The sequence below is a fragment of the Sebastes umbrosus genome, chromosome 2 (genome assembly GCF_015220745.1).
Source record: "Sebastes umbrosus isolate fSebUmb1 chromosome 2, fSebUmb1.pri, whole genome shotgun sequence".
In the NCBI taxonomy this organism is placed as follows: domain Eukaryota; kingdom Metazoa; phylum Chordata; class Actinopteri; order Perciformes; family Sebastidae; genus Sebastes; species Sebastes umbrosus.
Genome location: NC_051270.1, coordinates 17674393 through 17800414, shown reverse-complemented (window position 1 = coordinate 17800414; position 126022 = coordinate 17674393). Strand labels below are relative to the sequence as shown.

Below are 126022 nucleotides of genomic sequence, written 5' to 3'. Positions count from 1 at the left end.
GGAAGGGAGACAAATAGAAAGAGAAAGAAAGAAAAAAGGGGGGAGAAAAAAATGGAAAAGAGGGATGAAAGGAAAGTGGGAAGGCTAAAGGAGAGAGGAAGGGATGAGAAGAGCAAGGGAGGGAAAGGGGGAAGGAGATGGAGAGGAGAGGAAAGGAGAGGAAGGGAGGGTGAAAAGAGGGATGGAGTGAGAGATGAGGAGCGATGACAGATTCAGGGAGGAGAGGGGGATGAAAAAGGGTGAAACGAGCAAGAGAGGAAGAAAAGATCAATTTCAGGAAAGAGGGAGAGAAGGGGTCGGGAAAGAAAGGGAAGACGTGAGTGAATAGGAACAAGAGAGGGGCTGTGTGGAAGAGAAAGGGAGGTGAATATGAAAGGAGGAAAGGAGAGGAGGTACAAAAAAACGGGGGATCACGAAGAGGGAGGGATGAAAGAAAGGATGAAGTCAAAAAGGGAAAGGGTGATGAAAAAAAGAGAAGAAGCAGAGGAAAAAATGACAGGTTGAAGGGGAACGGGAGGAAAGAAGAGAAGGACAAACACAAATGAGAAAATGAGGTAAAAGGCAAACAAAAAAGACTGAAAGGAAAGAAAGAGTGAAGGAAAGAGCTGCATGGGGGAGTAACACACACACACACACACGCATGCACACGCACACGCACACAATATACTTTCCAGCACATTTCCAGACTATATTTTGAGGTCACATGATGTTAAACACAAAAAAAGCATCACCCTCTCTCTCTCTTGCCAATCAATCTCAGTGCCACATAAACACCACTCTGATTCTATAATCTCTATAAGTGTGTGTGTATGGGTGTGTGTGCCACCCAAACGGAGCCACGAGCCAGTTATTGATCCCCGGTCCCTGGTGGCATGTGCAGAGGATCACGCTAACAAGATTACAACGCTACAAACACGACGTGGAGACTTAGCCCGCTGAGCCACCGAGACGACCAACAGCAGCAGCGGCGTTCAGAGGCAAATGCAAATTACACGTCACTCCAAATTTGGCCCATTACAGTATTTCACAGAAGGCGTCACCTCATACTGTCACACAATGCAGAGAAAAGCTAGTGAGTGGGTGCCCGAAGTATAGGCTCTGAAAAAAGTGACATATAGCTTTTAGTGTTTTGAGAGATTTACCACTTGTTGCCATCTTTATGGCAGTTACTGAGCCAATCAAGAAAACACCCTGTTAAATGTACCATCCCTTTAGTCTTAATATCTTTTTAATGTTAATTTTTTTTTTTTTTTTAAATCATCATCACAGAACAACATAAAGAATTGTATTTTAGCATTGTTTTAATGGATTTTTAAAAGCTATAGCATTTAGCGGTCATTAGTGGTACTGCAGCTTAAGGTAATGAACCAAGTGGATACAAGTCAGCCTCTTAACCCATAAATGAATCTACTAAAATGTTTCCAGATACTAGGGCTGGCACGATACACCTATCTCCCGATTCACAATACTTGGGTGCCGATTCGATATGTATTGCGATTTTTAAGTACTGCGATTCTACAAGTATTGCGATTCGATATATTGCTAACTTTTTTAACACTAGACCATGGGAAAAAGTTGAATCATACACTTCTAGGGACTTTTTACTTTGGAAAATATCTAACTTGATACAGTAAAAATGTTTGATTTTCAGCAAGTATGTAGTCAGTGATGTCCTGAAGTCGAATATATCAGTCATTGTCAGGGATATTACACGGCTTTGTTGCCTACTCAATTCTGATTTGTCAATCACGACGGCCTGTTATGTTTTTTTTATAGCAGACCGTTGCTATATACCGTTGCAGTTCTGTCGGACAGCAATACGATATTGTTCCCTGTCTATGACAGAGTTAGCATGCAGCTTTAGGTATGATGTCTAGCTCTGCTTTTCCTGGTAATGTGTGAAACCGAAAATGTTTCCATACTTTACTGAATGTGTAGTGTTTACCACTTTGGATTTAAAATGTGAGGGTGCAGGTCGTATCCACGCAGACCCTCCGCCCTTTTCTGTTTTGTCGTTCGGCTCACTGCAGCCGGCTGCGGTTTGTTTTGGTGACGGATACGGAACAGATATGATGTCACGTTACTCAGACTACAACTATAAAAGCGGTAACTTCCTTTTACCTCCGCATAGACTCAAATGAAGCAAATATATTGATTCTGGCATTAAAAAATCTTCAAAATCGTGAGAAAAAAAAATTGCGATACATAGGTGAAGCTATTTTTTTTCCCGCCCCTACCAGATACATTTGCATTTGTTGCATTTACAATATTTGAATAATCAGAATACACTCATGTCGCAAGCCAGTAAAGCATGAACAAACACTGAATTTGAGCTAATCCTCACCCCTAAACAGCACCCTTGGGTCCTCTGACCACATGTTACAGGATTTATAGGCTACAGCCGCTTGTTTTGGCTTTAAATAGTTTTCATAATAGATTTGTTGCTAATCTCCCACAATGTCAATCCACACTGATTTAGTTCCACTTGGCAACCTCCTTCCTCCTTGTACAGATAGTTAACCATCTCAACTCTCAGCCTGTGTGTGTGTGTGTGTCAGTGCATGTGTGTGCCACATGGGTTTATACAGTATGTGTGTGCTCGGGTGTTGTGCTGCATGTGTTGGTATGAGTGTGTGTCGTGTGTGTTTCAGTGAGTGGCTGTGTGTGTGTGTGTGTGTGTGTGTGTGGGTTGAGCCATTTCACAGCATTACTGTGAGTCATCCATCAAGCTGGTAGCTCTCTGTGCATAGGGCTAGTTTAGTCATTTTATATATATTTATGAAAACATTTTTTACATCTACTGGTGGGAGTCTTCATAACAGCATACGCTCCTAAAGAGACTGTCGTTTTCAACCTAGACAAGAGGGTTGTTTGACATAACACACATCTGCTGCTGCTCTTCAACAGACAGGGAGACAGCAAGGAGGCAAGGAGACAGGATGGGAGACAGACAGATAAACACATATATGGACAGATACTGTAGGTAGACAGAGCATTAGAGAGAGAGAGAGCGATAAAGATAGATAGAGAGAGCATCCATTCAGCACCATGGACAGCTCTCTTCTACAGCTGAGTGTAGTCAGGCTGCCATCTACTGGTCAAAGATAGACTGCAGGAGAAACTTTAAAAAGAGGAGGGAAAAAGAAAAGAGTGTGATAGTATAAGCTGAAGTTTATGTACATTGCTGATCATGAATCAGTACAGAATGAATCAGAATAAAATATAATTACCCATCATTTCCCTGTAGAGTTGGTGTATCCCGTGCATCCCTTTTTTGTCCAAAGACGTCACTGTGTGAGTACAATTGAATGGGGTAAATTAAAGAGAGGTGAAGTCCTGCCCCTTCCGGTGGACCACCTTGGGATCTTATTTTCGGAAAAAATATGAACAGCGAGAGAAAAACACGCTTTTTATCCTGTTTGAATTATGCCATGAATCACACATATGATGTTTGACAATTTAAAAAACTATTTTCCAAGTCAAGAAAGACGCAGTTTGTTGTAAAACTGTTGTAATAAAGTATGAATATAAGAAAGACGACACACCCAAAAGTTGCGAAAGTGACGCCTCTCTTTCTGAAGCTACGATGCCTGTGTGTTTCCTACTGGGATGTACTCACACCAGCAACGGGTCTCGCTTGTTCTTTCGCTTCCTGGCTGATAAAAAGACCAGGAGTCGCTGGATAAAACACATCAGGTAAGATAACGTCACATCTGTGCGTGGAACATAGCTAAGTTAGCTAGCTAGCTAGTGTTGGTGACGTATATTTTGAGGAGAGATGTAGTTCACTGAGCGGTTTCACACAAAACTGAATGATACAATGACAAACCTACGACAAACTGTGACTTTCTTGACTTGCAAAATTATCTTTTCAATTGACAAACATCATATGTGTTGATTCATGCCATAATTCAAACAGGATCAAAACAATATTTGTGTCTCTCCATTGACTACCGTACATATTTTTTTCCAAAATAGGGTCCCATGGGGTCCACCGGAAGTCTCTCTATTGGTAAGAAATTCTTCCATATGTTCCCATATACAATAGCTCTGCAGTAGCAACTTGTCCCCATTCACATCCATAACAGCACACGGCTATCGTGCAGTAGTTCAGAAGCAGCCTAAGCTTCTGCTGTAGCTTGGTGCTGGGCTCTGTTATATGTACTACTCTGAAGAACACCTCTGAAGAAGTGTAAAGGAGCAGTTTCATTAAATAAAAGCTACAATAATCCTGATCATGGTCTTTGCTGTAATGATATGGTTCCTGTGGTTAGGCATGAGGTGCAGCCAAGAATATTTCTGCTATCATATCAGCTAGAACAAACACAAGTTGGAGATCTAACTTTAGATCTGTGCTGCTGTACTCAATGTATAAAGTCAGTAACCAAGGAAACCTTTAACAGTTTCTTTAGATACATATGCACCCAAGGAAATCATTAGCAGTCCCTTTATACATTGTACATATATGCACTGAGAGCTAATGATACCATCCAGGGTCTTGTACTTTATTGTGAATAGACAGAAACAGAAGAAAAGCAGGTGCTCTCATTCACCCTCTGCTGTGAGGAACTGCTAACCTCACAGCAGAAACTGTGGGGGAGAAATAAATTGCAAACCAGTGTCTGCACTGACATTAATTGAAAATAGAATACATTTTTAAAGAAAATATTGCCTACCACCACTGCAGATATATTTGTTTGTTTTGTTTTTGACCTCATTATGCAAAAACTGAAAGTACACCCAGGCTTAAACTATATTCCTCCTTAATGATTCTTATGAGGAAAAAAAAGATTGGTTGCTTTGATAATGGTGTTTGCAACTTTTTCAGATGAGGTGTTCCAGTTTTTTTGACTGCGAATTCATCTTTTTAAATAGAAAAACATTCTTGCACCTAAAGATTACATGAAACAAGACTTACATTAGATGTTAAATGTAGCACCTTTATAAAGCCCCTGACAGAAGTAAAGGTTTATTAATAAAGATTCCAGGTCCACATCCCTAATTATTTTAAAGACCGATAATTACACAGCACAGACTGGAAGCATAATTAAGTTACAACAAAGGAAAATACAGTAAATTAAATGTTATAGCATTCAAACCACAGGTGACTAAATGAATATGACTGTGTTTGGTAATTACTGATTACAATACACACACAGAGGATATATAATTGTCTTGTGATCAATAGTTATTAGGTATAAAACACTTTGAAGCTGCAGCAGGGAGGCTGATCATTCTGGTAATGGTAACACACTGTAAGTGGTTAATTACAGCCTGTAATTTAAGCAATAATCGGTCAAAGGCGCAAGCAATCTTTTCTCCGACAATCATTTCCTTCAAAGTTCCCAGAAGAAGCGAGGCTGCATTTCCACTGGAGTCTCTGAAGACCTACATTTTATTCTGTTCTCCTCAGTGGAGAAGAAGTACTGTTGTGTGTCTCCAACAGCTTTAAAGTTTAGCATGTTTTTCGAGTTCAGACCACAGAGGGTTAGAAGTTAATATATTTCAACTTTTAGTAAAACAGCCCTCTGGTTCAAATGAGTTCTCAATAGTCTCCGAGCAACAGCAGGAGCCACAATCGGCACTTTGCCCAACATCTGTTAAGAGCTACGGGAAGATTCACAGGGTAACTGAGGATGAGTCAATGGTTACTGTTTATCCCAAAATTCGTTGTGTTTTTGTGGAAAGTGTCTCCGCCTAAATCATTTGAAAAAATACTGGCAGCGCTCAGTTTCATCAAATAAAGTAATGATAGCAAGGGTGATAGGAGGGAAAACAGATAGCAAATTGTAATCACCCTCTGACAACAGCTCAACAACAGTTCAGAAAAAAATAAATACTTTATCAGTTATTTATAGGGATGTATTAATTATGGATATAAACAAGTTAACACAACGATTAATGGCAAATACATAAACCTTTTATTTGAAAATGATATAAAGTGCAACTTCAGGACCGACTGCTTCAGTTCTCAAGATACAAGGTAGTGCAGTATTTAACAAAAAATAAAATAAACCAAGTTCTATTCAAGTTACATGAACAGTGGTTTAAGCTGCTGCTTTTGTTCTCATTTTCAAAGCAAAAGGTAAAGCAATAATATTTAACAAAACAGAAAATGCAACCAACTCCTCTTCAGGTCAGATGAACAGTGGTTTAACCACCTGCTTCTGTTCTCATTTTCAATATAAACAGTAGAGCAATAATATTGGCGTCTCAGTAAGTGCGTGGAAGGATTGGTCGTGTTGCCATTGTATTTTATCTGGCCTTTGCATATTCTGCAAACAGCGAGCGATTTATCAAGGACATCTCTCTTTTTTGCAAAAGCCGAAATGTTTCCACACGCTGGACCCAAAACGCAGCTTGAAAATCTCTCACTCAACTGGCTCTTCCTCGTCATCAGCCTGCTACGTTTTGTTGTCGTCTGTCTGACATTGCCAAGGAAGGCGGAGAGTGAATCGGAGTAACGTTTAACAGTTCTTTACTATTAAAAGTGCTAAAAAATACATCCATATAGCGTTTGTTGTGCTTAAATACAAGGTGCAAATTCTTAGTATCGATACAATAGATTATTCACCTTGCAAATCGATTTTAGATCGATATACGTCCCCCGTGAAGGACAACTTGCCGAGTACCTATAGATGTAGTTGGATCGTAGGAATATAAATCAATATCGATGTAATAGATGAATCGTTACACCCCTATAAGGTAACATCTTCATATGTCTTGTTTTGTCCAACCAACAGTCCAAAACCCAAAGATATTCAATGTAAGAGAATATAAAACAGAAAAAGCTGGAACTAGGAAATGTTTGACAATTTGGCTTGAAGAAAAAAATACTATCCTTTTAGAAAAAAACACAGTTGATCTTAAACATGTGATGTTGCCCTTCATAGCACACAATGGTGGTTGTCATGGCATCTTCATTTAACCTGCCTCCCACAAACCTCTGAGTCTGACTGAGGAGTCATTGTGTTTTTAAATGAAGTGTAAAAGGTAAGCTCTATCAAAGGCTTTACAGTTAAACCAGACTACCATCTACACCCAATTATATTGTACTCTGGGTTCAACTAAAGGCCATGTTTTGGCACCTGTTCACAATGGGTACCCAAATGACAAAAGCACTATTACGGTATGTTGCCTGGGTACCAGGTTCAAAAACATTGTCTTATTGTGTTTGAAGCCCAAATAGAAGTAGTAAACTACAGTGTATCTTACTGAGCAAGGGTCAACAGAGGAGAGCTTTAATTGACTCAACTTGAGTCCCCACAGGTCAAGAAAACCAGTACATTTTAATGAGCACAGGTCTCAAGGTGAGCCACTATATTTATTCAACTTGACAGAAAAAGTTTTAAGACGTCTCATTCATATGAGAACAGAATGCTTAACTACTTTGCTGTGCTGGACCATACCCAAGTTGTCTTCGAGAGTCACACAGCCATAAACACAAGGCACTCTGTCTGGAGGTGAATTGTGAGTTCTGTGGTGTGTGTGTGTATGCAGATCTATGTGTGTGTGTGTGTGTGTCTCGCTGTGAGCTAATACAGAACACACCTGTTCTCCTAAGAGAGCTCAAAGTCAAACATTACGCCTTTTAGAGAAAATGACAGAAGAGGGGAGAGAATATAAAAGACCGGGAGGCAACGAGACAAAAAGACGAACAGAATTTGAGATAAAGATGAACAGGGATGTTACACTACGCCTCCGTTACCACTTCCTTTATTCTATGTTTTACATCATTTAAAGAGATAAGGGTCTCAAGTTTAAGCTTGGCCTGCAGATTGTTCCAGGACCAAGGACCGTAGTGGAACAGCTTCTGTACGAAAAGCAGGCACTTTAAACTGACGTCATTAATGTGACGTAAGGTTATAACAGTTTTGGAGAAATACAAACTTCCGGCTTAAGTAAGTAGGAAATTTGCCAGAGATGATCTTATAGACTAAAATATACCAATGTTGTAACCTACGCAAAGTGAGGGATGACCATCCTGCCATGCTGTATAAGGTACAATGATGAAGCTAGAATTACTGACGTACCTCAGGGCTGAGTGATACAGGGGGTCAAGTTTGGACGAGGTGGACAATGTGGCAAACCTGTCAATAGAATCACCAAAATCAATCTGAGCCAGGAAAAGGCCAACAACTACAGTAAGTGTTTTCTCGATGCCATGGAAAAACAGGACTTTAGCCTGTACAGAAAACCCAGTGTGAATTTTTATTTCTTTGCAAGATGGTCAATATGGCATTTAAAATTTAGACTTTTGTCCATCCAAATTCCAAAGTATTTATAATTGTCAACAGACTGAATAGAGACACCATCAAGAGTTTTAATAGAAAAGGTTAAAACGTTTGTTTGTTAGGGAGAGAAAATCATAGTTTTAGTTTTGGTTGAGTTTAAAAGCAATTTCAGATCCGAAAGGGCATGTTGCAGGGTGTTAAAGTCAGTCTGCAGATTAGAAAATACCAACTCTTCGGTTGGGGCACAGGGGTACATGACTGTGTCATCCGCATACAGATGGTACTTGCAGAATCTGAACTTCTCACAAATGTTATTAATATAAACTAGAAAAAGCAAAGGTCCCAAGAGCGATTCTTGTGGAACACCCTTCTCAAGAGTGACCGGGTCAGACGTGAGGTTGCCATTTTTAACAATCTGAGTACAATTAGACAGATAACTGTAGAACCACCTTGCATCCAATGCTGGTACTCAACATGATGTTAATGAGTAGTTGGTGGTCCAAAGTATCGAAAGCCTTAGTAAGATCTATCGACAGCGACACACATGTAAGTTTGTTATCCATAGCTTCTGATGTCCGCAGAAAGTTCCTCAACAACCACTGCGGCAGCAGCACATAGATCGGGGAAAATCAGTTCAAGCAGTCGCCAAAAATTCAGGTAAACAAACAAACTGTAGATAGAGCACAGCTGCAGCCACGGCCAAACACCCGACCTCGGACTTGACTTCAACAACTTCTTGTAGAGTCTTATTAAAATAAGGATTTGAAATAGATTTGAAACATTGAAGCTTCAAAAGCGTTTAAAATGCTTTAAAAAATTTGACATGCTGTTTTAAAATGCTGCTGAGGACAAGTGACAAGACACCAAGCACACAGACAAGCACACAGAGCTGCTATCGTGCCACCATCTTGGACCGAATAAGAATTCGCTCATGATGATGTGTTTATCTATTATGCCAAATGAACCTCCACTGCTGGCCTTGAACCATTTAATTAACTAATTAATACATTTGCTACTTTTGTTTGTCATCAAATGAAATTAGATACAATCAAACGGTGTAAAGCTTCTTTTAAATCAGCTGAATTGTTCGTGTAAATATTAATATTGGATTTTATTTCGATGGACCTGCCAGGGATGGAGGCTTTGCAACCGTTTTGCCATAAGGGTTGTCGGCACTTCTGTAGTTCTTTTCACCAAGTGGATGATATCATAGCTCTCAGAAAGTCCCGAAATCACAGACTTGGGATTACAACTACGGGTTATGTTTTTTCCGACGTGACTGCTCATAATTAAAGTCTGATTGATATAACATGAACTTGGCATGATGGTTTACAAAAAAGGAAGAAGTGAAGGAGAAGAATAACCATCAAGAGTGTCAAAAAGAAAAATAATGATGAAGGAAGCATCAAGAGATTGCAGTACGGCGGAAAGGACATAGAAGAGAAAAGGAGGATGGAAAAGGTGGAGTATAATGGCTCAGATGAGGCAGTGATTATGAAATAGGTCAGAGAGGGAGGAGTGGGAAATAAGGAGGTGCAGAACAAAGCATATTTAAAAGGAAGAGGAGGAGAGGAATAAATGTTAAATTTGTGAACATGTACTCCTCCCAATGCTAGAAACAAAAGAGTCCATGCTTGCTTGATGATGTAAGAGACAATTCTGAACTGGTTCCATTGATAACTAGAAGGGCACCCGGGGAGCGCAGACCTCCGCCAAGGTCAAATGCTCGCAATGTTAATGAAAGTGAAAAATAATTTGTGTATCCTCCCCGTGATTCAAATCCGCCACAAAATGTAATGGCCCATGCCAAACCCTTCCATCAAGTTTCATTAAAATCAGGCCAGTAGTTTTTGCGTAATCCTGCTGACAAAGAAACAAACCGAACCGAAAACATAACCTCCTTGGCGAAGATAATGAATGAGAGACGGACTTAGATGCCGTGGAAGCATCCAGAGAATTTGAAGGGACACTGGCACATTGTCTGGTGCTGAGCCATTTGCACCAACCAGGGGAGAAACTGGAAAATAGGTGTAGAAAAGCAGGAGAGAAGAACTTGTGAATTAGGATGCCACTGAGTTACTGAAGGAGGGAGTTAGGTGGGAAGGGAGTGGGGGTGGAGAGAGTAAACAGACTGGGAGGAGGTGGTGATGGTAATGATGAAAGCTGTGTGAGCATGAGGGCTGGTGGGAGGGAGTGAGGTACTGTAAAGAGGAAAGGGATGCAGAGGAGTGGTGGGGGGAGTAATGATGATGGTAAGGGATGATGAGATGTGGTTAAATGAGAAATGATTTGCAAGACGAGGAGGGAAGGAGAGGGAGCAATGAGCTCTTTCCATGAAGATCTCGGTTTAAACGTGGAGGAGGAGAGTAGAGAAGGTACTCAACAAAAGAGAAGAGGACGCTGGAGGAATGGAAGGAACGAGTTGGAGGAAGGGGAGCGAGGGAAGTGTAGAGGGTACGAGGTGTATGAGTACACACAACGTGCTATTGACTGAAGGCTTTCCCCGTTAATTGCATATTCCCTATGATTGCACTGTGAATTGCTGTGCTGAATGAGAATTACTTTCTCTCACTCTTTTCTTTCAGGTAGAAAGAGATAGACAGAAACAGGCGTAAGTGAGACACAAAGAGGTAAGGAGACAGAGCATATAGAGACAGAGGTTTAGGTTACAAAAACAGTTAGTGAAGTTTAGGGAAAGATTGTGGTCTTGGTTAAATAATGAAAAAGTCAACAAAGAGTTGTACATGGTGGAATGCAATGACCTTTTCAATATTTAACCAAAGCGACTATCTTTGCTTGACCTTAGCCAAGTGCGTTGAGTTGCCCAAACATATTCATATAGATTTTAATCATGCTTTAGTTGCCACGAGTAAATATTGTTCAAAAACCACATGAAAAGGTTGACAGTAAATGTTTCACCAATACGCTCAGTAGTAATATTTAAGGTCAGCAGTGAACAGGTTGCAGATATAGTATAAACTAGGGCTGTCAAAGTTAATAATAACGCAAACTCGTTTTTAACGCCACTAATTTATTTAACCCATTAACACAATCGATCAGTTTTAAAGCTTGTGTGAAGATGCTGGTATTATATGAAACTAGAAAACTAAGGAATCCATTGGTACCAACCATGGCATACTAGCCTGTTGTGAAGGAGGCTAAATAATGCTCCAAACTTGTGCTAAATTTTGGAGAGGAAAACTGGAATGGCCATTTTCAAAGGGGTACCTTGACCTCTGACCTCAAGATATGTGAATGAAAATGGGTTCTATGGGTACCCACGAGTCTCCCCTTTACAGACATGCCCACTTTATGATAATCACATGCAGTTTGGGGCAAGTCATAGTCAAGTCAGCACACTGACAGCTGTTGTCTGTTGGGCTTGAGTTTGTTATGATTTGAGTATATTTTTTATGCTAAATGCAGTACCTGTGAGGGTTTCTGGACAATATTTGTCATTGTTTTGTGTTGTTAATTGATTTCCAATAATAAATATATACATACATTTGCTTAAAGCAAGCATATTTGCCCACTCCCATGTTGATAAGAGTATTAATTACTTGACAGATCTTCCTTTAAGGTACATTTTGAACAGATAAAAAATGGGTGATTAATTATGGACAATCATGCCACTAATCATGATTAAATATTTTAATCGAATAATAGCCCTTGTATAATTATTTTCTTTTGTTGAAAAACATAATCTGGGGCCCTTACTTGTCCTACAAAATGTATTTGATACTGCTTACAGGCTCACAATGACAATGCTAACATACTGATGTAAAGCAGGTGTACTCTTTATCATGGTCACCATCTTAGTTCAGCATCGTACCGTGCTAACATTTGCTAATAAGCACTTAAAGAGGAACTACACTCGTACATTACATTAGTAAACATGAACAAATTTCTTCCAAATCCAAAAGCTAGAGTGCTAAAACTCAAGTTTGTGATGTCATGAGGTACAAAGTGTGGAACTGCTCCATAGACAATGAATTGGGATGTTATAGTTGACACTGAGAGCACCCAGAGGAATGTGCTGACTTTATGGTAGGCTTGGGCGGTAGCACGGTATTACGGTATACCAGGGTATTTAGAAATACTGTCGGTATGATTTTCAATACCACCATAAATACAGATGCTCCGCTTTCTATGAATCTGTATTGATGTAATGTATTGTAGCGCACGGCACGTGCCACAAGAGGTCGGTATGGTGCAACAGGCAGCTGAGCTCAGAAAGATGGCAACTAAGTGTTTTGGGTTTAGTCAAACTACAAAAGCAGTTTGTAGCCACATGATTTTATTCAACTGTCAGTAACACACACACACATTATCTCTGTTCAGCCCACTGATGTGTTGGCACCGTCGATAATAACGGAGCCACTAACGTCTAATGTCTGGCAGGCCGTGCCTAATTTACTGCTGAGCAGAGGCCGGCAACATGAATCATGATCAAATTTCAGTAGAGGCAGGAGGTGGGAAGAAGCGCACGGCGCACGCTTTGTTTGTTTACTAGAAAGTTCATTCATTCAATTTGTCAGTGAATAAATGCTACAACTCCCATGGCTTGCTTCATTAAAGTGAAGGGGGTTAGCACCGAAGTTAGCGGCAACTTCTGCTCAGGCACTTACGGTGGACAAAATCATTTTAGTGACAAGTCACTCAGAATTTTGCTCAGATCACAAGTTTGAGACTTACTTCTCTGGATTCTGGCTTTGAGAGAGAGTAGTTCATGTTCACAAATACTGATTGAACTTTCCTAGACCATGGAAGTAACATACTGGAATTCGTAATATAGGTGGTGTTCCCCTTTAAGACAAAGTTCAGCTGAGGCTGACGGAAAAGGCATTGTCACGTTTAGAAGTTATTTGGTCATAAACCAAAAGTCGGACAAGTTGAAATTTTAGAATATGGCGCTAGATGAAAGTTAAAGGATCACCCAAATTATTACAAAGCATCCTGAAAGGAGCAGGAATGTGAGTACAACATTTCTATCCAATAGTTGTTGAGACATTTCACTTAAAACACCAATGTCAATGATCATCCAAGTCATTAAGATACGTGGTCTGGGCACCATGAACGTCTGTACTAAATGTTGTGCCAATCCATCCAGTAGATGGTTTGGTGAGATATTTCACTGGAAAAAGGGAAAACTTTGACCGTCTGGTAGCGCTAGAGGAATGATCAAGCGATCACCTAATTCATTAGGATGTGAGCATGACTGACTGTACAACATTTTATTGTGATCCTTCCAACAGTTGTTAAGACATTTCAGTCTGGACCAAAGTGGTGGATCGTCAGATCTACGCTGCTAAAAATGGCTAAAATAATAGATGATCCTTTGAAGCCAACCCTGAATCCGTATTCTCTACTTAGTTTCACTACTCACTGCATTTACTTATTTAATAAATACATTTAATAATAACTAAAGTAAAGTAGAATTTATCTCAGCAAATCAACTCTCTCAAATATGCAACAACGAATTGTTTACATGCCCTACAAAGATGCCTGGTTGACTTAAATTCTTAAAACTCTGAAGATATTAAAAATACATTTAAGAAACAGTTAGATAGAAAACTTTCCAGGTTTTTTTTTTATTCCCGCCCTTCAAGGTTTGTTGGATTTTAATAAAATAAGCTATACCATGGTGTTGAAATGATAAGTTGTTGGGTATAAACTGTGTTACATGGTGTTTTCCATAGAATATATGAATATGGTAGATTCTGTAAGACATATTCATTTGTGAAGCTATATTCATGTTTGCATGTTGAGTTCTCTGTCTGAGGACAGGGAGCAGACGAGGAAGCAGTGAGCAGATTAACAGTGTCCCTGTGTTCCCAATGATATGGGAAACAAATCATACTGTGATTAAACTGTCTGCACAGAATACTGGTGATACCACTTGTGATCAACACCTCTTTTGTACAGGTCTGAAAGGATCCTGGCATCCCTGGGGGGAAATGATAGCTCAGAAGTCATCAGTAGAGACACACCGACGGGGGAGATTAATATCCTGCTCCTCATGTCTGTCAGGTAGACTTGAATGTTTATACATTAGATTGGTGGGCACATACCTTTGAGTAGTTCTATAGATTACAGTCTGCTCCCAATTTGTATTTTAATTACAAGAAATACACACAGCTTAGCAGTACGGGCAGGGTCATTTTGTGTTTTGTCATCATATGCTGGTTTATGTCCTGTGTAATTAAGTGTCTTGTCCTGTGTAATGTGTGTCGTCTTCGGCAAAGAGGTACTGCCGAGCATAAGCAATTTTCTGAACTTTTACAACAGTTAAAAACTGTATTATAACTGTATAATATGACGTTTTCAGGGAGCGATGCGGTGGTGCAGGGGTGCTGCGCTAAATTTGCCAAGTCAGATCAATAAAATACTATGGGCCACTATACAAAATATTATAGAAAGCCATCAGTAAAACTTGTGCGTATGACAGAGACTGGTAAAGATTGGGTAAAACAACACAGAAAAAATCTTCTAACAATACATACTTATGTAGTGTACCTCAGCCACCTGGGGTTGCTCTAAAAAGTAAACTGTGTTTTTACATGAACATAATTTTGTTTTCCTATATAACAGAAGGGGAAGTCTAGCTGCATCTGGTTCATGGATTATTGACAGATGACAAGAAATGCATGTATGTTTTATCAAAATATACAACAGAATGCAGGTCAGGACGTGAACACCGGTGTTTCAGACTAGATTTATAATAGAATTACTCAATTAATCATCTGCTTTGCGAAATAAACATCTGCCTCCAAATTTATTCTGGCTTAATAAACACCAGGTGCTCTGTGTTGTGGAAAGCAATTTATGCCCATGAATGAATACCTTCAGTAATTTCAATGCCTTACCCAATGATTTCTTTTATACTGGAGGCATTTGTACCATAATAACTTTAACCCTGCAGATGATTGAGGATTTTGATTTATGATTATGATTCATGATTGTGGTATGATCTTTAGTGCAGACACTCAAACACACACACACAAAATCAAGATACACAGCTTTAACAAAATTATGTCTTCTCAACAGTGTTGGGCAGTAATGCGTTACTCAGTAACACATCACTGTGATATTACTTTCCCCAGTAACGAGTAGTGTAAAATACAATTTCCAAAACAGTACGTTACAGTTATTAATTTAAGCAATGCTGCGTTACTGTGTTATTTCCAGGCGAAAATCACCTCGGGCGCATGTGTGACCGTGCCTTGATGTAGACAAAGAGACATGCATTGCACCCTCATTTCAAATTTGAATAATAAATACCAAGCGCAAGGTGATAGGTCTATTACGCGCACGGACTGTATGGGACATCTCCATGCACACTTTATATTTTGGTTCATGTATTTGTAGCAGCGCAGCGTGCAAAACGGCTGGGTGAAGGTGGAAATAGATCAGTGGGTGTCCTCTCAGCCAGTTACATCGCTGGTCTGGAAAAGAGGCTATGATGCGACCTGATAACTGGACGTCTCGTTCATAAAAAAGAAGAATATCGAATTATAACCGACCAGTCTGACGTGTGTAGAGGTCACTGTGTATGGTTATACTGTTGCACCCTGGTGTAGTTTTCAGACAATTTAATGAAGGTAAACACAGTGAACGGTCGTGCGTGGCCTCGAAGCTTCAAATACCTACGAATATTTCTCACCGAAGCTTCAAAGCCTAAAAAATGGTATTTGTCGCAGCCCTAATAACACTTCACCAGTAACTTGCCCAACACTGCTCCTCAACAGCTCAGAGAAAGGGTTAGATTACTACATGTAGATAGCGACACAGATCAACTTCTTTCTCTTCACCTTGAAGAGTCTTCAGAGGAAATGAAGTTCAGCCAGAGTTTAAAATGTTTGACCTTGCACTTTAAGTATATGAAACTCAATCAAATAGTGTGTGACCCTGCAGTAATAGCCATTTGAAAATATCTGACCCTTATTAAATAGTATCTGACCAAAGTCAAGATGTGTGTGCTGCTCCGTCTCTGCCTGTTTAAGTCGATCAGCCTGATGACCTGTCTCTCTCTCTCTAATAACGCCTGCATGAACACGGGCACACACCACACAAAGTTCATACAGGTATACGCAACCGTGCATCTGCATGCTTGTATACACACTTCCTGACATGACAGCCACTGACACACACACACTTGTCTCAGAGATCAATTTCAATTCTCCAGTTAGGGAACAAATCAGCACACAGCCTTTCATCTCTTCAGCCTCTCACACTCTTCCTCTACGCTGCCCACTTCTCTCTATTGATCTCTGTCACTCGCTTGTTGTCTTGGCTTCCTTCTTCCACCCCTCTCTTTATATATTCCTCTTTTTACATGTATTCGGTCCGTCTCTCATTCTTCCTCTTCATCGCCTCAACCTGTATCTGTTGAGGTCTCTCTCTTCCTCCCTCTATCTCCGTTTTCTCCCTATAGGTGCCTCCCATCACGCCCCGCTGCTCTCGCTGTCTCTAATACTTGCTAACCCCCAACACACACACACACACATCTCATTAAATGAAGTTAATTTCCAATCCATGAAAAGCTATTGACCCTCCACTGAGGTTGCACACATTGTCAAGTCGTATTGAACGGGGCATATCTGTATGCCTGTCTGACTGTCTCTTTGATCATCTGTCTACCTATCCGGCTGCAGCATGTCTGACTGACTTGTGCACGCATGTTAGTTTATTCCTGATGTTAGAAGTGGAATTTATTTACCCAAGTGTGGTAATCCCCGAGTGTTTTTCTCTTTTGGCATAATTTATGGTGATAAGCTGTCACTGCTGTAATGTTTATGCTCTGCAAATCCTTTAGATCAGATATTAGTCAGCACAGAGTGATGTCTTTCTCCATGTATTCTCTGTTGATCATGTTTAACTTTCTGGGGTTGCTCATGCTAGCTACTCTACTTCTTCTGTGGTTGTCACAAACAAAACTTTCAAACGAGAACCTAATGTTCGAGAGGAAGAGACTGTCAAAGCCTCTTAGCGATAGGGATAGGCCTCCTTTAATGAACACAGACTTCATAAATAAACTTAAGACACAACATCTGAATGTGTAATGAGATATTAACAGTAAAGACACATCAGTTGTTTGAAGTCATTCTGAAAAGTTAATAACAACTCTGCATGCCCAGGCTTTGTTTTTGAAAGATAAGGAAAATGCCGCAAAGGGTATGTGTGTGTGTTTGTTTGAGTGTGCATACATGCATGTATGACTGACAGAGTGAGAGAGAGAGAGAGAGAGAGAGAGAGAGAGAGAGAGAGAGAGAGAGAGAGAAAAGAGAGTTAGAGATGAGAATAAATAAAAATACACTAATTGAAAGAGAGTTATGTTAATGTGCTGCTGACCCTTTGAAAGACTTTTTGATAACTCACTAAAACGCTAAACAAAATCCTGGTATGTTCATGATGACACTTTTAACTTCGATAATATCACTACCAAAAGTGGCGGGAGTCATTAAGAGTCTGTGGCTGTATTTGAAAACCGCTTACTACATACTAATGAGGAACGCAGTATGCAGTATACACATACATACTGCATATTTCAGTAGTATGCCGTATGAAACAGTTAAAGCAATTTACTTTGCAGTATGCTTAGCCAGACTTTAGCTTTCAAACAAGTTCTTAAAGCACTGGACAAAAAAAAAAAACTATTGCAATATCATTGAAAAATACAACTTATTGAGCTTTGACATTTTACTTTACTTTTTTACTTTATAAGATACTGCATGGTTTAGCTCCACCACCCTTTAAACAACTTATTCAAACAGCTCATAGTGAAGTAAGACAAACAGTATCATCAACGAGGGGAGACGGTAATGTAAATATAAAAGACTGCAAGACAAAATAGACTCAAATTGCTTTTTCAGCTACAGCGATAAATCAGTGGAGTGAGTTCCCTAGAGATATTAGAGTAGTGTTAAAAAGGGTCATGTTGTCTCAGCAGGTATCTCTCTGCCCCGTCAGAGACTGCTCTTTCCCTTGTCTCTCACCTCGCCACTCTGCTGCTCTGTAGCCAGTCTTTGAGCGTCACTGGCCGGGACTCAAGTGAGCTACGCCCGCGGACGACTGTGGAGCTTTTCAACTCCAAAAAGACAGATAAACACAGGTTCCCATTAACTTTATAATGGACAACTGTTTTGTGATATTTAAACAAACCGTCTGTCAACAAGGAAATAAAAGCCCCTTGTCTAAGAGTGTGACTGCCCGGCTGGCGAGGTAGCGATCCCAGCAGACGCTGGCTTGCTGTCACGGCAGTTTGTGGAGCTTCTAAACTCCAAAAACGTTGGCGCAAATGTTCGATTCGCCATCTAATATTGTAAAACTGCCAATATTCAAAATCGAAACAGTTGATTTCTCGCCTCAAAAAGTTTCAGAAGTGAATTTAGTGTTGAAATAGCTACGAAAAATTTGAAAAAGTGCAGTTTTTGGCTGTTGTTGTTGTTGTTGTAACCATAGCCTGTACTGTTCCAGCGCTTTGCATTGTGGGATACAGTAGGCCAGGTAAACTGGTCCGATGCACACTGGAGATTTTTTTCAAATCAGTATGACATCCAGGTTTTTTGGCATACTGTAGATTTTACTTTTGTTTGCATACTGCATACTACATTCTACATTTTGGCCAGTACGTCAGTACAGTATCAGTACGTTCTGATAGTATAGTATGTGGTTTTGAATACAGCCTGTGTACATCCACACTAATGGTAATGCTGCAATATGAACCGCCCTAACATCAGCCAAGTACTGTGTCACAACGCTGCAAGAAGAGTTTACAATGTGTAACTTTGTATCATTAATTGTACTTTAGCATTTAGTGGCATATAGGACGTCAGAACATTACATTATATGTTGAGTGTGTTTAGAGGGTGAATGGCCAGAGCTGCAATTCTGGAAGATAAACAAATGAATATCTTATAAAAGTAAAGGCTATTGGAGTTGTCAATGATCCGTACAATAAACGGGATCCTGAAAGGTGTCCAGAAATCAAGTTTCCTGACACATGTCACTCCACAGGAAAGTAACGTCACACTAAACAAAGCTTCAAGGCATAGAGTCGCCTGGTCCTGTTTTAAACCATCACAAGATCCTCAAAGGACAGCTGTCTGTGGACAGGTTTGTATAAAAGATGATTTTGTCACATTTTATTCTGAAAACTGTGTGTTTGGTTAGTTAACTTCACATAGCCCCTTAGAAAGGATTGCTTCTTCTAAGTGATTACACGATTGCCAGATGGGACGATGGAAGTGATTATGGCGACCTCCATGTCTGGTAACGTCACGTACTCTCTATGGTGTGTTTCTAGCATTAGTTTGCTCATTTATTACTTGTTTATCGCAAATAGGGTTGCAACTATTAACTACTAACTACAAACCAATTATCTTTCAATATCAATTAACCTATCAATTATTTTTGGGAGTAATCTTTTAGTCCATAAATTCCCTCCCACATAAAACAAATTACAAAACATACAATTTCATTTAAAATTATATAAAACAGAGAAAATTAAAGTGGCAGTAGGCAACAATATTTTGGCATAATTTGGCAAAAATTCCATAATAACCTTTCAGCATATTGTAATTCAAGTGATCTGAGAGAAAACTACACCTCTGCACCTCCTCATGGCTCTGTTTACAGGCTTTAGAAAATCTTGCCCGTGACGGCAGACTTTGACCAATCACAGGGCATTTCAGAGAGGGCGTTCCTATTGGCTGTTCCACAAAAGGAGATGCGCGTTCACGTCTGGTCTCTGCAGATAGTGAAAGCCTCGGTCAATGGCGGAACAACCTACTGGAAAGCTTGCTATTCCAGCATTGGCAGCAACTGCCTACACCTCAAAACAACCCAAAAAAAGAAAGACAGACTTTCAAAAAGACAGTCCAAACTGTTGATGTCGTTAGAAGGTAATGTGTAGCTCGCTGCGGTAGCCTCCTCAGATGTAGCGAGCACGTATGAAGCGCGTGCATATGCCCGTTCTCGTGTGGGGGGAGGGGCTTCGGACAGAGAGGGGAGAGCGGAGAGAGGAGAGAGAAGAGAGAGCAGCTCGAGGGGATGCAGGATTTTGCGTTTTCCGGATTTCTACGCACTGCAGCTTTAAAGAATTGACATTTTAGCTTGACAAATTAAAAGTTTGAAATACTCAACACGCTGATACAAAAAACTTTTCAAATGACAAAACCTGCATTAAGAACACCGTCAGATGCAACAACCTTATGTTGCCTATTAGAGACTGAGTCTCAATGCGTTAGGATAATCCAATTTGGAAAAAATAACAGTGTCACCAAATCACAGTATGATTTAATAAAGAGAATTAAATTGCTTTGCAGGTTTTTCATTGTTCTAGCAGAGTCATGCTGACACTTAAACACAAAATATTCAGCTTGACTGCTTTCACAGAGCGATGATTATCTCATTGTCTCATTATCTCAGCCTGCCATCCCTCGCTAAAGGAGGATTTGCGAGGCTAGATGTGGAGACCTGGGTTACAGTGGATCTGAAAACAGTCTTTTAGTAGATTAAAAAGTATAATCTCACATGGGTCGATACACCATCATAGTGATCAATATAAGACACGGCTAACTAACCTCCTTAACCTCCTTTGGAGCCCACCACAATCATGTTCCTCTCTGATCCTTTTCTCTTTATTAGAGAGCAATTTACACTTTCATATGAAACGGATAGTCAATGGGTAAGAAGTCACTAGTGTAACGATGCACAAGGTCATACAAAGAGGCAATCAGTGGAAAGATAAGAGGCATGTTTTCATAATATAGAAAAGAGCTGTGCTCCAAAGTATTTGATAGAGGGGTTGTGATGGTATATTGACCTTTTTACAGGTTAGCGTTGAGCTGAATGAAAAGAAATTATCAGGAAGGGTGTGTATGTGAGTGTGTGTTTGTGTTAGCAGTGGTGGGGTTACAATTAGAGTTGAAAAGTGTCTGTAAATTTACAATTTTTAGTTGTTGCTGTTATTTATTCCCCTTTTGTGCTGGGAAACAAAAACCTCTTTGTTATCAAAAAAAATAACTGAGCTGTTTTAAAGTCATTCATTATTTCATTACACTGTCTTTGATGAGCACAAATTCAATCGTACAAATTTATGAAACAACTTTTGATAAAATCTTCTTTCACATGAAAAATATTATTATTATCTTTTTAATAATTGCTTCAGAACTCCTTTTTAGCTGCTTTACAACTACCTACTCTATGAGAAGAATATTTCAGTAATTCAGTACAGCCCAACAAAAATGTTTGTTTTGTGAAACATAAATTAAATGTAGTTAAATGCAAAGGCGGCACGTAGGGTGACCAGGTGTCCCACTTTATGAGGGACTGCATAACATTTTCATCACTTGTCCCACGTCCCACATATTGAGACACTGTCCCACATTTTCATTGGTGCTAGTTTTTAAAAGTCAAACCACTGCAGGACAGATGCTTCTTTAAAATCTGGCTTTTATCCAATGGCTGTGAAGAATGCAAGGAAGGTTGTCATCACGGGGTTGTGTTTCCTGTCAATCAAACTGTGCACACGTGGGTCAAGTTCAGGTTAACATTACACCGTCTTTGCCATGCCCAACGGAGAAAATTGCAAAGGAATACGACATGAAGCGACACAGTTCATGCGAGTCTCACAAGAAACATGCGGATCAAAAGGATATGTGCCGATGCATTCGGGCAAAGCACTGTACTACATGTACCTTCAATGTGACTGACAAGCCCTCGGGGCAGCTCTACTTTGTCGTCCTCTCATGTTGGACTGAGGGCAGAATTGACGACACTGACTCACTGTCACCTCTCGAGATAAAAGTGGTATTATAAGACAGGATGGGCCGGGGCTAGCTGGTTAGCACGCTCATTTCAGTAGATATCTCTGCAACACAATACATCAGACGACTTTGATATAATGTCAACACTTTAACCTCGTCACATTCTGTTGAAAATGTTAGTTTATTTTTTGAATGTTTTAAAACTAAAATTCTGGCCAGATCGTACACATCGCACCTTTAAAGTTCAACTCAACTAAATTGTTGATTTTTTTTCTTTTCTATTATAAGGGTTTAAAATTATGTCTGCTTATGATAAAGTCAAAAGTTTTTTTTCTATCTGCATATGACACTGTAAATACAGTCTGAGCAAATAACCATGTTATTTCCCATGGAAAGTTTCCACCTTGAAAATTCCTGGAAATTTGCAACCCTCGTTACGATACAAGTTTACTGCAGGTTAGAAGCATGTGAAGCAAGCAGGATGACATGCACTGAGTTGTCATTCACTTGAAGGCATGGTGCCTCCATTGGAACAAAAAACAAAAAGTCAAATTCTTGCTTATTTTGATGGACGTTTTTATAGTGTAATCAACAGCAATCCCCATTTCCTGGAAAGTATTTCAAAACATTTGCTCTGTAGTTTTCTCCATGCATCTTTCATATGCCCTCGTCTAGTTATCAAACATTTAGAAGGGGCCTGTAAAAGGTCCCTGCTGGTTTGGACTAATGGCCCGTGTGCATAAAGTATGACAGCCTTCTAAATTAAACCATTTGTTCAAAGCAGGTCAGCCTCAGAGGTAACCATGTGCCTAAAACATGACTGGTGCCTTCATGGCCTAAAAAACTCCAAGTTTGATATCCGTAAACGACTATTAAAACAGCATTACCACGGTGACTGGCATGTCTGTACTGAGTGAGATGCTGGTTAAAAAAAGGCTGCCAAAGAATTATGACTACAATATGAATTAGCTTAGGGCATTTTCATATTAGGTAAGATTGATTCGTACCGTGCCCGAGTACGAATGCGCCCCCTCTCCACTCCCCCACTGCTCAGCTTTCACATTAGTAATGTTGTTCCGTACCCGAGTACACTTGCGTCATCATCCATGTGTATTTGTTTATGTTGAGATCGTAAAACACTTCATTCAAACTTGACAGAAACAAAATAAAACTCACCAAAACCGTCGTCGTTAGTCTTTCCAATAATCACCAACTCTGGTTTGGTCGAAATAAACACTTAATTCACCGAGTTTGGTGTGAAATGCCGGCTCTACACGTTGTTCCCCCTGCTGTCTCTCTCTCTCTGCCCGCTGAACAGCTGAGCAGCTCTCGTTCTTCAGAGACAGACCATTAAATTAGCTAAACAAAATAACAAACGTCGCCCAACCCCATCGCCTACTATGGTTTATATTTTAAGAACCCTCTCGCCTGCCTTTCTGCATTATCACGCTTGGCTTTGCAGTTCAGATGATCGGCGCATGCTACAAGCATATACAGATTTCGGAGGAGACCAGCGCTGTGAAACAAGCCTGCCCTTTCAAAACTACTCGCTGACTGCTAACGTTACTCTTATTAAATAGTAGTTCACTGCTGTGTTTCGGTACGGTTGGCTTTCACACCTGATGTAAACCGTACCTGATTATACATGAACTGTACTGGAAACCACCTTTTCAAGTGGACTCGAGTACGGTACGGAGCGCTCACACTAGTCAAACGAACTGGACTTTGGGATCAAGTATACTCGGATCCGGGTCCCTGATGTGAAAGCACCCTCAGTCACATTACTGTGTTCTGCTTTCCCTCACACCATGGTCTAAATACAGTAAACACATGATGCCTTGTTCAGATGTTGGAGGAAAAAGGGAGGGCTTAGAGTTCATATGTGACTGGGCTTATTCAGAAGGCATCTCCTAACAGATCTTAACACTTTTTCCATGAAAGGTGAGATGATGAGAGGATGAGAATACCCTTATTTAATGCCCTACTTGTCACGATTTCTACTGCAAGTGAACCTTCACTTTGTAGCTAGACTTTTTTTTTATCTAACTCTATCTCTAATCTATAGCCTTTAAATGTTACAAACAGGAAAAGAGGTGTGTTTGCCTATGCATTATGGAGCATTCACCTTCCTGAGGTTCGCTGGTGGCTCAGAGACTTTTATTTGCACCTCTCCAAAAATCCAAAATAGATTTCGCAGTGCAGTGGGTAACAAAGTTAATGAAAAGTAATGTAGCACAGCACAGATATTTACAGGATCTCCAATATCTTTTAATGCTCTGTGGAATCCACAATGAACCTTTCTCATATTGGCACTTGTCTGACTGGAATTCATTTAAGCGCACGAGCCACACCGCCTTGTCTTTCCTTTCTTCCTCACGCTTGTCTTTCATCCTCCCTTCTTCCTCTATATCCCCCAATCTCACGTGTACATAATATTTCAAAATGAAGTAAAAGAATATATATAATCTAAGATAATAAAAAGCCACCCTTTGAATGTTGACTGAGTCTTGATTGGATGCTGCAGCTTCATGACTCTGATGAAGCTCAAACAACGAAATCAAATATTGTAAATTAATCTTTGCAGACACTCTACCTCCCTCACTTTCTTTCCTTCCCCCTCTCCCTCGCTGCCTCGCTCTCTCCCCCTCCTGGTGGTTAAGGCATACGTGTTGAGAGGTGGTAAAATATGCCGTGTTGTTTTATGGTGTGTACGTGTTATGATGGGGAGGTTTGCACAATTCTTTTTTTTTTATGACCAACTGTTTTTCATTTTCAATACAAGAAGTACGCAAGAAATGAAAATGTCATGAATTGTATATGTAAGGGATAATGTACAGCGAGCCAGTCATTGTTGTGAAAGAGTGCAGCATCGCCCTGAAGGGGATTCTTTAACAACAATGACTGGCTCGCTGTATTATCCCAATTATTACACGGCTACTTACTGAAGAAATCAATATTTTGACACAAAAACGGTCCGCCAGAGTCCGACATCTGAACTGCGCCCATAGCAACGGTCTGCTATACATAGCAACGGTCTGTTATACAGAAATTACAGACCGCAGAACGACCAATCAAAATCGAGTATTAAACACAGCCGTGTAATAATCTAAAATATAATCGAAAAATATAAATTTAAATAGAAAAAATAGATACATGAATAATAATCAAAATAATAATTAGGACTGTCAATCAATTAAAGTATTTAATCCCAATTAATCACACATTTATTATCTGTTCAAAATGTACCTTAAAAGAAGATTTGTCAAGTATTTAACACTCTTATCAACATGGGAGTGAGCAAATATTCTGCTTTACATAAATGTATGTATATAGTTATTATGGAAATCAATTATTAACACAAAACAATGACAAATATTGTCCAGAAACCTTCACAGGTACTGCATTTAGGATTAAAGATATGCTCAAAACATAACTTGGCAAACTCAAGCCCAACAGGCAACAACAGCTGTCAGAGTGTCAGTGTGCTGACTTGACTATGACTTGCCCCAAACAGCATGTGATTATCATAAAGTGGGCATGTCTGTAAAGGGGAGACTCGTGGGTACCCATAACTCGCTAGAGTACTCCAACATGGCGGTGCTCTTGCCATGAAAAAATAAACATAATCTTCTTTTTTCTTTTAAAAGCTGACATTTGTCACGTTTGTTATACTGTATAATTATTAATTAGAGTGGAAATCAATTTAGTAAACCAGCTAAACTTGGTTGATTCAGTATTTCATACCAGCTCTACTGTCTATGAACAAAAGATAAATATTTCAAGGGTGCAGAAGCAACTGTTACTACTACTTAACAACTACTACCTCTAAATTTGTTTGGCGTTCTCTCAGTACTCGGTCATTAATAAAATTCCACAGGAGCAGGACAACAGGGGGAAAGAGATTTAGCATCGCATCAACTCCACTTGGACCCCGGGGGGAGAGCAGCTCCCCCACAGAGTGAGACAGAGGGCAGGGGAAGTTGTAGGGGAGACAAGAGACAGGAGAGAGAAAAAAAAAGTGAGACAGAGAAAAATGAGGGTGTGCTGAGGACAGGAGTAGAGAGAGAGACAACAGAGAGGCAAAGAGGAGAGAGAGAGAGAAATAGGAAGGTAAATTGACTTTGAGGAGGTTAAACTCTGAGTCTATGCCCAGAAGAGACTGATTATGATAAGGAGAAGAAAGGAGAGAGAGGAGACACATATTTCATTAGAGAATGGGAGGAGGGAGGAATAGAGAGGGGTGGATGTTGCCTTCTTTTCTCTTCTTTTTTTTTTTTACCAGCGTTGTTAGACAAGCTAATTAGGTTAGCAGCTAATTAGCTTGTTTTGATTCACTAAGTCACCTTGACCCACGCTTTGACCTATTGGCTACTAACTGAATAGACACACACACACACACACACACCGCCAGGCAGACCAACAAAAACACACACACCCAAACAAAGACAAACTTACACGTGCACAAAGACACAAAGAAAAATGCACGTGCACACACACACACACACATATAGACACAAACACACACACCGTTGGGATTGCTGTAGAAGTAGCTAGCAGACAGCTATATTGGATTTGTTCGGGGGGGTCAGGTCCAATGAAATTAATCAAGTTCTCTTCCACAAGTACAAAAACTCTCTCGCTCTCTCACTGTCTGCATGCATCCCTGTATACACCTCTTTCTCTCTCTTAATGTGTTTGTAAGCCTGCTTCTCTCTCTCCCTCTCTTTCTCACCCACACAGACACACACACAGAGAGAGGCTTTCCAGGTGTTGCATTACTGTAATAATAAATTTATAATGCCCACAGTAGCTGAAATCAGATTACGCATTATTGTAATTGGACGGCACATAGATTGAATTACACTGTGAAAGACAGTTAGCAGACCACAACTCAATTATTTTCTGTCTATTCCAGAGAAACAGAGCGAGAGCCAGAGAGAGGGACACAACAAGTGAAGAAGTGGTGCGTCAAACCTGTGTAACAGTGCATTTTTACCAAAGGAGAGTGGTTAAAAAAGAGGTCTTTTCTAAACTCAGACAATATAACGACATATACAGCAAAAAACATATGATATGTTAATTAATCGATTATCAAAACAGTTGCCAGTTAATTTTTGAAGACTTTTATCAAATCACCCGATTCAACTGTTATCAGGCCATTAAATACCCGTTATCAGTTGCTATAAGCACCATAGATGTCATAATTACTACAGAGGTTGCTGTCATGTACTTTTATACCACATTTCGGGGATGTAATATGTGAATAGATGATAAAACCTACCAGTGGGTGTAGTAGGCTCTTATTAACCCATATCTATGGGGCTTATAGCGACTGATAACGCCTATTTAATAGCCTGACAACAGTATAATAGGCTGGCAAAAATGCCAAGCATGACCGGTCCCAGCTTCTCCAATGTAAGGATTTGCTAATATTCTCTATTTTATATGACTGTAAACTGAATATCTTTGGGTTTTGAATCAAGAATGTAACAGGCAACATAATCAATAAAGTTATTCTTAGTTGCCGCTCTACAAGTGTCAGTATGACTGGATTAACCTATTCAGGGGGCGGCAGTAGCTCAGTCCATAGGGACTTGGCTTGGGAACCGGTAATGATGCAGGACCCACCTTAATTCATACTGTACTTTATTGATGCATATTTGTAACAAATTTGAAAACAACTATTGACAGGGGCTCCTAGAGGTCTGGGGCCCTGGGGCTGTTCCTGGCTTAGCCCACTTGGTAATTCACCCTGTAAGAAATGTTTCCATATTGTTTATACTGTAATATCTGTCTGTTTTATATCAGTTGATATGTCAGGTATTTACTTTGCTGGTTTTGCCAAAACAGTAATTCCCATGTGGTTATTCTGCTGTATATCACAATGCATGTTGTTTCATCGCATTATAAAATGACATACTGTATACCATTATTTATAGGGGTAGGGAAAATTTATTCTTAGATGCATTGCGGTTCTCTGTTGAAAGATTGTCTTCATACAGAAAAGTCAATAATCAGAAATGTAAAACCTACTGTAACTCTCAACATTATGATTTCCTGTAACAATCTCCTAAGACTGTATGTTCCTTACGCCTGAACCAACTGGATGGTGAAAAGTAACAGATGTGGACGGCTGAGCGTGAGCAACCGCAGATGGATACCATCCGACCGGCAGAACCAGGGCTTTCGCACTATGTTGCACACTTTGGAGCCGAGGTACATCAAACCATCTTGTCGTCTTTTGCCGACACTGGGATACCCGAACTCTACAACAAAACCAAAACTAAAGTCATGGAATCAGTGAGGAAAGCGGGTAGAATAGCAGTAACATGCTGCTACAGACACACGTTTGTTTCTTTTCTTGTTGGTTCTTTGCAATGCTGGGAAATATGTTGGCAAATATAACTTTCCAGTTGACACATCTCTTCCATTTGTTGCTACTATTGTATTAATAAAATATAATGGAAGTGAATTCATCTGTTCTGTTTATTTTAATTATATATCATTACAAATACGCTATGTTTTAAAAGTACCAATAAATAAATCATGTATAGAAACGTACTCTCAATTATACACCTTTCCAGTACACGCACAGTCTTTTGCTGCTGGTTACTGGGCAGTACAGGTTTTGGTAAGATTCAAACTCCTTGTTCAGAGGCACATCCACAAGTTGAGAGATCGTAGCCAGCAAGCATCATTCTTTTTTTCAGGCTTGTTTGGGTTAAAAACCTCAAGCTTGAGAGTAGAAGATTTAGTCTACTATCAGTTGGAAAACTAAAAAGGTCATTCTGTTTACCATTTCACTCACCGGGTCTTGTTGACATTAGCAGATGCCAATCCTGAACATTTTGTTGCCTCCAATCATTAAAAGGCACAGAGCTGCATCAGCTGCCACGCTTACAGCACAAAATACTAACATGAGGGGGAATGACTCTGACATTTCTAAAGCTGAAACTGACACATCCATAAATAACACACACACTCATCACACCCTCAACCCTTTTCCCCTTTTTCTGTCCTCTCACACATAAACACACAAATGTACTTTTCAATACATTTCAAAATCATCTGCTCTATTTTCCATGTGTCTGGTTTTATTTTCAGTGTCCAACATATGTATTTGTAAGTAATGGTGCATGCTGTAAAAATTAAGAGTAGTGGACAGATTTTGTCACCGTGATAGCGGCCGTACCATGCAAGATGCAGTCACGACACTTTACAGGGGTGTATTTAAATGAATATTAAATTCAATTCATTTGTTATATAGATCATCATTCATTCATAGAATATCTAGTGAGTGGACGTTTGTGCAGAAATAAAAGCTGCAGCTCCTCCAGACCAGCAGAGGTTTCCCCGTGTCTTGTGAATTGACGGAGCTCCGCAGCGAGTTACATTATCGCCTCCGACCGGGTGCCGGTGTTTTCACTGTTCCCTCCGGCTGCGGTTGGAGACAACAACGTTTCTCGCTGCGGAGCCCGGCTGCCTTTGCCCCGCAGACTTCAGCCCCAGAGGCTGAAGCGGTGGGGATAAGGCAGGAAAAGCCAACACTAGGATCAGCATTGATTCATGGAGAGACCTTTGTCTGGTCAGCTAACATTACTGCCAAACAGGTGAAATATAGAGTGATATTGTGGTTTTAGCTGACGTCTGTCGCCTCACTGTTTTGAGCGATGCTCGTTCATGTCTATTTAGAGCGAGCACAAGCGCGAGCCCGACGCTGACTTTCGTTGACTTAACGGCCACAGGTATCGCTGTTAACAAGCATTTCTGAAAGTTACAAATAGTCCCTTTAATAGTGGAAAGCCAAAATCGTGATCACGATTAATATTCGATTAATTGTGCAGCCCTACTCTACGAGGTTTACATCCTCTACTTTACCGATAGGGCTAACAAGTTGGTAACAACCATGACGCATAAAGGTAATGATTTCATTTGTAATGATAAGTTTCTCTACTGTTCCAGAATTGTCCCAGACACCGTATCTTTGTGTCCCAGGTGCTATTTTTATTGTCCCCGGGACAATGGGACATCCTTAATTTCGAGCGTTGAGAGGGTCACATAAAATCACATAAACCCCTTTTATACATGATCTATGTATATTACGCTCATAAATTCTTCAGGAAAATTGGATTCTACTTAAAAAATGACACTCTTCCTCTTTACCAGTCATTACCTCATGGCGTCTATAAAAGCAGTGAACTGCTTTTAAAGACGTGATGGATTCATGCCAGACCCCACAGTAAGACACCCACTGACAAAGTTATTCCTCAAAATCCCACTTAGTTTCTACCTGCATCACAGGTGAACCACATGCCTCTGGCCTCAGAAATACCAGACATAGACGCCGTGCCCTGTGTGATCTCTGCGGTTGACTGCGTTTTGCACCTGTGCCATTGCTTCCCAAAAATATCACGAAAGACCTTGACCTAACTTTCCCTCAAGCCATGTTTCATCCTTCTGTCATCTTTATAATCATCCAGTCATTTCCATCGTTCATCGTGTCTTCATCACATCGTTCATCTTCATGCTGAGAGTAGAGTCACATCTCTGTTAGAGGTGGATGGGTGGAGTACACCACGCAACGGTCAAATTTCCAAACTTAAATAAAATCCTTTCTTAGTTTATCAAGTCTTTGCCCACACATTTTTACACACATCACTCACTACAAGATTCTTCACTTTGATTTCAGTTATGTAAGACCTTGACGCAAACAGGGACAGATTGTTACCTAAGTAGTATTTTTAATATACAGTGTTTTCCATATTTTTCAGTATGTTGACGTGGTATTGCAGCTCACAGATTTTGCAGACCAGCTGGCAACTGTGGAGGAGAGAGAGGCTGGTGAGAGGCCATGATTATGAATTTACTGTACTGCAGATAAAGTTGCAGGTAAACTGTACAGCTCAAATTGTTATATGTGTAATTTGTGTTGCTTATACTATATATCAACCGAACGAAGAAACTTGGATAATATTCTACTGCAAAACATCTAAATCTGGTTCCAATCTTTTCCATCTGGTTTCTTTATAAGCTCTCATTGCCTAAATAAATGTGATCATAACTCTGAAACCTGTCGTCATAAATCTAACCTTACAGATGTTTTGCTGTGCTCAAGAAACAGTACTTAGGAGTGGACATCTGGGCCTGTGCACAGTGCCTGGTCTCCTGCCTCAGCATCAGCTACAAACCCCTATTGTGCGGCGGCTGTGTCTGGCAGGAGTGCCAGCCTTTGTATAGTGGACCTGTGCCCTATCCTATATATCATTCTCTGACACCTCATTGTGCTTTTCTGTGAGAATCATTATGACAGATGAGATCGTTTGCAAATGCAAGCGCCACATCAGCTGACTGCAAGTGGTCAGAAATGAATTATGTTAATACAAAAAGGCCCTTGAATAATTAAAACTGCAACAGAGCACAAACCTCCCCCTACATTCAGTCCTTCCACATACATTTCATCACCTGGCTACTGTAGAAGCACAGATTGTGTTTTCAGTAGGGCTGGGACGATTCACCTATCTCCCGATTCGATACTATCACGATACTTGGGTGCCGAGTCGATATGTATTGCGATTCTACAAGTATTGCGATTCTATATTATGATTTATTGCCATTTTTGTTAACTTTTTTAACACTAGACCAAGAGATAGAGTTGAATCATACACTTCTAGGGACTTTTACTTTGGAAAATATTTAAATGAATACAGTAAAAATGTTTGATTTTCAGCAAGTATGTAGTCAGAGATGTCCTGAAGTCAAATATATCAGTCATTGTCAGGCATTATTTATAAAAACAAATTCCAGAAACCCAAAAATCAAAGAATAAAGACATTTCCCTCACAAATTTGTGGTATTTTCTAATTTATAAGGTACATGTAATGTTTTATACAACTGGTGAATACAATCCAATCAATCCTGTTTATATATACAGTATGTATTTTGTAGATACACTTCCCTTTTTTAACACCTTATTTTGAAAACCGGACGTAGTCACACATGTATACTTCCACTACCTTCTCCAAGTCCGTCGCTAGCTCTCCCGTCAGCTTAGTTCTCTTTATGCATCCATGGTCAGCATCATTGGAGTCGTTTGAATGCATTTAACATAAATGTCAGTATATGGGTGCTCTACAGTTGTAGCGTCGGCCAATGTGACCACTGAGAGGAGAGTGACGGCTGGCTTGACCGCACGTTACCGCAATACGATAACGTTTCCTGTCCATGACAGAGTCAGCATGCAGCTTTAGCCATGATGTCTAGCTCTGCTTTCCCTGTCAATGTGTGAAACCCAAAGTGTTTCCATACTTTACTGTATGTGTAGAGTTTACCACTTTGGATTTAAAATGTGAGGGTGCAGGTCGTATCCACACCGACCCTCCGTAATTTTCTGCTCTGTCGTATCTGCCGGTTTCTGCTCGCTACAGCCGGCCGGCTACTGTTTGTTTTGTGTTACGGATACAGAACGGATATGACGTCACGTTACTCTGACTACAACAATAAAAGCAGTAACTGTAGTTACTCTTACAATAAGAGGACATTTTTTGTTGACTTGATTTCTTTGCAAATATTCTATCTACACTTGTTTATTGGGTACAATTATCAGTCACGATTTACCTTCACACACGAGCCAAGTTCTTCAAGAATATATACAGGCCAATAAATATGTGATTTGGGCTCACTCCAGTGAAGTACAAGCTAGAACGATATGAACATATGGTACAATGCCTCTGTTCCTGTATCATTGCCTAATGAAAAACATGCACGCATATACAAAACACGGTTGTCTGAAGCCAGAAGCTTGTAACTGTGATTCAACTTTCAGCCTGGATGAACAAGAGAGGCTTTTCCATCTGATTTCACTCTTTTCGTTCTGCCACTCTTTCAGCCTCCCATTCCTTTTTCCCCTCCTCTCTTAATTTGTTTTGCTACCCTATCTCCCTCTCACACAGTCTCGCTTTGTCTCTCAAACACCTTTTCCACTAACCCAAGTCTATACTTTTCTCCCTCACTTGCTTTCAATTAGTCCTCTTGTCCATTCCTTATCACCTACTCTTAATTCCTCCTTCTCTCCCTTCATCCTTTCAATTCTCGCTGCCTCTTTAATTTTCCCCATTTGATTTTCCCTGTTTGCTGGCACAGCTCCTCTCTCTCCCTCTGCCTCATTATCTCTCTCTCCTTCTCATCTGTCTCATCGTCTACCTCCCTCCCTTCCTCACTCCCTTTTCATTTCCCTCTGCTTCTGTCAACCCTCCACCCGTCATCCAACCATCCATTTCTTCATTCCTTCTTTTGTTAATTCTCTGCTGAGCAAGTTTGATTTTCTAAAACAAAGTAAACCCCAAGTGGAATTTTAAAAAATTGAGAAAACTGTTTTTTCCTTTTGTTTTTTTTATCCAATATTGCTGCCGGGCAGCACAGTGGCTCAATGGTTATCACTGTCACCTCACAGAAGGAGGGTCCTGGGACCTTTCTTTTTGGAGTTTCAATATTCTCAAGTTTTCCTGTGGGTGCTCTACTTTCTTTCCAAAGTCTAAAAACAAGCAGGCTATTGTGAGTGCAGTGGCTATCTTTAGTCTTCATACTTCTATCTTCGTCTTAACTTACTTTCTGTCAATAACCACACTTCAAGGACGACATCACAATGTTTTACGCGTTGAGTCGGCCCGGTAGTAACGGCAACGGCAACGGTAAAACAACCGTGTTGCTCCGCCAGTAACTCGTTTATTTACAACTGAACCTTTTCACAATAAAAGTCATTTCACAATAAAGTTCACTTCCTGTCCCTAAATCACGTGTGTACGGAAGCCGCACAGGATGAAACTCAAATTAACAGTGGTCAATATACAGGAAGGAATCACACCACATATAGTCACAATATTCTCTCATATTTAACTGAAATATATTTCTCATTGAACTTCAGCAAATAATATTATCAAAACAATAAACATAAACTTGGCACTAGTAAATGGCACTTACAGTGGGTGATAACGATATAATCGCGATATCTATAGATTTTTTTTTTTTTTAAATCAGTCAAATTCATCTTTAACTTTGTTTATTGTGCGTTTTGTCTCCTTTTTGGCAAATTAATTAAACTCAAATGACAAGTGTAGGGAGGTGGAGAGAGAGTCTGTAACCATAACTGGCCAACAGCGTGATTTAAGAGAAGAGCCTGACTAAGCTGGTCCACCTTAACAGGAAACCATAATGTTAATGAGGCAATTGCCGTGCGGAGGACGGAGCGATCACAGCAGGTGTTGCACCGGGTGGAAACCCGCGGCCCCGCAGCGATAGCTCAACCAGAGAGGCCAGACACACAGCCATTCAACGTTAAAGATTAAAGTAAGCTCTCTACATATATTGAGCGTCATCTTTTCTTGTAAAATGTCCGGCATATTCGATAACACCGGTGTTACACGAGTTTATTAACCGGTGTGACATTTTCCTCACCCTGACATGCCTACTGTTCATGAGTAAAGCTGAAAATAGCAAGGAAACTAGCCCAAAACAAATTACATTTCTAGTTCTTAAAAGGACAAGACACTAAAGTCTTTATTTACCGTTTCTCTTATGAGCAATTGCATTAAAACATTTTTAATCCAAGACTAGAATAAGTTAAAAACAGGCGCTGAAAGGCTTCAAGAAGATTACAACCTAAAGTCATTACTTTCAATGTGTTTACACGACTGCAGCAGGTAACAGTGCAGTGAAAAAAGTCAGAGATTTACTGCTTATGAAATTGAAAAAGACATACTGAATTAAGTAAGGGTGAAAAAAATAAAAGCACAGGTAAGACAGTGTTCTTTGTGTAGCTCTATCACGTAAAAAAAAAAAGCATGGAAAGTTTGTCGAGTGACAGAGACGGACAGAAAATGTGAGCCAGTGGGCAACAGACAGTAGGTGAGAGTATACAGTATGTCAATAAAAAGTGAAAAGTGACATTTCTTTTCCCTGGTAATCATTCTGTATAATATCAATTATAATAGATCTATAAGATCCATTAATCTCTATAACACGGAGTAGTGCTGACTCTCTGCAGTTATGTGACAATTCATGACCAAGGTGAAATAATTATACTTTTCTACAACAGTTGACACTTTATCCTATTTAACAGATACAAACATCCTTTGTCGAAAATATTCTTATAATTTGATGGAATTTAATTTAAAAAAAAAAAAATGTTCTGACTCTAGCTATGACTAACTTGATCAAAATGTACCTGCCTCTTGAGTTTGTTGAAATGAAAATGTATTTACCCAACCCCTTGTCATGTTTCTTTGTGTCACAAAGACAGATAGGTTAGGATGTGCAACATGAACATCGTATTTTGTACATCACAAGTCCTATAAAATCACTGATCAAAATTCATGAAAAGGAATATACAACTTTATCTAAATGTATGCTAGAAACAAAACCTGATTCCAAACTCAAAGGCAGAACGAGAGGAGGAAAGACAAACAGACACACACAGGTGAGTGTGCAAGAAAACAAAGCAGAACAAAGAAGCTGATGCCATCTGGCTTGTTGTTCTTCAATACAGCTGTTACACACTTACACACACACACACATACACTAGCACATCCCCACCTACAGCATCTCTCTCTGCAGGACACCAACAATATTTTAATGTGATTCTGTCCTGAGGTAAACAGAAAGTGGAATATGTCTCTTTGGGATTTGATAGAATTGCAAATGACAGTCAGAATAGACGCGAAAAGACCGGGGCAGCGCTCAGAGCTTGTTCATGACTTGATCAGTAGAGTTCATCGACTGTACACACAGCGCCATATGACATTTGCAGGGCCTTTGATGTAAAAAGCATAGTTCATGTCCTCTGTTCTCAGTGTCTGAGTCACACTTTAAGCTGTTGTAGGCTTAAACCTATAACATTTTAACAAGAGATACGGTTTTTCCAGGAGCACCGACACCTACTTCTACTGTTGGCCACCAAGCAGCTCCAATGAAGCACTTCTGGGTTAGGAGTTTTTGAGTTGTTTCTAGTGTACTCATATCAATTAAAAAGTACTGTACTGTTTGGTGGAAGAATACTGGCATTTAGGGCTGTCGCAGTGAAGGAATGTCCCTTGCGGTGATAATGATTGGCTCAACAGTGCGATATGAGGTATTATTGCAACTCTAGTTTTTTTGCAAATGACTATTCATCCTGATTTTTGTACCGTATAAATAAGCTTTATTGTTAGGCTATTATTAGGTATTTTTTGCTTTTTAAATGACAAAGATGACAGTTTTAAAACAAATGAAATACTTGTTTATTGTTAAGTGCAGAACAAAGAAGGGCTAAATGAGGCGCAGGATTTTTTTCAGCTGCGCTTTGGTTGCGTCTGGTTGCTATGATACAGTAAATCAAAATGTTGGCACAAGGTAGAGTACTTGCTCTGGATGAAGGGAAGGTCGAAGCACAACGGACCCGCCAGTCTAAATGTATTAATTTTTCCTCCATTGTTGTTGTTCAGCACTTGTAGCTACATGTGGGATGTGATGGTTGATCTTTGCGGAGTTTTACCCAAGGTTGAACATTTTTCAACACAAGTCTGGCAACCAGAAAAAAACACCAAAAATGCAGCGTTCAGTGCAGAATAGATGCTCAGCACATCATCACGCTGCTGCCGTTTGCAGCAAAGGGTAAAAATGTGGCAATCCCATTGCAAAGAATTCGAAAAAGAAGAAACGTGAACATAGCGGTTGTGGCGGTTGCTTGCCATCCCCTGCGGTTGGCTTGTCAATATTGCGGTTATTGCGACAGCCCTACTGGCATTGAATTATATATAATGTGTGTTGACTAAGATGGTTAATTAAACATTTGCATTGTTTCTAATGGTATGTTGCAGCAATGAGCCGGTTTACAGTAAATTAAGTTGAACCTCGATTCATGCTGAGAGAGAAGAGAAGATGTAGTTCTCTGTGAGCTCCTTTAAAAAGGTTCAGTGTGTAGGATCTGACAGTATCTAGCGGTGAGGTGAGGAGATTGCAACCAACTGAAGCTTCTCCTCTGTGCCAAGAATGTTGGAGAGCTACGGTGGCTGAAGCGAAAACGCTGATCGCCCTCTCTAGAGCCAGTAGAGCCGTAGAGTGGGTATGTATGTGGGAAGCAAATTGTGAAACAAGAGAGAGAGAGCAGCGGCGACGGGAGCAAGGAACGTTGAAACATGGTGGAGAGGACCCGCTCCCTATGTAGATATAAACAGCTTATTCTAAGGTAACGAAAACACAATGATTCTTATTATCAGGTGATTATACACAAAAAAAAACATACTTAATAATATTATATTCCATTTCGGCCAATAGATCCCCTGACTGTTACACACTGGTACAGCATTTCTTCCAGAAGCTCGATGTAAATAATGACCGCTAACATCACAGATACACACACATACATCTACTATTGTGCTATAAGAAGGAGAAGCATCATTTTTTTAAATCGTACCTCCATAATGTTATAGTACCACTGCTGGCAGTCCTTCAGGACACACACAGTTTCCATCTCTTTCTATCAATTTATCCGTATTTCAATGCATCGCCTGTCTCTTTTTCCTGAGGTAAAATATTTGTTTTATATTTCTCTCTGAAATTAAATGTCCAGCCGCTCTGCTCTCTTGATTAAAGTGGATATAAATAAAATGTATGTCACATTAAAATCACTGTCTTTCTGTCTAAGCTCTCTTGCATTTCCCTTTTGTTTGATCAGCGAGAAGAAAATGTCCACTGTCCAGAACGACATCTATTATATGAAGGCAATGGCGCAATTTACCTGAAGAAAGTCTGCCCTTCATCTATGCTATTCATTTTAGTATTACTTTTTTAGTTCCAAAAAAAGTCCAATACACTTATCAGTGGTGCAAAAGCAGAGGAAACTCACCAGATTCTTTCTTATTCTAAACTTGTTATAACTTGTCTTGGTATACTTACAATACTGGTGGTTTAACCACCAATATCATCAGTATCAGTGGAAAACGTGGTAGAAACACTACATGAGGTGCAAATCTATCCTGTCTGATAACTTGAGACAACTTGACACAAATACCATCTGTTACAGAACAAAAATGTGTTCAACATAGGCCTATATATATACAGTACATAATTAGTTAAGAAGCCTATCTAACACTTCTAACAGTACAGATAGAGCATTGCAAAGGCATCTGGCTCAGAGCTGCTGAAAATACTGACCTGTCCTCTTTTTAGGAACCTTACGTATTTTCGCGTCGGGGTCCACCCCTCTGCCGCATCGCCCTGTCGGGGTTTATTTCACAACAATGACCGGCTCGCTGTACATTATCCTGCTTATTACACGGCTACTTACTTAAGAAATCAATAATTTGATACAAAAACTGTCCTCCAGAGTCTGAGTTTAGAATTGTGTCCATAGCAACGGTCTGTTATACATTACAACAGTCTGCTATAAAGAAATAACAGACCGTAGAACGCCATGATTGACCATCAGACAAAGCCATGTAAAAATATATTGCTTAAAGGTGCTAAATACAGGATTGGGAGCATTTCAGCAAGCCGGCGGCTCGTAGCTAACTGTGCTAACACTGCAAATAACAGCGAAAGTGTTGACAGAGATAACAGTGTTTACCTGAGGGTGGGTGCTATGCTTCTGCGCCGTCGCCATCGCTCGGGACGCCATTATCAGGTGTAACCGCCGTATGAAAGCAGTGCAGAGCAGCGGCCGTGAGCTAGCCAGTGGGGCACGCTCACATGCATGAACATGCACTAAAAGGCATGCGTGGCCAGCCTGGTGATGTCAACAAAGCACAGAGAAGCTCAGATTACAACACACACAGAGGGAGAGAGACTTCATTCTCTGATCAGGTAGACATTACTCCTCTATATCTTTACAAAGCAAATAGTTGTTTGATGCTATATTAATGCTCGGGATATTGAATTTAGCACCTTTAACACCACTCTGTTAAATTGCCGTTGTACATTAGTGGTCTGTGCTGAAAATGAAAATAACTTTGCCCCTGTGTTGCTGAAGCTGACTTTGAAATCTTTGGACTCATTGGTAATTTACTATCAAGTCTGAGTAACGTCTGAGGCAAGTCTGAAGTCAATAATGATGAGTTGCACATTAAATTCAAAGCCTGTGTGGGACTTCCGTGTAAATCACTACTTCAAGAGTGCAGTTCTCCCTTACAAAAACGGTGATGCCATTGACCTGCTCATTCAGAGCAGACTGGGTACAGTGTTTTGCTCAAGGACACTCCGATGTGTAGTTAGGAGTCAGAGTTTGAACTACCAAACCTGCAATCACTGAATGACCCACAGTATCACCTGACCTTGTCGCCCGTATAATTGAGTGTGAAGTGAGGAAGTGAGACCACAATGGCATTTTCAACCAGGACTGGAACGATCCCAAAAATCCAATTAACATTTCTCAATAGCACAGTATTGTCAACCGATGTTTCCACACATTACAAGATACAGGTGGATACATGTTAAAAAATCATTATGGAATTATTTAAATTAATGAACAAGAGCTATTTAAGACAGTCAGTAAAATGTGTCTCTGTTTATCTCTACTAAACAGTCAGACGCTAATCTTTTCTCAGATTCAGTCTGACTGTCTGACAGTGTCTAGTATTTGTGTGAGCCCTCAGCCACTGTGTCTGGGGAATAAAAGGGTCAGTTTCCTGCTCTGGTTAAGAGCCTATTTTGTGATTAACAGCTGATTTATGGTCTCTCAGAGAATTAGACTCCTCTTTTCTTTCTTGACTTTGAAATCAGATCATAGGAGGGGGAAAACACTGTCTAGTGTGCCATTGAGCGGAGAAATTTAATCATGTGTATTTTGGGCTTTGGTCAAGGTGAATTACAGAGCCACAGCACGGACTTTTTAGACAGAACAAAAAGAACTTTCTGCATTTCCAGACAGCACGTGTACATTTATTTTCTGCCTGGCAATTTAACAACACATAAAAAATAAACAGCATGAAGCAGAAAAGTGTTGATTGATTGCTTGGATCATTTTTGAGGTTGCAATTTGTACTGGTGTTTACTCGAGCTGTACTGAGTTCAAAAGTGTATCTAATAGGGGTGTAAGAAAATATAGAAAAATTCGAATTTCATGATATTATGTTTTGTGATACTGTATCGATTCTCAAAAACACTGTATCTATTTTTAATTAATAGTTTACATGCAAAGATTAACTCAGTGAATACTGTATTTTATTTGCAAGGAGATACGCCTCATCTACAGTAGAACTTCATCATGTGCACACCAGAAACTTCTCCCACCAGACTCATCTTGTGGAGCAGGTTGAGAAGTGTGATGCTGATCCTTGTATAAAAATCATCCATCTATTTTTGCTCCCCAGCCTGCAACCATAAATTGCACAGAAAATAGCATTTAGTAATGAAGATGTCACAGCACATCTTCATTGCAATTCTATTATTAGGATTGTGTCAATTTTATTCTGTCAATCTGTCGACCAATTCCTCTCCTATATTTGGGATTTGGGAGTCTAACAAGTGTCATTTTAAGTCAAGTAAAGCCATGCCAGATCAAAGGCATTTCTTTTTTAAAAGCAGACTGTCCTGATCCTCATTTTGTTTCAGATGACATACAGCCACATTTGCAGAAAGCAGATCTAAAACACTTTGATGAATTTGATGTTTCTCAACATTTACCCTAAAAGCACTCTTCCTGTTTTCAGTTTCTGCTCGAACAACTATAGTAATATGTCTATATATAGGTGCTCTGCAATTGTTTTGGCAGACCTCAGACATCAAACTGCACATTGTTCCATTTTCAGCGGGAGATGGTAGTAAAAATGTGACACCTGTGTACATCAACTGAAAGGTCAGGAGAAACTGGATTTAACCAGTTTCAACTATTTTTGTTCAAACTAGGGCTGTCGCAATATCCGCAATATTGCAATACCACGCTATTGACAAACCAAGGCAAATGGTTCTGAAACATAGCGTTGTTATTTCAGTACCATGGACGGCGCTGTTTGTTGTGCGTTGTTAAGAGATTTATTTATTACATTTAAACGTCACGGCACGCTGTACGTAATGTGATTTTTTTTTAAAAGCTGTCAGAGACAGACATGTTTAGGCTATTTGCATAGGGCGCGTGGCGCTGTCCCCAGTACTGTATTGAGCAGAGGAGAGACAAATGTAAGCATTCAAAAGAAAAAAGAAGCTCCATTTTAACTCCATAACTAACTTAATGGCAAGAGCGCCGCCATGTTGCAGTACTCCAGCCTGTGACGTCACAAGGTTGGTTGGCTCGGCTGACTTACACAGATACAACGGTAGAGACAGTGAAAGACGCTGAGGAGACACAGGACAGAAGAACACAAAAGGGATATCATTATTGTATTGTTCATGGATGTAAAGATGAGTTTTACAAAGTTAACACCGAAAGCACGACTTTATTCTGAAGCCCACGTTACGCTTGTCGGGTAGTCGGTGATACCGGTGTTACACGGTGGTCGGGCACACACCGATTACATTACGCACCCACCGTCGTTTTGCCTTTTTTACAGAAATGAAACCCATTTAGTTCATTTTGACGTATCAGTGCCGTGTTATCAATACAAAGTCAGACGACGGACGCTACAAACTGACCGTGAATGCATCTGCTCCATATAGTCTCAGCTCAGAGTAGCAGGTGTCATATTTTACACACGAGACGATAGAGAGTTGGGAGACAAGACTATGATCTCAAGATATGTGATGAAAATTGATTCTATGGGTACCCACGAGTCTCCCCTTTACAGACATGTCCACTTAATCACATGCAGTTTGGGGGCAAGTCATAGTCAAGTCAGCAGACTAACAGCTGTTGTTGCCTGTTGGGCTGCAGTTTGCCATGTTATGATTTGAGCATATTTTGTATGCTAAATGCAGTACCTGTGAGGGTTTCTGGACAATATGTGTCATTGTTTTGTGTTGTTAATTGATTTCCAATAATAAATATATACATACATTTGCATAAAGCAAGCATATTTGTCCACTCCTATGTTGATAAGAGTATTAAATACATGACAAATCCCCTTTACGGTACATTTTGAACAGATAAAAAATGTGTGATTAATCATGGACAATTAATCACAATTAAATATTTCAACTGATTGACAGCCCTAATTTAGACACTACAAGTGCAAAACACAGTTTGTCACAGGGGTGGCTAATAGAAGAATCAACTATGTGTGTGTGTGTGTGTGTGTGTGTATGTGTGTGTGTGTGTGTGTATTGGACTGAGGGGGGCCTTACGTCAATTGATTCTGACCTAAATATATTCTTTCAGCACAATTAGTGCAGATCACTGCCCTCAGGCCTGTATAGAGCTCTTGCTGTGCATAATTTTCAAAAACTCTTTCCTTAAAGTACCGATCAGCAATATTCCCCTTCACATTCATCCTGCTCAGTGGCATTACAATCTTCTCTGGCGTCTGAATGTATCTGCTGAAACACTTGGAAGCTAAATGTTTTTCTCCAGTACACATCAATGGTATTTTCACAGCAATAATTTTTTGACTGCTAGAGGGAAGAAAGTAGAGTCCAAAACAAATTCACAGCAAAAAGCCCCGGTATATCAAGTTCTTATGGATAATGTACCAAATTATCGCCTGATATTATTTACACATCAAACAGACAGAGTGAGAGCAACATGGACCTCCCACTGCGGTTCTCTGTCTGGCTGACTGCTGAGAAGAATATCTACCGGTCGGTCCCCTAGGCTGGTTGGATGTGGAACTTTTTTTCCACCAGCCCCTCATTTATTGCAGCTCTCCACCATTTCACTCAGGACAGGTATTGTACAATCGGCTAGTGTGAGCTTGTGAGCTGCCCTGAGTCTTATATAAGGGGGACTCACACCAGAAACAATGAGCTGAAAGTGGTACAGCTGCAGAATGGGCAGTGACAACGCCTGTACCAGAAACCTTTTCACATTACAGGGAGCCACTTGATTCACAATTAAAATTTAAAATTAATTAAACTATGATATCTTTAAGGTAATGAAGATGATAGTGGCTCCCACCAGATATTCCCGGACAATTTAAGGAGTTTAGTTTATCATTTAATTCATGACTCCACTCCTCCCTTGCCATTTTACAGGCTCTAAACAGTCGATAAATAGTGAGAGACAACATACAGTAGCCTCTCCATGTGTATCTACTCTCCACACACAGCCCATATGGCTACTAATTATAGTTTGGCAAAGAACATTTCAGTATGTCCAAATCAGAGCCAGTGATGGGTACCTCGCTACTGACCTTTCTGTAGATCTGAGAGGCATCAGCTGTGAATAGCTGTAACAATGCCCTCAGTGACATTACCATTGTGATGTCGACAACATTTCACAGATCACGGAGCAGGACTGTCAAGCTGGGATCACTGCTACTGAGAAATGATAAGACACCAATCTCATGTCTTACACAACTTCTTTCTTCTCCTTTTATGAACAATACTGTAAGAGATCTTTTTTTTGGAACGTTCAAGCTTGCAAATTATCTCGCTTCTCCAAATTAAACCCATAAAATCTGCTCTCTCTCCTGCCTTGCTCTCTGGTTGCTGTGTGTTATTACTGTTCTCAAACCCAACCACCTGAAGGTGGGGGGAGATACCACCGCCATGCTGACCATATGGCCAGCTTATTATGCACTGGCAGAGCATCTTAATGAGAGTCCACAACCTGACAGAGACATTCTTTTGAGCCCACACCACACACATGCACACAGACACATTAACATGCAGGCACATAGCTTCACAGATGCAAACACACACACTAACATTCACATACAGACTTGTGCAAAATGTACACACACTACTTAAGACACATATGAAGCATGTTCACAAACAAAGAACTCTAGTGCATAATCTGTTTGCTTTCACACACACACCACGGAAAACTGAAAAATCATTCAAGCATAAGCATCGGCTAAAATCAAAGCCCTGTACTGACACCCAGTGGTAACAGTCACACACTAAACTTGTACTGGCCAACAAGGTCAGCACTTGACACAAACTGATTAAAGCTTTGTGTTGTTTTTGTGCTAGAGCAATTGTTAAGGGTCTTATTGATAACAGTATGTAAAGTATAAAAGTATGGCTTTTCCTGAAAATTAATTACAAACATTTTGGCAGGTCCAAAATAAATGCTTTGTTTATCTCTGTGGAAGATATCTGACATTTGGTTGCCACTTCTAACAAGGCTTGTGAGCCACTAGTAAAATTACATTGGTATCACGTGTTATTTCTGGGTCGTCAGTTAATGTAAAAAAAAAACTGATAAATGGCTGAGATTTACGGTAAGTGCCTGGCAACGACTTGTTGTGAAGTGAATGCAGTGGAACGGGGGAAGGGAGAATGCGACTACCACTATGTGACTATCAATAGCACCTATAATGCTTTAAACATCCAGCCAAAATTATTTATTACATGTTAGAAAGATTTACAGCCCATAAGACAGGGATACAACCTGACCATGTTTATAAAAAGTGACATTAATGTTGAACACTATGGCAAACAAGCCCATTGTGAAAGTGTAAAACCATGAACCTGGGTTTAGGTTAGGTTATAACAACAACAACAGAGTACGGGTTCCCATGGTGCTGGTTGGGTCATTAGCTTTACAACCAGAGTGAGATAAAGAAAAGATAAAACTTGCCATCTCATGCTTCCATTGGGCCATTGATCATCAATGCTTACAAAAACATTTCATATATACTCCAGTGTACAAAGCTCAATTCAATACACAATACTTGACATCTTGAAGTCATATACTGTATAGGAATGGCACATTAAAAGGATTTTTTTGTGTATAACTGATGACACTCGCAGAGTAAAACATTTATGTGAGACCCCCAAAACAACACCAGTGCACCCTCCATACAGCATTTTCATTACAAGCATTTTTCACACCAGCTGCGCTTCAGCTGCGTGTCAGCTCCTGCAGCTGCTGCTGGAAGTGTTGATTTAAAAATAAGTCTTTACTTTTTATCATCTCCGTAACATCACTGTTTGTTGTTGCTGTGAAACGTGCGTGGCACGCGTAAAAAATAGGCGAGACCTCTGTTCTCTAGAAGAGACGCAACTGAGACGCGTGTGTGACGTGTGTGAGATATGCGTGAGACTTGAGACAGGCTTTAGACTGACATCATTACCATCAGGTAGCTGCTTGAAATGGCAAGTTAATTCATTGGAGGGTGAAGCCATGACATTAAAAACAATGAAAAACTAATTTCTTGGAGCAACCTCTTTCAGTTGGTGTCCAGGAAGCCAATATGAATCATATTCAATTGAACACCGTTTCAAGAGAAAACTTTTCTGCATCTTATTTTTGAAAGGGAAGGCCAAGTGTGACATCTTCTCACACCTTGTTATACAGGCCACGTAGCCTACAGCACAGGAAGATACTGTAAGTTATGTTGAGTTGTTAGGAAGTTATGTGATAACCACACAGGCCACAGCCATTTCATCACAGAATAAGTTAATAAATACTATATGTACTGTGAGACATCTTTAGTAGCATTAATATTATCTTTGTTGTATTTCTCTGCATGCTTATAAAATATTTCAATAGCTTTTAAAATTACAATCTTCTTTTTATGGTGACTATATGTAACATCTGTCCAGGGACTACAGATAAAAAAAACAGCCTCTGATGCATTTACAACAATGTTTTAATGGGCTGTCCCAGAAAACCAATAAATACATATTTGAAAATAATTTCAATAGTTAAACCAACATAAAAAGGTCAAATCTATATGGATGAAGGAGTATGGATGAGACCTTACACCGATACTGTTTTATATTATTGGATAAAAACAAATTCATAGTAATGTTTGCACAATTTTTCTGTTGTTTTGGCTTTAGTTAATTAAAGAGAGAGAAAGAGAGAGACAGTCTGGCGTCCACGTCTGTATGTGTGTTTCATTGCAAATGATCCTTGTACCTTTTTATTGCCTCATAAAAACTGGATATACAACTTGAAATTTTGGTCACTGATAAACTTTGATTAGTCACACCACACACACGCTTTAATAGAAACCTTGTACCTTACTCTTTGGGTGGTTACAGTACACTCATGGTTTCCTTTCAGTCAAACCCGTAAATGCACTCTCTGGTTTGCTTTCATAAACTATGATCACCAGAACACACACACGCACACACACACACACACACACGAACACACGAACACACGAACACACGAACACACTCACACACTCACACACCTGGGAGGGCTGGACCTGACTGTCTATATGGGTGTGTCTTTCATAAGCTAGTGATAACGCAGACACACAACAAAAGGACGAACAGATTGACGGAGACTTTGACACATTTGGTTTCCAGTCGACTCGACAATTAAAAACTTTTCAAAATGAGAGTAGTTTAAAAATACGTATGTGGGATTTCACATAATTTCATTATACTTATACTGACTGAAACTTCTTTCCTGTGGATAAAAGTTTGCTGATATTTAAGTTTGGAGGAAGTTTTGTGAGTTGGAGGTGAACTGAAGGTAGAGCGCGTGTGAAGAGAGAGAAAGGTGGACTGCAGAAGACTTGAGGATAAAGACCCAGTCAACAGAAGAATTGAATATATCAAGGTAACATTTCTTAGTTTTCTTATATTTAAACATGATTTAATGAGATCAATGCTGACCATAATTTAAAAAAATCTATTCTTTGTCTTAATGTTTCACTTTAATATACATATTATACTGTAGGCAATCCATCAGATAATATTTGTCCTCCTTGACACACAGACTCTTCATTGGCCACCAAAATGGAGGAACTGAGACACAGAGGAAAGAAACGAGAAGGAAGACACAGGTAAAAACTACACTACAGTGCGTGTTGCTTTTTGAAGGTCATCACGTTTCACTTCTGATTTATTTATGTAGGTGACTGATGTTACAGTTTAGAGACAGAGCATCATATGTGACAAGAAATGTATATATCACATTTATGTGGACGACAGACGACTGAGCCCAGCTACCAAAGTTTAATCTTAATTAGCCAGTCTGATCACAAGTATGACATAAAAAGCATCTTGCCGACACTTTCATTTTAGGCAGCAGAAATCCATCTTTTTCTCTGGGGGCTACTTGTATTCTTGTGACCAATGTTATCTTTATGAGGCTTTTTGGTAGGCTTAAACAAATTGGTTCTGAGATGTGGAAGCACGATAGCTCGCTGTAGGAATATCCTGTGGAAATATTCATTAAAAAAAAAAGTTTTATTATTATGGGTGTAACACAAATCTGTATTTGTTTATGTCACAATTAGGGCTGTATATATTTAATCACGATTAATCGCAAATTAATCGCACATTTTTTATCTATTCAAAATGTAGCTTAAAGGGTGATTTGTCAAGTATTTAATACTAGTTAGCAAATAGGCTTGCTTTATGCAAATGTATGCATATATTTATTATTGGAAATCAATTAACAACACAAAACAATGACACATATTGTCCAGAAACCCTCACAGGTACTGCATTTAGCATAAAAATATGCTCAAATCATAACATGGCAAACTCAGTGTGTCAGTGTGCTGACTTGACTATGACTTGCCCCAAACTGCATGTGATTATCATAAAGTGGGCATGCCTTTAAAGAGGAGACTCGTGGGTACCAAGAGAACCCATTTTCATTCACATATCCTGAGGTCAGAGGTCAAGGGACCCCTTTGAAAATGGCCATGTCAGTTTTTCCTTGCCAAAATTTAGTGTTGGCGCGTTATTTAGCCTCCTTCCCGACAAGCTAGTATGACATAGTTGACAGGGTTTTAGTTTTATATGATGCCAGTCTAGCTTTAAAACTGAGCACGCTACAATCTAAAAATCACAAGTTGCGTTAATGCGTTATCAAAATTAGTGGCGTTAAAACAAGTTTGCGTTAACTCGTTATTATCGCGTTAACTTTGACAGCCTTAGTCACAATAATATCTGTAGTCCTGTTTGTATTGGGATTTATACAGAAAGTAAGCAGGGCCTACACAGAAAGTTAGACACTGTATAGATTACGATCACTGAAAACAAAGAAAGGTTTGGATCAAGGGAATGTTTTGTATTCTTGCTTGATCAATGACTTTTGACAATTAATCAATTATCGAAATAGTTAAATTTACAAAATAACTAAAGCCGATTCATTATCTATTAATCGTTGCAGCTCTGATTATTAGATCCCAAAGTTAAAATACCACATCAGAAAGCTGTATCCTGTACTGCCCCACCATTCCAGTGAAAACTGATAAAGGTTATTGAGGGTGAACTAGGGCTGTCCCCTCTTAGTCGATTAGTTGACTAATCGGTTGTCTTGTTCTCCCTAGTTTTAGTCAGAACTAAGATTTTTTAAGACAATTAGACGTTTTTTATGCTTTGAATTTTTTATGGATGAAACTCACTTAATGTTTGAATATCTAAGTGAAAATTACATTATTACAAATGTTCCTGCACAAATTCAGATGCTGCTGGTATCTGTTCATGGTGCATCATTCATTCATAATACAAAGATTTGTTTACAACCCGAGAATCAGAAATGACCAGTGGTCTGTCCAGATGGAAACATTTTGCACTGCTATCATTTCTGTACAATAGTTGTAAGGAAAAGGTAATGGTTACAATTTACGATTGGCTTCAATATGTGCTCAACCAACAAACAACTAACTTGAAGTGAAAGAGAAAAATTTCACAGTGAATTTATTTCCTTATTCATTTAAAGACAACGCAGGTAATCCTTTAACTAACACAACGACAGAAGCTAAATGTATCATGCCATCAAGTTTTGATTGTCTGTATTAGTCAGACAGATTTAAAAAGAAATACATTCAACACACCATTCAGTTTTGAACGAGTCAGCTATTCCACTTCCAGTCCGTAGGCACACGATCATCAAAATCTATTAACCTCTTCATCATTGTTAGGAAGTTAATTGTAAGCAAGACAGATATTGGTAATGGATATTATCATTAAATTGTGCGCCCAGTGATATATCATAAAGTATTGTATTAGCAGGTTTTTATTTGGTATAATTTACAGTTTGAGGAAACAGTTAATTTCCCTTGTGCACTGCTGTGCTTCTCTTTATTGCTGTGGCTGATATCATCCCCGCAGATACTGACTGCTGTTAGGGGAGTGCTGCTGTTAAATACGTACTCCACAGTTTTAATCACATTCTGCATGTTGGTATCTCTGAGGTCAAAACAATCAGGTTGTTTCTGGGTTTAGATTATTTTAAATTACACTTAACTTATGTGCTGCTATCCTCTATATAATTAGGAGGATGTTTTATAGGAAAACAACTTACATTTTCAACAACAAATCATGATTTTAAAAAAATCTGAACTTTAAAAAAGCAAATACTGTGTGTCAATTAGTGTAAAGTCTGAGAATACTGACTACATAAAGTGTTATGAAACTGTGATGAGTTAAACAAGTGTGTTGTAAGATCACCAGAGGGTCAACAATTAAAATCTAGGTAAATTGAACCAATCTGCGTTCTGAGATGTGCAGTGGCTTAGAATAAAATATTCTCTCATAATAGACATACAGTATGGCAGAACTACTTTTACAGATTTGTATGAGAAAAGCGTAACTGAATAATAAATAATCGTTATTCAGTTTTCCTGTAAAAGTAAAGGAATGTATTCCAACACAGTCAGGCAGGGACAAGTATTATGACTGTTGAGTCAATTATGAATATCATTTGGGCGTGACAAAAGATGGGAACACATTGGACCTGGTTACTTGGTGTTGACTGTCATCAGATAAAATCATATATTGTGTGGTAAAGATTCTCATCTGAAGTCTTCACTGTCAGTCATTCAGTCATACAGACTTTGTTTTAAATGTTTTATATTTGCGGCAGACATGATGTCACTTGTGTGTTGCCCAAGGGAGACATACCGGTAAATAAACTTAGAAAAAAGAAGAATGGCGAGTAAAAATGTTTGTGGTAAAAGAGTGTACTGAACAGCTGAAATAGAGGATCTCACCCAAACAGTGCTTTTCCACTCTTTTTGGCCTTTTCAGTGTAAATGTCACTGCATTGCCGTCCATGTTTGCTTTAGTACAAGAACACGCTACAAGTGGGTCAAACAACACACTGACCACTGGTTCAGTGTGTTGTCGAGTAGGGCATTTACTCAGTCATAAGGTTTATGCTCCTCCCTGTCAAAGACTCAAAATCTGTGCAAGTTGGTGGATCCAATCTTTGTGTGTGTGGTTTATTGTATTCCTTGTAGGTTTTAGCTAGTCTTCAGATTTGTCCCAAGCGTTAGGGGAAGTGACCAGTAAACAAGTCTTAATGTAGAGCTGGGCAGACAAATAACAGTAGCTGGGAAAACAAATAAATTCCATTAATGGTATGATGCTAGGGAGCATTTAGCAGCAGGACAAACTTAATGGTAAAAAATAGATACCAAAAATCCATTTCTTTAATGACATTCCTGCCTGTTAAATGGATTCAGTAACACTTGTATTGTGTGTTACAGTTCTCAGTAGTTCTCTGTAACGAGATACTGTGTCTTTGTACATATATGTGATTATAGAATTGTGTGATAACACAGTATAATTGGTATTGATTATTAAAATGAAAGTTTGTCTTTCCCCAAACATTTCACAGATAATTAATTGTGATTTTCAGACAGCTGAAAGTTCTTTAATAAAAAGTGTCTTTGCTCTTCTAAAATCAGCAGCATTTCATGGCTGTTTATGTAATGACTTGACTACATACAGTATTTATATACCTCATTAAAGAAAAGAGTGTGTCACTGTGCGCACACACGTACACCGTAATCTCCCGAACGCACCTTCTGCCAGGGTGACTGAGGACATACTGCAGAGCAGGTTCACTTGGACTGGCTGGTACTTTGATAGTTGCTATGGCAAAGTCAAAGATCACAAAGTGTTATCAATTCAAGTAAGACAAACCACACCCTGATAATTATTCTGTACTTGACATTAATCAGACAGCAGTGGGGGATGGCACAGAGGCGGATAGAAACTCAAATGTCAACTCAAATTACACCAAATGATTCTGACCCTTCTGAGGAAATGTACTGTCTGTTATTTGTATTGATGGACTAATAAAGGAATCATAATTATCTATTGAACCTTCTGAAGACGTAACCAGGATCCAAGTCCACACCCTGATCATGACCTGCACCAGCCAATCATTTTAATTATTATACGATAATAAATACCTTTATTTGGTATCATTAACTTCCTTGTGACAGGCCAAAGTGCCCTCGCATTTACGACTTTTCCCGTATATCAAACCCTCTCTGACCTCTACCTTTAGTTTCACATAGATACAGACTAAATCTTGTAATTAAGGGCGCTTTCCTTTCACAAACCATAGTCCATTTGGCTCATTTGAATCAGAATGAAATTGATACTTTTGATACAAATCAAAGCAGACTAATTCAAAAAATAATTTGCTCAGGGGTGTGTATAAAGGAGCGAATTTATCTTTTTCATCTCAAAAGCTGCCACTTCTGTGCAGAGAATCACAGACATTGATATTTTGCTGTCAAAGTTTTTTCAACCTCGACTCGGCACTGATCTACTATGTGCATGATTGCCTTAAGTCATTAAAGTCATGTCATTCGAGATATTCTCCTCCAGTACATCTCAAATAATGTCACTGATTTTGTGGACTTTATTTAGCGTATTCTTCATGTTCTCTTTGGCCCTGATCAAACAAACGTCAGACTTCTGCAGAGGTCCAGGTCAGTCCTCTCCCACTCATGTTAATATGTCATTTACCTGTGTCCATCTCAACAAATGCCCACACAACCGCCAAAACGAACCGCACCAGGGGTTGAGCCGCACCAGAGTGTGATTAAAACAGACTTAATGTTGGCTTGTGAAAGCGCTCTAAAACATGTTTCAAAGTCCAGCATCAGTTTATAATTCAGTGGTTCAAGTGAGTTGGGATGGATTCTGGCTAGGGATGTGATGGTGAGGAAATTGTCCCACAGGTTAATAAACTTGTGACAACACCGGTGTTACTGATTGCACCAGACATTTTACAAGATGACTGACAAAATGTGTAGCATGCTTACTTTGATCTTTACCATCGGGTGGCTGTGTGTCTGACCTCTCCGGTTCAGCTTTTGCTGCGGGGCCGTGGTTTCCACCTGGCACCGCTGCGCTGCGCACACCAGCTGTGAATGCTCCGTCCTCCTCGCGGCGATTGCCTCATTAACAAAACGGTTCCCTTATAGCATTGGATTTGAATCTGAAATATTGCCAAATAGGCGCTTTTGCTTTTCGCTTCGACACCAAATCCTCCGCCATCTCTCGGCCTGTCAACTCTCTCTCGTCCCGTGTGTGTGAAATATGACTCCTGCTACTCTGAGCTGAGACTCCTTAAGATGCATTCACTGTCAGATTGTAGCGTCTGTCGTCCAACTAGGTATTGGTAACACGCCACTGATACGCCAAAATGAACTAAATGGGTTTTATTTCTGTAAAAAACAAAAGCAAAACGACGGTAGCGACGGTGGGTATATAATGTAATCGGTGTGTGCCCGACCAACGTGTAACACCAGTTGCACCGACTACCACGACAAGCCTAATTCTGGCCTTAATACATAAGATAACTGGGATGAGAACTGAAGTTCATCTATAAATGTGTGTTCATGTGTGTCTCAGGGATACATGGGATCCATTCCAGCTGAACCCATATGGAGCCGAGGAGGAATCTAAGAGAAGATGTTTCCAAATTGCCCAGTACCTGGTGGCTGTTATCGTGGGGTTAGCTGTCTTGGCCAGTGCCGTTGTCGCTAAGGTAGGATTATCTGTCTGTCTATCAATTCATCTATTTAAGGTTAGTCATGTATTCATCATTGGTGTTGAGGCAATGAGGAAGAAGCTTTACCATAGGGTTCCTGGCACTAAATGGGAAGCCCCCAAGCTTAAAATCTTTTTGATGCTCACATTTCATCTTTATAATCTTCTTTGACAAATGTCAGAGTAAAGCCTTTTCTCACACAAGCAGACTAAAAAACATACACCGATCAGCCATAACGTTAGGCCAGCATGGTTTGTGTAGATGCTGCTCTTTTATTTTTCTCTTCAGTCATACTGTCTACTGCTGCATATGCATTACAGGATCTGTTGTATACACAACGCTTACTGGCAGCAGTGTTTAAAGCTGCTCCTGTGTCTAACATTTTGGCAGATTAGAAATGGTTGTTATTGCTTTTTAAAAAAAAAAACTCTTATTGTGGTTGAACAAAAGACTTAACTGTAATATATGCTTTTGATCTATTGATTTATTTATTGCTCCCTGTAGCCTACATCTGACAGGGAAATATTTAACCAACCCTTGGTAACTAGAAAATGGAATACTGTCAGAAATGTATATAAACTGCAGTAATGTTATATTAATCAGTCATAAACAGCAAAAACGGTAATTATTTTAAACCCCAAATTTGTTTTTTGGTACAGTTTTTCGTCACAACTTTAATAGTTCACAAAAGCGTGAGTGTCTTATCTGTCTTTGCCTGACTGTCCACAAAGAAACATGAACAACATAGTGCTATTTATGGCAGGGTAGGGCTCAGAGCACTGGAGTATCCCTTTGTACCCAACTCTGTCTTTTTGGTGTTTTATCTCTCTCTGTATCTCCCTGTCTCTTTGTGTATCTCCTTCTTCCTCTTTGCAGATGTCATATTCATTTGCTCTCTATCAATCTTTAACCCTGCAGTATGTGCATGCGTTTGCATTGTCTGCCCCTCTGCTTCTGCTTCTAATCCCTTTCAATTTCTCATCTTCCTCCTTTAGCCTTGTCCTTTCTTGGTGGTAAATCACAAGACTATGATCAGTCATAAAACAATGCATTCTCTAAATATCACTGTCTCTGTTTTCCTATGTAATCAAAGTCGTAATTGCAAAATACTTGTTTTTCTTTTTTACATTTTTACATAGCTGTACTTTAATTATTCTTCCCTAAATGAAAACTTGTAATGGCTTTTACAAATTGTATAATGGTATTGCCTCTTCTCTGTTTGTATATCTGCTTGTCGTTGTTTTGTTTTCCTTTTCTTTGTTTTTGTAATTGAATTGATGTCATTGTAAATGAGGATCGCCCCTCAATGATCTCTAAAGTATAAATAAAAGTTGAATGAATGAATAAAAAAAGCAAACTGATTATTGTTCAACCTGATGAACTTCCTTATTGGTGAAGAGTAAGTGACGACAATAATCCATGAAGGATCCTTAAAAAGGTAATCAGGAAACGGTTGCCAGTAAATCGTCTTTATATTTACAGTAGCCTTTACTGTAACTGCACTCAAAACAAAGGACAGTGAAAAAGTCAAATGCTCTTTTAGGGTCTCTCTACAATCTCAATCTTAACAAAGAGAGAAATGTTCATGAATTGTATAACGAGTATACTCTTGGTCTCTGTTCAATCAGGGCTCTCTCTTGGTGTTGTCAACGATGTCCAGTCCAACTTCCTTGCGAAGCGCAAAGGAAAAACAGTTCTACATGCTGATGTTGGTTTTCTGCCTGGTCTGGCCCAACTTCCTGGTGTTTATGAAATCACTGTGGAGATGTGCCTTCAAGAGCTTTGTACAGCCCAACTTCAAGACCATGTCATTTGTACGTTTTTCTAAAGCATACTCATTTATTGTGGAATCTGCTTTGCATGTAATGACAATGAATAAGATAGTGGAAAATGTATATCATAAATCCTCATTTACAACCTTACATGGTAGCAATATTACAAGGATATTACAGCAGTATTTGTTTGCATTCATTATTTATGACTCTACTCAGCTGCTCAGATTATTAATCTTTATGAGGAAGACAATTTAGGGAATACTTTAAAATGGGTCCACGCTAATATTCAGCTTTACTAAACCTATGACATGACAATACACATCTTTTAAAAACATAAAGGCTGTTTTTTTATCTTACAAATGCATGTGCAATTAGCAGATCTTGACCATAGTATGCCAATGGGTCATACGGTTTTGAGACACACTGTAATTTGATGAGGATAGGCCATTTTGTGCACAGTGAGATTCATGCTTCTTGTGGTTTTCAAAAATGATTGCACACAGGAAACACGCAAGTTCCTCACTGCCACTATCAGTGCATTCAGTAAATCCACCTAACATATGAAAAGAGACTAGTTTGATTTCCTGATTGTTAAGCCAATCCTGGACAGTGTCAGCATGGTTTTACAAAAATGAGGAATGTCAATCTAAATCTTAATGCAATGCTTAAATTTGACACTTTCACCCACCCTATAGCCTATAGATTTACTTCCAAGTATGTAAACGTAATGTGTGTTTTTGCGTCTTTTCCAGATTTGTGCCATTGAGTGTCTGGTCTCTCTTGGTACTGCAATCCTGGTGCTAGTCGTTATGCCCGAGTTTGATGTGTTGACTAATCTCTTCATCAGTGGAGGAGTCTGTATTGTTTCTGCCATTCTGCAGATAGTATTCAGACTACAGAGAGAGAATTGGAAAATCCTGTTCCCAATCTGCTCCCTCATTCTCACAATTGCTGGTAACTCTCTTTATATTTACTGTCTATCTGCAACACTGTCTGTCTGCCAGCCTGTCTCTCTTTTTAAACATGATACTAATATCGCTTCACAGAAAACACGCTCATAGGAGGTTGTTTTTTTAATAGCAATGCTGACATGTCTTTTCATCATTATAACTAGAAAGGGGGTGAAGCAGCGAGAGGAACATGTGCAATACTAAATGTCATACTGATTGTTTTGCTCCGTTTCTCCCGCTTGTTTTGAACACATTTCAGTTATAGTGCGTGTCTTCAGGGTTTGACTGAACTGAGGTGTCTCTAATTATCTGTCAAGTCAGCTCTTTCACTTGTTTTTCCATGCAATGTCTGGTTCAGTAAACTTGCCACCCTCATTGTGACTGTCTCAGATGAATTATGTAAGATTTACTAACTGGCATGACAACACTGACAAGTTGTGATTTGAGCAATCAAATACAAGTTGCATGTAGGTTACAAGCTTCAGGAAAAACACCTCAGCAGCTCACATTGTTTAGAAAATATGTTTGAAAACTGGTGGTTGGGTGGAAAGTGGGCGTACAAAATGCAGAACTTGGGCACCAGAGTCCAGGGTTCACATCCTGACACCCATCTGTGGTTATGTTTATGCAACTGAAACACTTTGGTTAAGGTTAGGGAAAGATCCTGGTTTTGGTTAAATATTAAAAACATTTTTTCCTTCCCGAACTTACTGACAGGGCCTATAAACTCAGGTCTAACCATAAAAAAGTTTAATAATGCTGTAGTCACAGTGGATATTGTAGCGTGAGATAAGATATTTGCGGGAAACAAAAGAAATATGTTGTCAGTGAACATTTGACGCTTGCCAGATATGATAATCGACAACATTTCCTCATTATGTTAGTAGAAAACGTAATCCGGTCTGCATTATGTTTCGTTCAAGGTGTGTTTGCTATTGCAAATTGGTTTTGTTTATAAATGTAAATCTAGGAGACCGGTTTGATGACTGAGCCGTATCGTTTTTATTTTTATAATTGACAACTACTTCAATATTGTACTTTTGAAGTAATTAGCTTGCATTCAAACTCACTGACATGATAGACAGAGAAACAGAGCTACTAACAAACTGCTTAACTATTTAATAAATTAACTAACTAACTAACTAACTAACTAACTGACTAACAGGTTACTGCCTCCTGGGGGTTGACTACTATGTTCGTGTTACATCATACGTGGATCGACAGAGCACCGACTGCTTTATCTACATTGCACTTGGAATTTTCTCATCATTCCTCATCTCCCTCTGCTGGTGGGAAAATCCACTGCAAGCTACTAATCGCATGCAGGTATAGTGTTTTTCTATAATGTGTTTCAATTGCCCTGTCTTCACTGTACCAAACTCCAAACTAGAGAACTACCTTTTTTTTTAAAAATCAGCAACCAAACTGGAGTTTACTCCGTCCATTCATCCCACTGAAGACTACCAGTTGATTATTTAAAAACCTGAAATCCACCACTGACCCCTAGCCTTAAAATATAAAATGTTATCTTAATTGCAACTGTTTTGGGCCATTTTTAGTATATATTTATGTATAATGTTATTGACTTGACATGATCAGTGAGACTCTTTCCATCTCTTTCTGTCTCCCTGCAGGATACGCTGTCAGAATTGGACGGTTTCAGGGACTTTGTGTTTGTCATCAGCAGTATTCTGAGGATAATAGTGACAGGTAATTATCTGCCATCAATGTATCAACATACAACATTCAACAAAACATGCTGACAAAATAACACAGGCTCTTGAAATGTATCATCAACGCCGACATCCCTGTGTTTTGCCGCGCTTTCTCGTCATCTCATTTCCAGCATTTACACAGGAGTTCAAACAGATTTCTGTGATGTTAGAGGTGCAGATGGTTTGCAGAGGATGTTCTCCAGCTGTGATGAAGACTTCAGTTGTTGTTTTCAATTTTGTAAAGCTATTCTTTCTATTCTGCTCAACAAAACACTTTTATTCCTCTCTATACAACAGCCTAATTTCCTCATATTTACTTGAATCTCAATGGGTTTCTTGCAAAACAAAAGCTGGCAGTAGGTTACGTAGTCTAACTGTTTAGGTTAGTTTACCTCATTTCTTACTTGTAAACGTATCTGCTGGCTGAGACATAGAACCTGCAGTGATTCACATCGTTTATTAACATGCAAGATTTTTTCCAGTGAGATATTAATGAGTCTATATAGTAGGGGTGGAACGGTTCATATCACGGTTTTGGGGTCACGGTTTTGGGTTCAAATGTTTGCCTTAACAAAAATTTGGCTTGCATAAAGATCATAAAACACTTCTTCATTGACAAATCTCAATTGAAAGAATAGGTATTCCACAGTAATTAGTACAAATAAAAAATGCAGCTTTGTTGTTTTCATATAAATATGATGAAATTATAGGCTAAGGCCATCAACTGGCAGGCCATAAATTGAAGCATAAGCTCAACCAGAACTATACTAAAAAAAAACAGTATAACATACAGTATGTCTCAATTCCCTGATTATCAGCTATTAATTGAAAGATTCGTTTTCCACTCAAAAAGTGCAGTATTTGGAGAGGAATACGGTTGGATTTCTGTACCACTGTGTTATTTAAAAATAATTAATAAATATAAAACACATAACAGGGATTGTGCTGTTGCCCCTCTCCAGTTTCCAATCTGTCACTGCTTGTGTCAGTGCTTCAGAGAGATGCTCACTGTGTGGCTCTCATAAAGAGGGAGCGTCTGCAAAACGTAGCTTTTCATCTCCCACTCATTCAACAGTGGCACATTGGTCATATTGTTTATTATAACAGTTAAGGCACTCAAATACTGACATATTGTCAATAACAAAAAATAAATTACAAAAATAAAATCACAAATGTCTAATGTAAATGTAATGTTCCATCTTAAGGCTGTTGGCTTGACTGTCATGACCTACTAGACCGCTACAGCATTTGGGTAACGGCGTACTGAGAGGATGTCGCGGACAGAACTGAACGTTGTGTACCAAACGGTTTGGGTCAAATACATGTACCGTTCCACCACTATTATATAGTGACTTTGCTGTTGTAAACATTACTGTTGCTGCTCTAGAAACAAAATTTAGCTTAGTTATACTTAAAATGTATGCATATGTATAGCTAATATGCACAATATTTGTTTATTCATCGCAAGTCATATCGTCATCGCAATATTGAACAATGTAATCGCACATCGCTGATTTTCCTCATATCGTGCAGGCCTACACTCAATGCTCTTTTTTATATTGTATATTATACATACTTGTATTTGTTTGATTGTCTCTTTTACATCAGTGATACCATGTATTCTGTTGTAGGAGGGGTATACCTGTTCTACCATGTGCTTATTGAGAAATCCATCATCTGGTCGGACTTTAACTTGCAGGATAACGACTGGGAATTACTGCAAGTAGGATTGGTGCTGTTTTTCTTACAGGTAGGTAGAAGGAAGACAGAAAAACAGACATAAACATTTAGAGACAGGAAGTAGGTATGTATGGACTATGCATATGAGTCATGGGTCTCTTCCTCTGCTCCCCTTGGGGTCTAATCACTCAGGATTTGCAGCCAGTCTTTAGGTGTTAAATGGTCAAATTGCATTTATCTATATCTACTCTAGGTTTTGCACAAGTCAAATTTAAGAGAAGTAGCAAAAATGTGTGTTTGAGCTCATGCAATAAACATTATTTAGAGGTTCAAAATAATGAAGGAAGAAATGTATACAATGCAGACGGACCACTGCAGCAGACAAAATTGCGCATAAAGTTCAGCGTCTGATAAAAGTAGATGTAGAATCTCTTACAATGTTTTAGGGGACACACACTGAGCGAGACAATGCAATAGCCTTTTATTTTTAACTTGATTTTACCCTTTTTTCTCTTAATGGCCTCCTGATTGAATATGTATTATTCCTTTAGATTTATTTCCTGTTCTAATCTAGTCAAAGGTGGTTCAAACTTTTAAGAACTACTAAAAATCCCCCACGTTGAATCTTAATAATTCCAGCAGGTTTAACTCAATCAGTGATCAGAATCAGATCTTACTGGCGCTCCTTTACAAGTGCAGTCTAAAGTAACCATCTAAACTGAATTTTGTGCTCCTGACAGTAATTTGCAGTTGGCTTAATAAATATTCCCCTTGCCTCCTGCCTCAGGCCTTCTGCTCAGCAGCCTGTCACTGGTTTGGTGTGGTGGCCTGTAAGATTCATGCTGTCAGAATGAGTTTTGCGCTGCCAGTATGCTGCACGGGACCTGCAGTGCTTCTGTTGGGATTGATACTTTTCATGACCCAGGCAAAGGAATTGGACGGAGCGCAGCATGGGAGCATCACAGGTGAGTTTATCCTTTTAACAATTGCTTGTGCTCTGCTCAAATGTACTTCTGTTTGATCCAAGTTAGTTTAATTTAGTTATCTAAGTCATATATCAGAAAGCGGAAACATACCTGCTAGTGGTGAATTGTGAGAAATCTTACAAGTTACTCTGCAAATGTGTACTGACCTGGGAGGCTCTGTGTGATTTCACTTATTACCAATATCTTAAAACATTTAGCTATGTTTCCATTGCAGAGTTTTGTGAAAGCTTGTCCTACTTGAGCCATAAGAACACAACCCCTGTGGTTTTACTGGAAATCACAAGGAGCATTTGTCGAACTTCACTCAACAGGTACGTGTTTGTGTGTTTTTATCAGGTTTAAACTGCGTATACTTGTGTGTATGTGAGCAGTTGTGCTCCTTACAATTCATGTACCTTCTGTGATTTATAAATTAGCAAAATGTGCTGCTTAATGTGAGTAAAATGTCCTGAAATTGCATATGACGCAAAGTAAACTATGTACAGGCATCTATATACACATTCAATCTATGTATAATTTGCTCAAAATGTTTATGGACTATTTGTTTGACAGCTACTACTTGCAATGGCCTTTTTCAATGCTGGCACTGGAGGGAGTGTGTATGTGGTCAGGCTTCGTCACGTGTACCTACTATGTATGGAAGATCAAGGTATCGATATGCACACACACTCACACACACACACACACGCCTCCATGCCCTTCATTTACAATAAGCTCCTTAAAGGGTCAGTTCACCTAAATTATGAAAAAAGATATCCCTCTCTCAGAGATTTCTGCCGCCACCCCAATACAATGGAGGTGGATGTAATTTAATTTGTGTTCCATAATTTATCGGTTATAGGTATAATATATATTGTATATCGCAATATAGCCTAAAAATATCAAGATATTATTTATAAGCCATATCGCCCAGCCCTAGAAGAGTCCCAATCAAAACTGTTCACAGTGAGGTCTAGGGACGCTGTCTGGAAAGAGATGTTGCTGTTGAAGCTTTTAAATGTAAAGTACAAGAAACAAAAAAACAATCACACCATTATATTGGGGTAATAGCAGAAAATGTGGACATCTGAAAATCTGGCCAACACATTTCAATAACCCAGGAACCTCTTATGGTAAGATCAGGCAGAAAGACATACACCTAAATGCCTCCATGGTTCACCCTGTCTTAGGTCCAGCGTATAGAGAGAACGTCTCAGCTCTTTGTTCGTCGACTCTATGAATCCGCTTTCATTGACCTGTCTCTGCTACTCAACACCAAGATGAAGCTGCCACGAGCACGAAACCAAGAAAGGTGAGAGCATTCTGAGAAGAGAGTTTCCCTGATTATTTTATTTGGTATTTTATTTTATTGTGGTCATATTTTAAACAGGCATATGGAAATATCCCAATATCACAGACATCTGCTGTACGGGAGATGCAGATGCAAGGCATAATCAATTTAAAATATGTCATCATGAGTAGAGGATGTGCTTTTGAAGTTGAATGCATGCTCTAGGAGAAAATGTGATGATTTAGAATCAACAAATAAACATGGAAACACATTTTCTTGCATTACAAAGTTAGTTGTATCTGCGCATGTGGTTATTGTATGAAATCATTGGCACCAATGGCTGTAAGAGTCACAAGTCGCCATAACAGATCAAAGCTTGTTTCTTAGACTGTTGAGACATGTGCATGGTCACAAAATGAGATGTTTAAAGCTTCTGTTGAAAACCTCTCCCTTCCCTTCTCCTCTACAGCCACGATGACATACAGAGCTGTGTGATCTATCTTTGTGCCACCATGTGGCATGAGACCTATGATGAGATGCTGAAAATTCTCACCTCCATGTTCAGGTTAGAGACACTGTCACAGCAGACACCTCAAATACACAGCATGGGTTCAATTTAGGGCTGTCAATGCATTAAAATATTTATTTGCGATTAATCGCATGATTGTTCAAAGTTAATTGCGATTAATCGCAAATTAATCGCACATTTTTTATCTATTCAAAATGTACCTTAAAGGGAGATTTGTCAAGTATTTAATACTCTTATCAACATGTGAGTGGGCAAATATGCTTGCTTTGTGCAAATGTTTTATATATTTATTATTGGAAATTAATTAACAACACAAAACAATGACAAATATTGCCCAGAAACCCTCACAGGTACTGCATTTAGCATAAAAAATATGCTCAAATCATAACGTGGCAAACTCAAGCCCAACAGGCAACAACAGCTGTCAGTGTGTCAGTGTGCAGACTTGACTATGATTTGCCCCAAACTGCATGTGATTATCATAAAGTGGGCATGTCTGTAAAGGGGACACTCGTGGGTACCCATAGAACCCATTTTCATTCACATATCTTGAGGTCAGAGGTCAAGGGACCCCTTTGAAAATTGCCATGCTAGTTTTTCCTAGCCAAAATTTAGCGCAACTTTGGAGCTTCATTTAGCCTCCTTCACGACAAGCTAGTATGACATGGTTTAACTTCTCACCTTGCTGCACTGATGCAGAAGTGTACTCCACGGTTTGTCAGTACACCATGACATCATTGTTGTGTGTGATCAGAGGTGAATTTTCAACCAGAGAGACAATGAAACATCTTTTCAGCCTGGTGTTATGTTGCTCTTTAAAATGTTAATCATGAATTAAACGTATCCACTTAATTTGCGTATTACTTCAGATACTCAAGGGCTTAAAAAACATTTGTGCTTTTTCACATTTGAAATTGTATTCTTCTATCTATTTCCTTTCATGCTTTGACGGTTTGTCCAAAAGAGAAAAATAGTGAATTGAAGAGGCTTTTGCAGTATTGTTACAGTTGTTTGTTGTCGTTTCAGGTTGGACCGCTATCGAGGTGATCCAAAAGAGGACCATAAGGACTGTTTTAACTTTGAGTGTCACATTTATGTAGACGATGCCTACATGACTGAGAAGGCAACAGGAAAGAGGCTGGTTAACTCTTACGTCACTGACTTGATCCATGTTGTCATAGAGGTTTATAGGTGAGATTATCCATTGATCCAGTATCATTTATCTATCCTTCTATCTAACCTGCCATCCATCTATCCATCCATCCATCTTTCTTTCTTTTTAACCAACCATCTATCTATCCATCCATTCAGGGTGTTTACCAGCAAAGAACCAGATGAGGTGTCGATCATTATGACTCCCTACGGTGGCAGGCTGATGTTTGTAATGCCAGATGGCAACATGCTCTATGTTCACCTAAAAGACAAAAATCTCATCAGGAACAAGAAAAGATGGTCCCAGGTATGGTGTAGTAACGGGGTTTAGGTCTTAAAGGTGTCATGGTACAAGATGCTATTCAGTGGCCAACAGTAGTTCCCAGTTAAAACTGCATGAATAAGATTCAGGGCTTTACTAAAAGACATCTCTGAGTCCTCTAATGAAATGCACAGGCTTGCCTAGTAATTTCTGAGAAATAGCAATGTTCATGTTGTCCAATCAGAATGGACCCATCACCCACTCCTCATACACACTGTATGGCTGCCATACCCTAAATCCACATCCACTCATTGCACAGGTGTCCCTTTTGATGGGAGAAGATGCTCTCCAACTCGGATTCTTTTCATTGCTTATTGCTCATTGTCTCGATTAATTGCTTAGTCAAAAATGGTGAAAAATGCCCATCACATTCTCCCAGGGTCCAAGGTATTGTCTTCAAATTGCTTGTTTTGTCCAAAACACAACGATTTTCAATTTACTATCACATATATAGCAGAGCAAATCCTCACATTACAGATGCTGAACCCATTTTCTTGAAAAATGACTGAAATAATTAATCAATTATCAGAATAGTCTGTAATAAATTCTGTCAACCTACTAATCAATTAATTGACTATTTGCAGCTCTACTTAGTATTGCAAAATGAATGACTAAATACACATATGACGAATACTGATAATGAGCTTAGGCTTTGTCTATAATAGATGTATTAATACTGGAAGACTTTTAATCAAACTTCTCTTATTGTACTGGGAATATCTCTAGGAAAAGGTTTAGTTATAATTTGAGATATGCTCTATAATATTGCAGATATAATCATACTGTCTTTTCTATTTGTATTATGGTTCTTTTAAACACTATTTCATCATGACTCTCAGATGAATCAAATGAATAATTGACAAGTCACCTCTGTTGAAGTTTCTGTGGAACAAATTCACTATTTAAATTGCACCCATGTCTTTAAGAGCCAGTCTTGGATTTTCACACTATACCTTACTGTATATGACTTTCAGATTATGTATATGTACTATCTACTCGGCTGGAAGGGCTACATCGTCAAGAACCCCCAGAAGATCACAGTAAGACTTTTCTGCCTTTTGTGTAAAAAGTGTACATATTAGTATTTTGGCAGGACGTGTATAAAATATTTCAATATGTATAATATCTATTCTGTTTTGTCCAGCGCCAGAATAACCCATGCAGAGACAGTATGGTCTCTATGTATGGAGAGATTTATCTGTTGCCTCAGTATGACAACGACTACAGGAGAAAAAACATCTCAGATGACAACACTTACATCCTGGCTCTGGATGGAGACACAGACTTCCAACCTAAAGCTGTGATTCTGCTTGTAGACAGGTCAGTGACAGACAAATCACAATTGTTTTTCAGTTATTACTATATATATAAAACATTTTTAAACATGGTAATTAAAAAAACATATTTGCATTGACAGATTGAGGATGTATGACAACGTGGGTGCAGCATGTGGTAGGATCCATCCTACTGGTATGGGTAAGGAGACATTGTTTTGGCCTCTATAGCAGAAGGTATAGTAGTTTGATCAAACAAGGTTCAAGTTGGCTTCAAGACTAAGACATTGACTTACTTTAAGTTGCTTGCCCTGTGCAGCTGGCACGTAGAGCCAATACAGAGTAACCACAATGACATGAGCTGGGGTTATGTAGGTGTTTCCACTGGATCCATTCAACACAGTAGCAAAGTATCTACTAGCCAGAATTTGTAACCCAATTGCAGAGAGAAAGCCACCCAAATCCATGCCCTTAAATGGTAAATATCACATCAAGGCATGGGATGAATGATTGTAACAATAAGAAACAATAAAACACGCACACCTAAGTGTCCAATAGGATGGGTGCGGGATCAAAGAAAAGACAGACAGAATAAAACAAATATCCACACACCAAATAGCTCCCGTTTAAAGAGTTATTGATGTGTCGTTTTGAGCACCAGGCTCTTCCTCAGACTTACGGCCAGGCCACAGAGGGAATGTCAGCAGCGCGTGCTGGCTGCGGAACCTGTTGTTTTTATTTCGCCGCCCATGTTAACAGGTTAGAGCGGCTACACTGCCCGCGTGAGCTGCGCGGCTCGGCTGCGTGTCAGCTACATCTCTTCTAGAGATTTGAGGTCTCGCCTATTTTTACCGCGAGCGGTTCACAGCAGCAACCGATCTTTTGACAGTATATTGAAATCATACCAGCAACATTACTTCAGTTTCAATGTCTAGATATCTGTAGAATATGTCACAGACAGTGAAAGTGATCATCTGAAATTATATTGACTTCATACCGGCAACATTACTACACTTTCAATGTCTGTATCTGTAGAATATGTCACAGACATGAAAAAAGTAAAGATTTATTTTTAAATCAACACTTCCTGCTTTGGTTTCAAAATAAAAGCCTTTTTTTCTGTGGACAGAATTCCTTAATTTGTTAACACAAGGCTTTTATTCTGAAATATTTACAGGACAGTGTTGTAAGAAATGCAGTGACTTGCAGGGCTTCATGAATGAATAGAGTACCAGCTAATTGTAAATTATTACTAATATTTACAAATGAGCACACGCTTCTTAACCTTTTTCTGTCTAAAATAAATATAAATGACATTTATAATGAAATGAAATGGCTATTGTGAAACAGCAGAAACGAGGCTGGTGTGGAAACCACACGCGTGGGACACGCAGCAGTTCAGCGAGGCAGCCGTCACGCACTGCTCACACGCCCTGTCTGTCCCGGCCATTAGGAAGAGCCTGATGCTCGAAACACACAGCAATAAAAATCCTTCAATCAGGAGCTATTTGGTGTCTATCTATCCGTTTTACGTTGCATGAATTATTGTAACACCATATTTTTCATCCGGACCTTGCAAATTTCATCCATGACTTCATGAGTTGGTTGCTCAGGTGACAAACTCCATTACATAGTATAGTTCATAATTGGAAATGCTTATTTGTATAGCAGAGTTATTATCCATTAAAAAGGTCCTGGTTCAGTTCCCGGCACTGGTGCTTTCTGGGTGTAGTTTCATACAGTCCAAAAATAAGTCAGTAAGTTTTATGAAGCTAATTTGTCAAAAGGTAGGAGTGGGGCTCGTTAAATGTCTGTGTGTGATGGACTGGTCCTGTCCAGCATACTCCAGCTTCTATAACCCTCAACGTGACTGAGTGGAAAGAGATAATTTAAGAAATGAGCATTTGTGAATATGAACTGCTGAGGACTGTCTCTCATTTCACTTGTCCTCTTTTTGTCTTCCTTTTTTCATTTTTCTCTATCAATTTGTCTTTGTGAATCTCTGCTCGCCTGCCATCCCAGGTCCCATGGTTTGGTACCAGAAGTTTGAGTATGCAGTAGGCCACTGGCTACAGAAGACCTCAGAGCATGTGTTTGGCTCTGTGCTGTGCAGTCCAGGATGTTTCAGTCTCTTTAGAGGATCGGCATTAATGGATGACAATGTATTGAAGAGATACACAACAACTGCAAACAGAGCTTCGGAATATGTGCAATATGATCAAGGTTGGTTGGGAAGTGCACAAACCATTTTTACCTTGCCTAGTTTTGTTTCTTTACCGTTCTTCTTTGACTGTGCACGTTAGGGGTGTAGGTAAATATTGTGATATTATGTTTGGTGATACTGTATTGATTCTCAAAAACATTATGTATTTTTAATTGAAAGTTTACACACCAAATTTTGTGGCCAACAGGGGCTCAGATTGCACAAAAAGTAGTGCTGTGATGTTGGATGTTACAGGGACTGCGATAAATGCAAATACAGATCCCACTGTTCTGATTGCATAAAAAAGTTAACTTTTTTAACTCAGATTTTATGCATATGGTGGTGTGTTCTTTATACTATGACAGATTTTATAAAATTAAATTTTAAGAAATCACATATATTGCATTGCTTACACTCGCAATATATCGCAATGTTTTGGATTGTAACCCCTGTATCATGATATGTATCGTATCGCCAGATTCTTGCCAATACACAGACCTAGTGCACCTCGCTTTCTCACATTTCTTTTGTGTCTTGTGTGTGCGTGTATATGTTTCTAGGGGAGGATCGTTGGCTGTGTACTTTATTGCTGCAACAAGGGTGGCGTGTCGAATACAATGCTGCATCAGATGCATACACTAATTCACCACAGGAGTTCAAAGAGTTCTACAACCAGAGGAGGCGATGGGGACCATCTACACTGGCTAATACACTGGACCTTCTGCACAGGTTAGTGTTATTTATTATTATCAATAGTGGATTTTACATCCTTTGCCAGGTACGTTGTCACTTAACTGATTTAAACTAAAATTACCACTTCACGGTTCTATATGTCCGCCAACCAGTCAAGTTGCAGTTCTCATCCTTGTCTGTCCAAAATGTCATCACTTCATCATTTTATCCTATTAGACATTTGTGTGAAATTAGCATATTTGGCATTTGAATTATTGAATTATGGCCAAAAATGTGTTTTGTGAGGTCACAGTGACCTTGACCTTTGACCACCAAAATCGAATCAGGTCGTCCATGATTGCAAGGGGATGTTTGTGCAAAATTTGAAGAAATTCCCTCAAGGCTTTCCTGAGATATCGCATTCATGAGAATGGACCGGTCGGACGGACGTCTGTACGTACGGATGGACAACCCAAAAACATAATGTCTCCGGTTGCGGCTGTTGCCGGTGCGAAGGCATAAAAACACTTGAATTAAAAATTGCTATGTTCCGATTAGATTCTATTTTCTTTCTGGTGTTTCAGAGTGATATCTACACACTTTACATCCTCAATCAGCTATCTACTATGACACTATGACATATACATTGTATCAGTATTAACTTTTATGTGGTTGTGCCTTAAATCACAGTGGTGCAGAGACAGTGAAGAGAAACTCGTCCATCTCCAAGCTTTACATCTTCTACCAGATGTTCACCGTTAGTTCCTCTATCCTGGGTCCAGCCTCTGTGACTCTCATGATAGCAGGTAGGTTCAGGTCTAGTTTATTACTCTACAAACCCTTCCTTCCTGGGGGTTGTCTAATGACTGCAGTAGGGCAAACATTTTCTTCTATACCACTGTGTCCCTGCTTCTCTCATCTCCTTCTGTTTCCCCTTGTCATACTTTGTATGACTCAGTGAGGGTTGGATGCATCACTCAGGTCAGAGCCTTTATGCATTTACATGAAATTAGAGACTGAAAAATAACTGTTTTTGGTGTAGCTGTTCATAGATGACAATTAACAAATTACGCTAGCTTACTTGTTCATTCTGCTTCATTTCATGTCATATTCTGATTGGTTGGTTTGTAAATATGGGTCGTGGGAGCAGTCACATTGTAAAATTTGGGTCATAAATTGTATGGAGTTGTTCCAATACCGATACCAGTCTCAGAAATGCGTTACAAAATCGGTACATCTACATGTATCGGGTATCTGCGAGTAGGCACCGATCCGATAAAATAATTCATCACCCCCAGAATAAAATCAACTTGTTTAAAGGGAAATCAATTCTTCTTGGCCGCTCCAAAACAGTAGCCTCACTGTGCTGTCGTTTTAGAGCAGCGAAGAAGAACTTTACAAGTTACTTTGTCACGTGACGATAGAAGATAGAAGTTTGTAATGATAGAGTGGAAATCCCCAAATAGCCCATGAAATAAGGAATAATCCCACAACATAATTCAGTATTCAACATTTATTATTATTAGTTATTGTCAGATGGACATTGCTATTTATTGTGTGTAAAGGAGTGTGTGTGTGTGTACAGTAGTGCGGCAGCGGCACTGTCCCGATGCTGAAAAGGGGGAGATGTAGACAGACAGACAGACAGAAGAACATGTCCGCCTGCTGTGCTGCGTCGCGAGGCTTCGAATATCTTTGAATATTTCTCACCGAAGCTTCGAAGCCCAAAAAACAATGTTCGGGACAGCCCTTATCTATATATGAAACAACCATGGACTTGGCCTAAATCAAAACAGACGTTATCATAAACTGTATTGGTGACTACTACTAGGATACCCTGCAGATCTGTATTAATAATCTTTGTAATAAAATCCATCTACCTGCATCTGTTCTTTACTTATTCCCCTCTCTCTTTCTATGTCTTTTCCTGCCAGGTGCTTTCCAATTTGTCTTCAAAATGGTTGGTACACTTTCCATCATCGTCGCATGCATTCCTCCGGTCTTCTACATCATTATCTGTTTTACAACCAAGTCCAATACCCAAATAACCATCGCTGCCATTATGAGTGTGCTGTACGCCTTCCTCATGACTGCATCCTTCTTTTCCATCATTGGTGGGTAAAAACTCTTTGTGACTTGTTTTTTACTGTGACATTTCTTTTTTTTTTCAAATCATGATTTAGTCAATTTATTTTAAACCCCTAAATGAACATACACACACCATGTTCCCCTTTTAGGTGATATGGTGATTCAGGGCACCTTCCTGACCCCCACTGGCTTGTTTTTGGTTTCTATGGCAATCATGTACTTAGTGACAGCTCTACTACACCCAGAGGAATGTGGTATGGTTATATTATATTATTTTTACCATTATTTAGTTATAATATGTTAACAGTTTTATGTAATGTTACGTTACGTTATGTTTAAAAGTTTTATGTTCAGTTATGTTATGTATTTTTCTCCCCCAGGGATGATTATCTATGGTCTGATGTATTTCATCTGTATCCCCAGTGGATACCTCCTACTGACCATCTACTCACTGGTTAACATGCACGTTGTGTCCTGGGGCACAAGGGAATCCAAGTAATGCACTGATCATTTTTAGAAGGAGGAGTGGTACTTTCAGCTGCAAACAATCATTTGCATTGATGATTCATATTCTAATTACTTAATTCTTAATTTACAATGACATTAAGCGGCCAGAACACCCCCTAATTTACAATTAATCATCAATTAAGCCAAAGTCAATCTATTAGCCTAGTTGATTGCCTGACTTCTGATTTGAGCACTAATGGTGTTAGTTGTAATAGTAAAGATAACTGTATGTAAGGGGTCATGTAAAAGTAGTATTAGGAGGAGCATAAGCAGTAAAAACAGTAGAAGACAAAGTAGTAGTTCCTACCGGTAGCATGAGTAGCAATAATGGTGATTGTGTTACTAAAACCAATTCATTCAATATTGTGAAGTTGGTCTCTGGTCAGCATGCACGCAAACTCCAAAGAGGGAATCATTCACACATTACTTGATAACTCTTGAGAATCGACATCCTGATTACATATTGTGATACAGAAATCATTTAATCAATCAACATCTTGTATGGCACATATAAGCTAATACTGAAGTACTACAGAAGTACTACTAGTGAAGAAGCACACAGGAATATGAAAAACATAAAACATGAAAAATGGAAATATGAATTGTTAATGTCAAAGACACAATTAACCTGAGACTTGAAATTTAAAGAGGCAAGAAATAAAGTATCTACAGTCCAATATCTGAAATATATAGCAAACCAACTAAAAAACACATAAAGGTGGGCTAAGGGTATATATTAATATGTGATGTACAGTTATGTAGAATTTAAGATGATGAAATCCATCCAGTCATTTATCTATTTTCGTGGTGGGATCAGTCAATTGTTGATCAGTGATTCACGTATTTAATCCATCCAAGTGGAAACAGCAAGGAATAAATTTGTTTTCATTTATGCCAATCTGCATTCCCAATAATCACTCACTGTAATTACTGTATTTTAATGGGTACATGTTTTTTCTTTGGATGTATAATAAAAGCTAAGATGGCGCCTATTCAGTCCAATGAGAATTGCTCACAAGTATAAAACCTCTATGGATCAAAAATTCATAATAGAAATACCTTGTTTGCAGTTTGAGGTGTCCTGTCAATAGTTTTACAATGGTGGTTTATGGGTAAAATGCTTTTTGGGCTGCAGGGGGATTTTTCACTGATATACCGTGAGTGGCCACTGGAAAAAAAAATTTGGAAAAAAGGCTGTATCCAGGTTTTATTATCAAGCCCCCAGGAACAGCGACGGGCAGTGAAGCAAATTTTTGTAGTGGCCAAACGGAGGTACTACAACTTCCATGACGATCATGTGATGCCATTGGGCCCAAAAATACTTTTTCCTATAGACTTACATTAGGAAAGAGACGTCTGTAACTCAGCGGATAATTTTTTTTTAGGTAAATCAACTTCCTAGTATGGACACTTGAATTGCCCTTATTTAAATCATTAGTTCCTAAAAAGTTGTAAAATGCGCTAATAGCCGAATTCAGAGTTACTTTCCTTCCTCCGTTCATATTAATGAGACCTAGACCGGGGCTGGAGCGAGGGCTGGGAGGCGGGGTTAAAGGAAACGTTACTGCACCTGCTCTATGGGCCCAATGGATGCGGAAGATCGCCGGTAATACGGGTACTTTATGCAGCAGATCGCCGGATGATCCGGGTACTTTATCACTTGACAGTCTAGCCATTTTGGCTTCATATGCCACTGAGCAACTCTCAAAGGAATGAACAGGAGCCCGCCTCCAACGCTGTATTCAGTTCTCTTTATACATCCATGTTTTTTCTCACTGTCCCATCATTCTGTCTGTCTGTCTGTCTGTCTGTCAGGGACGAAGAGGAAGTGAAGAAGAACCATAATATTCTGTGTGATAGAAACTGTAAACTCTGCTGCTGGGACATGAAGCTAATGGTACTGTAACCAAACAGCTAGAGGCAAGCCTTCCAGTGGATGAATCGATGGACGGATCCATTAATTCTATCCTGTTGCTTTACAGATAACAGAGGAAGCAGAGAATCTGATGCTTCGACAGATCACAGGCCAGACTGCACAGCAAGCCCCTCCCCTTACAATCACCAACCAGGACTCAATAACTCAACAGGCAGCTGCAAAGTTGGAGCCTCAAGCCAAAATCGACACAACCAAAGAAGAAGCTGACGAAAGAGCTAAGAAACCTTCAACTGACAAACCGAACGAGAAGGCGGTAAAAGTCAATGACTCTGCTTCCAGTAGCAGGTATTTATTTGTCTTTTCTTTCTTCTCTTCTGATTATCAATAACTTATTTGGTCACGAAATATTTCAATACATCAGAAACTTGTACTGCCATTAAGTTAATCAACTGTTTAGTCATTTGGCCAAACTGACGCTCATAAGATTATTAACACACCCATGCACACAAACTCACTTCTACATACTGCTGACTTAGATTTAGATTATCCTTGTAGAAGGACAAAAGCACATATACACTTGAATTGTGAAATCCATACTACCCAAAATTCACAAAAATGTGTGTGCGCCTGTGTGCAGTTATGACAGTGTCATCAAAATGAGCGTATCTGTATCCGAGGAAGAGGATAATGAGGATGACGATGACCTAATGACGGCTGACTTAGAGGGAACAGAGGAGCTTCCAGTCAGCGGTAAGAAGCACTTTAACAGTGTATTTGTAATTACGTACTGTATTTCATACAATTTCGAACAGAGTATGTATAGCATACTATAATGACGTTATTGGTGTGCGTGTGTGTGTGTGTGTAGACTGGGTACTGCCGGTGAAAGAAGAGTTTTTGAAGAAGCTGACTTATTTCAACCTGAAGAGAAATCTACAAGAACAAATACGGTATATAATAAACATTATACAGAGAAGTTTACATTTTTGTATGTTCTTAATCACCAGGCTTTTGTCACAATATCCACAAAAACTGTGGCAAAGTTTGAACAAAATGAACAGTGAATATCACTGAAAACAGGTTAATAAACAAGTTTGTATCCATTTATATAGATGTGTCTGTACATATTGTAAATTATGTTATCACATGGGCTTTAGACAAGCCCATGGACACTTTTAAACTTGTATCCAAAGATTTAATTGATAGTGAAATACTGTATAATATTCCCTCTATGTTTATGTGTGTGTGTTGTTTACTCGCAGGTATGTGTACAAGCAATAATTGTAAGAAACTTTACTGTTGTATCAGCTAAAACTCTACAATTGCAATCGTAATCACAGTTATTTGTTTTGTGTTTTTTCTTTTTTGTCCCCAGATACACACTCCGTAACAAAAATGAGGATGATGTGTGCGAGGAGTTGGTCTTAATGTTAACAGACACTCTTAATGGAGAGCTAAGTACAGTGGGGCCTGAAGATGTCCTGTCAGAAAGCCAGCTGGAGGAATTACAATATGCACTGGAAGAGCATGTAATAATAACAATAATAATAATATATTATAATAGCACATAAGCAATTGATTTGGTTTAAAATAATTTCAGTTCTCTTTTTTCAACAATATCCGTCATAACACATCCATTATAAATACAATGTATAATTTTATCATATCACATTCGAATGCTTCTATTTCAGAGGCTTTTCATTTTATGTAAACAAAACTTAAAAAACAAGAGGAGGAGAAGAGGAATTATTGAATCAGTGAGTCAATGACTTTCTCTATCTTACAGTCTCGGCGTATCCTCAGAATCAGTCGGATGGAGAAATTAGAGAAGAGAGTAACCAATGCAATCAAGAAAACACTCACCGCCCCGCAAGTGCAAAGACTTGATGAGGTAAGATGCTGAGGGTAAGGTGTCAAAGCCAGGTAGATGTAAATGCTTTGGCAGTTTTACTTTTCACTGATTATGTTAATGAAGGTAAATCTATTTTTTTTTAATATTATTTCATGATCATGTTTGTGATGGCCTCAGTCAGATAAAATTGATATTGCCTATGGAGCCATTAAGTTGGACAACTGACCCATTTAGTTCCAATTTTGCCTTTATTCAAATAAATCCTAATAAAATATTTGTGTGCATGCATTTGTGTGTGTGTATTTAGGGTGAGCAAGACTTCTGGAACAAGTTACTCGATCGCTACCTGAAGCCTATTGTTGACACTAAAGCACATCTGGAGGACGTCACCAGAGAACTGAAGTCACTACGCAACAAGGTCTGCTATCTGCATTTACTGTTTATGCAAATGTGTCTTTTTTTGTTTCTGGCACAAATTCTGTCTCACATGAATTGTGCATCTTCATTTTGTTTGGACCTTGAAATACTGCTAATGTATTAGGACAGTTTATTCATTAAAACAGTCTGTATTGGTAGTGGCAAGCCTACTGAGGGGTCTAGTACAGAAAGGGAGAGACCAAGGACAAGCATAAACATAACATACACTTATGATAAATGTTTGGTTATCAAATAATTCCAAGATGTAGTGAGCGTGAGATTACATTTGAAAAACAATTTGTCAGTGAGGTCTTTTGGACAAACAACAGTATGTAATGATGACACTATCTAAATTACCTCAGATATATCTTGGCATTTCAAGTGCAACAGCTGATTTATCAGTCATGCTCTAGCCAATCTCAGACTACAGGAGTTTTAAAATCCTAACCGATTTTGTAATCGGGTTACATCATACACATAAGGAGAAACTTCACAGATGTTCTTCTCTCTAATTTCAAATATGCACACACTACAAGATTTGAAAATAATGACGCATCACACACTAGTACAGGATATTATTAAGCTCATCGTGCCAGAGGGAGCAATACACTTCATGAGATCTCAGGTGATCTCATGGGGAAGCATATGTAAACAAAATGGAGACTCAACTGCAACAACTTGCTTTAGTAATGCTTTGCAAAAAACATAAGCAGACAGCTCGGAAGGTTTAAGACTGGACCTCTGAACCCCTCACATTACCAGAAGATAATACCAAATAAGGTCCCAGACCAGATTTCTCTTCCGATTGTTGGGAGGGTGAATATGGGATAAATTGGCCCTAAACTCCTGTAGCTAGTGATGTAAGAAAATATGGATACACTTGAGTATCGCAATATTATGTTTTGTGATACTGTATCGATTCTCAAAAACACTGTATCGACTTTTAATTAACAGCTTACAGGCAAAGCTTTGCGGCAGACAGTGGCTGAGATTGACTCAGATTGCACAAAAAGTAGTGCCATGATGTTAGATGTTACAGGGACTGTCATAAATGCAAATGCTGTTGTGACTGCATAAAAGAGTAAACTTTTTATATAACAGTTTTGCTAAAATTAGATTTTGAAAAATCGCAATATATCAACTTGCTTACAGTATCGCAATGTATCCTAATATATTGATTCGTAACCCCTGTATCATGATACGTATCGTATTGCCAGGCCAATGACAATGTGCAAAGACATTTTAGATCTTAGTATGAGTATTAACTATTAAATTCTCCTTCCTCCCCACAGGCAGTCTTCCTGTATTTCATCGTCAATATCCTGTGGGTGGTAGCTACCTTCTTCCTACAGGCCATTGGAAGTGATGTCCTCAGCATCAAGATCCCTAAATACTATCCAAACGGAACTGAATCTGGAGAACCCCTCAAGGTTGGGACAGACACGCAGACAGACAAGACAGACACACAGTCCTATATGCATGTGTGGCAGAGATAGAGATAGGACTGTGGCATCTTTTTGAATGTTTGTCACCACACTCCAGCAAAAGTAATCACCATTATTGTCATTTTGTGTTGACAGGTGGAGCCTCTCAGTTTGATGTTCCTGTTCTCTTTTGCTATTCTTCTCCTTATCCAGTTTATGGCCATGTTGTATCACAGGTATACTAACACACAAACTTGCGTATGTGCCACACACCCACAATATTCTCATTCACATTCAGTTTTTACTTTTTTGCAGCTGTAATATCAGACTTGTAATTGACAGCCTCTAAGCTAACTCACAGACTGACCTTGAAAACTAAGCAGGAAAACATCTTAACTTTCCGATACTGGAGGTTTGATTCTGTGGCAAAGAAATACCAAAGTTTTTAAACTGGTACTGGATATTTTCCCCTACCATGAGCAGGAAACTTTTGATTAATAAATTCCTGCCTTAATGGAGAATTATAATGCCATCTCCTGTTTTTGGAACTACTGTACATCAATTTCCTCATTTTCATTTCCCATATTTTCTACTTGTTCTACGTGTTTCATCTTGGTGCCTCTCTGTTTGCAGAGTCTACACTCTGATCCACGTGGTGTCCTATCGCAGCACAGAGAAGGACTACAAAGAGAGAGAAGATGTAAGCAACAACAACACTCGAAACACATTCACGCATATAGAGGGTTCCAGGTATGACATATTTTTGTAGGCCAACCAGGAAGTGAGCATCACTCTGGTTCCCTCGACAAAAAGCTGATGGGATGTTTCCATTGGGTTTTGAACTATTGCAGAAAATAAGCTCTGTGGCAAACACACGTTTATGATACTTACACATTTAGTTCAGCAAGATAATCTTCACAAATTAACACCACTTTATTATTTTGAAGTGTGAATGCAATCGCCAGAAGTAAAAAGCTAACGTTAGACTATAGACCAACTACAGCACGGTTGCATGAACACGAGTATACACAACGAGGCTGTAAAGGCGGACGAGTCGGCGTGATGACGTTTAGTAGTTTAAATTAGCCACTTGTTGGCAATCGCCTTTTTTAAGACACATAAAGGCTCCAAAATTCATGAGTGCGATATTTATGGACGTATTTATGTCGTAGAACAAAACGTTTAAATCTCCTAAGTTTGTGTTAACCACAGACCTTATTTCAGGTATCTAACTAAAAACCGATTAAAAAAAAAACGCAGTAAAATCTGAGCCAGTAGCAACGCACGACCGCAGCTCCAGTTACATTGTGCATGTGTCATATCCCATAGCTCAGGACCCGTGTCCCAGCCTCTTGCAATAGGCCTTGGTTTTAGGACTCATTCCTGGAGCACTCTATACCATAGACTGTATACAAGAAGGACGAAATGAGTCAACAACTCCCCTAAAGTGAAGTCAAAACATCTCGATCGCCTTCTGGTGGCAAGAGAACCAAATGGCCAGTCCATTGGCCATTTGGTTACAATCTTTACCAACAATGACCACAACATCAAAAGCGACAGCAACAAAACAACAATATTCAAGACACAACCCAACACACAACACAGGACCTAGGTTCAAGTTAATACTATTCACAGAGTATAGAGGTAAATATGATTCATTAGTGGTTGGACCATAGCATATTATGTCAAAATACAAAAACATACAAAAACAGAACAAGCAACAACTTATTTTACCATAAATATTAACGGGACTTTGTATTTATCCAACATTAAACCTTTTATGATTTGATGTTAGCTAAATATCAGCAGACACAGAGAGCTGTTCAGCTAGGAGATGTTTTTTCAATAATATTTTAAATAGATTTTTGCTATTTTCTTGAAATTCAGGCAACCCCATAACACGCAATATGCCAACAATAACAACAGTGTAAGGTTATGTTCATTCACACAGCGACAGGTCATTTGCCTTCAAAAAACAACAATGCAAGCAGGAAGAGGAGAGTATTTGACTCAACCTACCTTTGTATCAAGAAGACTTGCTGTCCTCCACAGGTGTGCAGAGAGTCACATATTTCCCCCACTGTAGTTCTTGTCCGATATATGTTGAGTGTCCAAGTCTTGCTTCCAAGTTGCTGGGAAAACTTGCTAACTACGCAGTTTGTTTAATTTGAACGACCTTACTAACTTTCTAGACTTTAATTAGGTGAAAAAGAGACCACCTTCACAATGTTTTACCCGAGTCCTTACCGCTCCCTCCAGCGTGACGTCACTAATCAACTTCCACCTGCGTTATTCTCTTCAATGGTGCAATACCATCTGTCACCACACAGGCGCATTGACATTCACCCACTCACAACACAGTGTAATCCAGGGGGCGCTGTTTCGCTTGGAGATAGATTGATTTAATGAAAAAACTAAGAATATTCCATGAAGATCTGACAATTGAGAAGGACATTGAAAATATTAGATTTCTTAAAATATTGAAGATTGTTACATAATTAATCCCAATAACAGTTTTAAAGGGACTGTTTGTAAGAATCAGAAATTGCTTGTTAACAGCAACACATGTGGCCGTTAAGTCAACGAAAGTCAGCATCCTGTTGCTCACACTTGTGCTTGCTCTACATAGACATGAACGAGCATCACTCAAAACAGTGAGGCGACACACGTCAGCTAAAACCACAATATCACTATATATTTCACCTGCTTGGCAGTAATGTTAGCTGACCAGACGAAGGTCTCTCCATGAATCACTGCTGATCCTAGTGTTAGCTTTTAATGCTTCAGCCTCCCGACCGCGGTCGGAGGGAGACACCGGCACCCGGTAGGAGACGATAACGTTACTCGCTGCGGAGCCCCGTCACTTCACAAGACACGGGAAACCTCTGTTGGTTTGGAGGAGCTGCAGCAGTTATTTCTGCACAAACATCCACTGTACATTCACTAGATATTCTCAGAGCTACTAACTCTTCTGCAGTGTGTAGTGTGCGCGCATGAACGTGAGGTGGAGCGAGCTGAGTGAGCGAGAAAGAGCGGTGTATGTGAGTGAAGGCAAGCAGGCAGAGGAGCAGAGGAGCAGAGTACAGCAGAGACTCCGGCCCCAGAGACCAATGCTACGGTCTCCCCCGCGTCCTCCGACCGCGGCCAACACTGTTTAGAAAGACGGGCTTCACTAGATATAACTTTGCGGTTTTGGTGCTTCCGTGTAGTTTGTGTTGGTGTCTGAGTCTGAACAGCGTAGCCACACGCGAATGTGCATGGGACACCGACCCGGATTGATTTATACGTGTAAGAAGTTTCAAACAGTCACTTTAACTACTTTATATACAATTCCGTAATTTAATCCAGTGGTCTCCAACCTGAGGGGGCCAGGCCCCTCCAAAGGGTCACAAGATAGAGATTTTATTTTATAAAAATCTGTTTTTTCAATCTTACTCTTAAAAGGGACTAAAGCTGTCATATAACAATAGTCAACTCTGAAATATAGTGGAGTATAATTAAATAGTATATTATATAAATCCCTCCCAAGTCATGTGCCCAACTCTACATAATGTAGGCACCCATAGTGATTGAACTGGTGACCAAGTACTGGTGAAAGTCAACCACTTCAATAATCTAATAATCTTTTGATATATTTATTGTTACTCTATATATCTTATAGTAATTGTTTGTCATCACTATTAGGTAGTATTATTGGTTATGTATATTAATCTTGTGTTCTCTATAACATGTGAAATTTGAACACTATTTAGGTGGAGGCTTCAAATACGCCGAGTTGTTTTTTTGCCTCTTCCTGCACTGTATATTATATATATATATTTTATGTTTGTGTAGTCTTAATTTGTGCAAAATAAATAATCTATATTTAAATAGCTATTTATATATTACCTGGGTATAATTGTAACGTTACAACCTTATAAACAACATAAATTGCAGGGCTGTAGTAATTATGTTTTACAAAGCTCAAATCTTCTGCAGACAAAGCAGCTTTTTGTATATTTCAATACTCAAAATGTGTACTGACGAGGCTGCCCTTTGCTGCATGTCATCCTCCCTCTCTCTCCCCTTCCTTCCCTGTCTCTATCCAATTTATTAGTCACATAAAGCAAAAATACAAAAAATATCTTCAAAAAAATTAGAAAGAAATCTAATAATAATAATAAATTCAACTTATATAGCGCTTTTCTGGAACTCAAAGACGCTAGATGCAACAAACATGGTCAAAGAAAAATGAGTAACATTTAAAGCCAGACATCATAACAATATAAAAACTCTCGATTAGGATGAGTCTGTTCATTTACTCTTCAATGAGATCTTTCTTTGTGTGCGTGCCTTCCTGTCACCTAGGTGGAGGATGATGATGCCTTTATTCAGGAGAACCCCAGCATCAGTGGACTTCAAATTACCAGTGAAGATCTGTAGTCCATAACAACCAACTGTAACCAGTGAAACCCAACAACCAGCACACACTGGCATCGCACAGTGGCACCCAACCAGCAGACCTCTCACCACCTAAGGGCTGCCAATCAAATTATTGAGACATGAGCTCAGGTTTAACACTATGGGATCTCAGATAGGAGAGTTTTTAATGATCAAGTGTTTTATTTCAATGTATTTGCTCTTAAGATTTGTATTTATTTTATTTAAAGGGTGGTTGAATGCATTGGGTCCACAGATTAATTCAATGTCCTTATCGGCAGATTGAAAAAAAATTGAAAAAAAAATCCTTGTAGAAGATACACTTAACATAATTATCAGGAAGCTTACAAAAAAAATCTGTTTAAATTGGTGATTATTAATTTGTGTTCTTATGTGCCTGCATCAAAATCAGTTTTTGTATGAATCACAATAATGAGCTAGATGTAGATGGAAGCAAATAATTATCATTTGTCCAAGAAAAATGTACATCTGAGCTCCTTGTCAACTCAGGTTAAAAAAAAAAGTCAAATACTTGAATGTGTTGCTCCCAAGAAACAGTGCCAGTCCTTTAAAGATGTTTAAATGTGATTTTTGCACATGAAATATTGTAAGAAATACTTAAATATTTTACTGTTAATCCCCATATATTTTATACTTTTAATAGTTTCTGGTGTAATTTACACTAATGTTTCCTTTTTAATATTGTATCAAGATGGTATCAGTGTAATTATGTATACAAATGCACTTTACAAAGGGATAGCATTTTCTTGCCAAGATTCACATAAACTCCCTGGAAAACTACAGAATAGATTAAAATAAAAATGTGGACAATTTCTTTGTATTGTAAAAGACATAACTACATACATCATAAATAAATATACTCAATCAGCAGCTGATATTCATCTTTCTCATTGCATTAACAATGCATATATGAGTAAAAAGAATATTGTTTTCACTTTGATTGGATGCTTATGTTTTTTTCTAATTGTTGAGACAGAAATGTGTATATCTTCTTGAAGGCCAGCTGAAGTTAAAAGTATCAGGCTCCCGAAATCAGTTCACACTGAAATCTATTTCTCACCAACATTTGTGCTTGTAAATATGCTTATTTCACACCCCTTTAAAAAGAAAAAACACAACCTGAGTTGACCTTTTTTTAATGAAAGTCATTTCATTCAAATGAATGGAAGCAGTAGATACAGTTATTAAATAGAGGCAATTGCAAAGCAATCATCCAATATATCTTTGGGGAGAGAGTTTCAGCTGAGGGTAAGGCAGCAACCCAACACTGAACACAACTGTAAAGTTTAACACCCATTTCACCGCTGTTCTCTGTGGGTGCAGAGCAGAAACACAATGCCTCCCACATGACACTCTCACAGAGTTATCTAGTGTAGTCATGTAACAAGTAGCATGTTTACAAGTTGTTAGGTCAGAATGAGGTGCCTTCAAGTCTGATTGCTGTCACCGTTCCCCAAATACCCAGTACAAAAAAAAGAGTAACGCCTTACATAAAACTCAATGGATGATGCATTCAAACGTCATTCATTTCATCCCATAATGCTGAATTCTTACTACAGGTTGATTAGCCAATTCTTTTGATCCTGTAATTCCAGACATAGCGACCCAATTATGCACTAATTTAGGTAGTTAAAAATTCATGAGTTTCAACTAATGTGTCACCTAAAAAAGGCTGCCAGTTGTCCTGTGTTAATATATGGTACAATTTTCAGAGGGGAAGATTAGTCATTTAATGTATTGCATATGAAACTCCTGTTATTATATTTGAAAGCTCCCAATTCAGCTTCATGAAGGAGATACGTCAATCCCCCACCCCATTGACAGCCAATAAAAACCCCTGCCAGCTCCACTGAGAGGCAGTCAGTCCTATCAGTCCACAGGTTGGCACTTCAATAATCAAAAGCTTGACTGAAGTTGCGTTTGTGTCCTCCTCTGTTGTTGCTATAGCCACCGCCACCGCCACCGCTCCGGAACCCGTTACTACGGCCACCATTTCCCCCGAAACTCCGCCCCCTTCCACCTCTGAACCCTCCTCCTCCACCACCACCAAAGCTTCTGTCGCCACGGTTACTGAACTGCTTCTCCTCCAGCTCTGGGAGCTCTGTGGCTACAGTCAATTGCCACCGGCGACCGTCCTTCCAGCCGTCCTGTTGAAGGATCAAGGAAAAGGATGTTAGTAGGACTACCATAGTCTATTAGTTAGAGCTCAAAATATTCATATTTTACTTTGGATTATTTATCTTCACCAATTTAATCTTGAAGACATTATAAATAGTCCAAAACACCGTGAACAGATGTGAGCTTTCGCAGTTGTTCTCACCTGAACCTCCTTGACTTTGTCAACGGGGACATCAAAACAAACTCCCTGTTATGAAAACAATAAAGGAGAGATGGTGAGTGTTTCTGGAGTCAGTCTATCTACGTGCTCTGCTAACAGGAGAAGAGCCACAACAGGCATGGTCACACCTACAGAAAGGGTTCACACATTTACTCTTTGCCAACAGATGCTGTTTCCTTGCTGTGGATAATTAGTTATGTACCATGTCTAGTATGGCTGTAGTAGCTGAATTCACATATAAACTAAACAAGAATGTGCATTTTGATTTACCACCTGGTTTCCCATTTACTTTTTCATTTGCCAAGTATATTACTTTCATTTAGAGAGGCGTCTGTGGGGATCTTTTTTTACAAGACATTGCTGATCCAAGTGGGATCTAACAAGAGTATTCTTTGGCTGTCAAAATTTGAGCCTACATCCATGCTCAAATTTATATCTGTATACACCAAATCAAATATACTCTTCCTAGTACAGAGATTACTCAAACCCCTATTCTTAACCTAGAGGATAAAAGCAGAATCTGGGAAGCTGAAGTTCCACAATGGCTCCCGTACTAAAATACAACAAGTTCTGGATTTGAAAAACCAGGAAATGTAACAAATATAATTGGTTTGACGCGTATATAATCCCCAGCAGCACCTCACATATGTACATACAGTAAATGTGCGTTTACGTACTGTTTTGCCTTTGAGGAAGGTCATTCTGTGAACGTGGGTCTCGAACTCTTCTCCCAGCTGTTCTTTGATGGATCTCCAGGCGTAACCCAGATTATGCATCTCTTGAGAACACACCAGCTGCACAGTGGTGAAACCCTGCAAAAACAAACAGAAACAATAAGTTAGGTGGAATTAGGGTTATACAGCACCAATAAATTCATGACAGAATCTAATATGGAGGACAAGCACCACATCTTTTTAGTGCGTAACATGGATAACATGTCAGCTGTGTGTTCAAGGGCTGTTGCAGTTTGAATCATCCTGCAGATGTTGTTTCAGTTAACACTGCAGCTCTAAACAAGCATATGAAGCTACCTCGTCTTGTCTGTTTTCAGTGCAGAGCAGTGGCCTCTGTTATACAGTAGTGTGTCCAGATTTATTCTTATACTGTATGAGTTTGTGTGTATATAACTTTTTGTGTCTTTTGTTTTGGTTTCCTTCTTCTTCTTTGGTGAATACTGTATATTTGTGCTAAGTATAGGTTGTTAATGACGAGAATAAAATCAAACTCACAGCATCAGAGTTGAGCAGCGACCTCTGCTCTAGACTTGTGGCTCCAGAAATATGTGCCAGGGCAGCAGCTAGAGCATCGACTGCTCCTCTCTCCTCGATCAGCTTCTCAGCCGACTCTTTGAAGTACGCGACGGCTGTAACTGGAACAGAGTCCAGAAACCTGGACACAATACAGAAACAAAGTCTTAACAATCCGACACTTAAACGCTCACCGTCAGGTAGGGGTGGGCGATACCCCTTAAAATTGATATCACAGTATTTTTTTTTTTTATATCACGGTCTTACAAAATTAAAAAGGGATACTCCACTCAAAACATGATTCTGCCTCTTTTCACTCTACTGGCAATGTATATAATATACAAATCTTTTAAAAATTATATGTTTATTTAACCTGACCCGCCAGATGGTTTGTTACACAGAACCATCTGAGAAGCCGTCATTGGAAACTGTTTAGAAAAGGGCAGGCACTTTCAAAAAATACTTGGCAGATGATTGGATGAGCTAATCAAATCAATTGCCAAAGCCAATCGGGAGAAGAGGGAAAACATATTTCCGCAGCAGTTCAGCAAGGTAGCCGCCACGCATGGGTGTATAGACAGTATAACCTGTGTGGGTGTGATGTAGTTCACTGGGTGTTGTGGCAAGTAGATCTCCCTTGTGTGTGTTAAAACCAAAACGTGTGCCAGTGTGTTATCATGGTAACGGTGGTATTGCAAAATCCATGTCATGGCAAAACGTAACCCGGTATGCCGCCCACCCCTACTGTCAGGCTACTTTTAGCCGGGCAGAGGCTTTGTTTAAAGTCTATATAACTACTAAGTTGCCCAAATAATGATAGTAGCCCTCTTTAACAACCAAATGATGTGGCTGACACAGTCCAAAGTTTCAAATAGGAATCAATTACAATAGTTTCATACTTCCAAAACAAAATATATATGGTGCACTTGGCTCTCACTCTCCAGAATGACCTACCTGACAGCATCCTTGCTCGATGACTTGATGATATCGTTGGCAGTGGGAACGCCAACTCGTTTGAATGTGATACCCTGGAATAATACCAAATATAATGTCATTTGGTTGATATCCAATATAGAAACATCTGAAGTAGTCACACAGATTGCATTTCTTTGTCAATAAAATGTGGAATTTTAAACACTATTTCCGACTACAGGGATAAGGTGACTTTAAGTCTGGTTGTCTATGTAGCGCAGCAGCACCTTCCTCATCTCTTGCCTTTCTAATGAAACACTCTCACTCCTCTTCTTTTCTGTCTTCACTACTTTTGATTCTCCCCTTCCCTCTTGTCCATTTCCAACCCATGTGTAGCCCAGATGTGACTGAAAGCCTTGTTTTTTTGTTTTTGCATAGCTACTCAAACACCTCAACTTGATGCTCTTCTTTGCCCCTCTGTCTTCTTCTGCTTTGACTGAATTTAAAAAGGACACCTACTGCTTTGTTTTCTACGTAGTACAGCTGGTCCTCCTCTTTCCTCTGGTAGAAACAGATGCAGACTCCAGTCCTGCCTGCTCGGCCCGTACGTCCCGAACGATGAATGTATGACTCCACATCCTGACACCAACCACAGACACAGAAACATTTTCAGTGACAGGCCTTTATGATTCATATTTTATGCAACACTGTTAATAGAAAAGTGTGCAGTAAACATTCGTCCACTAAGAGTTCCTTTTTAATTTTTCATCGACTAACCTGTGCACATAAGTGTTCTGCAGCTGTTTCTTTTTGCAATTCAACTCAATGTGAAGTTTGCAAATGCCAATTTTTAAATGTATTGTCTTATGTGAATGGAATCTGCACCTCAAGATCAGAACATATTTATAAATCTAAAATATAACATCAATAGCAAACAAATGGCACATCTGATAAATGCAAAGATATACTCATGTTGTGTAATTCTTGTTTATTACTGGTAACGCGTCACACCTTGGGTGGAGCACACTGGACCACCAGGTCGACTTCAGGGATGTCTAATCCACGGGCTGCAACGTTGGTGGCAACCAGAACCTCAAAAGCCCCGGTCCTGAAGCCCTTCAGCGTCATCTCCCTCTGTTTTTGAGGAATATCTCCATGGAGGACCTGGCAGCTCTGATAACATACAAACAAAATAAGAAATGAACACTGCACATTTTCTTGCTTCTTCAAAGCCACTTCTTTCCATTTCTAACGCTTCGTCCACACTGGGAACGTCAGGAGCGCGTGGCGGCTGCGTTGCCGTCGCCTGGCAGCTGCGTGGTTCATGCGCTGCATTTCAGCTGCGTATCTGCTGCTGCAGCCCTTTTCTTTCTACATAGAGTTTGCCTTTCATAATGGCCATTTCATTTCATTATAAATATCCTCTAAATTTATTTTAGACAGAGAAAGGTAAAGAAACATGTGGTAATTTGTAAATAATAGTAATAATCCACAATTAAAACACCGTACTATATTCAACCATGGATCTCTTCAAGTCACTGCATGTTCTACAACACTGTCTGGCAGATTTTTCAGAATAAAAGGCTTGTGTTAACAAATGAAGAAATTCGGTCCACAGAAAAAACGCTTGAGGGTATTTATTTTGAAATGTACGTTTTAAGAGGTAAGACAGCAGCACTGGTTAACAAATGAATGAAATGTCAGTTGATCATTTTATAAATTAAAGGTGTAATGTATGCCGCTGTATGAGTTGGCTATTCATAAACTGTTACATGTATATGTGAATGTACCTGTTTGATGGCTGCATTCATGGAAAGTTCGTTGACGTCTTTCTTTGTCTCACAGAACACAATGGTCTTGCCGTGGCTGCCGCTATAGACCTGGATCACGTCGCCGATCACGGCTGCACGCTGTGACCAGTGAGACGCTATGGCCAGATGCTACAGAGGAAAGGACAGAGAGAGAAACAGAAGGAGAAGAGAGACATTTTTATTAATCCAGCTGGCAGACTTTAACTTGATTACAATTCCACTGGTGTTGATGAGGATAAATACAGCAATTTTTACTGCAAATGAACTTTCTGGGCTTTCCTGATGGAGATATATGCAAGCGTATTTTACAGTCTCAATTACTGTAACTGTCTCTGCTTACAGATCTAAGCGTAAGAACTTAGAACACTTTAACGCTTGTTAAATTGCACCAATCACCTCTGCCAACTCTCTCACACTCACTCACACGCACACACATACACAGTCACTCATACTTACTTCTACAGTTGTTGCAGCTCTCTGTGTTTTCTTGCCGATCAGATCAACATGTGTGCAGCCTGGTCTCATGTATTTCTTGGCAACGTCGTAGACCCAAGGGGGGGTGGTGGCCGAAAACAGAAGAGTCTGTGGGTTGCCGTCAGAGTCTGGAGAGGAGCACACACACATTTTCCTATTTTTATATACTTGACCGCAATAGTGTTGTCACGATACCAAAATTATGACTTTGATACGATACCGTGCCTAATTATCTCAATACCGATACTGAAACTGTAACAATACCACAGCAAAAAATCTAAAACATCAGGAAGTTATGGAATTATAGATGACAGAACATGGAACTTAAAATTATTTTTTTCTTAATTAAAAATGCAAAAATGTATTAATTTTGAAATGTACTTGGTACGCAGTAATCTGATGTCCCCTATCCTTGAATTTATGGGATTTCTCTGATAGCTCATTTTATATTTGTAACCAGATGTCACTTATTAAACAGCATTTAATAAAGCTGTTTTTTTTTTTGGAAAACAGCGCCCCCGTTTGCACATCACAACAGTTAAGGCGGAGAGTGGTACTGCAGCATAGGACACAGCCAGGGGCTTCCAAAACAAAAACCCACCACATGAAAACAAATTCAGAAGAAGTTCTGTGAGAAGTTGATGAGAGAAAGCTGCTAGAATCAGGAAAACACACTATATCGATCTCTTAATCTACTTTAACGTATATATGATACACAAACCACAATCCTAACACTGTACCTTATACACACACATAAATATGAACACACAGAAAACAAGAATACCTTTATACACAATCCTAAAAGATTATCAGGAAATATTTTCACAATTAGTTGTCGTTTCAATTATTTGTCTATATATTACCTTTTATTTGTTTTTTTATGTTTGCATTGTATTTTGTATTTTAGAGTGTATATGTGTTTTAGCCTTTAGTGTGTATGTGTGTTTTAGGTTTACCAGGGACATGGACTGCAAATTAGCTACGGCTAGAAGTCTTATATCGTTTCAGTTTCATTTTATCTAAATGTAACAATGCTTACATGTATCGTTCCTGTCAAATAAACTAATAAATAAAAACAATTTACTTTACCTTTCTCATACGATGAGGCCAAAATCTCTTCAACTTGTTCTGCAAATCCCATGTCCAACATTTGGTCGACTTCATCCAGAACAACGTGTTCCAGTTTAGAGAGGTCGAGTTTATTGTTCTGGAGGTGATCTTTGATGCGCCCAGGGGTGCCAACCAAAATGTCGATACCATTACGGATAGCTTCGACTAGACAGGAGGAGAGGAGTGGAGAGATTTATTATTAATATCAATGTATAAAGTACACAGAAACCACAATCAAAAAACAAAGAAAAACAAATAATGAGCTAGTAGTAAAATAGTTCATCTGAAAAGTACTTTATAATAACATTAAACTCATCAATGTAAATAAATAGACTCTTGAAATGATTTAAACTATTTCAGAATTAGAAAACAAGACTCACGCTGTGGGTTGTATGAGCTGCCTCCATAGAAACAGGTGAGAGACAGTTTCTTGGTGATGTCTTTGAAGTCCTTAGCGACCTGGATAGCTAACTCTCTGGTTGGAGTTAACACCAGGACCTATAGACAGAAAAGAGGCTCAGTCATATACAAACACACTCAGAGGTCAAACTGATACTGGGACTCTGGCTGATGCTAGTTTTTAGTGATTGATGTGAAAGCGTATGTGTGTGCACCTTGGGAGCCCGGCCTCTGGTGAACGCCCCTGACTCCTTCTGGATCTTCTCCACCAACGGGAGGGCAAATGAGAAAGTCTTTCCTGTTCCTGTTCGGGCTTGGGCAATTACGTCCTCTCCATCATATATGGGATTAAATGTCTTCACCTGAATGTCAAACAGGTAAGAGACTCCCCGAGCTGAGAAAATGATAGAAAGAGAGGTGACAGAGAGTGAAAAGGGGGAAGAATTGGAATGACAGGAGATGGAGAGAGGCAGAAGATCCATGGCAATTTGTTATTGAGCATCCCAGCAGCACCAAAGCTCAGTTAACGCTCCAAATTACATTTTCAGTACGAAAAGAGTTGAGTCCAACATGAATTAATGCACTTATTTCAGTCCATAATGGTGATCACTAAATTTTCAAATTCAAATGTTCATTATTTTTATGAACACACTATATAGATCAGATAACTACTCAAAAGCTGAAACATGTCCATCATGTGTATTCAATAAAAAAACAGTTGTTCAGCCACAATACATATGTTATAAAGTGAAGTCGATACATTAAAGATGTCTGCGCAGCTGCTTTTTTGTTTTGGTAGAGCAGCAAATGTGTCTGATTTTTTTTCACTGGTCTCAAGTCACAGTGGTAAAAACTAAGGTATAAAAAATGTAAATATGATGTTTACCTTTTAGTTTATCAATGGTGACTTGGGAGATCCTGAAGTTGGAGAAGGCCCCTTCCTTCTGCTCTTGTGTCTCCTCCTAAACAAATAAACAGAGTTAGACTATAAGTTGTACTGTTATCTTACCCTACAGCTGACTTTGAAACGTGTCTGTTCAAGAAAACAACCCAAAAACGTCAAGGCAAAGACTGAAAAGTCAAGGTTAATGTTATATGAACATAACAAGCAAACTAAATTAAATAGAATAAGTTTACATAATTTGTGAAACTTTTAAATGCTTGAAAACATGCCGAGTAGTGAAAGTATTTGCTTTGCAGTGAGTTCATGGTTGTTTTGTTACTTAATTTAAAAATATTTCCAACATCTTCTGGGAGCTTTCCACATTGCTTGCCAGCCCATTCTTGTGAACAAATTCTAACCACATTTCTATGCCTCTACTTTTATCCTACAAGTTACAAAAGCAGTCAAGCTTAAAGGTACAGTGTGTAGGATTTAGCGGCATCTAATGGTGTGTTTGCAGATTCCAACCAACTGAGTACCCCTCCACTCACTCCTCCCTTTCCAAGACTGTGGTACCGTGAGCCACGGAGTGCAAAACCGTGGAAACGCCGTTCACCTCGCTCAGAGGCCATCCTTACCATAATAACACTACTAAGGGAAGTCAGACGGCGACTGGCGGTAACACGGTTTTGCACTCTGTCGGTCATGTTGCAGCAACGTCACAAGCGTGTCGGAGAACTACAGTGGCCCTCAGGTAACGGAAATACTTGAAAGGCTCTCTCTAGAGCTAGTGTTTGTTTTGTCCGTTCTGTGCTACTGTAGAAACATGGCAGAGCGAAATGGCGGACTTCGTGAAGAGGACCCGCTCCCTATGTAAATATGAAGGGCTCATTCTAAGCTAACGAAAACACAACAATTCTTAGATTCAGGTGATTACACACTAATGAAAACATAGTTATGAATATTATATTCATTTTCTGCTAATAGATCCCTCGAAATGTGACACACTGTTCCTTTAAGGTCAAAAGAGCACATCAAAGATTACAGGACATTTCCCAATATAACAAAATAAAATGCACCAATATAATATAACAAAAATGTAACACCTTGAAAGAAGGATTTAGTAACAGCGCCCATGGTGGTCACCTTAATTTCTCTTGAACTATCCAACAAAACTCACACTTCACCACTTATTTAAATTACCACAAACAGAGTTATCATACAGAAAATAACAACACAAACTTTCAACTTCTCCTGAACACAATCAGTCTGCGAGTCGTACCGTTTCTTTTTCGCTGTCGCTCGCGGAGTCTTCACTTGACTGGGCTGGTGTCGGGATGGGCGTCTGAACAGGGGTGTTTTGGGTGGAATGTCCATTGGTTTCTGCCTCTATTTTCTTTTGCTTCTTCTTTTTTTTCTAAGCCCAAAGAGAAGAGCAGAGACGATATTATAGAAGGGAAAGAGCATAACTTTTATGGCCTTTTCACCGTTTACCAGGACAGATCATCTATGTCTCACTAAACAATTTGATGGATAATAAATACAGTTGGTTGTCCATTTAGTTCCAAAACTAGACCTTTTTTGGTAAGGAAATCAACCGAACTGGTAACTACGTATTCAAACAAACACAGCACTGACCTCTGTGTCTCCGTCAGCGTTCTTCTTAATCTTCTTTGGTGTTTCTACACCATCAATGTTGCCGTTCAAGTCTATGACCTCAACTATGTGGCCGTTCACTTGGTCCATTGCCAGCTTGTCTTTTTTTTTTTTCTTCTTTGGTGCTGGAGGTTCACAGTCTGGGTCCGCCTGCTCTTCCAGGTCCTCCAACTGCTTCTTCTTCTTCAGTTTCTTGCCCTCTTTGGTCTTGTTCTTTTTTTTTGAAACAATAAAAGGCAAATAGGTTTCAGTTAACCCCGTAAATACTGTGCAGCAACTCAACTTTATAAAAAAGAAAAATGTTGGCAGCTTGATTAAAATCTAGTTTGCAGTTATCTCATAATATTGCAATTCCACTGACAACTTGTATCTGTTATGTGAGATACAGTAAGAGATGGGCCGAAGATATCAAAGCTTATTTCACTCCTGTGAAGCACACGGTTTCAATACATTGTGTAGGAGTTAGTCTCAAATTAAGAATACCATGTGACGTCCGAAGTTTCAAATGTCACTGGTACTTCAGAGATCGCTTCACTCAGTTTGACAGTTTTGCAGCTAAACTATGTGAAAGGCACATTAGTGGGATAAGAAGAGAGGTGAATAACATAAATACCAACCAGGAAGTTAAAACACATGAGCCCTCAGTGGACACGGGTCCTACACTACACCAATAAGGTACATTATTATTTAGTACCAGCAAAACTATTTTATATTTATCGGTTTGGACAATGTACTCATTCCTTATTTTACTGTAAGATATTGCACAATAACTTCAACATTTAATGCAGCACTTCTGAAAAAAAAAAGTATTACAGATTAAATTGAACTTTTATTGCACACGAGACATGAAAAACATGCATGTGGCCATTATAATATACCGAAGTAGTTAAAAAAACACCACGTTATATTTGTTACAATTATTTTAAAAAGTGCCTTGATAAATTGCAGGACAGTTGACTATGTCATATGACATATGTAGTCATATTTCTTTATATGTAGTCATATTATTTCTTTATATTAATCTTGTCTCTGGATGGAGGCTCCAGATAAGCCCAGTGTTTTTTTTGCCTCTTCCTGCACTGTATATTATTCTTTCTTTTTTTTTTATGTTGTATAGTCTTAAATTGTGCAAATTAAATAAACTAATAAACATTTGGCTTGGTTCCTGACCATTTTGTCGTCATATCATTACATCAAACATATTTATTTCAACATTAATCTGAAGTTTCTTTTCTAGAAAGTTGACTACATCCATCCAGAACCTTCTTGTATGTATACAATGAAAGAATAGATGGGAAATACTCTTTTTTTCAAGTCAACAGAAATCACACTTGTAATCAATATACAGCTTGAATCTTTCTAACACAAGTTTTACTGGGTAAATTATATATAATATCTTGAAAGACACTTTTTGAAGTTTGTTATTGATACAGTATTTATCACAAATCCTCAAATAAGGAAGACCAAAAAACATCTAGATGAAGGCACAGAAACATAATGACCAGGTTGTTGTTGTGTACTTGACTACCAGCTGACGAGCCCAGCTGTCTACTACGTCATCACGTCGTCATCTATAGGTCATTTAACACGTGGGCATGCCACGTGTTCTCCTAGCTAGGCTAAGCTAACACATGTATGCTAAACATTAACTTAACAGTGGATCACTTTCTTAAGTCACACCGCTGTTGATCACACCATGTTAATGACGTTTAACTACTATAGTGTCGCTACAGTAACCTGTCAATCATACGTTGGTTTGGTTTGTATGGTAACAGTTGTGTGGATGGTTAGCCGAGGAGCTAGCTAGCCACATGTTGTCAAACATGGAGCAGCCATGAGAAGAGACCAGCTAACACCAGATATGTATTATCATTTACACCCTGCTGCTCACCTTCCGGGTTGCAGCCTCCTCCACGGTGTCCACGGCGTCCTCCATGGCTTGATAATCGTCGTCAAAGATGATTTTTGACGGCATTTCTTCGTCCTTGTTGTTAACCCTCAGTGAGACACGCAGGCTGACCGGCGGGCGCGCGGATGGAAAGGAACGCGTAAAGGATGCGCGTGTCCGGAGGAAGGAAGTGAAGCGCGCTCACGAGGCATAGACATAGAAATAGAAGTGATAGATACACATACATATATAAGGAGCAAGGTCATTAGAGCTGCAGTAGGCAGAATGTTTTTTGGCATCATTGGGCAACAACTTTATAATAATAACTTTTCAGCATATTGTGATTCAAGTGTTCTGAGAGAAAACTAGACTTCTGCACCTCCTCATGGCTCTGTTTTCAGGCTTTAAAATATCTAGCCTGTAACTGGAGACTTTGGCCAATCACAGGTCATTTCAGAGATTTAATTTCCATCATTTTCTTGTTTGAATATGCTTTTGCAATATGTACAGTGTTACGTCATGCCAATAAAGCCATTTTAATTGAATTGAATTGAATTGAATTGAGAGAGGGGGGAGGGGTCATCTTCTCACACCTGGTTATACAGGTCTACAAGTTAATAACACATTACACATACACTATATATGCTGTAAGACATCTTTAGTAACATTAAACCTGCAGTATCCAGATGCTCTGGCATCATTGGGCAAAAACTTTATAATAACCTTTTCAGCATGTTGTAATTCAAGTGTTCTGAGAGCAAACTAGACCTCTGCTCCTCCTCATGGCTCTGTTTTCAGGCTTTAAAATATCTAGCCCGTGATGGGATACTTTGGCCACTCACAGGTCATTTCAGAGAGAGAGCATTCCTATTGGCTGTGCTCCGGCTGGTGGGCGGTGTTTGGTATTTCTTCAACTTATCTCATAATGGCTGCCGGGTCACAAACTTTCTCATATTACAGTTAAAGGGGCTGTTTGCTGATCCTAGTGTTGGAGGGAACAAGGAAGACACCGGCACCCGGTCGTAGACGATAACGTTTCTCGCTGCGGAGCCCCATCACTTCACAAGACATGGAAAACCTCTGTTGGTCTGGAGGAGCTGCAGCAGTTATTTCTGCACAAACGTCCACTGTACGTTCACTAGATATTCTCAGAGCTAAACTAACTCTCCTGCAGTGTGTAGAGTGCACGCATGCTCGTGAGGTGGAGCGAGCTGTGAGTGAAGGCAGGCAGAGGACAGCAGAGTACAGCGGAGACTCCGGCCCTGGAGACCAAAGCTACGGTCTCACCAGCGTCCTCCGACCGCGGCCAACACTGTTTTGAAAGACGGGCTTCACTAGATACAACTTTGAGGTTTTGGTGCTTCTGTGTAGTTTGTGTTGGAGTCTGAGTCTGAAGAGCGTAGCCACATGCGAGCGCACATGGGACACCGACCCGGGTGATTTACAGGACTGTCTCAGAGAATTAGAATATTGTGATAAAGTTCTTTATTTTCTGTAATGCAATTAAAAAAACAAAAATGTCATGCATTCTGGATTCATTACAAATCAACTGAAATATTGCAAGCCTTTTATTCTTTTAATATTGCTGATTATGGCTTACAGCTTAAGAAAACACAAATATCCTATCTCTAAATATTAGAATATTTCCTCAGACCAAGTAAAAAAAAAGATTGATAACAGTAAAACAAAATCAAACATTTGAAAATGTCCATTAATGCACTCAGTACTTGGTTGGGAATCCTTTTGCACGGATTACAGCATCAATGCGGCGTGGCATGGAGGCAATCAGCCTGTGGCATTGCTGAGGTGTTATGGATGCCCATGATGCTTCAATAGCGGCCTTTAGCTCATTTGCATTGTTGGGTCTGGTGTCTTTCAGCTTCCTCTTCACAATACCCCACAAATTCTCTATGGGGTTCAGGTCAGGGGAATTGGCAGGCCAATCGAGGACAGTAATGCCATGGGCAGTACACCAGTTACTGGTGGTTCTGGCACTGTGGGCAGGTGCCAGATCATGCTGGAAAATGAAATCCTCATCTCCATAGAGCTTTCCAGCATGATCTGGCACCTGCCCACAGTGCCAGAACCACCAGTAACTGGTGTACTGCCCATGGCATTACTGTCCTCGATTGGCCTGCCAATTCCCCTGACCTGAACCCCATAGAGAATTTGTGGGGTATTGTGAAGAGGAAGCTGAAAGACACCAGACCCAACAATGCAAATGAGCTAAAGGCCGCTATTGAAGCATCATGGGCATCCATAACACCTCAGCAATGCCACAGGCTGATTGCCTCCATGCCACGCCGCATTGATGCTGTAATCCGTGCAAAAGGATTCCCAACCAAGTACTGAGTGCATTAATGGACATTTTCAAATGTTTGATTTTGTTTTACTGTTATCAATCTTTTTTTTTACTTGGTCTGAGGAAATATTCTAATATTTAGAGATAGGATATTTGTGTTTTCTTAAGCTGTAAGCCATAATCAGCAATATTAAAAGAATAAAAGGCTTGCAATATTTCAGTTGATTTGTAATGAATCCAGAATGCATGACATTTTTGTTTTTTTAATTGCATTACAGAAAATAAAGAACTTTATCACAATATTCTAATTCTCTGAGACAGTCCTGTATACGTGTACGAAGTTACAAACAGTCCCTTTAAACAGTACACTGCAACATGAACATTTGAGGTGAGAAATAGGCATTACAGTAACAGAATATTGATTCATATTTGATCAGCGCTGCCTAGTTTCACCGTTTGATCGGAGTTTGCGAGTGATTGACAGCTGCTCAGAGACGGCAGCTGGACAGCAGACTCCAGCTTGGCACTGATTGGTTGTTTCGGCAGATGCCGTTAGGAGCACCTGAGGACACAGAGGCACATAATTTTTTTCAGATTTCCTGTCTCCTGCACGACTGTCAGGATATAGTGACCTTTTTATAAAAATAACCTTTTTTAATCATATTTGCTCCATTTCTACTCAATGCTGCTTTAATTTAGACGCTACTAGTCTGTTTATTGTTAATACTGTATATATTGTTTCAGTTTTTATTATTCCCCTTGTTTATATTGTTCCTATTTTTATATTCCTTCTATTTAAACTGTTCATATTTTATATGTCTGTCTACTTTTGTTTTAATTTTTGCACTGTTTTGTATCTTGATCTTTGTTTTTACTGATGCATCTTGTTTTTTGCACTATCCCCTTTGCTGCCGTACACTGCAAATTCCCCCACTGTGGGACTAATAAAGGAATGTCTTTTATCTTATCTTATCTTACTGTCCAAAATACATTATTGGAAATTCTACACTATAGAAGAACTAAAAGGCAAGATGTGACATTGATAATAAAATCAATTGTTTTTTATTTGACAAAGAATTAATTCTACGATATGGAGGATCACAAATGTCACGGAAAAAGAAAGCAGTAAAAAAAGTAATAAAGCATTTAATTGATTAATAACTAATTGTACAGTAAAAATAGGCTTGATGAATTTGTTTACAAATGAATGTATTAATCTATGAATAAATGGACTAAATTACAAAGTTATCATTTGACTTTTTAATGGGCAATAAAAATAATTATAAAAATAATTTACAAATGAAATATTATCCCATCTACAAATATTTCAAATTGAAAAGGGATTTACAAAAAAAACATAAAACAGTCAATAAGTACGTCATTTAAAAAAACATTGATGAATTTATAAATAAATAATGGAATTTGAAAATGCAGTTTAAAAGAGGAATACATGACTGGATTCACACATTTAATTAAGAATACAGGTTTTAATCAGGCATTTATAAGGGCAACTTCATTTGCCATTTATATTAGTTTTTCTATCATTACTAATTAATTAAATGCTTTATTGCTATTTCCATGACTCGTGTGGTCCTCCATAATACTATGCCCCATGAGAATAATTATTGTAAACATTAGAGTTGTGCTGATGAAAGCTCAACTTAAAACATTTTGATTTTATCATTTGGTAAACTCATCATAGAAGAATCCATACTGTCCTTTAAACACATTTATTGCAGTCAACATCAAAACAGTAACGATATTAACTTCCCAGCAGATGGCGCACTGTGTCCTGTTCTTTAAGTTTGCTGTTTTAAAGTGAGATGACTTTTGAGGACCTATTGTATTAAGCAGCCATTGGGTTGCTATAATAAGTAGTTGTCTTTACACTTAAAGTCCAGTTGAAATTAAATTGCATGTTTTTTTCTGCTACAGCATACAAATCTGCTCTATAAATCACATCTTCTGTGTTCTTTGAAAAAAGAACACAGAAGAAAAAAAATTATGTAAATTGAGGTTAGTTGGCAACTTGTTTTTACTATGACTGTGACTCGATTAAAATATTTAATTATGATTAATCGCAAATTAATCATACTTTTATCTGTTTAAAATGTACCTTAAAGGGAGATTTGTCAAGTATTTAATCTTATCAACATGGGAGTGGGCAAATATGCTGCTTTATGCAAATGTACATATATAGAGAAATCAATTAACAAAACAAAACAATGACAAATATTGTCCAGAAACCCTCATAGGTACTGCATTTAGTATAAAAAATATATGCTCATCCAGAGGCAAGTGGCCAGGGATCTGAAGAACAGAGGGTTGGACAGGAGCAAAGCAGGAGATCTCAGGCGGCGAGTGCAGGACCCCTCAGGTGGATGACCACGGAGTGGAATCCCTCAGGAGGTCCATGGGCTTCACTACTCACATGAATGGGCAATAAATTAAATTCTTGAGTAATAGGCCCAGCACAGCACTGCTGAAAATTTCTAGGAAAATGCGAGAGAATTAGAACAAAAATGAATGTAAGAAAAACATTTTTTTTCAATGGACACACAATACATGTCCAGTTGAATCAATAAAATACACAATGTTCATATAGGATGCATGATCTGACACAGGTGGACATGGGAACACGGATTTATGAATAGAAATATTAAACCAAACTGTCAAAACGCCACAAACATACAGCCCTATGTGTTAATCCTGTTAACAAAGAACGCATAAACTCACGACTGTCAGTCAGTACTTAGTCAGTCGAGGAGGGCCATTTGCATTACAGGTAGTAGCAATGTAGTAGTCAGAGATTGGAACTAAAATTGAGGATCTCTAGTACTACCAAAGAGTATAGAAGCAAAGAGACAAAACTCCAGTGTTTTTTTGACAACAGCCACTGCCCGCATTTTGCGTTGGTCTCGGAGACGCCGATCCCCTAAGCTGCCCAGAGATCTGGAGCCTCAGCTGCCCTGTGGCCCAGCCGACGTCTCGCCAGTCCCTGTGTCGAGGGTGCCAGCCGACTTCAAGCCAGTCTCTGTGTCACAAATAGCCCAGTCCAAACACACAAACAGATGTGCCGCCAGCAAAAAAAGATGACAATAAACTTTTGGTTCCCTATTTAAGTTGCAGGTGAACATTAACTTCTCCACTCTGAGAGACAGAGACATAACTGCTAATAGTGTCACCGTCAGAAGATAAGGTGGCTTAGCTTGAGCTTTCTAAATGTATAGAGACTGTTAGCTAAATATTTTCATACCCGATACTAGAGAATAATTAAACATGAACAATGAGATGAGATTTGATCTATGTAGGTAGGTATGTTGGTTTTTATGTTTTTATAACTGTTTTAATTATGTCTTTTTATGTTGTTTTGCACTTTGTCGCAATGTTCTTGAATATTTATGGAAAGCACTTTGAATTGCCCTGTTGCTGAAATGTGCTATACAAATAAAGCTGCCTTGCCTTGCCTTGGTCGTGGTTGAATGAGACATCACATAGGCTGAGCATTGACCTGCCGAGCTTGTTAACTTTTTATAGCAAAGTTTTTATAGCAAACAGTAGCTTTATGTAACTGAACTGGTTCAGACTCCACGTGTTTCCTCTACAATACTAGCATGGCTGGAAATACATCAAATGCATTAAAGGTAACCTAATGTTTCCCATTGTGGAATTCAAGGTCCATCACCCACTTTGGACTTACTTATTTCTTTTCTCTTACTATGTTTATTGTTACCATTATGAACAACAGAAATTTCTTTCAAAATCTGACCTTTTCTTGTTATTTTTTTTTACATTTCATGTTACAGATACATGCATACATGCACCACTGACATGCTTCCACATACACACAAATATACAAATTCAAACATTCTGCACTTCACTGCTTTTTGCACATCTGGTTAGATGCTTTGTGTCATCGCCATTTTCAGAGGGGTCTCTTGACCTCTGACCTCAAGATATGTGAATGAAAATGGGTTCTATGGGTACCCACGAGTCTCCCCTTTACAGACATGCCCACTTTATGATAATCACATGCAGTTTGGGGCAAGTCCTAGTCAAGTCAGCACACTGACACACTGACAGCTGTTGTTGCCTGCCTGATTTTAGCATATTTGTTATGCTAAATGCAGTACTTGTGAGGGTTTCTGGACAATATTTGTCATTGTTCTGTTTTGCTAATTGATTTCAAATAATAAATATGTACATTCATTTGCATAAAGCAATCAAATTCAAACCCACTCCCATGTTGATAAGAGTATTAAATACTTGACAAATCTCCCTTCAAGGTCCATCTTGAACAGATTGACGATTAATTGCGAATAATTATGGACAATCATAAAATAAATCGCAATTAAATATTTTAATCGATTGACAGCCCTACTATCCATCAATGAATCTATTTATATATTTTGGAGTACAAATACATAGGAAATGTATGTATTTCTTCTCTCTAATGGGCAAAACAAAAACAAAACCAAACACTGACAGCTGTTGTTGCCTGTTGGGCTGCAGTTTGCCATATTATGATTTGGACATATTTTTATACTAAATGCAGTACCTGTGAGGGTATTATAAAATAATAAATATGTACATTAATTTGCATAAAGCAATCAAATTTAAACCCACTTCCATGTTGATAAGAGTATTAAATACTTGACAAATCTCCCTTTAAGGTCCATTTTGAACAGATATAAAAATGTGTGATTAATTTGCGATTAACTATGGACAATCATGCAATTAATCCCGATTAAATATTTTAATCTATAGACAGCCCTAACAGCTATATATGTTTGTATGGAAATAAAAAAAAGCTGAAATAGAAACAAAGAGTGTATTGTAACAAGTGAACACATAACAGCTTTAAATAAAGTAAACGCTTTTAGATTATGTGTCTGTTTTTCTTGTCCCTCTCATTTCTCATTTCAGTGTTAGGGGCGGACAGGCAATCAGCTATGACAGGGGGGCGAGAGGGCATTTTTTTTCACCTCATATCCTTTATTAAGTGTATCTTTAATAATATCATGTTTCATGAAAGAAATAAAGTGACAGAGAGGCGGATATATAAACTACCACTTTATGCGCACAGGCGCGCACGCACACACATGCATTAAGAAGAAGTTCCAGTTAAAACAAAGATTTGGACTATATACAACTATGAAACAATGAGACAGTTACAAGGTGCATCTGCACTGACCATCAGATTATGACATGTTTATGGCACTCAGAGAGGTTTCTGCTGACAGCTCACAGCCTTTAGTATCCACCCACAGGGTTGATCAAAACTGAATGAAAACATTTAATATTTCCTTTTAGGTCACATTGCAAATGAGTATCCAGTCTTAGTTTAGTTTAGTCTCTTTTCTGTGTTTTTTTCTGTTGTTGCAGTAACGTATAAATAATTTCATCATTATTTGTAAATCATCCAGAGAGTTAATATGTTGCGCTACATCAGCAGGATCAAGACGGTGGTCACTGTTGCATGCCTTCTTCTCGTCTTTTTGGGGTAAGACTTTTACTGTTTTTTATTCTTTAATACACTGCAACTTATTACTAAGGGAATAAAAGCTAAAACAAAAATTTAAGGGGAAAAAAACTACAGTTCTGAAATTCTAAATTTATTTTATTTTTTTATATCTTATAGCTATAAATTCTGCATGGTTAAGGCTTTTAATATAATTTGTAAATATGACTCATGGAAATTAATATATATGTGTGTGTATATATGTATATGTATATATATATAATTTAAATTCAAAGATTTAAATTTAAATTTAATGCCCAAAAGAGTAATTTGATGATAGTCAGAAGTAAAGAAAATTAAAACAAACGAGTTCTTCCTGTTTTTCACTTGTGCGATATTCCTCTCACGACATGCAAGGAAATAAAACACCTTGGCCATTTTCTCACTGATGATTGGAATGATGACAGAGATATCTATCGACAGTGCTGTAAACTATATGCTCAGGCAAATATGCTGCTTCGTTAGTTCAGTATGTGTTCTGTAAATGTAAAATGTTCATTATTTAGAGCATTTCTGCTCGCCTTTGTACACAGCTCATCTTTGGTTCAGCTACACTGTTAAGAATTTCCCAGTAAAATAACAGTAAAGAACTGGCAGCAGGGTTGCCTTTATGTTACTGTAAAATTAACATTATTATACTGTCGCTGAAATTTACAGCTTTATACTGTTAATGAATTTTTTTTATTAATTTCACAGTATTTTACAGTTAATTTACTGTTTAAAGATACATTATATAGTTGTTTTTCCACCATTCTTTTACATTATCTTACTGATTTGTTTTAATGCACTATTTAGGTTATATTTTTTACATACATTTGAATAAATATTATTTTTTGCCTAGATGAATAGACTTAGCAGGTTACAGACATAGGAATAGTCACACTAAATACATTTAAAGGCACTTGTTAGGAAAAAGGCTATAATAGACTTGTTAACACTTTTCTCAAAGTGTCTGTCTATAGCTGGCTACAAGCACAGAATGAAAACCATAACAACATGTGAATGAAGAACAATAAAGCTAATTCACTGATTTTACAATCATGTACAATGTACAAGCCTCACATGTGCAGATCAGGTCCCAGAATTAAAATAAATACTGCATGAAACTGTTACTGATGATACTTTAGACAGTTGATCAGCAGTAAAGAGCTGTTTTTTAAGAATGCATTATAGTTCAGTTAAAAAACGACCCTATGAGCGTAATTTAACAGGTTTTCTTTTGTATTAACAGTAAAGCACTATTTTTAGCAATTAATACTGTTGAAATCCTGCTGTAAATTAACAGCAATTGTTTACAGTGTACAAGAAAAGTAGTGGCTTAGGATGATGCAATGAGGTTGTTGCTTCGGGTTCCCAGATTGCATAGTGCCAGTCAACGGTTTGTGTCCTTCGGCATTCCTACATGTGAGGCACTTTTAAGACATTTGATAAATCATTTTATTTGTTGCTCGGATGAATCAGAGAACAGCATCATACAGGCTTTAACCAGCCAGAGCAAAGAGCTGCACTCAGATACTCATCCAGGCTCAGAAAACACTGGTGAGATAGCTTACACAGTAATGGAATGATGAACTGCTGTGGTCTTATCTTGTACATTTTTCTTTTCTTTTTTCTTTTATTGCTATGGACCCTCCTGTGTGTCTGAAATAAAGTTTGAATTGAATAAACATATTATCCAAATTGGTTAAATATTGTGCTATTTCCAGGACTTATATGAAGTAAGATTTTTACTGAGTTAAAGGATAACAAACATAGCGATTACACACTATACTAGACCTTCAAGGTTTATGAAGGGAATACAAGCTAAAACCTTAAACATCAGCAAAAGATTGTAGTTGTCCTAAATGCTTGTTTTTATTTATTTTTTTATACTTTATTTTTTCCCTTTTTTCAAGGCTGTTTTCATATATGCAATCCACTGTCCGTAATTACAACAGTCTATAAACCAACTTTTAAGTAGATGAGCTTACAGACAAACCCATCAAATACACTAGAGAGAAAACAACCTCAACATTCAAAACCGAAACAAAACCAAGAAAAGAAATAACAATAATAATAATGACAAAAAGAAAGAATAGAGTTGTTGTTTGTTGTTAAATACCTAATATAATTTATGTTACCTTTAATAAAAAAAACATCAAATTAAATGACCAAAACACGCTTTAGGAAGGAAATTACATCTATAGATGTCTGTTATATAGCCTACTGTAATAAAAAAAAACTGTAAAATAACTGTAATAAAAATGTCTTTATTTCTAAATATATATATAAATAAAATAAGAATTTTCTTATTATCATAACACCGAAACTGAACACTCCCTCCTATCTCCAGCAACATCAGCAGAGGCAGAAAATCAGTGTTTATCAGAGCGTCACATCACAATATGGAGGTGAAGTTAGGACAAGGTTAGAGAGCTTTATGCAAAGCAGTGGAACAAAACAAAGACATATCTCCAACAGTATGATAATAATGCACCTCCTGTTCCCAGGTTGTTAGATAGTAGATATGTAGATATGTAGCCTATGAATAAGATATACTTTAAATAAATATTTCCATACTGCAATGCATGACAGGATGTAGGACCTTAAAATCAACATATTTTGACATCAAATATTTTTCGAGAAGTAATGGAAAACATTGCAAAAGGTCATGCAGGCTCATATTGATTCAGGCTGAAAGGATAACATCATGAGATAACATAGAGAATAATTCAAACAAATGGGTGTGGAGCACTCGTGTTAATGACAACAGCTTTCTTATCTAACTATTTATTTGTTGACTCAGAGTGTGGGTTGTTCTCAAGTTTCACACAGCAGTGCAGCCTTCTCTTCTGCACGTAAATGAACATGGTGGTTTTGCTCAGATCATAAAGAGGAACATGTATACCTGTTAATGTTTAACCCGGAAAAGTTGTATTTTTGTAGCTCATTTACAAATTTATAAGGTTCTCTGGGAGCGTGATGTTAACATCTCCAAACAGTGGATGTTCAGTAACCGCTGCTCAGAGCCAACTGTGTGTTTACAAGTGTTCAAAATGACTGACAGACCAATGAAACTAACAACACACTATATACAGGACAAAACTACCACTGTATTTGTTTTTACTGGCTGTTCTCTGGTTAACTTGTATCTGTGTGTTTTCACAGGGCTTCCTATATCTACTCAGATCATCTTACATCATCCTTCAGGTAAGGTCGCTGTGAGACAGAGAAGACGTATCAGTTCAAATGCATGCAGAGCATGAAAATAAATTCCAGCAAAGGGGTTAAACCCACTGAACTGGTAACTCAACAAAGGGTTATTATTAGGGCCCGAGCACTGACAAAGTCGGGTCCGAGGACCTATTGTTCTTCAAATGATTATTAGGGCCCGAGCACGAAAGTGCCCGGACCCAACGGTGTCCTGGCACGAAGTGCAAGGAAACCTATTGTTTTTCTAAGTATTATAATTTTTCTGCTGCGAGATCGCCTTTTTAACAACTTTAGCCATCCCCAAAACTCACCAAAATTGGAATATGCGTCAGAAGTGGCGAAAATTGCAATATTCTGTAGTGATTGGGCTCGGGTGTCACCAGCAGGCTCGATAGCGCCCCCTAATGAAGGCAGGTTGCCAGAAAAAGTTACTTCGATCTTCACGAAATTCAAGTATGTCATTGCTCACATCCTCAAACCCGGATTAAATATTTTCTGGATTTTTTTGGCAAACAGGAAGTCAGCGATCTTGGTCTTCCTGCGTTTTAAAAAAAATGTACGAACACATGTTTGAGGACTTTAGGATGCACAAAAACTCATGAAACTTTACACACACATCCAAACTAGTAATTACTTTGATTTAGTGGTGAAATTTTGCTTGGGCGTGGCATGTTGGCTCTCTAGCGCCCCTTTATGTCTTTTAGCATTTGAACATGCCTTTGACGCCCTTGGTATACTCGAAAACTCATGAAAGTTGTCAGAAAGATGGACACCTGTGAATTTTACGTGAACGTACAGTTTTTGGGTTCAGCGTGTTTAGCCGGCTCTATAGCGCCCCCTAACGCGTGGAAGGCTTTAGTTTGGTCAAAGTTGATCCTATATTCATGAAATTTGGTATGCATATCCCACTCATTCTTGCTAACATATTCCTCATTGGGTTTCATTTGCTCCGCCCACCCGGAAGTCGGCCATCTTGAAATTTGTGTTTTTCATATAATTTATGTATTTTATGCATACTTTTACGAACTCCTCCTAGAGATTTAACCCGATCATATTCAAATTTGGTCAGTAGTATCTTAAGACCTTTGTGATGAAAAGTTGCTCAAATCGTGAGTTTTCATGAAATGGTGTTGACGTGGCGTGGCGGAGAATTTAAATGATTCGCCATGACACAGGAAGCTGTTGTAAATTGACTTTACATAGTCCAATCTGCTCCAAACTTCACAAGCTGGATAATAGTCCAGGCCTGAAGACATATATGTGGTATTATGCGTGATAGTCATAGTGCCCCTACAGGAAACAGGAAGTTGTTGTAAATTGACTATACATTGTCCAATCTTCCCCAAATTTGACATGTTTTATAAGAGTCTTGGCCTGAAGACATGTACGAGCCCCGACGTGCGCGTTCCCCAGACGTGCCCGCAGGGGCGAGGGCCCGTTCATCGCTGCTCGCAGCTTTAATTAGGGCCCGAGCACGAAAGTGCCAGGACCCCAACGGTGTCCTGGCACGAAGTGCAAGGAAACCTATTGTTTTTCTAAGTATTATTCTTTTTCTGCCGGGAGATTGCCTTTTTGGGACCTTAGCCATCCCCAAAAACTCACCAAAAGTGGAATATGCGTCAGAACTGGTGGGAAATTCAATGTTCTGGAGTGATTGGGCTCGGGTGTCGCCAGCGGGCAAGATAGCGCCCCCTAATGTAGGCAGTTTTTAAGAGAAAGTTTCTTCAATCGTCACGAAATTCAAGTATGTCATTGCTCACATCCACATACCCGGATTAAATATTTTTGAGATTTTTTCGGCAAACAGGAAGTCAGCGATCTTGGACTTCCTGCGTTTTTTTAAAATTTACGAACACATGTTATCGTCTCTCACCGGGTGCCGGTGTCTCCCTCCGGCCGCGGTCGGGAGGCTGAGGCAGGAAAAGCCAACACTAGGATCAGCAGTGATTCATGGAGAGACCTCCGTCTGGTCAGCTAACATTACTGCCACGCAGCTGAAATATAGAGTGATATTGTGGTTTTAGCTGACGTGTGTCGCCTCACTCTTTTGAGCGATGCTCGTTCAAGTCTATTTACAGCAAGCACAAGCGCGAGCAACAGGACGCTGACTGTCATTGACTTAACGGCCACAAGTTTTTTTCCTGTTATCCTTCTTTTGTTTAGCTATTTCCCGCTTACAGTCACTGCATTTCCAACTTGACATTTTTGAATGCGAGGTGTCAAGTTTTAAACAACTTCTGTGGATATACTGTCTTTTACAAATCCCTGATTTACACTCAAGTCCATCTTCATTCTGCAGGACAGGCAGCCCACAGTAACAGCCCTTGCTTTCAGATGGTTTGCTGGTATCATGGGATGTTGGTAGAACAGGAGCTGTAAACACTTTTGCTACTAGCTCTGGAATGACACATTTCTGTACAAAAATGTGAACCTTTTCACACATGGTGTCAAAAAAGTCAGTGTCAGGCAGTATTCTCTCAATGTGGATTTCCCCTTTGCCTTCTTTCCCTGGTCCCCAGACAGCAAAATCGCAGTAGCTTGCCTGTGTCAGGTGAATTTGAGTCTGCACCTGACAAAAGTACTGATGGTCCCTCTTCAATGAAAGCTTCCCCTCAACCTCTTGGAGACAAAACATGCTGTCCTGTTTGCATTTCTCCATCAAAGTGCTATTCTGAAGGCTGCTGGGTGCCTTTACCTCCAACACACCCATCTCATGGCAGTCACATGTTAGTATGCCATCTGGGGATGCCCCTAACCATGGGTACTGGGGGTTGATGACCAGCCCTGCCTTCTTGACAGTGAGATTGGTGTGGAACTTTTCCATCATCTTGGTGTACTCCTCAACTACTTTTCTCTCGTGTTCAATGCCCCACCTAAAAACAGAAAGAATGATATACGCCTTAAATATAAAATGACAGTAAGAAATTATTACCATAACAATGTACACTTATATCACAGTAACATTACTTTCAGAAGTCCAAATAACATCTTTATTTGCAGATGTGTTATTTATCTTGATCATTTGTATATTACCAGCAAGATGATAAGTGGATGTAAATTACAAAAGTAATGGGGAGAAAAGTTTTTAATATAGCTTTAAAACACTCATCCTTTCACAGCCTGTTTGTCTGAAACTCACATGCAAACCACTTGCATGGCAGTTTGTTTTGAGCTGCATTCTTTTCAGGAGGCAACTCCTTTTCAGGCACCAAAGATTGCTGCCTGAAAAGTGTGCAACTCGAAACGTGTTGCTGTGCTAGTGGTCTGCATGTACAGTAGATTTAAGAAGTGTTTTTGTGGCAGGCTGCTCGGATGTTTGATGCAGTCACCCTTCCTGCCTTCTGGTCAAACCACATGGCACATTTTGATTGTAGTCTTGTCTCCTTTTGTATGACACGGCACTAAAATTGAATAAGGTTGATTTAAGTTTGTGATATGTGACAAAACAAAACAGTGATTAATTAAATGTTATTGAAGGAAAATGTGAAAAAGACAACTTTAATGAATTCTGTGGAAAAAAATGTTTTCTGAACTTGAGCTATCCTATTTACTTGTCCCTGTGATATTCCTGATATGCACGTTTTCAACCATATTTACTGACTGACCTGTTCTTCTGTTATGCTCAACTCTGTAAAGATCTCTTCACTCTTTGCCTGCAGTTCTTGGTGTGACAGTGACCTGTACTGGGGCTTGTACATCTTGTTTAGGGATGCAGGGATGTTCAGCTGCACTGCCTGAGGAATGTACCTCTTTGCATGGCCAGGGACAACAGACAAAATGGAGCTTTTGACAGGTTCCCTTTCAGTGTCTTCTGATACACGTAGCATATTGTACAATGCTGTGCATTCATCTGTGGTTGGAGGTGGAATATTGGCAGGGGGAAGTTCACCGCAACCATCAGCAGATCTCTTTGTAGTATGGCACCCACATGTGAACACACCTCTCCTAAGCAGTGGATCACGACCCGCCCACTCTGCATCATTAAAGCTAATTGTTAACAACAACAATGTCATTAATAATTAATAACGATAACCACGATACTTAACTGGAACTAAATGTTCAGGCGAATTTCAGGTCACTGAACCCTAACCCTGACCCTCACTGCTGCCGTCGGACTCGTCTCACGTTAACCACGATGTTTCAGCAGACTGCCAACACGGAAGCATCAGACCACAGACCAAACTACATTCAGAAAACACCTCATTTAATGTGAAGTTTAGCAGCTGAGTGAATGTGTGAGGGTGTGAAACTCATTTCTTCAGCCGTTTTCTGGCTATCTTGTGCTATGCTCTCTGTGTTTTCTTCACTATGAGCATTTCCAGTCTTTTCTATGATTTGCTCAACTAATTTCAGCAGTTTTTTTAGATGATGCCTTGCAACATCCTCCTCTTCATCATTAATCACATAGTCCATGGATTCTGTAATTTGTCTGATCAATGCTCGCCTTGTTGTGACATTTCCCCTCGGGATTTCAGCTGCATCAAACACCTCTTTGAGCTGATCCAGCTGCAAAAGCCATAGTCTCTGAGACACGGTCTCAGCCAGCTCCTCCAGATCCATTGTGTTTGATGTAGCTGCGCCCCCGATGACGCGCTCTCCCATCGACGTCAGTGAAAGGCAATCCCCGTCCACGTTGTCACACTGAGCACGGCGTTGATCATCCCAGCGGTGCCTCCAATATTTGTTGCACACTTTGACACAAAGTGACTTCCAGGCGTGCATAAGTTTAAAAAATATATATTTCACTCTTTTTCTGGAAACACAGAAACACAGCACAATAGCATTGCGCGGCTACATACTGCCGATACGTCTGCTGAATGACGCGCTATAAACATTCACGTTCGCTATGAACATGCAATAAACATAAAATGTCTGCTTCCTGTATAATCTTCAAAACACATTAACCCTGACAACATTCTGCACACTCACAACTTATACCGTTGGGGTCCTGGCACTTTCGTGCTCGGGCCCTAATAATACTTAGAAAAACAATAGGTTTCCTCGCACGAAAATTCGTACCAGGACGCCGTTGGGGCCTGGCACTTTCATGCTCGGGCCCTAATTGAAGCTGCAAGCAGCGATGATCGGGCCCTCGCCCCCGTGCGCACGTCGGGGGAACGCGCACGTCGGGATACCCGCTGTCGTGCATTCCCATGAAAGTCGGACATTGTAGGCAACAGTTAGAGTTTATTTTCTGCTTGGAGCGTGTGGCGCTGGATATGACCTGTTGAGAACATGTGGGGTGTCCTTTAAAGGCACTTCTATGAGGGTTGGTTGCAGTATACAACCATTTCCTGTTTCCTGTAGGGGGCGCTATGACTTTAACTCATAATGGCACATATATGTCTTCAGGCCTGGACTATTATCCAGCTTGTGAAATTTGGGGCAGACCGGACTATGTAAAGTCAAGTAACAACAGCCTCCTGTGTCGTGGCGACTCATCATCGTTCACAGGTGTCCATCTTTTTGACAACTTTCATGAGTTTTCGAGTATCCAAAGGCATGTTCAAAGGATAAAAGACATAAGGGGGCGCTAGAGAGCCAATATGCCACGCCCAAGCAAAATTTCACTACTAAAATAAAGTAAATACTAGTTTGGATGTGTGTGTAAAGTTTCATAATTTTTTGTGCATCCTAAAGTTCTCAAACATGTGTCCGTAAATTAAAAAAAAAACGCAAAAAAAAACGGAAAAATAATAATCCTTAGAAAAACAATAGGTTTCCTTGCACTTTCGTGCCAGGACACCGTTGGGGTCCTGGCACTTTCGTGCTCGGGCCCTAATAAAAAGCCTGAATAGGATAAGTGGTTACAGATAATGGATGGATGGATGGATGGATGGATGGATAAATAGATGGATGATAATGATAATGATACATTTTATTTATAGAGCGCTTTTCATAAAAACTCAAAGACACTTGACATGAGTAAAAATTGTCATAAAGAAAAACATCACTCTATATAAAACACACATTAATTACACATTAAAAGCAGTTCTCTAACGGTGGCTTTGATTATTGATTTGAATGTGGACAGGTCGGTGCACTCTCGGATATGCTTGGGGAGTGAGTTCCAGTGGGAAGGGACAGCTGAGGAGAAGACTCTGTCGCCCCAGGTCCGGTGCTTGAGTGGTGGAGACAAAAGGTAGGGATGAGCGGATCAATACTGTGGTATCATTGCTTCATATTGATTCCTTTTCCATCTCGCATTCTTTTTAGAGGGCTAGGGCTGGGGGACCGGGGATGTTCAGGGTTAGATCAAAAGTCAACAGTAGATGTCACATAGAAGTGGTGTACATCATCTAAAAGCTGGGAACCCGAAGATTAATTTGAGATGCAGCTCAGTCTGTGTCAAGTTTTTCTAGTCATTGATAAGAAATCTAAATTAATTAATAAATTAATGAATCAATTAAAATCAATAACTGTATCACTCACTCACTCACTCACTCACTCACTCACTCCTCTTCATCCCCTATGGGACATAAGGCTTCAATGAGCTCTCTCCATTGCATTCGGTCCTTGGCAGCATGTTGGGCCTCTCCCCATGACAGGTTCATCTTGTCCAGCTCCTGTATCACAGTTCTGCGCCAGGTGGATTTGGGCCTCCCGGGTTTTCTTTTGCCTGGTGGTGTCCATCTTAGGGCGACTCTCGGGATCTGGTCCTGCTCCATTCTCAGCACATGGCCTAGCCATCTCAGACGTCTGTGTGTAATTTCCTTGGTGACGCTCCGGCTACCATTGTTTTTGTACAATTGGTGGTTGGAGATTTTGTTTGGCCAAAAGATCTGACATATTCGTCTGAGGCATCCATATAAAGTGGTGTGTTCCGTTCCAAGCACCGCTCAAGAATGTTTCGCAGAGCGGAGATCTGGTCCGTACATCCTCTTCCCTTCCTGAAGCCCGCTTGCTCCTGTCTAAGTCTGGTGTCAATGGCTGTCTCCATCCTGTTAAGAAGGATTCTGCAGAACACCTTGCTTGGAATTGATAGAAGGGTGATTCCTCGCCAGTTGTCGCAGTTTTTGGTATCGCCTTTCTTGGGGATTTTGACAATGAGACCTTTGGACCAGTTTTCAGGGATGGTGTCACTATTCCAGATGTTTTGGAAAAGGTCTGTCAGAACTCGTGTTGACGTGAGAATGTCGGTCTTCAGCATCTTAGCATGGATAGCGTCTATGCCACATGCCTTGCCACCCTTTAGGCTTAGGATGGCGGTTTTAACCTCTGCAAAGTCAGGAGGGCTGATGTTAATGTCCAGGATATTGTCTGTTGTTGTGATGTTAGCTGGTTGTTCTGGCTCAGGGAGGTTGAGCACTTCCTGGAAGTTTTGAACCCATCTGGCTGCTTGTTCGCGCTCTGATGTACAGATGTTACCATTCTTGTCCCTAACATGGGTAGTTTGGCTTGTATATATATATATACAAAAAGACACATGGGGTGGGTGGGAGCGGAGGTGGATGGATCAAACAAACACAAGGCTTTCATCAAGGAGACGGCTGTTCGTGCTGCGTGTGTTAAGTTTTGCTTTCGCGTTACAATCAGCTGATCATTTGTGTCCCGTGTTCACAACATTCAGTCACATTTTCACTGTAAAAATGTAGTCATTTTAAGCCCAACCGTGTTGTTTTTTCCTAAACCTAACTAAATAATTTTGTTGCCTATAATCCTAAGCAAGTGTTTTTGTTTAATTCACAACCTTAAAGTGGTGGACACACTGCCTGCATGAGACGCGCGTGCCGGCAGCGTGGCGTGTTGTTTTTTATTTCGGCGTCCATGTTAACAGGTTAGAGTGGACACACTGCCCGCATGAGACGCGTGTCTCACGCGTGCATCAGACGCGCGTCTATTTTATAGAATAGAAGGCTCACCTATTTTACACGCGAGCCGCTCGCGTCTCGCGTCTCGGCTGCGTGTCCCAGCAGCAACAGACAGTGAAGGTGATCTATTAACAGTATATTGACATGCTACATAATACAGTTTACATGTCTAGACATCTGTAGAATATGTCACAGACAGTGAAAGGGATCTAGTGACTGTATATTAACATCATACCAGCAAGACTTTACTGCAGTTTACATGTCTGGACATCTGTAGAATATGTCACAGACAGTGAAAGTGATCTAGTGACTGTATATTAACTTCATACCTGCAAGACTTTACTACAGTTTCGAGGTTTATCTGTAGAATATGTTACGGAGATGAAAAAAAGTAAAGTTAAGTAAACTTGTTTTTAAATCAACACTTCCTGCTTTCATTTCAAAATAAAAGCCCTCAGGCGTTTTTTCTATAAACAGAATCCCTTCATTTGTTAACACGAGGCTTTTATTCTGAAATATGAGCAGTCAGTGCTGTGGAACACGCAGTCACTTTGAGACCTCCAAGAATTGATAAAGATAAAAGCCCTAAAGCGGGTTTTCTTTGCACAGAATTCCTTCATTTGTTAACACAAGGCTTTTATTCTGAAATATGTGCCGGACAGTAATGTGGAACAAGCAGTGACTTGGAAAGCATCATAAATGAATACGGTATGGAGTTTTAATTGTGGATTATTACTATTATTTTCTAATTACCACACGTTTCTGAACCTTTCTCTGTCTAAAATAAATATTAGTTATATTTATCATGAAGTTAAATGGCCATTAAAAGGCAAACTCTATGCAGAAAGAAAGGGCTGACAGCAGCAGCAGAAACACAGCTGACAGGCAGCGGACACGCTGTGACAGGCGTCTAGTGTGAACACCAGACTCCAGCATCACGCAGCCACCAAGCAACGCAGACGCCACGCAAGCCTCATGCGGGTAGTGTGCCCACGGCTTAAGTATGTGATACTGCAAGTGAAAAGTGACACTGAGGTTGCAGATGTGTGGGGAGGGAGACAGAGTGGTGTTTTAGATGGTGAGGCAGAAGTTGTGAGGGGGATGTGAGGCTGGTGATGATCATGTCTGATTTTTCATTGTTTAAATTGAGGAAGTTTTAATTTCAGTGAGGCAGTTGGTCAGAGTGGAGTGAGTGGTGATGGATTTTAATTTAAAAAAACAAACACCCTCCAGTCACATTGGACAAAACCACTGGCTGGAGTTAATGTAAAACTGTCGCAATGAAATTGCACATTTTGGAAGGTACTCATTAATCCCGTCACTGCCCAACAGATCCAGGAAGATTCATACTGAAGGAATTTCATGAAACCGTGCTCCTCTTTCATTATTCATCTGTTGTAAATTGTATTAGTTAAATTGTGTCATATTATGAATAAATATTCTGTGTTTCCTTTTTAAGCGTTTGCCCAGAAAGCAGCTGGAAGATCGGAGACCTAACAATGCAAACTGGGTGAGAATCCTCTTTTCTTTCCACTAACAGAGAAGAACAGCTGCACAGCTCTGACTGGTTCACACAAGATTTTCCAGTCTTGCTGGTTCTTGCCGTTACAGCATGTAAAAGTTGCTGCACCTCTGCTGCTGGTTTGTCATTATCACTGTTTTATGACTATGTATTTTATTTATGGTATATTATTTTGTAAGGTGTAATGTGCCTCAAAGCACTAGGGAGGTATGGGGTAGGCAGGGGCTGGCCTAATATAGGCAACATACCAGTGACCACAGGGCTGCTGATAGAAGGAGCAAACAGTTTTTGACTTAAATGTAGTGACTAAAATCCTATACTTTTAGCCACTACTGGCTACCAATTGGAAGAAGCAAACAGTTTTTGACTGCTCTATTGTGTTTCATATGACATACTGGGGTGTTTTGTGTGTACCAAACGACACTGTGTGCTGTTTATGTCTCAATTTAGAGATTAAAACGTATTAGATGTGACAGACACAGATGGACATGTATTGGAACTATTTTGTATAACGTTTGTTTGGAGCACATGTCTAAACAACACTAACCAATTAGCCAGTAGTGGCTAAAAGTACACAAAACGTACTGTACTACAACGATGTACAGTATCTGGTCCTCTGGTATTGTTCCTTGTTGTTTGCCTGTTGTTTGATCTTTGCTCTTTTTTTTTAGAGTGAAATGTGCTCAGCCAAGTACACAGCATGGGTAAGCTATTACAGATTACATGGCAACCTTTTATTAGAATTGTCACTCTTATCACAAATTTAAAGATTAGACCCAAGACTCTTTGGGTGTAACCCAACAATGTGCATGTTTATGCTTTATCAATCATGGTCGTACAGTTCAGAGGATGAAATCGGCGAAAAAGTCTGCCCTTTCAATACTACTCACTGATTGCTAACGTTACTCAGCAGTCAACCTCCATGTTTCGGCACGGTTGGCTTTCACACCTGAAGCAAACCGTACCCGAGTACAGATGAACCGTACTCCAAACCAAGGTGGTCTCGAGTATGGATCGACGAACCGTGCCCGAGTACCAAACTACTTATCATAGCTAAACTACATTATAAATATAGTTTGAATCCAGAATTTATCTGTTCCCTCCAGACGCACTGATGTGAACTCAGTGACAAACTGGAATGCTCCTCTGGTTTGGGAGGGAACCTTCGATCCGGTGGTTATCGATGCCATCTATAAGAAAATGGACCCAAGAGTTGCTGTGGTGGTGTTTGCAGTTGGCAAGTAGGTACACAGGATGTTCTTACAGGATATTATGGGAGTGAAGTTTGACCTGACCTACTCCTTCAGGCTGAAATATAAAAGCGTGTAAACCTGAAAATGTAAAGCTACTTCACATACATATTAGTCTTGAGTTGCCTTTTCTTGTCTTTAACTAATCAATAATCCTTCTGGTTTGCTTCCTTCCATCCAAACAGATACACACGTTTCCTGCAGGGCTTCCTGACGTCGGCTGAAAAGTACTTTCTTGTTGACTTCAGGGTCACTTACTACATCTTCACAGACAACGAAAAAGATGTCCCCAAAGTGAGTAGCTGTTTCATGAATCACAGATCGTGTGCCATCTATATCAGGTTTCTAGATCTGATGCCTGTCTGGTTTGATGAAACCACTTTAAAGGAGAATTGCTAACTATTCCTCTGAAGAGACCAAAACCCAGAAATGTACACCAGTACATGTGTAAACAAATATTGTCTGTTTGTCTGTGTTTGTCAGATTAAACTGGGTAAGGGCCGGAAAATCTCAGTTGTCACCGTCCCCAGTGTCACCCGCTGGCAGGACGTAGTACTTGGCAGGATGAAATGGGCCACCATCACCATTGACAAACAGGTAAGACTTGAAACGCACACAGCAAGAAAGCTATTGTAGCTTTTTTTTTGTCTGTTTACAGTAGCGGATGCTTTCAAATCATCATAGCTCAATTTTGACTTGTTAATATAATATTATCATAATATTATTTATTGGTCATCCAGTTGAGTCTATCCATGGTGCATTCAGGCTCACATCTCAACTGTAATGTTTTCAGATACGTAATGAAACAGACTATCTTTATATGATGGACATCGATAGTGTCTTCCACAACCGTTTTGGAGCCGAGTCTTTCAGTCGGCTGTCTGCTGTGCTTCACCGTGGCTACTACAAGGTTTTACTCTTTTACTACACTATATTCATTTCAAGATAATGGAAGTCTGTACTTATCTTAACTCAAATATAATGTTTTTTTTGTCCTAACATTGTATGTTTTAATTGATTCACCTATTATACTATGTGGTATGCAGTTCATTTTTGAATGATATTGTCTCATTTTCTGGTCAGCCACAACATTAACTTCCCTCACAATCAGCCGTAGCTTCTCATCAATTTGAATCCCTTTTTAATTTTTTCTCCCTCAGAAAGGAAGGAATGAGTTTCCGTATGAGCGTCGTATCGAGTCCAAGGCCTTCATTCCTGCTGATGAAGGAGACTACTATTACACTGCTGCTGTCTGGGGTGGATACCTGGAGGACATGTACAAGCTAGTCAAGTAACTAAAATCAAATTATTTTTAAGTATTTCCATTCTATTTCATACATCTAATCCACTACATACTGTACTGTACTTTTTACTGGACTACTTTTATATGATAGCTTACCTTGCATATTTAAATTATTAATACACATTTTAAATCACCTAATATATTATTAAAGGTTAAGCAACCCAGCAATATGTACAGTAATTCAAATGAGCTCCACCTTTGCCGACTGCCACATTAAAGTGATGAGTACATTAATGCATCAATAATTATAATCCAACGATACATACATTCTGCATATTGAGTACTTTTTAAAAAAAAATTAAACAAGCATAGTTATTATAAATTTTCAAGGATACATAGTTTAGGGCATACTGTCAATCTTACACCTGTAACATATGAAAGAATGGTAACACTTAATTTTACAGGTCCGCAAATTTCGTGGTAATTAGGTGATAATTAGCAAGTAACCTATTTGAAATTTCTTTGAAACTACTGCAAAATGATCCCAATATTTACCTCAAAATTGATCCAAAATGACTTTATTATAAACATGATTTAATAATTATATGCTGAAATAGCATATAATGGTTAAAATAGGGCCCTCAGGCTTGAGAAGCGGCTGTGCGCTGCTCTTCAACGGAGGTGGAAAAACAAAACTAATAGAAGACACTTCTGATCAGGAACAAATCTTCCAATTGTGTGACTTATCGTCTACATAAATGTAACCTGGTAGTTAATGTAATGATTCAGGGAGTTTTTTAAGAAATTTCAAAGAAGCTATTTGCTAATTATCATCTATTTACCAGCAGACATGGAAATAAAACATATCAATTAACTTTCTATTCTTTTCCTGGAAATGGATTAAATAAATTATCAGCTATTTATTACTGCTTATTGGGAAATAGCAGAATATAATTATCAAATAATGTTTATAGATATAAAATAATAATAATAAAAGTCCAGAGTCAAGACAGCCAAACAAAGTAATTTTTGATGAATTTTTAGGTAAATATTGGCAGTAATTCCAAAGAAATTTCAAATCGGTTACTTGCTAATTATCACCTAATTACCATGAAATTTGCAGACCTGTAAAATGAAATGTTACCGAAAGAATATCCAAAACCTCTATCCAGAAAGCTTGGATAGTTGGGAAGTCCCATAGGCAATGAAATATCATAATAAATACTTTGCTTTTGGTACTTTAAGTATATTTTCATGCTAATATTTTTGTACTTTTACAAGTAAAAATGCAGGACTTTTACTTGTAACAGAGTATTTCTACACTGTGGTATTGCTACTTTTGCCTCAGTAAAAGATCTTAGTACTTCTTCCACCACTGGCGAGAGCTGACAATACTGTAGACATTTAGATACTGGACGGGTAAATCCCTTTGCCCTTAAATACCTGGTGTAGCTTAATGTTAAAAACCTTCTGTCTTTTGTCACCTATTGTGCAAGCCCCCTATAGGTTTTTGAGATTAATGCCACAACTAATTTACCAAGTTGTTTTTTTTATTTATTATTTTAAAAACATTAAAAACACATTATTTTATTTCATCAGATACTGTTACATGCAGTCGGAGGAGGACGCCAAGAATAAGATTGAAGCTGTGTGGCAGGAAGAGAGTCACCTCAACAAGTACTGTGTCACAATTTATTCTCTCATTTTCAGTGCTTTTCCTCCTGTTTTCTTAAAATACTAAAAATCTAAATATTGATTCGACTGTATCATGTTTATCATCTTGAGTATTTCTTAGACTCATAGATACAGAATATACATAGCTTATCTGCCTGTCTCTCCGTCCTGCAGGTACCTGCTGTACAACAAACCAACCAAGGTGCTGTCTCCAGAGTATCTGTGGTCAGACTATGATACGAAACCAGCAGACATTAAAGTCATCAGGATCTCCCAGTTGGTCAAGAACTATGAAGAAGTGCGGCCCAATGGTGGACACTGATATTCAGGACATAAACCTACATCCAAAAGCTGGGGATAGCTGCCATGGGTTGCTTTGTCTATTCTGTATTTTGTATACTCAAAGTTTATTACATTAAAATAAGTGGATTTCAATCTTGGTCTCTGCAGAGATGTGGCCAGCAAATGAATTAAAAGCAAAGATTGAAACTTAAACCACATTGTTGATTCCTTTTGGTTGGCAGATTAAACATAGTTGGGTCATTGGTTTCACCAAGGTAAATTCTACTGCAGGTATTACAAAGTGGATTAAATGGACTGTTTGTAACTTCTTACACGTATAAATCAATCAGGGTCGGTGGCCCATGCGAGCTCGAGTGTGGCTACGCTGTTCAGAGACTCCAACACGAACTACACGGAAGCACCAAAACCGTTATATTTAGTGAAGCCCGTCTGTTAAACAGTGTTGGCCGCGGTCGGAGGACGCGAGGGAGACCATAGCTATGGTCTCCAGGGCCGGAGTCTCTGCTGTACTCTGCTCCTCCTGCCTGCTTGCCTTCACTCACACAACGCGCTCGTTATTTGCTCAGCTCGCTCCACCTTTACACGTGCATGCGCACACACTACACACTGCAGGTCAGCTAACATTACTGCCAAGCAGGTGAAATATAGAGGGATATTGTGGTTTTAGCTGGTGTGTTTCGCCTCACTGTTTTGACGGATGCTCGCTCACATTCAGTTAGCGCGTGCAGACGGGCGAGCGCGAGCAACAGGATGCTGACTTTCGTTGACTAAATGGCCACAGGTGTCGCTGTTACAATCAATTTCTGATTCTTACAAACAATCCCTTTAAAACAGTGGATTCAGGATGAAATGCCACTGCGCTTTGTGCTGTGGAGTTCTTCCCCTCTCTGCCTATAGTCGGCGTCAGGACACCTCAGCTTCATTACCGCTTCCACTTTGTATCGTCTGTGCTTTTCTTTTTTAAGGTGAACACATAATCTGGACTTTTATTGCTTTAGTGCACGTGTGTCATCTGGTTTCTCTGGGATTTGCAGTGTACTACCTTTTTATTAGGGCCCGAGCACGAAAGTGCCAGGACCCAACGGCATCCTGGCACGAATTTTCGTGCGAGGAAACCTATTGTTTTTCTAAGTATTATTATTAGGGCCCGAGCACGAAAGTGCCAGGACCCCAACGGTGTCCTGGCACGAAAGTGCAAGGAAACCTATTGTTTTTCTAAGGATTATTATTTTTCTGCTGGAATATCGCGTTTTTGGGACCTTTTCCATCCCCAAAAACTCACCAAAAGTGGAATATGCGTCAGAAGTGGCGCGAAATTCAAAGTTCTGTAGTGATTCGGATCGGGTGTCACCAGCGGGCGAGATAGCGCCCCCTAATGTAGGCTGTTTTTCAGGGAAAGTTTCTTCGATCTTCATGAAATTCAAGTATGTCATTGCATACGTCTTGAAGTTCGTGTTAAATATTTTTGAGATTTTTTCAGCCAACAGGAAGTCAGCGATCTTGGACTTCCTGCGTTTTTTTTAAATTTACGAACACATCTTTGAAGACTTTAGGATGCACAAAAACTCATGAAACTTTACATGCACATCCAAACTAGTAATTACTTTGATTTAGTGGTGAAATTTTGCAAGGGCGTGGCATGTTGGCTCTCTAGCGCCCCCTTATGTCTTTTAGATTTTGAACATACCTTGAGGTACTCGAAAACTCATGAAACTTGGCAAAATGATGGACACCTGTGAACTTTATGTAAATGTACAGTTATTGGGTTCAGCATGTTTAGCCGGCTCTATAGCGCCCCCTAATGCGTGGAAGGCCATAGTTTGGTCAAAGTTGATCCTATATTCATAAAATTTGGTAGGTACATCCTGCTCATTATTTCAAACATATTCCTCATCGGGTTTCATTAGCTCCGCCCACCGGGAAGTCGGCCATATTGGAATATGTGCGTTTTTCATGTATTTTATGCATACTTTTACGAACTCCTCCTAGAGGGTTTATCGGATTCGCGTCAAATTTGGGTAGGATAACCCTCCCACTACTGCGATGCTAAATTGCGAAGGAATTTTTGATCGCTCGAACGGTGATATCATACGTCATGTGCGAAGACGCCATTTTGTCACGTTTAAGGTATGGAACTTTGCGATACTCCTCCTAGAGCATTCAAGAGATCCATCTCAAAGTCGGGCAACCGAATCTCAACACCTTCAGGATGCTAAATTGCGAAGCTTTTGTGTTTTCGTGAAACGGCGTTCTTGTGGCGGCGCGTTGAATTTTGATGTTTCGCCAAGACACAGGAGGCTGTTGTAACTTGACTTTAGGCCGTAGTTTGGTCAAAGTTGTTCCTATATTCATGAAATTTGGTATGCATATCCCACTCATTATTTCAAACATATTCCTCATTGGGTTTCATTAGCTCCGCCCACCCGGAAGTCGGCCATATTGAATTTTGTGTTTTTCATGTCATTTATGTATTTTATGCATACTTTTACGAACTCCTCCTAGAGACTTAACCCGATCAACTTCAAATTTGGTCAGTAGTATCTTAAGACCTTTGTGATGAAAAGTTATCCAAAGATTAAAAAGTTATCGAACTATGTTGCCGTGGCGTGGCGGCGAATAACCGCCTTTCGCCAAAAAACAGGAAGTTGTTGTAAATTGACTATACATAGTCCAATCTGCTCCAAACTTCACAAGCTGGATAATAGTCCAGGCCTGAAGACATATATGTGGTATTATGAGTGAACGTCATAGCGCCCCATACAGGAAACAGGAAGTTGTTGTAAATTGACTATACATAGTCCAATCTGCTCCAAACTTCACAAGCTGGATAATAGTCCAGGCCTGAAGACATATATGTGGTATTATGAGTGAACGTCATAGTGCCCCCTACAGGAAACAGGAAGTTGTTGTAAATTGACTATACATAGTCCAATCTGCTCCAAACTTCACAAGCTAGATAATAGTCCAGGCCTGAAGACATATATGTGGTATTATGAGTGAACGTCATAGCGCCCCCTACAGGAAACAGGACGTTGTTGTAAATTGACTATACATTGTCCAATCTTCCCCAAATTTGACATGTTTTATAAGAGTCTTGGCCTGAAGACATGTACGAGCCTGGACCCCCATGGCCCGCCCCTAACGCCGACACTGCTGACCAGACGAAGGTCTCCCATGAATCAATGCTGATTCTAGTGTTGGCTTTTCCTGCCTCAGCCTCCCGCCCGCGGCCGGAGGGAACAGGGTATCTCAGAGTTTTGGTCGGAGACGATAACCTTTCTCTCTGTGGAGCCCCGTCACTTCACAAGACACGGAAAACCTCTGTTGGTCTGGAGGAGCTGCAGCAGTTATTTCTGCACAAACGTCCACTGTACATTCATTAAATATTGTCAGAGCTAAACTAACTCTTCTGCAGTGTGTAGTGTGCGCGCATGCATGTGAGAGTGGAGCGAAAGAGTGAGAACAAGCGCGGTGTGTGAGTGAGGGCAGGCAAAGCAGGCAGAGGAGCAAAGGAGCAGAGACTCCGGTCCTGGAGACCAAAGCTACGGTCTCTGACCGCAGCCAACACTGTTTAACAGACGGGCTTCACTATATAGAACTTTGTGGTTTTGGTGCTTCCGTGTAGTTTCTGTTGGAGTCTTGTCTGAACAGCGTAGCCACACGTGAGCGCGCATGAGACACCGACCCGCAATGATTTACACGTGTAAGAAGTTACAAATAGTCCCTTTAACTTTTATTAATGATACTATTAAAGTCAGAGAGAGACGGAGAGTCTGTCTGTCAGCAACAAACACGTTTTACATTATTTATCGTCATTTCCATTCAGTCACATGTGAGGCTGATAATTCCTGAAAGTCGGGTTTGATATGAGTTATATCATTTACATTTTCCCTGAAACATTCAGCCTAATAATTTGGTCTCCAGGACCATAGTCTCTGCTGTACTCTGCTCCTCTGAACTGCCTGCCTTCACTCAGCTGTATATTGTACTTATTATTCACATATACTTATAGGCAGGGTCTGAAATTAGCAACCGCCACCCGCCAAATGCAAGTAAATTGTTGGCGGGTAAAATTGGCAGGCCATCCGCCATTTTGGCAGACAGTAAAAAATGTTAGGGGAGGGAATAGAGAACAGACTCCTTATTGTCTGATTCCTTGGTATCTCAAGCATCTGTGACTACTGATTCCTCTGTATTGATGCCCTTCCACAGTAACGCGTGCACAATGCACCCTGTTTTTTCCTTGATAATGCAACACTGTGAACAACAAACCTGTTGGCCAGGAGGAGAGTTAGTAATGTTACCTGTTAGCAGCCGGTGGGCAGCACAGTCCTGCTTGGTTAAATAACAGATCTACTAATGTTAATGGAGGTGCCATTAGGCACATTAGGCATTAGGCAGTTGTTATTATTATGTGGCGTTCAAACCCAAGCTCAGGAAAAATGACTATTGGTAAATTACGTTAGCGTCTTGTTCAAATGTAACCTCGTAAAATTATGTTTTTGGCGAGAAACTTGAATAAATCCAGTTGTTTGAAGGAGATGTTTTCACAGCAATATAAAATAGATAATAGGGAGGGAATTACAGTATGACCTGTTTAACATCCTAACACTAGCTCTCAACAGCTTGCCAAGATTTTTCTAATCAAAGCAAATATTTAAATAATCATAATCATTTGAATTGTGTGTTTTTATGCAAATAACTCCTATAGATGACAATAACAAAGTGCAGTACAGTACTGTGTACAGTACCCTTCCTGCCCCGAAAAATAGGGCTCCCCGGAAGCCACGGTGTAATTCGAATATTGTAATTTACCATGCATATAATGTTTTTTGTGTAAAATATATTGAACATTGAATGACATCAGATCTAAGATGTTATTATACCCCCGTAAGTAGTTGGGGATATATAGCGTTCCACGTGCCCTTCCGTCCGTCCGCCCGCTCACCTGTCACATTTTCGTGTCCGGAGCAAAACTATTTAATTTAGGAACTTCAAATTTGGTATGATGGTTGACAGTGTGGTCTAGTTGTGCCTTTTGGGGGTTAGAAGTCCACGGTGCCCAAACCTTTTTTGAGTTTTTCCAAAATGGCAAAACCTTTGGTGTTACTTTAGTAGGGATCAAGCAGTGAGCGGGGGTATCTGAGCCATGCTCACTTTTGCCTTGTTCCTTCATTTGGCGCAGAGATTTCAAAAGTGGCAGATAACATTTCTGAGTGGCAGACCAAAAAAAAGGTACTTGTTTGCCACAGTGGCAGGCAATGAAAAAAGTTAATTTCAGAACCTGCTCATAGGTCATGGCTGCTGGAGTCGGACTACTTGATGTCTTTTGCACAAATAATTGCACAGTTCACTGTACACAGAAGTACACAGAAGCTATAATCTAAAATATTAACGTGACGCTTAAGAGGAAACAACGTCTCATTTCTCTTAAAACATGTGACTTCCTGTAAATTTAGTGAATGCTGCTTCAAACTGCAAACCGTAGCTTTTAGTCACTGCCCTGCTGCTGCTGCCACCTGACCTCATCTACAGTTTGATTGTGATCTGAGTTCACATCAGTGAAAAATGTGTCTGAACTGGTCTGACAGCTTGGATCAACTTGACTGAGGTTTATTTTTAACTGATAAGACTCAAGAGTACGACAGAGTATTAGGGCCACAATGAGGAAACAAATAAATCTTAGATTTTTAGAATAAAGTCATACGTTTACGAGAAAAAAGTCGTAATATTACGAGAAAAAAGTCATAAGTTTAGGTTAAAAAGTCATAATATGAGAAAAAAAGTTGTAATATTATGAGATTAAAGTTAAAAGATTAGAGATATTTGGGTAGCTGGTTTTGCCACACCTGATGTGTTTAGTTTATGCTTCACATAGACAAGGTCTTGCATGCCAACTAACCATCTTTTCTAACCCACTGCATTATCTGACACACATTAAGATCAAATACATAAAGTTGAATTAGTTTTAAATATAAACATACACATTCTCAACCCCCACATCACACCCCCCTTTGTCCTTTCTGAGCACATTTGCTCCAAAAAAACAAAGAGGCAAGGAAATAACGTCTAACTTGTGCGTGCAGTGTCCGATGGTCACTGAAATGTACGGGTGTGTCGACCGGCGTCTCGCCAGTACCTCTGACGTGCGGGAAGGTGCGAGGGCCCGTTCATCGCTGCTTGCAGCTTTAATTCACATCAAAACCAATAAATAACACAGACAATAAGTTTGTTTTTACAGCATCTTTTCCCATGCGTGAAAATGGGACACACCCAAACTCTGACGTTCAGATGGAGATTTGTGATCTCATGAATTCCACCTTCAACCTGAGCAGAGGTCTAATCAGCCAGCATAACTGAAAACACCTGTGTGGGTGTTCAGAGGACAAACAGGTTCAGCTTATACAGAGTTTGAACAAAGTGTTCAGATGTACAACAAAAAACAACAAATGAGTAAAGATCTTCCAGTCCCTTCGAGTTGGAACTAAATGTGATTATTACATTATGAAAATGCCCAGTGATTGGCAGTTTGGTTATAGCGAGTTCACTCTACTCAACAGGTCATTTACAGTGCCACGCGCCCCACGCAGAGAATACCCTCTAACTGTTGCGTGCGGTGTCCGACTTTCATGGAAATGCACGGCAGCGGGTACCCCCGACGTGCGCAAAGGGGCGAGGGCCCGTTCAACGCTGCTTGCAGCTTTAATTAGGGCCCGAGCACGAAAGTGCCAGGACCCCAACGGTGTCCTGGCACGAAGTGCGAGGAAACCTATTGTTTTTCTACAGATTATTATTATTATTAGGGCCCGAGCACGAAAGTGCCAGGACCCCAACGGTGTCCTGGCACGAAAGTGCAAGGAAACCTATTGTTTTTCTAAGGATTATTATTTTTCTGTTGGAATATCGCGTTTTTGGGACCTTTTCCATCCCCAAAAACTCACCAAAAGTGGAATATGCGTCAGAAGTGGCGCGAAATTCAAAGTTCTGTAGTGATTCGGATCGGGTGTCGCCAGTGGGCGAGATAGCACCCCCTAATGTAGGCTGTTTTTCAGGGAAAGTTTCTTCGATCTTCATGAAATTCAAGTATGTCATTGCATACGTCTTGAAATTCGTGTTAAATACTTTTGAGATTTTTTCAGCCAACAGGAAGTCAGCAATCTTGGACTTCCTGCGTTTTTTTTAAATTTACGAACACATCTTTGAAGACTTTAGGATGCACAAAAACTCATGAAACTTTACATGCACATCCAAACTAGTAATTACTTTGATTTAGTGGTGAAATTTTGCAAGGGCGTGGCATGTTGGCTCTCTAGCGCCCCCTTATGTCTTTTAGATTTTGAACATACCTTGAGGTACTCGAAAACTCATGAAACTTGGCAAAATGATGGACACCTGTGAACTTTATGTAAATGTACAGTTATTGGGTTCAGCATGTTTAGCCGGCTCTATAGCGCCCCCTAACGCGTGGAAGGCCATAGTTTGGTCAAAGTCGATCCTATATTCATGAAATTTGGTATGTACATCCTGCTCATTATTTCAAACATATTCCTCATCGGGTTTCATTAGCTCCGCCCACCCGGAAGTCGGCCATATTGGAATATGTGCGTTTTTCATGTATTTTATGCATACTTTTACGAACTCCTCCTAGAGGGTTTATCGGATTCGCGTCAAATTTGGGTGGGATAACCCTCCCACTACTGCGATGCTAAATTGCGAAGTAATTTTTGATCGCTCGAACGGTGATGTCATACGTCATGTGCGAAGACGCCATTTTGTCACGTTTAAGGTATGGAACTTTGCGATACTCCTCCTAGAGCATTCAAGAGATCCATCTCAAAGTCGGGCAACCGAATCTCAACACCTTCAGGATGCTAAATTGCGAAGCTTTTGTGTTTTCGTGAAATGGCGTTCTTGTGGCGGCGCGTTGAATTTTGATGTTTCGCCAAGACACAGGAGGCTGTTGTAACTTGACTTTAGCCCGTAGTTTGGTCAAAGTTGTTCCTGTATTCATGAAATTTGGTATGCATATCCCACTCATTATTTCAAACATATTCCTCAATGGGTTTCATTAGCTCCGCCCACCCGGAAGTCGGCCATATTGAATTTTGTGTTTTTCATGTCATTTATGTATTTTATGCATACTTTTACGAACTCCTCCTAGAGACTTAACCCGATCAACTTCAAATTTGGTCAGTAGTATCTTAAGACCTTTGTGATGAAAAGTTATCCAAAGATTAAAAAGTTATCGAACTATGTTGCCGTGGCGTGGCGGCGAATAACCGCCTTTCGCCAAAAAACAGGAAGTTGTTGTAAATTGACTATACATAGTCCAATCTGCTCCAAACTTCACAAGCTGGATAATAGTCCAGGCCTGAAGACATATATGTGGTATTATGAGTGAACGTCATAGCGCCCCATACAGGAAACAGGAAGTTGTTGTAAATTGACTATACATTGTCCAATCTTCCCCAAATTTGACATGTTTTAAAAGAGTCTTGGCCTGAAGACATGTACGTGCCTGGTCCCCCATGGCCCACCCCTAACGCCGACACTGCTGACCAGACGAAGGTCTC

At 39.4% G+C, this 126022-nt stretch overlaps 3 protein-coding genes and 2 long non-coding RNA genes across 5 annotated transcripts; 3 read left to right on the top strand and 2 right to left on the bottom strand.

The window, feature by feature from the left end:
* Positions 1-3163: 3163 nt before the first annotated feature.
* On the top strand, positions 3164-6686 carry LOC119479292. The gene is made up of 3 exons (XR_005204657.1): positions 3164-3176; positions 3779-3780; positions 6475-6686. It is a non-coding gene; the product is annotated as an uncharacterized LOC119479292 (long non-coding RNA).
* Positions 6687-24566: 17880 nt separating this feature from the next.
* Positions 24567-44323, bottom strand: LOC119474793. Its single transcript, XR_005203658.1, has 3 exons — positions 44109-44323; positions 42771-42777; positions 24567-24579 (listed from the first exon to the last, which is right to left on the bottom strand). It is a non-coding gene; the product is annotated as an uncharacterized LOC119474793 (long non-coding RNA).
* A 2442-nt stretch (positions 44324-46765) lies between these two features.
* On the top strand, positions 46766-79895 carry chs1 (chitin synthase 1). Its single transcript, XM_037753451.1, has 34 exons — positions 46766-46812; positions 52643-52778; positions 54410-54595; positions 55309-55510; positions 56672-56832; positions 57141-57216; positions 58853-58971; positions 59689-59866; positions 60102-60198; positions 60440-60536; positions 61057-61178; positions 61627-61722; positions 62713-62877; positions 62998-63145; positions 64135-64200; positions 64305-64480; positions 64578-64636; positions 66457-66657; positions 67198-67366; positions 68000-68115; positions 69244-69423; positions 69547-69651; positions 69778-69892; positions 71720-71801; positions 71887-72125; positions 72442-72530; positions 72649-72730; positions 73156-73309; positions 73567-73671; positions 73940-74050; positions 75342-75479; positions 75630-75709; positions 76107-76173; positions 79827-79895. Exons 1-34 carry the CDS (start codon positions 46766-46768, stop codon positions 79893-79895), a joined length of 4233 nt encoding a protein of 1410 aa, XP_037609379.1.
* A 1137-nt stretch (positions 79896-81032) lies between these two features.
* Positions 81033-92803, bottom strand: ddx21 (DEAD (Asp-Glu-Ala-Asp) box helicase 21). Its single transcript, XM_037747079.1, has 16 exons — positions 92635-92803; positions 90726-90956; positions 90370-90504; positions 89091-89166; positions 88420-88598; positions 88186-88303; positions 87785-87970; positions 86678-86823; positions 86201-86350; positions 85422-85583; positions 84930-85049; positions 84453-84526; positions 83481-83640; positions 82929-83063; positions 82234-82278; positions 81033-82060 (listed from the first exon to the last, which is right to left on the bottom strand). Exons 1-16 carry the CDS (start codon positions 92716-92718, stop codon positions 81803-81805), a joined length of 2259 nt encoding a protein of 752 aa, XP_037603007.1. The 5' UTR covers positions 92719-92803; the 3' UTR covers positions 81033-81802.
* Positions 92804-100213: 7410 nt separating this feature from the next.
* Positions 100214-118494, top strand: LOC119500185 (globoside alpha-1,3-N-acetylgalactosaminyltransferase 1-like). Its single transcript, XM_037789791.1, has 13 exons — positions 100214-100436; positions 103602-103643; positions 109681-109788; positions 112917-112967; positions 113651-113683; positions 114086-114220; positions 114415-114523; positions 114713-114826; positions 115023-115139; positions 115390-115520; positions 117072-117149; positions 117321-117466; positions 118146-118494. Coding segments are annotated over exons 1-13 (1134 nt in total). The 5' UTR covers positions 100214-100368; the 3' UTR covers positions 118148-118494.
* Positions 118495-126022: the final 7528 nt, after the last annotated feature.

What these genes read in the sequence shown, in the direction of transcription:
- chs1 (XM_037753451.1), top strand. Translation starts at nt 46,766, where the DNA reads ATGGAGGAACTGAGACACAGAGGAAAGAAACGAGAAGGAAGACACAG. An exon ending in ATTCTCACCTCCATGTTCAG is followed by an intron (nt 61,723 to 62,712) that starts GTTAGAGACACT and finishes TTGTCGTTTCAG; the next exon opens with GTTGGACCGCTATCGAGGTG. An exon ending in TGAAGTCACTACGCAACAAG is followed by an intron (nt 74,051 to 75,341) that starts GTCTGCTATCTG and finishes TCCTCCCCACAG; the next exon opens with GCAGTCTTCCTGTATTTCAT.
- ddx21 (XM_037747079.1), bottom strand. Translation starts at nt 92,718, where the DNA reads ATGCCGTCAAAAATCATCTTTGACGACGATTATCAAGCCATGGAGGAC. An exon ending in TGAATGCAGCCATCAAACAG is followed by an intron (nt 85,584 to 86,200) that starts GTACATTCACAT and finishes GTATGTTATCAG; the next exon opens with AGCTGCCAGGTCCTCCATGG. An exon ending in TCGAGCAAGGATGCTGTCAG is followed by an intron (nt 83,641 to 84,452) that starts GTAGGTCATTCT and finishes TATTGTGTCCAG; the next exon opens with GTTTCTGGACTCTGTTCCAG.
- LOC119500185 (XM_037789791.1), top strand. Translation starts at nt 100,369, where the DNA reads ATGTTGCGCTACATCAGCAGGATCAAGACGGTGGTCACTGTTGCATGC. An exon ending in GTGGTGTTTGCAGTTGGCAA is followed by an intron (nt 114,221 to 114,414) that starts GTAGGTACACAG and finishes CCATCCAAACAG; the next exon opens with ATACACACGTTTCCTGCAGG. An exon ending in ACGAAAAAGATGTCCCCAAA is followed by an intron (nt 114,524 to 114,712) that starts GTGAGTAGCTGT and finishes TGTGTTTGTCAG; the next exon opens with ATTAAACTGGGTAAGGGCCG.